We start from the raw sequence: 144179 nt of genomic DNA on the forward strand, positions 1-144179 counted from the left end.
CATTCTGTGAATACCAAAAGTGGTAAGTTCATTCTGTGAATACCAAAAGTAGTAAGTGCATTCTGTGAATACCAAAAGTAGTAAGTGCATTCTGTGAATACCAAAATAGTAGTAAGTTTAGGATTGAGTCTTAAGGTCATTCTGTGAATCGGGCCCTTGGTGTATAATATGGGTTCAGCCATGAAGGAAAAAAACAAAATCTGTAGTCTGTATTTACACAGACCAACAAACAGGTACTAACTTGTTGCAAATAGGTATTAGAATCAGTATAATATAAGTCGGGTTAAATATGCTGTATCTCAGAATGTGCAGACACCTGGAGAGATTCTTTCCTGTAATGACCTACAGCATGGAAATAAATAAAGATTGACCACTGTTCACTATAGAAAAAGAACAGAGGGAGGAGGAATGGCCAGTTCTTTTTGTTTAAACTGTAGCTGTCATTATGCTCTGCCATCTACCTTTTACCTTCTCGAATGGACCTGGCAGTTGGTATTAGGAAGCCACAACTCAAATGTAAGGCCTGATTACAGTTGAATACCTACTTCACTACCTTATTAACAGATGACCATAGGTGCTGGAAGTAAGGATGCAGGGGTTACTGCCTCTCCCAAAATAAGCATGCAGATGAGCAATAAAGATATCTTTACATTTTGTTTTCAGCTTGCATATCTGCTTTGTTCAAAGACAGAGGTCAAATGACAGGTTACGTCTTCTGTCAAAAAGCTGCTTTTTTTCACCTTGGAGGTTAGTGTTTAGTAACCCTGGGCGAAGAACTACGCTCCGTTCGCGGAGTTTGCGGAGTTTCGGCAACTCCGCGTTCCGTGGAGAACGCGTAGCTGTCGATTACTCTGCGATCCGGTGCGTAGCGTAGTTCTCACACGCTGAATAACATTATCGCGTGCGCGGCAATGGCTTACCTTGGTTCTGTGTTCGCTTTTTCCCGGTCGCGTGTGCCACCATGTTTGTAAACCCTCCCGCACAATTCCGTGCGACAAACCCTCCCGCACAATTCCGTGCGACTGTGCGAACGCGATAACGTCATTTGGATGCACGATAGCGTCATAAGGACCCGAACACGTTACTTGTGACCCGGAACAGGAAATAAGGGAACGCAAGAGGGCGGGACAAACCTCTTGGGTAACTTAGCGCGCTAGCCATCCCGAGCATGCAGGCAGCGCCCCGAACACGCGCACCGCGCTCCCGAAGACGAAAAACAGCACGCGAACGGGTCTAGCAAGCAACTACGCATGTCTGCGGAGCTACGCGTAGGTCGCAGAGTGCAAGTGCGTCTTCGTGTAGCTCCGCGGAGTGCGGCTCCGCAAACTATGCCCAGGGTTAGTGTTTACTTTTCTTTCTCTGACAGCACAGTGAGAGGATTTGGTAAAGTGAACTATATGACAATCTTACTGGGGTGCAGGGAATACAGGAAAGTGTGTAGAATATCAATTTCCACTCATTATCCTTTGAGCGCTCTATAATTTTATCATTAAAACTTCAAGTCTGTTCAAATTTAATGGCAATTTCAATGCAAAACATGTTGTATGGTTCCTTCTAATTTAGTAAGTCTGTGCATTTGGGCAAATTAAGGGTCACAACTATGGGGACTAATTCCACTCATACCAATATGTTGACCTAGTTCCTGGCTAGTTCACAGTGCATCATCTGGAAACCTAAACCTTACAGGGTACCTGATGGTGTCTGCAACCTCAGATCATGACACCCCTAATTCCACCAAGGAAACCGTAGCAGCAGATCTACCCTTCCATCGCTGGCTCAGGCATGCCCAGAGGGAGGCACAAGAAATACACAAATTGGCATTTAAAACATGTATTTAAGCAATTGGATTCTTCTGTAAAATATGTGCACTGTAATGATTAGTAGAAGGAACCAGAGCAGTATAACCAGCAATACAAGAATGGTGAAAAAGATGAAGAATCAACAATTATAATTCTTTGATCCATTATATGGATACATATAATTGTGCTCCTACCTAACACAACCTATCCTAGAGAATAAGGGTGAATGTGGTTCTGCCAGATACCTTGTAACGATCTAAGGGCCCGATTCACAGAATGAACTTAAGACTCAATCCTAAATTTACAACTATTTTAGTATTCACAGAATGCACTTACTACTTTTGACATTCACAGAATGAACTTATTACTTTTGGTATTCACAGAAGTTAGGATTCTGTCTTAAGTTTGTCTTAAGACATACTTAAGACAGACTTAAGACAGACTTAAGACAAACTTAAGATAGACTTAAGACAGACTTAAGACAGATTTAAGACAAAATCCTAACTTAAGTCTGTCTTAAGTTTGTCTTAAGACAAACTTAAGACAAAATCCTAACTTCTGTGAATACCAAAAGTAGTAAATTCATTCTGTGAATACCCAAAGTGGTAAGTGCATTCTGTGAATGCCAAAAGTAGTAAGTGCATTCTGTGAATACCACAATAGTAGTAAGTTTAGGATTGAGTCTTAAGTTCATTCTGTGAATCGGGCCGAGACTCCTCATTTGCCTGTGTGCATACGTCATTCAGAAGCCAGTCTGGTGTAGAACAGGCAGCCGTCCCTCTCAGGATAGTGATGAGATTCAGCTGGGCTGGAATTCAGGCACTGGGCGACCACGACAATCCATGGAAATGTTCCTCTGTCGAACAAAGGCTTAGGGCAGTTTATATAATAAAAACCTGACCCATTCACACTGTGCCTGAGTTCAGATGCAGCTGTTGTTGTTGATTCTACCAATTCAGAGCTGTCTCCGTACACACAACAATATTCAAGAGTAGTTTGCACAGTGTACTTAGTCCTTGGACAAAATGTACGATGGTATGATAATGTATCTTCGAAGAACTGTATTTGAAAGCAAAACACTTTCTGAGTACACTATCGCATGCAAGCACCCAAGCAAAATGTGATAAAAGTAATTGTCTAAAAAGATGTCAACTCTAAACATGAACATGTGAAAATGGTAGCATTTGTGCTCGGGCCCTATTAACCTCACAAAAAATGTGCTGACTGTGTAGGAATGTTAGCTACCACACCATGCACTATATATGTGACAGTATGCTCCAAAGTGCACCACAAGTTATAGGCCACAACCTTACCACTCTCCTGTTGAATGGGTGTGGAAAAAAAGGGCTTGGAAGCCCACTGTCACCCTGCCATGCCCTCCACTCCACAGTGGATCCATCTTCCCCAGCATTGTGCCTCAGCAGGAACAGGACATCACATACTGCCCCAGGTCCTGCTGTGTTCCTCGGTGCATGTTAAATTAAGAGGGCACCTTGTGCTTGGTTTTTTTTTGGCACTGCTACAGCTTTAAGGCTCATTACACCTGCATAAAATTACCTTCCGGAATGTGCTTGTATGTATGACTCATTTAATTAATACGCATAAATAGCTGGCTATTTTAGATTCACCAATGCGGAAAAAATGTCTCTCCTCAAACTCTTGCCCTTCTTGTCTCTTTTTGAGGGCCATATTATCAAGGGATTTATCTCTGCTTTTTTGGCTTTAAAAGCCAAGAAAGCGGAGATAAAAATATCTCCCTATCAGCACCAGGGTGCTAACACGTAAATTCGCATATTAGCACCCTTTTTCTCTACGCTTCCCCTTGCATCTCTAATGAGATGCAAAGGGGGCGTTCCAGAGAAAAATAACAGGAGAATGGAGCTTTGCGGGGGGTGGCCTACCGAAGGGTGGCTCGCCCCCCCGGGGAAGTTTGGGGCCACGGGAAGAAGGGGGGGGGGAATAGATAGCACAGGGACAGGAAGGCGAGTTTGGGCTGGTTGGGCTCCTTGGGCGGCATTGGGCTGGTTTGGGCTCCCTTTGGGCTGGGTTTAGTTAAATACGGCCATTTTGGGTCACTGTGCACCATTTTAGGGACAGTGACCCAGCAGCCGAGTTAGGCAGGGAAGTTGTTGTCCAGTTAGGGTGGTTGTTGAAGGGCATCTATGGTAGTTAGCAGTGTGGTTAGCTTAGGAAGTGGAGCGGTAGCAGAGACAGTAAATTAGGCGGCGGCGAGTGGCGGTGTAGCAGGGAGGCTTTGAACGCGGCAGGTCGGCGGGTGCTGTGCGTCGACGCGGACGGCCGGAGCGGTGTGTACCTGGTGCGGCATGGCGGCGGAAGCACTGGCGGATCCCCGAGTGCGAGAGGCTCTGCGCCTCTTGGGGGAAGCCGGCCGGATGGATCTCCTGCGGGGGGAAATGCGGGGAAGGCCACCACGGCGCACTGCTGACGGCTCCGTGGTGGCGGTTCTGGCCTGTGAACCACCGAGGTCGAGGGTGAGGAGGGAGGAGGGGGCGGGAAGCGGAGGCGAGCAACGCGCGGCGGTGGCCAGCGGGTGGCTGGGGTGCAGCAGAGAAAGAGAGGTTCGCCGAGGAGGCGTGGAGGGGTTAGGAAGACGCCGCTTCAGTTCGTGGGGGAGGCGGGGGGGCCGGGGGTGGAGGGACCGGGGGAGAAAGGCTCAGGGGGAGTGAAGGAGACAGGAAGTGGAGGGAGGGGGAAAGGGGGGCAAAGAAGCCGAGGACGAGTGCCAGGTTGGGGGGGGGTGGCTGGGGGGGACAGGGGAACAGGAACTAGTGGTGCAAGATGGGGGGGTGCCCAGTAGGGGAGGGGGTCCGGAGGGGCTGCCAAGAAATCAAGTGGTGGGGAGGGGGGAGGTGGGGGAAGGGGGGTGGGCCAGGGTGCCAAGGTGGGAGCCGGGGGGCAGGGGGGAGGGGGGTGTCTCCTTTGCTCATTGATGATTCGGAGGGGGAAGGGGAGGGGGAAAGGGGGACAGGGGGACAGGGGGACAGGGGGAGGGGGGAGAGAGCGACCTGGACTGGGGGTCATCGTCAGAAGAGGAGGGGGGCGCGGTGGGGCCCAGCAGGTCGGTGTCACCACGGGGTGGGGGGGCAGAGGCAGGACAGAGGGGGGGTGGGGCAAAAGGGGGCCGGGGGAGGGGCGAGGGGATGCCCAGGGGGAGGGGGCGGGTGGCGAGGGAGGGGGGATGGGGGTGCGGTGAGTTGAGCCAGGAAGGTGGAGGGGTAGCGGGGGGTAGTGGGGGTGGATCGCGGGGATGTGGGGCGTGTGGCGTTTTTGGGGTGGGCGCAGGGGGGGCGAGGGGGAGTGAGGTGGGGGGGAAGGGGGGTGGTGGGGATGACCGGCGTGACGGGGGGCATTCGGCGGCGTGGGGGAGAGGGGCGTCTGGAGGTTGGGGGGCGAAGGGGGTGAGTTTCCCTCGGCATGCTGGACTTCCCCGCTTTTTTCTTGGCAGGAGCAGTTGGCAGGGGGCTTGGGTGAGCAGCATGTGGCTCCAACCCGCCAAGAGGATGGGGCGGCTCAGCTTTGTACGGGCGGCCGCGCTCCACCGAGGGACTAGGCACGTGTGGACAGCGGATGGCACGACTATAGGGCTCCGCCGCCGCCCCTCCCGATGGGTCGAGACGGCTGCCGGGGGACGGGGATGGAGCGCAAATGTGACTGGATACACGGACTATCATGCTGAGAGTGGGAGGAGAGAGAGTGTGGACCTGGGGGCATTGATGAGGGCATGCAGGGACAAGGCTGGATTGAGCAGGAGCACGGGCAGTGGTCTACCGATTCAGTGGGGGGATGGAGAAGGAGACAGGGAGTCGGAGGAGGAGGGGGAGATCAGGGAGGGGGAGGGGGAGACGAGTAATGTTGTTGGCAGTATTTTGCAGGAACGCCCCCGGCAGACGGTGCCACGAGTGACGACCCCCCCAGTGGAACTGGTTAGGCGGTGGGATCCGGTGCGGACGCCAGCCTTGACGTCAGGTAAGGACGGTGCACGGTTGGGGAGTGGCTTGTGCGGGCCTCATGGAGGCCGGGTGTCTGGTGGAGGCCAGGTGTCGGTGGGCACGGATGCAGGGGGAGGGGAGGCTGTGCGATTGGTGAAGGGCAGGTATGTGATGGATGCGGGGGTAGGTACGGAGATGAAGGAGGCAGCGGGCGACACGGAGTCGGGAAGCGCTGCGAGCGGAGATGCAGTGAAGGCAGGGGGGTCGGCTGCAGCTGGCGTCGGGGCGAAAGAGAGTTGTGAGGTGCCAATCAGGAAGCTGCCCTATATGGGGGTGGTGAAGCCACTGGGGGCGCACTTGTCATTAGCGATGAAGGAAAAAATTTGGAAAGGGGAGTACGTGGAGATCTTGAAGGTACTTCACAGGGAATTGATGGCCAAGGAGGGTTCAAAAGAGGAGGAGCAGGAGTTGGCTAGGCGCCCCAAGGTTCCAGTGACCATTGAAAATTGGTCAGCGGCCTTCCTGATCTATGCTAGTGTATACTGCGAAAAGTATCCGGACCGGTCGCTTGCGTTGTTCAAATATATGGACGTGGTGCGGCGGGCTCAAGTGACGTGTGGGGGTTACGCTTGGTCGCATTACGATGAGGAGTTCCGGGCGCGCATGGCGTCGGATCCGGAGGCGCAGTGGGGCGAGTTGGATGCGGATTTGTATCAGCAGACGATGAGTGGGGCGAAATTTGGCCGCATCATCTATACAGCCAGTGGGCTTCCGCTGGCGTCCACCCCCTTTACATCACGCCCCACCCGTGGGGGGATGGGGTCGGGAGACGCCGGAAGTTCTAACAGCGTCGGGGCCTGCTGGGACTTCAATAGGGGGTCCTGTCTCAGGCAGACGTGCCGTTTTCGGCACGAATGTTCCAAGTGCGGGAGGAGACACCCAGTGGTGCGCTGCTGGGGGCTCGGAGGAGGACCCGCTCAGGGACAACAACCGGCAGCTCCCGGGGGGGGAGAGGAGGCGGCAGGGGAGGGGGTAGTGCCTTGGGGAAAAGGCTTGTACACCGGTTAGGTTGGACAGGCTCAAACCTCTCCTGGCGGCGTATCCGCGGGCTTCAGGGAGGGTTTCCGGTTGGGGTACGAGGGTCCGCGGATCGCCCGGTGGGCTGAGAACCTGAAGTCCGTGAACGCACACAGAGGCATCGTCCGGGAGAAGCTCTTTAAGGAGGTGAAGGAAGGGCGGATGGTGGGTCCTTTTGAGGAGCCGCCCCTGCCGGACTTGATCATTTTGCCGATTGGCGTGGTTCCAAAGAAGGAGCTGGGTCAGTTCCGTCTGATCCAGCATCTATCATGGCCGGAGGGCACGTCGGTGAATGATTACATCTCGGCGGAATTGGCGTAGGTGTCGTACTCGTCCGTGGACATGGCGAGGAGACTGGTGACGGCAGCAGGGCAGGGTGCGCTCATGGCAAAATGTGATGTGAAATCTGTGTTCAGGTTGTTGCCAGTGCATCCAGCGGATCATCAGTTGTTGGGGATCCAGTTTGACGGACTCATTTTCGTGGATAGAGCACTACCTATGGGGTGATCGGTGTCGTGTGCATTGTTTGAGAGGTTCAGCTCCTTATTGCAGTGGGCTTTTTCCTGGCGCACAGGCTCTGAGGGGGTGACGCACTACCTGGACGACTTCTTCCTGGTGGGTCGGCCCGGTTCGACGGACTGCCAGCGGCTGCTGGACGGTTTTACGGACTTGATGGGTTACCTAAGGGTTCCCTTGGCACCGGAGAAGACCCAGGGTACGAGCACGGTGCTGTCCTTCCTCGGGATAGAGCTCGACTCAGCGGCCATGGAAGCACGCCTACCGGAGGATAAGCGGGTGGTGATGATTAAGCATGGGCGGAAAATCCGTTCCGCTCGCGGATTTTGCGGATTTTCGGTAAATTCGGAATCCGCGAACGCTCGCGAATTTACCGAAAATCCGCAAATTCGCACGCAGCAGATTTTTTTTTCTTGGTGATACAATTTTGCGGCGCGCGGCGTTCACTTACCGTCATTCAGCGTTTGCCGAGTTGTTTTTCTCGATATTTTGCGAGTGGTGCGCCATTTTGGATCTTGCTGCGGGAACCCGCGGGAGTTTGGCGAGCGCGATTACGTCATCGGGGCTTGCCACCTTGCACAGCGAGAGTTTGTCAACGAGAGTACGCCGTGATCACGTATCGCGGGAGTTCGCAATTGCGAACTTGTAGATGCGGCGGGGAGCAACAATCTCGCACTCGCGAAAATACAAAATTTGCAATTCTGCACAAGAAATCCACCAGCAAGCAGCATAAACCTTCTGGAAATGATGATTTTTATCAGAATAACTTCTCAGGTTGACATTTGCCTGCACTTTTTTTTGCAAGGAGTCCATTTTGGGGGGGGGGGGGGAGGAAGTGCCCCACAGTCTCCAACTTCCTGTTCCTGTCCAGCAGGCTCCTCCCAGTGCTTTCTTCATGTGCTGGTCACTTTCATTCGGATTCTTCACCTGGAAGGATTACTTTTTGTGGATGCTGCTGGATATTTGGATTTGAGGCCTTTTTGACTTTCTTTGGATCACTTTTGGATTAGAAATTTCACAAGTAAGTTTGTTTGGGGCATTACAGTTGCTGCAACTACAATTTTTGAATTTTCGATTTTTGGGCTGTTTTGGGGCTTTTTGCCCAGGGGTACTCAGTGGTGGGTGGACTGAGTCTTTCTGTGGGGTGTCTTGAATTTAAAAATCATGGAGGGCCTGGATGGCTTGGGATTGTGCTGATTTTTCTGTGATTTTCGTTTTTTTGGGCTGTTGTTGTGGCCTATTCACCAGGGGTAGTGAGTGGTGCATGAGCCTAGTCTTTCTGTGGGGTGTCTTGAATTTATTCATCATGGAGGGCATGGATGGCATGGGATTGTGCTGATTTTTCTGTGTTTTTTCGATTTTTGGGGGTGTTCATGGGGACAGGCCATGTGGGTGGGGGCCATTTTGAGTGCTGCTGCAGGCAGGCCCTGGCCATGTGCTGGTAGGCAGGGGGCCATTTTGAATGCAGGCAGTGTTCTTAGGTCGGCAACCATTTTGCCTAGCTTTCAACCTTTATGCCCAGGGGTAGTGAGTGATGCATGGGCCTAGTCTTTCTGTGGGGTGTCTTGAATTTAAACATCATGCAGGGCCTGGATGGCTTGGGATTGTGCTGATTTTTATGTGATTTTCGTTTTTTTGGGCTGTTGTTGTGGCCTTTTCACCAGGGGTAGTGAGTGGTGCATGAGCCTAGTCTTTCTGTGGGGTGTCTTGAATTTAAACATCATGGAGGGCATGGATGGCATGGGATTGTGCTGATTTTTCTGTGTTTTTCGATTTTTTGGGGTGTTCATGGGGACAGGCCATGTGGGTGGGGGCCATTTTGAGTGCTGCTACAGGCAGGCCATGGCCATGTGCTGGGAGGCAGGGGGCCATTTTGAATGCAGGCAGTGTTCTTAGGTCTGCAACCATTTTGCCTAGCTTTCAACCTTTATGCCCAGGGGTATTGAGTGATGCATGGGCCCAGTCTTTCTGTGGGGTGTCTTGAATTTAAACACCATGGAGGGCCTAGATAGCTTGGGATTGTGCTGATTTTTCTGTGATTTTCGTTTTTTTGGGCTGTTGTTGTGGCCTTTATGCCCAGGGGTAGTGAGTGTTGCATGGGCCTAGTCTTTCTGTGGGGTGTCTTGAATTTAAACATCACGGAGGGCCTGGGATTGTGCTGATTTTTCTGTGATTTTCGATTTTTTGGGGTGTATAACTGAACTGATGCCCCTCTGTCTTCCATTGCTTTTAGGTGCACAAGACTCAAGAGAACCACCAGTGCCAGGAAGAAGTCCTGCAGCGGTGTGTGTGTGCAGCATAACATCACGCAACGTCACGTCTGGCCACAGACAACTCTGCAACTCGTGCAACTGCGGTCTGCTGTTCTGACCTGCTCTGAAGAAGATGGCCTCAAAAAAAGTTCCCCGTAGCTCCTCTAGTAAGAAAGTTGCCAGTAAGGAGCAGAAGAAGCAAGTTACCAAGGAGACTGGTGTGCCGCCCGCCACATTTTTTGGGAGTAAAAAAAAAAGTACGCCTGCAGCAGCAGCAGGATCTGCTTGGGACCAAGCTGGGAGCAGCACCCCGCTCCATTGGGCTCAGTGCCACCACCACCACCACGCCAACTTAAGTCCAAGCCCTTGAGTGCTGCAGAGGCACTTAGTCTAGTTGTTCAATCACCATCGACCAGTGATGTTGGCTCATCGCAAGAAAGTAGCAGCAATGTCCCTCAATCAACACAGGTTGTTGTAACTCATCTGACGAGTGTTGAACAACCACAGCCGCAACAACAACCACATGTGCAAGTACAAGCCCAAGTACTTGTGGAAGGAGAGGCAGCGCAAGGAGATGCGCAAGCAGAGGTGCATGAAGGGTCACAAGTGCCCACAATAGTTGTTCCTCCAGAAGTAGGGGCACATCAGGAAATCGACAATCAAGCCGAGGTATCATTTGAGGAAGCCACTCCTCCTGATCATTCATTGTCTTCCTCATCCCTAGCAAGGAAAAGATCAAGGGTGGCGTCTACATCTTCTTCAAGCCCCCTTCCTTCTGATGATATGGATCTAAATTGGGAACCACCACAGCCGTCTGAGAGTGAGGCACACCATGATCTGACAAAGGTAGTTAAGCGTAAAAGGAAGCTCGTCCAATGTCTCATAGTTATGGAGTGTGATGAGGCTCAACAAGAAGTGGCGGATACTGCTGCTGATGAAGACTGTCACAACGACGACCCAGTCATCATAAAGGTCACTGCAGCCCCAGCGGGCATGCAGCAAACAGACATTTTGACCCTAGCCCGAGAAGCTGCTGAGCGTGATGATGTTTTCGACGAGGAGGCAATGGAAGAAACACCACAATCATTGGAGTTAACTAGTACACCAACACGTACCGCTTCCATATTTCTTCCTCGCTAGAAGGGACCTCCATCCACCTTGACCTCAATTAGTGGTGGTGAAAGTGCAACACGTACTAAAGTTCGGCAATCCACATCCTCCACTTCATCTGGCATTAGCAGCAGGACCACCACCGCCAGTATCGCCGCCTCCTCCGGCCCCCAAAGACATTTCAAGTCTGCAGTTTGGGACTTCTTTAGTGTTTGCCCAAAAAAGGAAAAACTCGCCATTTGTAGCATTTGTAAGCATGCAGTTAGTCGTGGTAAGTTTGGTACCAACTATGGTACTGGAGGCCAGAGAGGTCATCTTGAGAGACAGCACGCTGTCCAAAGGTTTGCGCACCTAAAGGAGATCAAGGAAGCCGGAATTGCAAGTCAAGAAAACGTTGATGTTTCATCTGATGATGACGAGGAGGAAGAAGACGTGTCAAACACTTCACTTACACCCAGTACCCCAGTCAGCAGCACACCCCATGTGAGCCACACTAAGAGTGTGGGAGAGAGTGAGACACCAATGCGAAAAAGTTCATCAGTGAGCGTAACTGGGTCGAAGAAATCATCATCATCCCGTAAATGCTTGGTCCAGGGCAACATTAGAAACATGTTGTTTACAGAAGCGCCATATGAACGCAACCACCCACTGACGCGTCTGTATAACACTAAGCTGGCTAAAATGCTAGCTCTGGACCTTCTCCCTTTTTATTTTGTAGAAGGGGTTGGTTTTCTAGAATTAGTGGCAGCGCTCTGCCCTAAATGGAAGGTTCCTAGCCGGTTCTATTTTGCCAGAGTTGCGGTTCCAGCACTACATGAAGATGTGCAGGAGGTGATTGGGGCAGCTTTGCAGAAGAGTGCTGTTCACACTATACATCTGACAACAGACATGTGGACCAGTGGCGCAGGAGCTGATTACATGTGCATCACTGCACACTGGGTCTCTTTTTCAGGGGTTAAAGCAATGCTAAACGCAGGTGTTGACCCGGACCAAGTTTTTAAAGCTGCTCGGAAACATGCAACACTAGCCATGTTTGGCTTGGAGAAACGACACACAGCACAAAACATTTTGGATGAGTTTAACACAAAGGTCTTTCACTGGCTGCCCCCAAAAAAACACCAGATTGGTTATGATTCCACGGATAATGGCGCCAATGTAGTTAAGGCCATGGAGCTGGGTGACTATTTCAGAGTGCCGTGTTTGGCGCACTGTATAAACCTGGTTGTTAAAAAATTCTTGAGTGATGAAGACAGTCCAGCGTGCGAGGTAGTGGCCACCTGCCGAAAAATGTGCAACCATTTCAGCCATTCTTTTAAGGCCCGGAATCATATGAGGAGCCTGCTACATGAACGTCGAATGCCAGTGAAAGCACTCATCCAGGAGGTGACAACACGTTGGACCTCAACCTTCTACATGCTTGAGCGTCTGTACGAGCAGTATACGGTACTCGATCACTATTTCTTAAAACAGGGTACAGCTCAGAAGGACCTGAGGATGGATGCGGCGCAATGGGACCTAGTTAAAAGCCTGACAGACATGCTTTGTCCTTTTGAGGTCTTCACGCGTGCAGTCAGCAAGGAGGACTGTAATTTGGGAAAAGCTATCCCATTGTTGTTCATGCTGGAGCACCAACTGAAGGCGGTGTCTTCTGTGTTTCAAAAAGATGAAAAAAACCAAGACCCTTTTGTTTTGGTGGAGAAATTATTAGAGCGCCTACGTGGTGATGAACGTCTTAAATGATCCACTCAGAACAGCATTACATTTGTGCTACTGTTCTGGATCCACGCTACAAAAAGGCGCTGGCAGGCCAAGCATTCTTTCCTTTTGCTGATGAAGATGTTACAAAGTACAAACGTTGGCTAGCCTTGTCAGCCAAGAGGTTTGAAAGAGAACGGCAGCTCATTGAAGGAAAAGGCAGTACATCAGCATCAGCATCAGCAGGCCATCCCCAGTCAAAAGAATCCACTTCTGCACCTGTGGCTGTGGCACAAGTGGCCTCTCAGCCATTAAAGACACCGGCAACCGGATCATCTGCACCAGACACAACAGTAACATTGGATGCTGAAGAGGATTGGCTAACTTGGCTTGGGTTTGGTTCTCAAAAGGTCACAGCAAAAAGTAAGCAAAGTGGAGGAACCTTGGAGGACCTTGAGTCGATGGTGCAGGACTATCTGAATGACTCAACAGAGGTCTATGTTAATGCTGACCCATTGGCGTATTGGCATGGGAAAAAAGAATTGTGGCCACAGCTCTCCAACCTGGCTATAAACTACTTGTCTTGCCCACTCGCAAGCGTGTCTTCTGAACGTGTTTTCAGTGCTGCTGGTGGCATTGTAACTCCCAAACGGAGCCGCCTCTCGCCCAAAAATGTGGAGAGGTTAACAATGATCAAGATGAATCAGCACCTCATACCACCAGATTACAAAGTACGAGAAAGCACGCTGCATGAAGACGAGGAGGACAGCAACGTAGATGTGGGAATTTGTTCTCTGTTCGGTGACACTGACCTCACCCTGCCTGAATTCGCAGAGTATGATGACAAACTCTTATTCTTATTCCCGACACCGAGCCCTGAAAATGAGACAGTGAATCAATAACTTTCTTTTTCGTCCTTATTCACTTTTATTCCTGTGTGTCTGTCTTTCTTTGTTTTGCACAGTTAATTTAATTCAAACTTTAATCACCTAATCACAAAAACAAGCCCATCAGCAGAACTGTCTTCACTTGTTTGCTTATTGATTTGAAGGTGCCGCAGTCTGCATTCCTCAGGTTCACAAGTTCAGAAGAACATGCTCCTCTATCCTCCTCCTCCAGACTCCTATTTCCCTCAAAGCAGAGGGCTGGATTACGCCCAATGAAGAAAGACTCAGCACTTGTGGGGGTGTTCTACTTCTTTGCGGGTGAGTTGACGGCTCTGGGGCCATTGCTGGGAAGCTCTAATACCGGATAAAAGTGGTTTGGACCAAATCTGAGGCGATTTTCTTTTTTGCATTTTTGCTGACTTGCTTGCCTTTGAGGTGCTCTTTGGGGGGGTTCCGGGTGTTTGTGTGTGAGTTTTGGGGTCTGGGAGCACTGCTGGGACAGTCTAATCTTGATTGCATTTGCTTTTCAGGAAATCCGTGGTGGAAAACGGGAGTTATGACCTAGCTGCACAGCGCGTTTGGACCGAAGGCCGAGAAATATTGTAAGTATGAGATTTTCCTTTTTGGCTGTTTGGGGGTGTTGTGCTTTTTTGCGGGTGGGTTGGCGGGTCTTGGGGAATTCCTGGGAAGGTCTAATACCGGATAGAAGTGGTTTGGACAAAATCCATGCAGAATTTTTTTTTTGCTATTTCTGACATTTTGCTCAATGTAGCATTTTCGGGGGCCTGTTTGGGGGATTCCTGGTGTTTGTGGGTGGGTTTCGGGGTCTGGGAGCACTGCTGGCTATGGATACTTTAGTTTGCAAGAGGTTTGAAGCAAATCCATGGTGGCAGAGGGGAGTTAGGGCCTAGCTGCAGAGCGCGCGCAGAGTGATTTTGGAAATTGGCAAAAAAATTACTAAGTCCCCATTTTTGTACTTTTGCTTTTTGGCTGTTTGGGGGTATTCTACTAGTTTTCTCCTGGGTTGACGGCTCGGGGGCCATTGCTCGGAAGCTCTAATACCGGATAAAAGTGGTTTGGACCAAATCGGAGGCAGAATTTTTTTTGTGTTTTTGCTGACTTGCTTGCCTTTGAGGTGCTCTTTGGGGGGGGGTTCTGGGTGTTTGTGGGTGATTTTTGGGGTCTGGGAGCATTGCTGGGACAGTCTAATCTTGATTGCATTTGCTTTTCAGGAAATCCGTGGTGGAAAACGGGAGTTATGACCTAGCTGCACAGCACGTTTGGACCGAAGGCCGAGAAATATTGTAAGTATGAGAATTTCCTTTTTGGCTGTTTGGGGGTGTTGTGCTTTTTTGCGGGTGGGTTGGCGGGTCTTGGGGCATTCCTGGGAAGGTCTAATACCGGATAGAAGTGGTTTGGACAAAATCCATGCAGAATTTATTTTGCTATTTTTGACATTTTGCTCAATGTAGCGTTTTCGGGGGCCTGTTTGGGGGCTTCCTGGTGTTTGTGGGTGGGTTTCGGGGTCCGGGAGCACTGCTGGCTATGGATACTTTAGTTTGCAAGAGGTTTGAAGCAAATCCATGGTGGCAGAGGTGAGTTAGGGCCTAGCTGCAGAGCGCGCGCGGAGTGATTTGGGAAATTAGCAAGAAAATGACTAAGTCCCCATTTTTGTACTTTTGCTTTTTGGCTGTTTGGGGGTCTTCTACTAGTTTTCTACTGGGTTGATGGCTCTGGGGCCATTGCTGGGAAGCTCTAATACCGGATAAAAGTGATTTGACCAAATCGGAGGCGGAAATTGTTTTGTGTTTTTGCTGACTTGCTTGCCTTTGAGGTGTTCTTTGGGGGGGTTCCGGCTGTTTGTGGGTGAGTTTTGGGGTCTGGGAGCACTGCTGGGACAGTCTAATCTTGATTGCATTTGCTTTTCAGGAAATCCGTGGTGGAAAACGGGAGTTATGACCTAGCTGCACAGCGCGTTTGGACCGAAGGCCGAGAAATATTGTAAGTATGAGATTTTCCTTTTTGGCTGTTTGGGGGTGTTGTGTTGTGCTTTTTTGCGGGTGGGTTGGCGGGTCTTGGGGCATTCCTGGGAAGGTCTAATACCGGATAGAAGTGGTTTGGACAAAATCCATAAGGAAAAGCCTTTTGGCACTTTTTGTAACTTAGGGTTCGTTAGGGTTAGCCCTAGCAGCAGGATTGCATGTGTTTCGGGGTGTTCTAGATTTTTGAAACTGAGTTCTGGGGTCTTAGAGCACTCGTGAGAATGTGTAATTTTGGTTGCAAGTCATTTGAAGAAAATCCATGGTGGGAAAGGGGGGATTTGGCATAGTTAAAGAAAGCCTTTGCCACTATTCTTAACTTAGGGCTTGTTGGGGTTAGCAGTATTTCTATTGCATGTGTTTGGGTGGGGGGTTTTTGAGTCTTGGGGCGATGCTGGCTATGGATACTTTTGCTTGCTTGCAAGTGGTTTGAATACAATCCACGGTGGGTAAGGGGGTATTTGGGCCTACTTTTACTTTCAAAGTACGTTTTGTCACCAGTTTTCTGGTAGGCCTCGTTTTTTGAGATCTGATTGGGGGTCTTCTACATTTTTGCGACTGGCTTTAGTAAGGATCTGGGTGGGAGCACTGCTGGGAAGGTCTAATTTTGTTCTAAAACACAGTTTACAGTACACCTAGCTTGAGGGGAAAGATCCGCTAAATTAATTTGCCCATACTTATTTATCCTTCAAAAGGTGACTCAGACAGAGTACGCACTTTCAAAAATATTGTACTGTCTATTAGGAAAATCAAAGTGTTACTTTTTGCACTACACAGCGTACATACCTTATATTTATTTATCAGTGGTGTTGTAATATCACTTCCTGTTTTTCGTTCAATAATTACAGGCCGGGTTTCAGTCTGTGCAATGGGGAAAAAAGGATGGAGTCAGGCTTCACATTAGCGAGCCGCAATTCAGCATCCGCCAGGCAGGCAGTGGACAGGGTGTCTTCTGGTCACCAACATTGATGGACGAAGCGTCAGCTGGAATGGAGGAGTGCCGCTAATAAGAGGAATTGTTTGCTGCATGCAACTTACTTACCAAATTCAACAGGACAACTACAACAACATACAGATACAGTATCCATTGTTTTCTTCTATGAGTGTGACTGCATTTCTTGGATCTCTCTCTGCTTCTAAATTGATCCCTACAGCCATTCTATAGGTTTTACTTCGGCTATTTTTTAAACCTAATTTAATGTAAGAAGTGTTTCTCTGAGTGCAGAGATAGGCAAGTGAAAACGCTGCAGCCCTCTACTGTCGCATTCTAGTACTACTTACTTTTCAGTAACAATGCATGCAGTAGTGCATGCACTTCCTTTATGTCACTTAAAAGATTTATGGTTAGCTTTGTACCCAAATATTTCTTTATCTTCAATTATTGTTTGTCCATGCTGTGCTTTTTTTTTCTTCTCTCAAAAAAACCTACCCAAAAAGAAACCCCCATTCCCATCCATTTTCCAAACCCTAACCCTCTTCCCCCGGGCTGTGTGGTTTTGCTTGATGTGTGACTAAATGACATCAATAATTCCACACACTTGCTGGGGAGGATAAGGTCATAGCAACAGGCTGGTGAAGGAATCCGAAGATATATTCTAGACTTACTCAGCTTCAGTACTATTTCTTGTAGTAGTAGCCAATGTCAAAGAAATCCAACACAAGTACAAGTTATACTTTCAATACTTTACCATTTGTCAGGCTACATTGTGGCACTGTTCTAGTGTACTGTCACCTGCTATATTCTCTATCGTACCGTTGTAATGCTACAGTAAGGACAAACTAGGCATGCAACTGCCACTGTGTCACACAACTAGTACCACCGCAATGAGGAGGACATTTCATCCGCCCAGGATTGCCAACCTTAATCGCCATTTCCCGTGGAGCCAGCCCTGGGCCTAGCCCTACTTTCAAACACAAATTACAGGTAAGATAAGCGTTTGGTTGGAGGTAGTATAATGGAGTATTAGGAGAGACGAGAGATTGACGGTAGTACTACTAAAGTCCTAGGACTCTTCAGGAAAACAAACTTACTGTTAAACCCCACCCACCAGACTCAAAAGCAGTAAAAAACAGGTATGGTCAGATAAAGTTTCAAAAAGTATATTTTTGTAGCCCTAACAAAATAATCTCCCGCAAGACCCTCCATAACCCCAACGATTGTCCTTCAAAAGTCTCAAAAACAACCCAACTCCCAATTCCCACACCCCAAAAGTCTCTAAAAAAGGGGCAAGGGACACTACGGCAGGGTGCTGTTGACTTTAGTGGCCAGGGCATCATACTCCTTGCGGAGGGTGGCATGGTCGAAGCGGAGGCCCTCCACCAAGTTCTTATAGGTTAGGACCTCCTGCTCCAGGTAGGACACTCTGAGGCATAAGCGGCGCTGGCGTGCCTTGCAACTCCTGTGGGGGGCAGCTGCTGTCTTTGCTGCTCGGCGGTGGCGGTTGGCTTTGGTAGCCCGGCTCCGTACCGCTGGAGCACTGCGCTGGCTGGCAGCCCGTGGGGGCACGGAGGAGGATGCAGCTGTCCCAGTGGATGTTGTTGTTGTACCGGTAGACTGCGTGTCCTCCTCCTCAAGGGCCACCAGCCGTCGATATTCGGTGACAGTGGCATCCAGCCTCCGTTGCCGGGCCATTCGAGCCAGCTCCCTCCTTGATGGTCTGTTTGATTTGGAAGGAGCAACTATATGAAGAAAGAAAGACATAGTCTGTAACCAATGCTCCTTAAGATTAACACAAAATGATTGAGCAGAAAGTTGTGTCACAGTACAAGTAGCAAATTGAAAGCACAGTACATAACTATTGAGGACAGTATCTATCTAACCTCCGACTTCTTCATCCTTGCTCTAACATTAGTGGGAGTTTAAGGAACAAATTCTACGAGCACTATGGACTTCCATTACAGTTGACTATGACAGTACACCAGTCTTATTCTTCTTCTTCTCTCTTGTTTAGGAAAATTGGTACGTTATCTTATGCAAGCCGGCATAATGCCAGCGCAGTGAACTTGCACCCGAGAAAAACAGACGCACACCATGATGAGTGAGACAGACTTGCGTTACTGTACCGGTCCAGTACATGCAGGTGGTGAAGCTATTACTTTTCTATTACGGGTGGCACTGAGAATACTCTGTTAAAAGGGCTACTGCTTAATTAATTTAGCTTTCACCCTACAGTGCAAATGAGTACTAGAAAAGGAAAATGAAGAAGCTAAATAATCTGATTATCTATCACTTCACATGGGATGTATTTGATGACATATGGGATGACTTTAGGTGCTTTGCTTATTATTGAGTGAACAGTGATACACCCACACATGAATGACGTACTACTACTAAACGAAAGTTATTAAGAGAGGTAGGGAGTGTCCACCGTAATAACCGGATATATGCTGTGCTTGCAGTTGCAATACAAACTACTGCCACTATTCATGGTAGTATTTGGACAAAATTACAACTTCTTTTCCTTGCCTTTCCTACACTGTAACGGACGCGCGGGTGCGGTGTTACATGCTCTTCAAAGTAACACTTAGTTCATCCAGTGACCGTCTACTCTCTCTAGATACACATATGCTATCTAAGAGTCAGATAGTACCATGATCCAGGCACCCATCCATTCAAAGTATATGCACACATACAGTTTCTGTTTCACCCACCCAGGCTGTTCTCCTTCCACCCATCCTTGCTTCATCATTCACCCAGCCATGCACCATACCATATTCTTTCCTTCCCAGCTACCTCGGGGACCAAGCAAACACATATCATTCTTCTTTGCCAGTCATCCTTCCACACTTACTTACACCCTTCTTTCGCTTTTCGTTCATCCCATCCATCAAGTTCATCTCAGATCTGATTGGGATTCTTCTCGCCAAAAACTTCACAGCTAAGTCAAAGTACATTTAGAGGAGGCTACTATCTGGTTGATTTATAATACACCCGTGCAGAAAGCACACTCTGCAGTCTTCAATCTCAATAAGTAAAGAATATATAGCTTACCTCTGCCCGCCACCACCGTGTTAACCCTCACAGGCACGTCCGGCACTTGCACCGCCTCCTCCCCAGAGTTGTTCCCCTCGTCCAATACCACCACCTCCACGCTGGCCCCGCCAACAGATGTTCCACCTACAAAGTACATTTAAGAATGTTAGAATACACCACTCACTACTATATAATATTTGGTCTAGGAGGAATAAAGAAATGTGAAAAAAACAGAATGCAATGTAATAATTTGTGACTATCTACTCTAAAGTAAAAATGTCCCTTTTTCCAAGGAAGGCTGTTGTCTTGCTGCACTTTTTGGCACAACTGATGAATGCTTGCTTTTTATTTTTAACACGCACCACTTTTTCTCCTAACAGACAGAAGCTTGACTTCTAAGAACACGAGCAGGATCAAGTTCAAACCAGGTGAGAGCTCGGCTCGACCACAAGAAATGTGTCCAATTAATCGTCAGCACTAAGTACTTTTCCATTTTCAGTTAAACGTTTAGTTTTATGACAAACTTGATTTTAATAAATGTGTTTACTTTTAATAAAGCTTTTAAACTTAAATAGACTATCTAGTCAGTAAGGAGATTGGGGGTTCAACTACAAAGTCTGTTATCACTGAGGTATGTGGAAAGTCTAACAGCACCTATTATAATTGATAAGCTAAGCAATGCATTATTTAGTGTCCATAGTTCTGTTTGTGCAGATTTGTCCCTGCAACAGTAGTAGAATGGATTGTCCTACTATCCAAACCAAAAGTAAAGTAGTATCTTATTCTTTCTTGGTGGTCATTCACCTTTTTATTGTTGGCAATTGTCAAAGCATAAACATTTAGAAGACTTGAAAAGACATTATGGACAATCCCAGAGGACTGCACCCAGTGCATAGAGCTATTGCTGACTAGAATGGGAGTCCAATGGAATTGCCAAATGTGCAATCTTAGTTAGCTACACAGAAAGACTAATAAGAATAATCTAGTAATACCACAGAGAGTCATAGTCGAGGCAGGATAAGAATTTAGATCTAGTCTACAAGAAGATCAAAGACGATTTAGAAAAAATCGAATGAGGAACGCTAGGAAAAAATAGGTACTCTATATTAAAATTAAAACTTACTGGGGCCAGCAAAGGAGCCCTCGCCTGCCTGATCCTGGCCTGCATCCTGAACAGCACCCTCCTCCTCCTCCTGTGTCCTCTTGCCCCTGGTAGGAGCTGATGTACAACATGAAAGAAAGAAAGACCAGAAAACATGGATGATATTTGTCAACCAAATCAAACATTTCAAAAGAACAGACAACTATTCCACGGGATATATTGACCGATCTCATGTGGTCTACTACGTTATTAGTATTGTTGATTTGCGGACCGTCGAATTGGAAAGCTCTTATGTAACTCACTAAACAAAGTACTAAAAAGGTTTGCCTTGGATTGGCAGGCAGCAGTCCGCAGCACGCGAAGTGACAGACAAAGTCCATCGTGATTGCAGATCAGCGACAACACTAAAGTTTCCTACTACATTAACCAGTCATTAAAATACTCAAACTATCAATCCACCACCACTATTTCTTCTTATCGCCATGTGTACAAAGGAAGGACTGGACTTGAGTTTGTAGGGGCTGATTTAGAAGCCCCTTGCGGCTCTTTTGCTCCATAGTTGCGTGACTTTTGTGATGCAGCGGCAGAACAAAAGAGGCGCAATGGTGTGGCGTATATTAACAACGTGACGCATAAGGGAGATGCATCACGTTGTAAAGCCCTGCGCCATCAGGGGGCGTTCCGGCGCAAGGTAGGGCGTTCCTGCGCAGGAACGCATCCTAAAAGTGGCTGAGGGAAATCTACAAGATTTCAATCAGTCACTTTAAGGACAACGATGCGTGACTCAAACCCTGCGCCTGCTTGAAGCAGACGTACGGCTTGACGCAGCATTGGGGAGATAGGGCACCCCAGAGCATTGATGGAGCTGCGCCATCGTTGCGACGCAACTCCAGCAATGCGCCGCCTTTACGGCACAGATGCGTAACGCTTTGGTGACGTTTTGGGCCCATTGTAAATACGGCGCACCATGGGTGGTGGTGGCGTGGCGCACAATTACTGGCGCATCCCTGCTACTTTGCAAGGATGCGCCGGTAATTAAAAATTTGAACCTTAGTGTCTAGCATTACGCAGTTCTTTAAACTACACTCATACATAATTTCACAGGCCAATGAAATGAACACAAAATCGAAAACAAATAAGCATAGTAGCAACACTACTGAGAAGGAGAGCAGTGCAACTGAAATGCACAGAAGATTTTGAAATATAATTTACCTACTATGTAATCGGCAGCATTATTGCTCTTGGTAAAAAACAAAAATTTGCAATATAATAACACACAGAGCAGGAGAAAACAGAGTAGTAAAGAAATAGCTACTACTACTCACCAAGCCCGGGGATCTCAAGGCCAAGCAGGTCGAGCAGATCGCGTTCACGGTCCAGGACATCAGTCCAGCGGTGGGTGGCCTGGTAGTAGGTGCGCCGGACCCGAGAGTGGTGGTACATGGCCCGGCACACCTTCTCCCACCGCTTCCGGCGCTCCCGGATCCCGTACCCGCTACCGATCCTGCAGCCTGCCATGATGGTCCTGGGGAGGCGGCGCTGAACATAAAAAATTTGTGCGGCCACCTTCTCCGGGCTGAAGATCTCCCGGGGTGCAACCTGCTCCCCCCTCAAACGCCCGCACGGGAGCCGGGCACGGGGTGCGGGACCCTCCCCATTCTCGGGATGCTTCCCGGCTCCCTTCACCATGGTCTGGGGGGAAAGGAAGCTAAATAATAAAGAAAATAGAATAGGGAAGAGAAGAAAAGAAAAGAGTTTAAAAAAGAAGTTTAAAATTAACCAAAAGTAGCAGAAAACACAAAAATATAGAGCTAGAAAAATAGAGGGATAGATAATAAGTAAAATAGATTAAAAAAAACTTCAAACAAGCAAAGGATGGCAGAGATGGGTAAGTTTGCGCGAGATTTTGCTCGCGAACAAACGCGAAATTGTACTAGCGAGCCGCACACTTTGCGAGATTACACATCGCGCCCGGAAACGGAAATACGTCATGCAAACAAGATGGCCGCGCCCGTAAACGACCGCGAGGGTAACTTCGCGCCGGTGCGCTACAAGCGGCTCGCTAAAACGCACAAAACCTTGCGAACAAACACGCCGCAAAGAAACAAATCGCATATTCGCACGAATTCGCGGCTTCCGAATTCAATCTCGCGCAAGTTCGCGCCCCACGAAATTGCAGAAAAACGAGTTTTGCAAAAGTGAAAGCACTCAGCAGGTTTAAAAGTTCAAACTCATCATTCCCTGTAGTGCTTCCTGACTGGGGCCCCTCCAGAGTTCAGTTGCTAGTTGCAACAATTGTATGACCCTGCTCTGACCCTCACAGCAGGCTCAAAGAATAGCTACAAGTAGGCCACGAAGGTCCTGGAAAAAAAAAATGCACTGCAACAGAAAGCAAATTACTGATAAGGAAGCAGGTGCCAGACTGGAATTTTAAAACAGTGACACATTAATAAACCAACCCCAAATTAATTCATGTCAGTTGAAGCAGGGCAGGTGTGCTTGTTTTTCCCCCCCATAATATACAGTGATGATGAACCAGAGGGTGGCATTGATGTACCAGAGGGTGGCATGGGTGAAACAGATGGTGGCAGTGTTGAAACAGAGGGTGCTGTGAACCTGTGATGATGAACCAGACGTAGAAACAACATAGTCGCGACCGTTGCGTGCCGACAAGTAAGTTCGCAATTGCGAACTGGTACAAAACCCTCGCGAACTGGCAGAAACACTTGCAAACACAAAAAACCCCCAAAAAATCCGCAAATTCGCGAGAATTCGCGCATTTTGCGGATTGCGAGTTCGCAAATACGCAAATTCACGAACGCCAGATTCTCAAAATTCGCCCATGCTTAGTGATGATGGACTTGGTGAGGGGCATGTTGGCCAGGCCGAAGGTGAAAGTGCGGGAGGTGCAGGTGTTGCTCGGGCATTTGAACTTTGCGTGCCGCATTGTGCGGGCGGGGAGGACGTTTTGCCGTCGGTTGAGGCTGGCACTGTTCGGTCTGGCGTTGCCTCATCATCACGTGCGTTTGTCGGCGGGTTCGAGAGAGGATTTAAGCATGTGGCTGGCTTTTCTGGGGCGTTTTAACAGAGTGCCCATGGTGCCACCGGAGGACTGGCAGTGGGACGCCACGATGTCATCGGACGCGGCGGGGGTCGACGGCTTCGGTTTGTACTGGGCAGGGAGATGGTGTGCGGAGCAGTGGCCGGCTCAGTGGCAGGCGGGGGGGAGGAGCATTGCGTTCCTGGAGCTTTTCCCGTTGGTGGTGGTGGTGACGGTGTGGGCGCCAGAGCTGGCACACAAACGTGTCTTGTTCAGGGTGGACAATATGTCGGTGGTGCAGATAGTGAATCGGCAGTCCACAAGGGAGCCACAGGTGCTTAAGCTGATGCGCGTTTTTGTGTTGAAGTGCCTGGAACATGACATTCTGTTTCAAGCTCAGCATGTGCCAGGGGTGGACAATGACATTGCGGATGCTTTGTCTCGTTCACAGTGACGGAGGTTCCATGGGCTAGCCACGGAGGCGGCCGCAGCCAAGACGCCGGTGCCTGAGGAGCTTTGGTTGGTGGGAGAGCGCGGGTCGTTCAGTTGGTGAGGTCGTCGGTGGCGGCGTCTACGTGGAAGGCGTATGAACAAGCTTGGCTGGAGTTTCTTCATTTTGGAGCAGTAAGGCAGCATGGCAAGTGGCGTCGGGAGGAGCAGGTGGTGCGGTTCATGCTCAGTTTGATGGACAAAGGGCTGGCGAGGGTGACGATCGCGGGGAAGTTGGCAGGAGTGGCATTCATGGGGAAGCTTTGGTGGGGTTATGCGCCTTCGGCAGGGGAGTTGGGGGGCGCCTCTTGGAGGGTTGGTAGAGGGAAAAGTGGGCGCGGGCGCGGCGGCGACGTCCGATTACCGAAGTGATGCTGGAAGGCCTGGTGCGCCGGTTCCTGGAAGTGTGCAGGGATCAGGCAGAAACGGTTTTGTTTTCCACGCTTATGTCGTGGATGTTTTTTGGAGCGTTCCGGGTGTCGGAGTTGGTGGGGTTGCAAGGACGGCCGGGAGTGAAGTGGGGCGAAGTAGAGTTGCGAGGCCGGGAAGTGACAGTGCGTCTGCGACGGACAAAGACAGATCTACGTGGAGAGGGCACCTGGGTGGTGCTGGGTCCTGGGACAGAGGCGGTTTGTCCGGCGGAGTGGGGGAGGCGACTGGCGAGGGGGCAGGCGCAGGACGGGGAGGAGGTTTTTTGCCGGGGAGAGGCCGGTCGGGTGACGGCAGCTCAGCTACTGTGGGTCCTGCGGCACGCCCTGCGGTCTATGGGTGAGGACCCGAAGGAATTCGGAACGCATTCCTTCCGCATTGGTGCGGGGACGGAGGCGGCGCAAAGGGGTTGGGGCAAGGAGGAGATAAAAAGGCTTGGACGCTGGAAATCGGACTGTTATAGGACGTACGTCAGGATGCGGGGGGAAGGCGGGGAGTGAGGTTGACATGCTTGGCCCATTGCTTATATATGTATGTTTGCAGGTGCGGTGGCGGGGCCTACAGTGGCAACGTTGAGTATTTACTTGGTGGGCCATTCCTTTGTAAAGAGAGCGGAGAGGGCCGAATGGGAGAAACACAGGAGCCTCAATTTGGAGTTGGAGGACCAGTTGTTTAAGTGTCATTGGATGGGCAAAGGGGGCATGTGTTGGCACGAGTTGGTGCCGGTTCTGAATAATGTTGTGCGGGGGGGAGGGGTCTGTCCGGATATGGTTGTCATTCACCTAGGTCAGAATGATTTGGTGCAGTGTAAAGGACTGGCACTAGTGAAACTAATGAAGAGGGATTTGCTGGAACTTAGGAGACAGTGGGCGGGGTGTTACGTCATTTGGTCGGAATTCATACCCAGACGATGCTGGAGGGGGGCAGAGAGGCCTGCAGCGATTGACAGGACACGGAGGAAAATTAATAGGGAAATGCGGGCTTTCTGTGAGAAGGAGGGTTGGGGTAGGATGGAACACCCGGAGCTGAGCTATGGGGCAGTGTATTTCTTCAGGGATCAGGGAGGATGGTGTGCATTTATCGCGATACGGGATGGAGCTCTATATTGTGCAGCTGAAGGAGGCAGTGGATCGGGGGGTAGGGGTGCGCAGGTATCTGAAGGTGCAGGGGCCCTAGGGGGTGGTCGGAAGCCGTATGGGGCTTCAGAGTGACGCTTTTTCCTAGTTAAGGGGCGGTAGGATAGGAGGAATGAGGTTCCTGGACAGAGGTGGAAGGAGTGTACAGATGGCAAGAGTATAAGCAGTTGAGGCAGGTGTTTGGAGAGTTGGGAATTATGCTAATTTGTTGGCGGGGGCAATGTTTTAGGGGTTGGGGTGGGGGGTTTGGTCAGGTATGTGCATATTTAGTTAGGCCTAGTTTTGTACGGCAAAGGCCAAGGTTTGTGGTATCTTTAAAATGCACCTGTTTCCCAATAAAGCGGCCTTTATCCCACATTATATTGTCTCCGGTCGGTCTTTCCCCTCCCCGTCTCCCGAAGGGCCCCAATGGGGCTTTGCGGGGGTGGCCGACCGGAGGGAGGCTCTCCCCCCCGGGGAAGTTTGGGGCCACGGGAGGAAGGGGGGGGTGGGGGCGGGGGAAAGATAGCACGGGGACAGGAAGGCGAGTTTGGGCTGGTTGGGCTCCTTGGGCGGCATTGGGCTGGTTTGGGCTCCCTTTGGGCTGGGTTTAGTTAAATACGGCCATTTTGGGTCACTGTGCACCATTTTAGGGACAGTGACCCAGCAGCCGAGTTAGGCAGGGAAGTTGTTGTCCCGCCCACCCTCCCTATGAGGCTTGGTTGCATAGGTGCGGGCCTGGGGTTCCAGTTTTGGAGGGGGGGGGGATTTTTCTGGAGGAGTCTTGTTGGGAGCAGGTGCCTTTTTGTTTTGGTTAGGAGGATGAGATCTGATGTCGCTGGGGGCAGGTGCTGGTAAAAAAGTTGGTTGGGGTGGCGCTTTTTCCTAGTTAAGGGGGGGGGGGTAGGATAGGAGGAATGAGGTTCCTGGACAGAGGTGGAGGGAGTGTACAGATGGCAAGAGTTTAAACAGTTTAGGCAGGTGTTTGGAGAGTTGGGAATTATGCTAATTTGTTGGCGGGGGCAATGTTTTAGGGGTGGGGGGTTTGGTCAGGTATGTGCATATTTAGTTAGGCCTAGTTTTGTACGGCAAAGGCCAAGGTTTGTGGTATCTTTAAAATGCACCTGTTTCCCAATAAAGCAGCCTTTATCACACCTTATATTGTCTCCGGTCGGTCTTTTCCCTCCCCGTCTCCCGATGGGCCCCAAATGTTGTTAAGCGACGTTTCTATTATCGTTAGTGATAAAAAAAGGAGCGCCAACCGCGGTTAGCGCTGTTATTTTTACACCTGGTATTTTCCTGACTTAGCCATGATATCCTATGGAAGGTGGATTTCATGGCTAAGTTTGTGAGCCCCTATCATCAAGCTAACACCAAACTTCGAGAGATTATCGTTGATTTTCTAGCGATAATCTCTCATTTGGCAGTTAGCGCGAGGATTTTTATCACTTCTGAGATAAGCGTAACTAATAGCACGCTATCTCAGTGATTAAAATCCACGCTACCCAGCGATAATTATCCTAGCGCTAAGTGCGCTTAGCGATAATTATCGCTGGGGCTTGATAATATGGCCCTAAGTTTTTTTTCATTTCACCATTTTTCTCTCTTCCTTCTTTCTCGGCTTCTCCTTTCTTTACCTTTTATTACCTCTTCTTCTCCAACGATGCTGCCTTTGCAAGACTTCCACATTTAAAAGCATTGGCAAAGCTCTGCTCAGTAATTGTGTTTATAGACGTGAACGGAGCCTGCGCACATGTATAGTAAAAGCTGTCACCGTCCAGACCCTGATTGATGTCTCTTTTTCCTGAGTTTGCATCGGATTCTAAGAGTCTGACAGCTTCACTGGTCCTGCGATGTCTGATAGTGTCTGTTGCGCTCTGGGTGGGGCACTGCATCTTTTCTGTTCTGGTTATTTGATAGTGTACATTCGTCTACAGGCGCATCATAATGTCTGTTGCTCTCGAGGTATCTGGCTGTCACTTTTGTTCTCTGGTATCATGCAGTGTCTGGTGGGCTCAAAGTGGGTAATAGTATCTACTGCCCTTTGGGTGTCTGGCAGTGTGGATAAGTCTGTTGGTATCTTATAGTTTCTGTTGGGCATTACCTGCTTGGCAGAGCAGATGGTACTCTGGGTGCCTCACATTATATCTTGTGTTTTTAGTATATCACAGGTATTTTGGGATACATCTGCTTCTGTTGTTGCCGCGTGCCTAATGATGTCTGTTCCTATCTGGGTGTCTGTAAGTGTACTTTGGCCTCTGGGTCCCTGACAGGGTTGTAGCTTTCTGGATGTCTGATCGTCTCTCTTTCTAAGGGTGAGTGGTTGATAGTAGTGTGGCGGTGTCTGTTTGGCTCATGAAGTCTGATGGTGGTCTTTAATCACTGGGATTATCAGTGCTTTAAGCTCTGTGTCTGCTGGTGCTCTCTGTGGACAGTACAACCATGGGTAGCTTGCTACTTAAACTATCTCTCGCCTTAAGACACAAGGGGGCAGAATTACAAGCCCCTTGTGCCACCGGTGCATCACTTTTTGTTCGTACCGGTGGTGCATTTCAGTGCTCCCTATTTACAAGGAGAGGAAAAGCCACCCTACGTGACTTTTCCTGTCCTTGTAAATACGGCCCCATTAAACGCAATACTTTGCGTGAAAAGGGCGTTCCATGGGTGTTGCTGTGGGTGTTTCACAAAATGAGGGACCCCCCTGAACATTATCGAAGTTCCTAGGACAGGGAAAAAGGCATAAAATGCATAACATTCCTAGGCAACGAGGGACTTTATAGAAAATCAAGCCCTGTAAATGAAGCATTAATAACCACAAAAGCTCAGTGTACCAAACAAACAGACTGTTCAAATTGTATAATTTTATTTATATAAAAGTTAAAAAATGTATGACATAAACATACATAAAAATGATTGTGCATAGCATGAGGTCCAAATGATGTATTAATTACCTCATACAAACATAAAATAGTCAAATACATATTGACAAGACTAAAAAACACAGGTTCAATGAAAACAATTACAAGTGGCTAAGATGTATCATTCTTAGAGCCTTCTACTTGCGTTTCGGCGGGCAAGCGCCTTCTTCAGGAAGAGCCACGATACGTTCTGTGCAATACAAAACACATATACAATACATATATTAAAACACAAATTGGTACACTGAAACTTAAGCAGGGATAACGGTTGTGTGTTAAGATGTCAAGGAGGACTCCAGAGAGAACAAGCATTTGCAATGCAATAGGTCTCGCAGTTACACGAGTTAAAGCTATTGGCATTGTAAATGGCAATGCCTTTTATTTATGTTTTTAAAAGGAAAACAAATATAAAAGCATTGCAATTTGCAATGTCAATAGCTCAAACTCGCTTAAATGCGAGACCTATTTCATTGCAAATGCTTTTTAAAGGTGGAAGAGATTTTTTAAGTGCCACATGTGCTGATAAGTGAGAAATGGTACCAAAGAAATGCTAACGACTGGCCCTACAAAACCAGCATTTTAGACATTAGATGAAGTTTTCTTCTTTTTGCTCCTTTCTGGCTGAGTGGTAGTGAATAAAATAAATACACATACCTCTCCAACAGGTTAAGAACGCTATAAAACATGAGGTTAGTAGTGTAAAAACAAACGTTATCCCCAGGGCACAAGTCCTAAAAAAGAAGTGTGGGGACTCTCCAAGTAGGCGTGGTCACAGGAAGTGACATCACGACAGGAAGTGACATCACGACAGGAAGTGACATCACGACAGAAAGTGACATCACGGCAGGAAGTGACATCACGACATCCTGAGTGTCCTATAATAGCACGTGTTAAGTCTGGTTATTCCACGTCCCGAAGAAAGGGTGGTACGGGTAACTGGAAGGAAGAGCCTCTGGGTTCTGCAAGTGTGACCATTGTCCACTGGGGTACAGTTATAGGCAGAGGTCATTCCACTGAAATGACGCTCCAGTCAGTACCTCTGAAGGTCTGCCTACTTGGGGCGGATTTGCTGAGGCAGACCACTCTCAGTGTCTGCCATGCCTGGCAGGAAAATGAACACTGCCCACCACTTGTAGGGGAAAATCTCCCTGTGGGTAGGAGACATTTTTATTTTTCAATAACAAACCCTTGAATTGTGGGCTTGTTTCTGAAAAACAAAGAAGTTTGCGAAGTGGGCTGTAATAATATGACAGCCCACTCAGCATTCAGTCTTGCCAAAAGCACATCTACTTCACCAATGGATACACTTGTGTTAAAGAGTTCCCCATCGACACAGTAAAGAGTTATACGTTGGGTGGGTTGTCCTCCATAGGGAGCGGTAGTAAAGGTTACAGAATATTCTACGTTCTATTATATGACCTGCATTTTTGGGCAGCATGTTTATCCCTCAGTTACAGATATTGCCAAGATGCCATTTTGCTAATTATCCAAATACAGCCCACATTGCCATATTATCAGACTGAATAAACTATGCACTTAAAGTAGCTTAAACATGGATGTATTTAGGTGGTAAATGGTACTAATGAGATGAAACATTTGCCCAGTTGCGGTGATTCCCAGGATCAAGAAGGCCAGAAGTGGCGGTAGCCTCTTCTTACTCAATGCCTCCAGACTATGGAATGCCCTCCCACTGCATCTACGGAGCGAACCAAACCATTTGAACTTCCGAAAACAGTTGAAGACCTGGCTGTTCATATAAAAGCTCAGACCCCCTCCCCTTAGCCCCGCGCAGCGCTGGGATGCCTCCGGGTAGCCATGCGCTATACAAGTAACAATACAATACAATACAGTTAGTGTTAGCATGTGCAAAATTTCAAAATAATAAAGTAACTCTATCATAAAATATGCAGCATTATACTACATAACTTGCCTTTGCTTGCCTCATAATTCCACCCTGCTGCATAATTTGCTCTTCTCCTGACGCATAATTCCAGTGACCCGGACTATGGCAAAAGGCAAAGGTGGGCGAGACACCAAATTACCAGGGACAGCGGAGCCAAGGGTCTGCTCTGGCTCTTAAGAACCCATACACAAGCCAAGCCTTGAAAAAATGTGGTGTGTCAATCATGCAGCACAGATTATGTTAGACTATAGTAAACTATCGAAAGCACCTCATGTTAGTACTTCAGATTATGTGCAAAGTATTTATCAAACAAGACCTGAGAATCGTTCCAGCTCCCCCACCACCTCCCCCCAAAAGACATTGCTATTAGTGAACTAAAAGGCAAGTCAGGGGTTTTGTACAGTGCAAAGCCTGAAGTCATGTATTTGAAGGTGTATTCTTTGTGATGATAAATAAAAAGGAGGATTGGTTTAAAACTTTTTGCCTATACTTTAAGATGAATGTTTAATGTAGTTTTTACAGTTTTTTGATCAACATCGACTGGAAAGTATTGGAGCTCTTCATTTGAGTATCAACACTGGAACCTGTTTCCAGGTCAGGCTTTAGCACTGGTGGTGCCCAGTTAGCGCCCCCCAATGACCACTACCGGCACAGATTCCCGTACAACCACCCTTTAACAGGATTCAAAATGTAACACCATACTTGAGAGTTCTCTGTAATAATAACAATTGTTTTCTACCCAAACAAATCTTTTTTGCAACAATAAAAAAATGGAAGACTGGGGAAAAAAAGTATATCACTCTAATATACAACTTGCAGTTTGCATGCAGCGCTTTGATTACAGTTGATAGCTCGCTGTTCCATTTTAGGATTTTAACTTAGAAACTGCAAGTAACTAAAGAATACCTCTAACAAAAGCAGTAACCCACTGAGCTACCTTCATAAATACAGGTCTGTGATGTATGGTACACGTTCTTTGCATCAGGCATATTAACCCATATTAACAATGAGTCAAAACTTTCACTAGACAAAACTCCGATCTCACTCCAAGTAGAACATTAATCACCGAAGCTATGTAACATTTTTATTGTGGCTAGGAACGAGGCAGAAGGTGCTTTTTAAACTTTAATATCATAGCTGCCAAGGTTTCAGATTGCTATGTGTGACATTTTCATAATTTCAGTGTAATTATGAGTGACATTGGACGACTATGAGTGACACTCTACTGCCACAAGCAAAATCAAGCAATGAAGACTAGGGAAACATAAATGTCAGAAATTGCACCCATTTGAGCACCAAGAAACCATAAGATCATCTTAAAACACCTGTAAATCGCCAAAAATGGGAGGGCGCTAACCAACTTGACACACAGAGTGTGTCCGGGCTCTCTTCTTGGGATCTGACTGTCCCGAGACTGAGTCAGTCATGTTCAGGGCCTCTTCCACGTGGTGGAGTCGACCACCAGCCCAAACAACAGAATGTGAGAGAGGCCGGCCTGCAGGCTGAGAACCGAAAACGAACCTGGGCTGGTGGTCATCTGACACATCAGGGCCTCTCTCTCTAGTCACGTGGTGGGAGTCGACCCACCCTCACCACCTGAGCCGGCCCAAGCAAGATGTGTCTGTCTTGTGAGAGTAGAGGCAGGCTGGACCGAAAGCGAACCTGCTTGGTCATCTGTGATGTGCTGGTGGGACCTCCGAGTTCATCCTCCCTTGTAAATGATCATGCTGCCCGGGCCGGGCAAGTAATTGCTTAATTCTCTCACGTTTTCTTTCAGAGACCCTGTTGCCGGCAGACAAACAACTGTGAGAGTCGTTAAACTCCCCCTCCCCCCCACCACCACTCCCCACTCCCCACACAGGATGAGAGCAGACAGAGACAAACTGTGCGCCCTGCCTGGCAAAACACCCACCACCCGTCGTGGTAATGGTTTTGTCTGAAGACGGAAACCCTTTCAGTTTCGTTTGTACTGGTGCCCAAGGCCTCTGAAGGATGACTCACAGAGCAGCCCTGCTGCTCGACCTGCAGATTAAATTGATTAAATACATGCAGATTATATCATCTTGCCGATAAACCACACACTCCGTCAGACAGGATTAAGAGGCAGAGCAGCCCTGCCTGCAGATTTTGTCTGAAACGGAGATTTAGCAGCCTGCGTGACGGTGCACTCGGCTCGTACACTGTAGAGACAAACTACTAGTTACTTACGTGACTTCACTAGCAGGAGCGCCTCTTCCCAGGCAATGGCTGAAACTAAAGCAAAACTCAAACAACAGTAAAAACTTACTTGAACAACGATACTTGCCCTAGTGCCGGCCTCGCAATCCTCCCCCACTTCCAATTTCAGCAACACTGGGCGTAATGACACGTCCACACCCTCTCATTGCAGTGTGAAACACATTCACATAGGATTAGTTTCACACTGCCTGCTAAGGGCCTCTTGGAAAACTGTAAGCAGCCCCTTTGTAATTTAATTGCTGTACTGGGCTTCCTGGTGCGCCTCCCGCTTTGAAAAGGGACGTTTTGACGATACCCTTTTGTTATGTATTCTGCTTCTCGAGGGGAGAGCGCACTCCCACAGAGCGTCTGGGCGCTGTAGGAAGCAAGTCTGCATTCGGGCACACACGCGCAGCCTAGAGGCAAACATAAATCATCAGTAATGGTGGACGCGGTTTTGATTGAGCAGGGTGGACGGCGTCCACCCTGAAAAACCCTCGAAAATAAGTGGGGGGATGCCGTCCACCCGCGTGGTACCCCGACTCGTGCCCTGGTTATCCCTCGGAAGACAAAACAAGCAGCTGTAACTGTCGGGGCTGAGTAGGTGATGTAGTGACTGTGATGTGTGACCTCTGTTGTGTTCGGCAGCGGTACAGAGATCAGCCAGGATGCCAGTCAGAGTGGGTGAGCATGTTATACCTTTTAGAATAAAGAAATATCCTTTTATACATGTGCAAGGAATAATTCATATTTGCAAAGCGCAAAGATATCACCCTTTAAGGTTTCAAGGTGCTGGGGGCAGTTGGGGAAATTAAATGAGCGATTGCCCACAGTCACATGGTGCTGAGCTGAGCTGAGCTGCGGCCGGCACCGGGGATCGGACCGTGCTCCAGAGTCAGCCAGCCGCTCTGCCCGCTGCGCCACACCTCTCCCACAAGGAAGGCCACTTCCTCTACTCGTGCTTCGCATTGGCACTGCTCTCTTAAATCTGCAGGACAGGTTCGCCTGTCCAGCGACCTTGCATCCAATAACACAACCCCAGGATGTCAGCTTCGGGTCACTGAAAACAGAGCTGTCCTTTTGGGTCAGGTGTCATTTAGACTCAATTAACTGTGCACGGCAGGGACGTGGCCTGTTTCCTGGTGACAGTTACATTTGCTTAAATTAGAGCTTTTGCAATTGTAAATGGTGTTGTAAATGATAATGTATTATATCGCATAGAAACATTTTAAATAAAAAAAGACGATGGTGATTAACCCTTTGCTGTCAAGCTCTTACCAACCTACAACATTTAAAAGTTGGCCTATTTGGGAAACATCGTGTGTCTTAGGGGAACAACCACCACGATCGCCCAGTGGGTTTGGGTGCCTGCTACAGAGATGTGTTTGTAATTTGAAGAACAATTAAAAATAAATACTGAGTTACATTTTTGTAATATTATTAATTTTGTGGGTATGTTGGGTGTGTGTGATTCATGGTTGTTCTGTCTCTAGAGATTGCTGTGTGTGGTTGTGTTACACCAGGAAAAGAATAAATACATCTAGGCAGTTAACAACATTTGCAGAAAAAAAGGATACGACTTACTTGCATGACGAGATTCCCGGTCGGTGTGACTGACGGGTAGAATGAAGAGAGAGGAGGGGAGCGGATTGGGAGAAGCAGGTAAGAATAGGGAGAGAGGCGGGTGCAGAGGTGAGAGCGATAGGTGGACGAGGGACCGCGGGCCGATGGGTGAGTAAACGGACTGAGGGATGAAAAGCGGACGAGTGACTACTTGAGGAGAAATGAGCGGTTGGAAAGTGTTAAGGGGTGGGGGGGAGGAGTGGAACGGTCCAATGGTCGAATGATGTGTGGGTGAGTAGATGGAGCCAGGGTGGAATGGCAGAGCATGGCTGACAGTGGTGAAGGGGGAGACGTGCAAGAATATTGTGATGGACGGAGGGGGAGGCAGGGTAAAAGTGTGAGCGGCTTAGGCAGGACGAAGGGCTGAAGTGTGTGGGGAATGCTCTTGTACTGGTATTGGTGCCTGCTGCAGAAGGCCTCGCCCATCCATGGAATGAGACGTCTCCCCGAGCACCCATTAACCGGCCAGCACGGCCACCGCCCATCCTCGTAAAAGACGAGATTGCCTTGCTGCGCGCGCTGCCCTGCTGGCGAGCTTACCAAAGCCATTGAAATCAATGGCTGTGACCGCGCGCTTTAGGAGACGTGCGCTGTGAAAGTGAAAGTGTGGGAGAGTGCGAGAAGGGACGCGCGTGTTCACAGCGCGTGTCTCTTAAAGCGCGCGCGTTCACAGCGCCTGTCTCCTAAAGCGCGTGGTCACAGCCATTGACTGCAATGGGTTTATTAAGCTTGTGCGCCTCTCCTGCCCCACTTCAATACCTACACGGCGACAATAAGGCTTGCTGGCGACAGAGCTTCGCGCTGGGACGCCAGCGAGACCTAAAAAGAGCCGAGAAGGTGAACAATGAACTACAGAAGGAGAGAGGGAGCTAGATAGATGAAAAGACTGACCTCAAAGGAGAGAGGACCAATAGAAGACAGAGGGAAAGGGAAGAAAGGCAGCTAAGGAGGGGAGGGTTATGAGTTTACTAAGTACGTAGAATGGAGAACAGGTCCATCAGAAGATAGAACATCGAAAAGGAGTGTGAGCGAGCCAAGGGAGTTGGAGGAGGAAACAATAAGCTGATGGAAGGAAGAGTAAAATGGCAACTGGAAATGGAAAAGATGGAAAACAAACCAGGAGATTAAAGACACAGAAGAAGTGAATATAGGAACCAATGTGGAGAGACAAGAGCAGAGAAGCAGTAAAAAGGGAAAGAAAACAGAGAAAGAGCAGATGAGAGTTAAGAAGAAATGATGTTATTAGGCTATGCTATTATTGAATAAGCAGGCAGATGAAATAGACAAGAACGCCGACCAGTGATCAAAGGGCTAATGCAAAGACCAGTGTAAGTATTGCTATTGTCCACAAAAGGTCTTTGACAACACAAAGTTAAAGCTGTCTGCAGGCAAGACCTAAAAACAATGACAGCAGGGGGAAACAGAAAGGAACAGAAAGGAACAGAGGAATGAAAGGATAAAAGCCAAAGGGAATGAAGGAAGGTAAAAGATGACTGTGGGCAGGAGGTTACGAGAGTAAAGGATAAGGTGATTCATGGGGTGAGATGTATTCAAGGCTACAGAGAAAGGAGAGTGAGGAAGAACCCAGGGAGAGAGTGGGTGGAGTCAGGCTAGCATGCATCTGGTGGCACAGCGAGCAAGGTACCCATGTCTGGGAGTAAATAATCTTGGCCACTTAGGGTGAGCATGGCAAACACAACTATTGATGGAAGGAAGGCTGAATAAATCATACAATCATCCCCAGTCAAGAAATCTGGGGTTAATCCATCATTTTGTTGCCCACCATGCCACCCCAGTCTGGACCCAGCCATATGCAAATCAGTCTTGACCCTGGTCCTCATGGGAACGGTCCAGGCCTCCCTGGACCGGACCAAGCATCCTGGGACCGGTTTCTGGGTATCACTCCTCATCAGCCAGGCTAGCTTGAATCCAATGGCAACGTGAACAAGGAACCCACGTCTGGGCATACCCTGCCAACTTAGGCCGATTGAAGCAAACACAAGAGGATGGACAGAGTGCAGAAACTTTTCAAACACTCACCCCAGTCATCTGTTCTTTTGCACCTGTAACCCTAAGTGGGCAGGGTACACCCACACGTGGTTCCCTTTATCACTGCCAACTGGATTCGAGCTAGCCTGGCTGATGAGTGGTGATGCCCCGAAACTGGTCCAAGGATGCTTGTTTCCTGTCTAGGTAGGACCTGGCCATTTCCCAGGGAGAGCAGGATCAAGACTGATTTGTTCAGCATTCTGTCCATCATCTGTTCTTTTTACAAGCAACAATACCCCTCCCCCGCCACTTATTGGACATCAGTAATCCGCATTTGCTCTTGCTGGAGCCCCCCCCTTACAACCCCCCACGGTCCCAGCGTATGAGAAGGGTCCAAAACAGCCCTCCAAAGACCATCACCTTCCCAGCATGCCACATTGCCACCTGCCCGCTAATCACCACCTCCCACATTAGTCATTCCTGAACATGGCTCCCATTTTGGCATTCACAGAATGAACTTACTACTTTTGGTATTCACAGAAGTTAGGATTTTGTCTTAAGTTCGTCTTAAGACAGACTTAAGACAGACTTAAGACAGACTTAAGACAAAATCCTAAATTCTGTGAATACCAAAAGTAGTAAGTTCATTCTGTGAATGCCAAAAGTAGAAAGTGCATTCTGTGAATACCAAAATAGTAGTAAGTTTAGGATTGAGTCTTAAGTTTATTCTGTGAATCGGGCCCTTAGTTTTTAGAGTCAGCTGCTATGGTGATCATCCTCTAAATCTAATCATCCCACAGACTCCCCTTTGGCAGTCTCTCTCGCTCTCTCTCTCTGCAAAATGTCTCTTTCAAAAACCTTTTTCCTTTTATTTATTTTGAATAGGGTTGATATGTGAGAGTCTATTACAATCTGTGTAAGGAGGGTCCCCAGGGCAAGACTCTGCAGAACTGAGCTGGCTCTATCGGGCCCCCCTAAAAGGCTGGGGTCCTGGGCCAGAGCTGACTTTGCCCATGCCTTAAAACTGGGGGGCAACTAGAGCCAAATTTCGGGGGGAGGGGGAGAAGAAAATTTTTCGGTGGGGGCTGAACCTTTACTCAATAGGCAGAGTGGAGCTGCAGGGGTTCTAAGAACAGGTGAAACAACAGCAAGGCCTCATTAACATGCAAATGGTCTTTTAAACACCTGTGAAGTGCTCGGGTGAAGCTGTGTGTGTGCCCGGGACGCTGTCTCATCCCTGGCTGCCACACGCGACGGGGTGAGGGGGCTGAAGCCCTTTGAGTCCAATGGGTGTTGCGCACCTGCCTTAAAATGTCTTTGGAGGGGATAGGAGAAAAGCAATGCGGGAAACTATACAAAGGACACCAGTGCACGTTCACTTCCTGATGCTGATTTCATGACCCAAGACCAGTGGTAGCAAGGGCAGACCTAGGGATGCCAAGGTCAAGTAAGGGTAGTGAGTGAGTCAAGTAAGGATATTACATGCTGCCCTGACTGCAGCAAATTGACCGCCATGTCTGATCCAGGCATAGGGCCCGATTCACAGAACTAACTTAAGACAAAATCCTAAACTTACTACTTTTGGTATTCACAGAAGTTAGGATTTTGTCTTAAGACAAACTTAAGACAGACTTCAGACAAAATCCTAACTTAAGTCTGTCTTAAGTCTGTCTTATGACAAACTTAAGACAAAATCCTAACTTCTGTGACTACCAAAAGTAGTAAGTTTTGGATTTTGTCTTAAGTTAGTTCTGTGAATCGGGTCCATAGATCGATTCAACATGGCCTGGGGTTCTGTGGGGCATCTGAGCAGATCAGGCACAGCTTATACAGCCCTACTCAAACCCAGGTCAGCGAAGCCCACGTGTGCCGAGGTTCTGATCTGCAGAGGTAGCAGAAGAGAATCCAGACTCCTTCCTTTAGCCTCAAAGTCTGGTGACCAACAAAGAGAGACCTGTGTACTCCTCCAAGTCACCCTCACCCGCAGCCTTCCCGTTTCCCCTCCCTCTCCGAAGAAATACACCACCAGGCCTTAGATGAGCTCAAACATTGCCACCTACAAAGCAGTCCCGACCTTTATATGTGTTGTGGCACGAGGAAGAAGGGTAGGTATGGGCTGTGGAGCAGGAGGCTTGCATGTGATGAGGTCATCAGGTGATTCCCTTTATCACCTGAGGACCACTTGGACATGCTGGGAGGAACATGCTGGTTGTCCAGGTGCTAAAATGCTCCTTTCCCTGCACCATGCTTGGTGAGAACTTCTTCCCTCCACCTCTTCCGCATTCCAAGTGTGCCAACAACTGGAGATCGAGAAAATAATGAGGAAGCTGAACCAGGGCTGAAAATGGAAAAAATATATATTGACAACACTTAAGTTACAGTGGGAAGCGGCGGACTCATAATTGCCAGAGTTAAGGATGCTATAGTCATAATGAAGCCGCATGTCATGAGTGGCAGCAGGGTCAATGAAAGCCAGCCTGCTGTCTATCACTCCATGTGCACGATTTTTACAAACTCTGCTTCCAAAGACATTAATACCAAGGAAAATACTAGGAAAGTTTTTTTGCTCACTTTATTGGTTACAACACAGATTGAATCTTAAGCTTGCTTATGGACTTAAAGCATAGGCTGCAATTGTTTTAGACAAGAGACCTTCTGAGGTTGAGTGGGGATGACCTCTGGGTGAATACCCTAAACCAACCTCATACCCCACCGCTGCAACGAAGCAATGAAGTAGCTTGAGATTACCAAACTTCCTGAGACATTCAACAAACATTCTCAAACTTTATTTATTTTTCAAAAGTCACCTTAGCAAAATGTCTTGATATTGACACACTACACAATATTTACACCATTGAACATCCATATCAATAAAAGGCTTGATATAAAAATGTTATCTGAAATTTCCCAAAATCATAGTTAACCACAGGGATGTCTCTTCAAGCACCGTGTCTGTGAAAATTTGACCTGGGTCCCAGATTTCATCCAAGGGCCTCAACGTAGTACTTGATACGGTGTAATCAGTGTCTCATCCATACCAGAGGATCCCCCTTGGTCCAACCAGTAAGCTGGACCAAAAAACATGCCAGAGCAACCCACAATGGGATTCTCCTGGCACCCCTTGGAAGACAGACCTGGACATACGAGCCATATCTTGGTCTCCTGGCACAAGTACATTCTCTCAAATCACCCAGGAGCAGTGTAAAAGAATCACCTATGGAGAGTTCCTGGATATTTGCTGCATCAACCAAACCCCAACCATCCTGCACGCTGCTGTTCTCCCACACTCTTTGGGGAAATATTTAGAGCCAAATCTGGATTTTCCCCGACTTTATACAGTTAGATACTAAGGTGTCTTGTTGTCATGTGTGCAACCATGAATTTTCATCACAAATATGACAAAACAGTGCAGAAAACCCAAAGAACGCACAGTAGAAATTACATTTCTACAAAAAGACCTAGCAGAAAAGAGTTGGGTGGAAGGTAAAACAAAGAGGCGGTCGTTCAGCTGAGAACCCAAGCAGAAAGACAGCAGGTGAGCAACAGAGGTCAAGGAGGCCAGGAACTGTGTCTCTGATCGAGCCTTCCAAGTTAAATGCTGGTGTCCACAAGCTTTGGCCCTGGTCAACCCTGTGCCAATAGTCAATCAGATTGTAAACCTGGGGTTTGTGTGAAAATGTTATGCCTACCGAGATAGGCGTAACAAGGAGAAATATCCTAATTTCTTCCCATAGAAAGAGGAATACGCCTACAAGGACTGTTTTGGTGCAGAAAGATGTCCCTTCCTTTACAAAAGCAATCCTGCCTGTAACACAGGCACCCTTGCACCATGGCAAAAGGGTGACTGCATTGGCACCAGGCTGCTTGAAGTAGACCAGCGCAATGAGAAAGCAGAAGTGTGTCATATCTTAGTAGATATGGAATTACTGCTCTCTCCCATTCATGCAACACAATGCAGCAAGTTGCCTTGCTGCATTGCATTGAAACAAAGGGTAGTAAATTCAAATTGTAGTGTCGGCTCACTAGGAAATTACATTGGTTTAGAGCCTATCCATTGCTTATCATTCTTGGCTTTATTGCCACTCTGCTTTGCTTGATTCATGTTTGTTCGATTTCTTTGTTGCAGCTTGTCCATCTTCTGTTTGTCCCTCCTCTTGATCATAGCCTCTTTACCATCTCTCTAATTGGCTGTCTTCTATCCTTCCACTGCTCATTATTAGGGAACCGCTTTTTCCTTTTTGCTTAAGCACTCCATGAGAGTGCCTGTGTTTTCCACCCTTTCCCTCATGGCCTTCTCTCCTGCCAAATACCCACAAAACTGTGCTCCATATTGCTGTCACACTTGTGCTGCAAGCTCACTCTTGCGTGCTTCTCCCCCCACCAAACCCCAGGCCATCTGAGTTCTGTGTTACTTACTTTCCTGCTTATGAGACTTCTCTTGCCCCCATGTGCTGCTTTTCCCCCTCCATCACCCAGTTTCCATTGCTTTCCCCAACCACTTCTCTGTTACGCTCACATCCACCTTCTTTTAAAAAACATTTTTTGTACGACCAGGTAGAACATTTTTGCCAGCTCTTCAGCCTTTAAAAAAGCACTTTTGTGCTACATCTTATTTTTACATTTACCAACCCATCTCAAATTTATTTGCTATTTTATTTACTTTTGGCCATGCTCCAGAATCCCCTGCAAACCTCAAATTTAGCAAAAAAGTCATACTTGCCTCAAATTTCTCAGTGGAAAAGTTATGGGATTACCGCGCTGCACATATTTGGCACATAAGTGAGGTGTCATTTTTATCGGGAGACTGAAGGGAATGCTGGGTGGTGGGAAAATATTGCCGTCACAGTTGATCACATAACCTTGATACACAGAAATGTGAGGAAAATTTGACTTTTTAGTAAAATTTGAGGTTTGCTGAGGATTTTGGGTAAGAACATTTTAGAGGATCCACATAAGCCACACATCCCTGTACTCCCCTGGGTGTCTAGTTTTCAGAAATGTCTGGTTCCAGGCTCTGCAGCCATGTAGGGAAACCTAGCAAACCCAGACATTTCTGAACACTTGACACAAGAGGGAGTCAAGGGACGTGTGGCTTGCTTGGATCTCCCAAAGTTTTCTTACCCAGAAACACATGCAAACTTAAAAATTTGCTGAAAAGAACAAACCTCCTACAACCCAGTGTTCCCCAAGTCTCCTGATAAAAACACTTGTGTGGGTGGGCCAATTGCCCTCAAAAGGGAAGGCCTGAAATGCACTGTGGAGGCATTAAAAATAATAGATCACAAAACAACCTTGTTTTACAAGGAGTTACTCCTGCATTTTTGGCCCCGGGCTAGGCGGCCACACAGGGAAACCTACCAAACCCAGACTTCTCTGAAAACTAGATAGCGGGGAAGTCCAGGGACGGTTGGATTGGGTGGATCGCCATGGCCGCTAAGCCCAGGTCCAAAAATGTGGTGACCTCCTTGTAAAACCAGGTCTTTATGCCTCCACAATATGTTTTGGGCCCTTCCCTGTAGCGGGCAATTGGTCCACCCACACAAGTGAGGTAGCATTTTTACCGCGAGACCTGGGGGAACGCTGCGTAGTAGGAAATTTGTGTCGGCTCAATGATTCCACAACTTCCCACACAGAAACGTGAGAATATTTAAATTTTTTAGCAAAAATTGAGGCTTGCAAGGGATTCAGGGTAAGAAACCGTTGGGGTATCTATGCAAGTCAAACTTCCCTGGACTCCCACGGATGTCTAGTTTTCCGAAATGTCTGGTTTTGGTCAGTTTCTCTACATGGCCACCGAGCCTGGTATCAAAAATGCAATGGCTCCCTCTCAAAACCAGGGGGCATATTACCAACAACTAGCGATAATTATCGCTATGTTGGCTTAGCGGCAATATTTTTATCGCCGAGCTGCGGCGATTTTTATCGCTTAGGAACCTTGCTATTATCAAGGTTTATCTCCTAAGCGATAAAAATCGACCGAAATGCATGAATATCTCTGAAAACTCCGCGATATTCATGCATTACCGAGCTAATGCTCTTAGCCATGTTATCCACCTACCATTGGATAACATGGCTAAGAACTGCTCAGGGGCAGGTGTTAGCTTTTGGAGATAATCGCGCTTAGCGCGAATATCTCCAAAAGTTGGTAATAGGAGATAGCGATGCTAGCGACTGTTTCCAGTCGCTAACATCTTGCCACGCCCACTTTGCATGTCATTAGTGATAAATTTCACTGACATGCAAAGCGGGGCCCAAGATGGTCGCTATCTCCTACTAGCTGTCGCTAACTGCTGTTAGCGACAGCTAGGTAATAGGGAGATCATTTTATCTCCGCTTTCTTGGCTTTTAAAGCCAAAAAAGCGGAGATAAACCCCCTTTATAATATGCCCCCAGGTATTTTTGTAATCAACAATTTTCAAGTCTCCACAGTATGGGCCCAATTCACAGTATGAACTTAAGACTCAATCCTAAACTTACTACTATTTTGGTATTCACAGAATGCACTTACTACTTTTGGCATTCACAGAATACACTTACTACTTTTGGTATTCACAGAATGAATTTACTACTTTTGGTATCCACAGAAGTTAGGATTTTGTCTTAAGTTTGTCGTAAGACAAACTTAAGACAGACTTAAGACAAACTTAAGGCAGACTTAAGACAGACTTAAGTTAGGATTTTGTCTTAAGTCTGTCTTAAGTCTGTCTTAAGTTTGTGTTAAGTGTGTCTTAAGTTTGTCTTAAGACAAACTTAAGACAAAATCCTAACTTCTGTGAATACCAAAAGTAGTAAATTCATTCTGTAAATGCCAAAAATAAGTTTAGGATCGAGTCTTAAGTTCGTTCTGTAAATTGGGCCCTTTGTTTTGGGCCATTTACTGTTGCGGGCGCTAGGCCTACCCTATTCTATTGGGAGACTTAGGGGAATGCTGGGTAGGTGGAAGTTTGTGGCTCCCAGCAGATTCCAGAACTTTGCATCACAGAATTGTGAGGAAAATGTGTTTGGGCCCGATTCACAGATTGAATTTAAGACTCAATCCTAAACTTACTACTATTTTGGTATTCACAGAATTCACTTACTACTTTTGGCATTCACAGAATGCACTTACTACTTTTGGTATTCACAGAATGAATTTACTACTTTTGGGATTCACAGAAGTTAGGATTTTGTCTTAAGTCTGTCTTAAGTCTGTCTTAAGTTTGTCTTAAGACAAATTTAAGACAAAATCCTAATTTCTGTGAATACCAAAAGTAGTAAGTGCATTCTGTGAATGCCAAAAGTAGTAAGTGCATTCAGTGAATACCAAAATAGTAGTAAGTTTAGGATTAAGTCTTAAATTCATTCTGTGAATCGGGCCCTTTGTTTTTACAAAGTTTGCAAGGGATTCTGGGTAACAGAACCTGATTAGTGTCACACAAATTACCCCATCCTGGATTACCCTGTGTATCTAGTTTTCAAAAATGTACAGGTTTGCTAAGTTTCCCTAGGTGCCGGCTGAGCTACGGCCCAAAATCCACAGCTGGACAAATTACATAAAAGGGTCAGTTTTCTGTAGATTAAAATGTGATGTTTCAGCGTTTTGCTTTGGGGTGTTTCCAGTCGCGGGCACTAGGCCTACCCACACAAGTTAGCAACCATTTTTATTGGGATACTTAGGGGAATACAGAATGGTAGAGCAAATGTTATTACCAGTTGTCTTTTAATGCATTTCTGCCTTCCAAATGTAAGGCAGTGTGTAAAAAAGAAGACATTTTAAAAACTGCCCCTCTAATTCACATGCTAATATGGGTACTCACAAATACAGAGATGTGCAAATAACCACTGCTTCTAAACTCCATATCTTGTTCTCATTTCAGAAATACATAGGTTTCCTTGATACCTATTTTTCACTCTTTATATTTTACCAAATGAATTGCTGTATACCAGGTACACAATGAAAAACCATTGCAAGGTGCAGCTCAGTTATTGGGTCTGGGATTATCCGGTTCATGGTTAACTTATAAGCCCTATATATCCCTACAACCAGAAAGACTCTTCAGATGTAAAAGTATATTGCTTTAAAAACATATGCCATAGTTAGTAGAAGTTACAGATGAAAATGTAGGCACAAATAGCTATTTTTTTTTCCACTCAATTTCAGTATTTTATCATTTGAACTGTTACTTTCTATTGAAAAACCTTGAAGGATCTACACAAATGATCCCTTGCTGAATTTAGTTTAGAATGTTGTCTACTATTTAAAAATGTATAGCTCCAGGATCCATTATCGGTTTTACACCCATTTCTACCACTAACTGGAAGGAGGTTGAAGACACAAAAAAAGGAAAAATACACTGTCCAAGTAAAATGGCAAAACTGTGTGGCAAATTTTGGTTTTCTGACAAAATCTGCCTGTTCCTAAAAACTGGGAAGATGTTAACTTCAGCACTCTAAGCCAATTGCTGATACTATTTGCATGGAAAAATAGATGCTTTCTTCTGACGCATTTTTTCCTCATTTTTCCCCCCAAAAATAAATCTTTGCTGTATTTTGGCTAATTTCTTGGTCTCATCGAGGGGAATCCACAAACCCTGGTTGCCTTTAGAATCATCAGAATGTTGGAATAGAAGGACAAAAATTTGGTGTAGATACCTTATGTGGACAAACAGTTATCGAGGCTTAAGCGCAAACTACCCCAAATAACCAAAAAGGGGCATGGCACGGGTGGGAGGAGGCCTGGCAGGTGTTAAATCCTACAGCAGGATCCCAGGAACAAAGAACTAAGGAGCATATTTGCAACGGCTTTTCACTACCAGAATGTCACTGTTTATGGCGTCCTGGTGGCGATAAGCCCTCCGCCTTATTTTGGAGTTACACTGCGCTCTGCCAGTTTATTGTAAATATGCCCCTAAGAGAGAGAGAGGGTCTGCTTACAACTGCTGTTCGTGTAGCATGTTATGCTATTTTCTTAGCACAAAATGTATCCTTGGACACTGGGTGCATTTCACACTAAGAAAATAGTTGATGCTAAATGCTCGATTACACATCTCACGTAATTGCGCATAATTAAAAGTAACTTTGCATTAATTGCGAGTAATTATGCTATAGAAAGAATTATCCAGTTACACCCATCCCTAAAATTAACCCTTTTTGTTGCCTGCCTAAATGGTAGATTTTGTTTGTTTCCAAAAATCAAATTTTGCTTTGCCGACAGACTAAAAAGAGAACAACATTCTACAATGTTGCTTCTTGGAAAGCTTTTTCACCCAGCATTAATCAGGACACAAAGAGGCTAACAAGAGGGGATGTGAAGGAGACAGAAATATTAACCTAAAATGCATACAAGGCATGGGGAGAGCTTTGCATGAGGTGGCAGGCACACTTCTGGCCTAATTTACAAAATATTTGAACAGTTGCAAAATTTCAGATTCTGTCAATCTGAGAGTTATTGACCGCTAAAACCAGGGCCATTGCTAGGGGGGGGGGGCGAGCGGGCTTGGACAGCCTATATTTCTGTGTGTACCCCCTAAACAGAACAAGTTATGCCTTTGTTTTTCATTTTATGCACACTATTATTGTAATTTGGGCCTGTTCTTATAAGGCTTTGCATCGCGGAGTGCACTCCCAGGCTTGACTAGAGCAGTCGAAGCTGGGCGGGGACTCCTCCAAAAGGAGAGGGGAGAATCGGAGCGTCCCACGCGTGACATTTTGCCTTGAGCCCAAATCGAAAATAAACTGACAATAGAAGCAGTGGCGGGCCCAGGGCTATGGGGCGTGCCCTTCCTGCCCCTTGCTTGACTCTTCCAGCAGTACCCGGGTGTCTGTGCACGTGCGTTGCACATCTCAGGCCTCAGCGAACAGCTTTAGTTACTTCCACCCAGTGCTGATGCTTCTAGCAATGCACCTGCTGCCTGGCCAACATTTTCAGCATGCACCAGCCTGCCAGTGTCAGAGCTTCCTCTCCATATGGTATGTGCCATCACAGGATTGCCTTCTGGCGGGCACAGACAGAGCTTCGGAGCTACCCATTTCAAGGCCCGAGCTGGCATCGTAATATTGGCAAAGAAAATACTACAACTGGTTCTGCAGGGCGACCAATTTCTAGCATTCCATCATTTATGTACATTAATATTGGCAGCACGCTGACCAGGATAGCTATGGATTCTCCAGCCAGAAAACAAATCTGTGCAAATGAGTGAGCAAGGGTCATCTGCTGCACTGCAAGTAAGTTGTATACACATAAACGGAGAAAGGACCCATTTCTCATATGAGGTGGGTGAGCCAATACATTACTAGGGAGCGCCTGCCAGAGATAAGCAAGCGAGGGATGAATAACAAGAAAGAGATGAGAGCAGGGATAACTTTAAGACCATTAAAGAATAATGGGGAAACCCAGTATCTCATAGAACCTGGGGGACTAGAACAGTATGTACTAATGGTTGGTCCTGTTGAGTAGAGCAAAATTATTTTTAAACTTATTATTTTGTTGTGACCACTAGGAAAAAATAATCAATGGTGTACAGTCCACAAAGTTTATCAAACAGATACGAAAACAGTGAGACTGACACTATAGAATCAAAAAGTGAACGATATATTAACAGTCATATATTGTGTGACTCACTACATTCACAAATATCTTATAAAAGACAATTTAACATTGTACAGTTACATACATAAATAAATAAGTGCCACGAAGTTAACATAAACCAACATTTAACATTGACAAAACACATTGAAAACTAAAAGAAGGAATTTGTTAAAATAAGGGCAACCATAAAGACTTAGCAAATAAACTAACACATATAGCGTATTTATTTAGCCCTGATATGCGAAGTGCTAGTACGGAATGTCTGATCAATAAGTCAATGTTTCGACCCATATTCAGAGTGCAAATGAGAAACATCTCCATGGGTCTTCTTCAGGACTAAGGATATAGTTCAAGGCGGCCTGTGTGGTAAAGAAATGTGGGTGTCATTCTTAAGTATCAAAAAAATTTATTTAACAAAGTGAAACAAGGGGAGATATTCACTCATCTCTCACCTGTGTCAAGGCCTGCTTACTAAAGGTAGAGAAAGGCCCCTAAAGAATTCAGTAAATCATCTGATACCTGTGTGGCAATCCAAAATGAGACAACATTTCTGTAGTGTCCCGATTGAGGGTAACTGGAAAGAAAAATAAATATATATGTAGAAGCGGATGATATTGATCCTACATACCCCATGCTGTGCGGCTTAAAAAGTGAAAAATATATTGTGTGTGTGTGTGTGATCAGTGCAACACGACTGCAACCATATACTTTACTTAGTAGTGTTTCCTCAAAATATCTGTGAGGAACATGTAGGAGGTGGCATCCCGTGACTGTGCCGATTCAGGATGTGTCACCCAGGTGTTGCTTAACCGAAGAGAAACCTGCACACTGCATAGAAAACAATCCTACCTTCTGTCGTTAGCAATTCTGTAATCTCAGAAGGCTAGGAAAAAAGCACCAACAGTATTCATGGCGGCCTCGTAAAACTACAGAGGTCAAAAAATGATGGAAAAACTAACGGTTAAGCAAAGTTCATCCGGGTATCGGACAAGCGTACATATCAGCTTCGAAGGGTCACCATTACCTTCAGAAGACGGGGCATACGTTTTAAATGTAAATTGATACTTGTATAGCGCACTACTCACCCGCAAGGGTCTCAAGGCGCTTGTACGAATACCGCTGTGGAACCCATCCTGGCTTTCCCTGTGAGATGTCCACTCCTGGGCACCCCCAAGGTGGAGGCCAGGCATCCTCAGCGTTGTGGGGGCCGTTGTGGAGATTAAGCAAGCTATTGCCCCGAGTTGCAGAGTGGGACTCCATGATTGGAATAGGCACTGAGGCGAGAATTATCAGGTCCGTGGAGATTGAGCCCAAGACCCGCCGAGGCGGGAATTGAACCCTGGTCCCGGGCTAGACCTCTGCATCAGGGTCTGCGGCTCTAATCATTGAGCCACACTTCTCTTGAGTCTGCATCTGTCTGCTCCCACTGCATTAATCGAATGTGATGAGCGGACATGAGCCAGCCAAGAGCAAAGATAAGAAACAGGGGGTGCCTGGAGTAAGTGTTGTGCCCTTGATAAATCAGGTGTAGTAAACATGTCATAGCCCCCCATGTCGGAATAGGTCAAACTGCCATCAAACGGAAATGCAAAGGGATCATATCCGTACCAACTCTAATACATATTACAATAGGTACGGTATCCTCATTTGGAGTACATCAAAACACATTACTTAGATACAGAACCCAAAACTGTGGCATGTCATATCTATACCATTCTGCTCATACCCAAATAGCAAATATATATATTACTTACAGTGAATAGGGTACCATTATTTGTGTACATAAAATACAATGATTCAATACAAAGTTGTAGCATTCGGCTTACACGTTACGAAGCACAATTGCGATCAGTCACAGTTGTGTACAAGCTACAGTTGTCTCCAAAGATCATATTTCATATGTAAATCATCCAAGATGCGAGGTGGAACATGCTCGCATCATTTGTGTTGGTAGAATACATTGTAAAGGATGCAGAAGCGCTACAAAGTAGAATACATCTTGAAATTAATGATTATCTTACAGTTCTTTCCACCCCATACACATTAGGGCCATATGTCTGAATATTTCCTCAGATTCATTGAGACCCTTAACTACTGTGTCAAGCAACTGTATCCACTTACATTCACGCAAGTTAAGGGTGGCAGAAAGGTCGCCCCCTCTAGGGTTGCGTGTTATCTTTACCAGTGTCCACCATCTCAAGCTCTCTGAAGAGTGGTCAGAGCTAGTGAAGTGTTCCATTAGTGGTGCACCCTGAGTCTCACATCGGATCCTTGAGCAAGAGCAAGAGACTTACGGGCTCCTGCTTTGGGACGCTAAAATCTCTGAGCAGATTCTTCCCTTTGCTTCCCCAACCGGCCCAAAAAATGGTGGCTCAGGCACTTATCCTCACCCGCTTGGATTACGCGAATGCGCTCTTTCTGGGCATCCCGGGTTTCCTGGTGAATAAACTGCAATTGGTCCAGAACGCGGCAGCTTGACTCTTATTTAACATCTCTAAGAGATCTAGTATTAAATCACATTTGAGCGACCTACATTGGCTGTCCGTGGTCCAGCGGGTGCAATTCAAGGCCCTTACTTTAGCCCACCGAGCTTTGCACGATGTAGGCCCCTCCTAAATCAAGAAACGGGTGCGTTTCTACACCCCCCGCCGTGCTTTACGATCTGCTTCTCTTCAGTTGATGGCCACCCCCCGTTTCCGACGCTCTAGGATGGGGGGGGTCAGTCCCTTTCTGTCAAAGTAGCCATTCTGTGGAATAGTCTTCCTGTCTCGCTACACCACATACAGGACTTCCGATGTTTTAGGAAACTTCTTAAAACTCATCTTTTCAAACAGGCCTTCTAGCCCTCTACATCTGCATGTCTGTAGCCCATTTCGCGCCAGGATACTCTTGAGTAGTTGTGCGCGCTACAAATCCCCATATAACATAACATAACATGCTGGAAAATTCTAGTCTTAACTTTCTGTCTGGTTTGGCCTATATATAACAAATCACAGGGACATGTTGTAGCATAGTCAGCTCCGAGGCACTCTGTGAAGTAGCTGCACGCTTTACAAGTACCTAGTTACATTACATTACATAGAATAGATCGGTTGAATTGCAATTTGTGTGATGTTTCAATGTATATGTCCAATCTGAATAAGTAAAATCTTTCCTCTCCACAGTGAGGTCCCATGCCTTACATCTGGCACATCTGGAATGGCCCACCAGTGGTGGTAATGAGAGTTGGGACCTGAGGTCTGACACTAAATGAATCTTCAGATACGACCTGACTACATAGTTCGGTATGTTACGCCCCTTTTAAAGGAGAGAGGCTTCTCCTTTGTGTCAATCTCATCTGTGATCAGTGCCAAATGGTGATTAATGATCTTTTTTTATCTCATTGCTCCTGTTGTTGAAGGTGGATACACAGACCCTTCTCTATCATATACATCTGAGCCTTTTGCTTCTAAAAGGGTTTCCCTGTGGCAGTACCATATTCTGTTTCTGGCTCTTTTTAAAAAGGCCTTTTGGGTACCCCGATCTTTTAGTCCTATCCGGAGATCATCAGTTCCTTTGAAGAAATCCTCTCTGTGTGTTCTCCGGAGTCTCAGGAACTGCCCATATAGCAGGTTATCTCTGAGGTTCCATGGATGGTGACTAGAGTACCTGAATAATGGGTTGCGTTCCATTCATTTTCTGAATAGTGTGGTGTATGGCATGTCATTTATAGTTTTAATACTTAGATCTAAGAAATTGATCTCATCCTGATTGTATGCCATGGTGAATTGGATTTCAGTAGATCTCTCATTCAACCATGAAAAAAATTCTGGTAATGTCTGTTCATCCTCTGTCCAGATCATCAGAACATCATTGATGTATCTTTTCCAGAGGGTTCATAGTTAATAAAAAAAGCATTTACAATGCATCGGTCTCGCGTTTGCAAACGTTAGAGCTATTGGCATTGTAAATGACAAACTTTTTATTTATGTGTTGGTTTTGAAAACAGACAAATAAATGGCATTGTCATTTACAATGCCAATAGCTTAATCTCTCATAAATGCAAGACCTATTACATTTGCACCCACACACAGAGCCACACCCACACACAGAGACACCCACACACACCCACACACCCACACACACACACACACACAGACACACACAGAGCCACACACACACACACAGAGCCACACACACACACACACACACACACCCCCAGAGCCACACACACCCACACAGCCACACACACAGGCACAGAGCCACACACAGCCACAGAGCCACACACACACACACAGAGCCACACACACAGGCACAGAGCCACACACAGCCACACAGCCACACACACACAGAGAGCCACACACAGCCACGGAGCCACACACAGCCACAGAGCCACACACAGCCACAGAGCCACACACAGCCACAGAGCCACACACAGCCACAGAGCCACACACACACACAGAGCCACACACACACACAGAGCCACACACACACTCTTACCCAAAATAGTATACGAATGAGTTTACAATGGACATTTAGCAACACTACTAGTGCCTTAAATGTTTAAATCGACGGGATTCAAGCGAAAGTACAAGCAATGGCAGGAAAAATCGAAAAGAGGAAGAAAAATAACTGACCTAGAAACAGGCGGAGTAGAGAGGAAGAGGGGAGAATAAAATGTAAAGAAAACGGCTGAAAAATAAACAGGCCTTGTGCGTCTCAGATCAAAACTCGGAATGGGCTACCACAGGGAAGGTTAATGCGCCTTTTGCTTAGTGACGGACTATAAGGTGCAGTGAGATAGTTCCCATGGAGGGGGTGGGGTGGGTCGAGAGGACGGATGTACAGTCTTACATTTTGTGAGCCCCTAACCAACCCATAATTCCACACTACATACATCCACTCCACACCAAAACATATGGGTAAAAGCCATTGTCATTTACTACGCCAATAGCTCGAACTCTCACAAATGCGAGACTTACTGCATTGCAAATGCTTGATATCCCTAATGCTGTTCTCCTTCTTGTGCCCTGCATTCTACCTTATGACGTTATAACCACTTAGTGCTTTACTATTTTGTGTCTTGGATATTATGAATAACATCATGTACCCCTTGTAAATGTTTTTGCATATTCACACAATTTGTAATGCGCTCTGAGACTCGGGTCTTGCAATTGTATTTGCACATTCACACAACTTGTAAAGGGCTTTGATAATCTCGGGTCTGGCTAGCGCTTTATAAAACTCAAATAAATAAAATACAAAGCTACTGAAAAATGCAACGTGAAATTCCCATTCATTAGCGATCGTGGGAGTCCAAACATGCTATCAGTCTAAACCAGCACTACATTTCCTGTGATGCATGGCCTGGTACAGACAATGCTAAGACAAAAGTCCTGACATTTTTGTGACTCTGAATAAGACAAGACTCCGTATCCTAGACTACAAAAAATAAATAGGCAATGCAACAGACTGGCATGAAAAGTACATATCCTGACCACCTTCCCAGTCTCCAACATGAATACAGGGCGTCCCTACACAACATTCCCTCGCTAGTCAGAGTCAACTGCCTCAGACTACCGGCCTGATTCATCATAGTCCCGTTTTGCGAGTCCTTAATAGCGATTATTAAGGAATCGCTATTAAGGACTTGCAAAACGGGATTCATGTAGGAATCGCTAAATAAATTGCGATTCCTACACAATCCTTATTTGCGATTAGCAAATTGCTAATCGCAAATAAGGAATAACTCCCCATTCATTCCAATGAGCCTAATGCCCATAGGAATGAATAGGAAGTTATTCCTTATTTGCGATTATCAATTTGCTATTCGCAAATAAGGATGCGATTTCAAGCGTGCCAGGGGTGTCCAAAGGACACCCTGTAGCACCCCTGAAATGTAATCTACATTGGTGTTGCACACACACATGTCCAAAGGATAGATGTGTGTGTAACATGCAACTTAGAAAAATGCATTTAAATGCATTTTCTAAGTTTTCGCTATTTACCACGAGGTTTGACCTCGCTGTAAATAGCGGCCCAAAATTGCGAATTCGCAATTTTAAAAAGGTACATGAATTACATTTAAGGAATCTCAAATAGAGATTCCTTAAATGCAATTCCTCGCAAATGTGCGTATTCTTTATTAGCGAATTTTGCATTTGGGATGATGAATCCCAAATGCAAAAATTGCACTTGCAAAGGGCCAGATTCTCAGAATCTGGCCCTTTGCAAGCGCAATTAAGCTTGATGAATCCGGCAGTAAGTGATGTGACTTGGGGTATGCTAGGAACTGAAGTCTTGGTTAGACTTCTAGCTACTATATTGTCGTAATTGGCATGACCGCGTTAGCGATTAGCTGAAACTACACGTTTTCCTCCTTAACTTGGCTATATATGAAAACGCCATTTTGAATGTTGCGGCGGCCATCTTAGGCCATAAGCGGCCTCGTGGCCGGCGTGCCCTTTAGTCCGTTGTCCGTACCACTGACCACTTCAGTCTGCCCAGCAACATGCTATTTTTAGTACTGGTCAAGCTTGCACATGCGCAGTATCAACTGACCAGTTACCCCTCAGGAATGTGCACCAAACTGACCAGCGGAGTTGTGCCCCCTCCAATGAGCTGGCTGTGTTCCAAAACATGACCATATATGTACATGAATGTGTTCTAACTTGTGCCGCCTATCTTTTATTGCCCCAAAACTGTATATAAATCGGGGTCACACCGATGTTCGGGGTGATACCTCTTGCATTACCGAAGGGTGCTGTATGAGTGTACCACCACCCCATGGGGTCTTAATAAACTTGTTCTTTGCCTTCTACAGTTTCCGTGCCAACAGTTCTTGAGTGTAAGTGGGTTATCTTCGGAGCATGTAGGCCTTGGGAACCCTGATTACTACAAATTGGCGACCACGACCAGGGACTCATCGGCGACTCGGATGCCCGAAGGAGAGGTCGTGACGAAGGCTTGGAAACTCGCCATGGACGCGCGCTGCCACTGAGTGACCCGAGTCTTGGCTCCCACGGTGTTTCTTCCTTTCCTTCCGATCTGACCTTCCAGGTGGCGCCGGTCTCCGACTGAGTTTTCGAGTGTCTGCGTTGCTGGGAAAGTGCCGTTTGGCTGATTTGATCACAAGACCTTGGCAGTTGGAATCTGGACATTTGAGAATTTGGGTAAGATTTGTGTTCGGTAAGGTAGTCTTCGGACGTTTACTGAAGTTCTATGATTTGTGATCGGTAAGGTAGTCCTCGGACGCTTGCCGAAGCCCTACGATCTATGATTTGATTTGAGTTAGCTAACGTTTGTGAATTTGTGATCTTTGAACTTATATGTGTAGTGCACTCCACATAGGCAGGCATGTAGAGATGTTTCTCTAACTTTGTTTTTTTCCTCTGAGCGGCACATTTGTGTGAAGTACTGTAAGTGCCATTTTTTACGGTGTCACGCTTTCGTGATACTTTTTGAACATGCCTGTTTTCAGCACACTCCGAGGGATGTGCTGTCTTGGAAATGGTACCACAATTAGGTTAGCAGAAGCACAGCCGGCTCCCCCAGAAGGAACACCAAACCGTGAGATGTACATTAAATTTGGCCTTCCCCCTATTATGTACAGCAAATTATGGAATAAATATACGAAATCCGATCCTGAATTGCAATGGCCTCTACATGGGTCGTTCGATTTACGTAAAATACAGTTTGTGGAACAATGTTTGTTTCAACGCAGGTCTAGACAAAGCATGTTTGATTGTGTGCGAATGTGGGAGAAAGCGGTGCGCGAGCGAATGAAACGTGAAGTTGCCTTGGCGGACAAAGAGCAGCGCAAGGCTGCTCGGGATAAGGCTTTACAGCTTGAGGAAAAAGAGGCTCAGGAGAAAAGAGAGAGGGAGGAACGGGAACGTAAATTGCAAACGACTGGTCAATTTCCTATTCGCCGACCGCTTTATCCTGTCCTTAATAATGAAATTGATGATTTTTCATTGCTAGATCGGTCACCGCCTCCGTACGTTTCGCCAACGGCTCCAGCTGAAGATTCGGGAGATGATGGGCAGGATAAGTCGGAAAAGAAGGGTATATCCGCTCCCAGGTTTACTACGGAGAGGTCCGCACATTTACGTAGTTGGGCTCGTAAAGTGAATAGGAAATGTGTTTCTCAGGATGAGGTGATTGCGGAGAGGAGTAGGTGGTCGGATCTTGAATTAATGTATTTTTTGTCTAGTTTGGCGGATGAAGTTGTTGCCGCGTATCGTGACCTTTCAGACACGTTAGAACCTAAATCTGTGTCAGTACATCGTGAGAATTTGGATAAAGGTTTATTTGATCTTGCAGATGTTGACGGCCTTTTCAAGCAACTGATCCAGCTGCGGGATGACACGACCAGATTGCGGGAGGAGCGGAAAAGGAGGCAAAAGGAGGCCGAGCCGGAGCCTGACGAGCAGATTAAACAGTGTTCTCTCCGGGGTTCAGATAAGAGTTCTGCACTGCATGTTATGCCTATGCGTGAAGCCGCACCTTTGTATGTCCCTCCTAAAGGGCAAGGTACAGATGAGGATAAATTGTCGAAGGATGCGAAGGGGTATTTTATATACAATTGGGTGTATACGCCTTGGAATAGAGCAGATGTTATGGCATTGAAAAATTCTCTACCTGACCTTCGGAAAAATCCAGCGGCTTTTTATGAAGGGGTGGAAGGGGCTATCTCGTCTTGCGTGATGACTCTTGTTGACATAGATTTGTTTTTTGGGCTAATTCTTCCACCTGATATGTGGAGGCAAATTCGTAAAAATAATGATGAAACAATACTGGGGGGGACATGGAAAGAAATAAATGCTGCCGATTTAGATAGGGAACCGGCATGTAAGCCTTGTCAGTTGATTTTAGACCTTCCGGCGGCTATCTTGATTAAATTAAAAACGCTTGTTCCTTCTAAAAAGATTGATTGGACTATGTTAACTGCGTGCAAACAAAAGCCCGATGAAACAGTTTCAGATTTCTTTACACGCTTCGAGGAGGCATTCCATGATTACAGTGGTCAATCTTTAACAGACGATACGGGCCGGCATTTGTTCGTAGATAAGTATGTGGCTAATCTCCTACCGGAGATTGCAAAACGATTGAAATCGAGTGAAAGTTCCTGGGCCACGGCGACCCCTGCGTCTTTGTTAACTATGGCTCAGTATTATGAGCGGCAGGAATTGGAGGCTAAAGAAAGTGTTGATAAAAAGGCGAAAGAATTGAAAACGAAGGTGATGTTGGCGCAGGTTCAGGGAACACAGGGTAGAGGGAATGATAGAGGTAGACGAGGTGGAGGGAATACGTCGTATGGTCGTACGGATATAGCGGAGGATCAATGTGCCTACTGTAAGGAGTTTGGGCATTGGGCTGATGATTGTCCGGTACTTCGTGAGCAGCGTAGCCAACGTGGTCGAGGAGGTGGTAGGTCGAGAGGAGGTTATACGGGAGCGAGAGGTGGCGGAAGTGATCGTGGAAGGGTTGAGGAAAGGGGCCGTGGCCAGGATGAACGAAACACGTTTGATAGACGAAATCAATATCAGATATCGGAGGGTGAGAATGTGGAGCACCAGGATTATGTGCATGCATAGGACTGCGTAGGATGGGGTAAGGAATCAATTGAAGTGCCGGTAGATCAGCAGGGTCCATATGTAACAGCGGGTATTCTGGGTTCTACTGATCAATTTCTAGTCGACACAGGAGCTACTCGTAGCGCGTTGTCGAAAAACTTGGTTCCGAGGGCTCCCCTGTCTGGCGAAATGATCACATGTGTAGGGTTCGATGGCACACCCTCCCCTAGCCCATTGTCAAAGCCTCTTGCACTATGTCTTGACAAATTTTTCAGTTTTGGTCAATGTTTGTTATCGCCCCCATACACCAGATAATATCCTGGGCATTGATTTGCTTAAATATTTTAGAGCAACGATACGGTGCGCTCCTGAGGGAGTGCGGGTTATCCTGAATGACAATTATCCTGACCCAGATAGGTTTTACACTATCTTAGACATTCCAGCTTTGGCCTCTCTACCGCACACGTTATGGGCGACCTCAGATACGGATGTGGGAGAGATGCGTATTCCACCAATACACATTACTGTTAAGGAGGGGGCCCCTCTACCACGAGTGCCGCAGTATAAGATTTCGAGAGAAGGTGAAATTGCATTGACACATATTGTTCAGGATTTGATCTCTGCAGGAGTAGTGGAGGAGGTCCCTTATAATGTTTGCAACAGCCCTATTCTTCCGATCCTTAAGAGAGATACTGACGACAAAGTCTATCGCTTTATTATTGACTTTACGAGAGATCAACAAAATTGTCATCCCCCAATACCCGGTGGTGTCCGATATTACGACCTTGCTTACATTGGTGCCACCAACGGCCACAACATTTAGTGTTATTGATTTGAAAAACGCGTTCTTTTCCATCCCTGTCCATCCTGATAGTAGATATTTGTTTGGCTTCACGTTAAATAATAAATCGTATAGATTTTGTCGTGTTCCCCAAGGTTATACTGAAAGCCCTAGCATCTACAGCCAGGCTTTGAAAAGACAGCTAGATTCCTTTGAGTTGCAGACTGGCGTTGTTCTCATCCAGTACGTGGATGACCTTCTGCTTGCTGCAGACTCTTATGCACAATGTGAAGAAAGTACAATTGCGTTGCTTTCCTTTTTGGCACAGAACAATCATAAGGTTTCGAAGAAGAAGCTCCAATACTGTAGACCCCAGGTGACCTATCTCGGTCATCTGTTGTCTAAGGAGGGGCGTGCATTAACATCTGATCGAATTCAAGCAATTTTAGACACACCTGTCCCCCGCACGCAGAGAGATGTACGTGCATTCATAGGATTGACGTCCTTTTGTAGACAGTGGATCATGGGGTTTTCACACATCATAAAGCCTTTGCTAGCGTTACTGTCCAAAGCTACACCAATGCCCCTTGAGTGGACAGATGAATGTCAGAAGGCTTTTGAACGGTTGAGACAGGCCCTTTGTTCTGCACCCGTGTTAGGCACACCAGACTACACGAAACTTTTCACATTGTACGTGCACGAGAATGATGGGTGCGCGTTGTCAGTGTTAGTACAAGTACATGGGGACAAGCAGAGACCATGTGCATACTTCTCTGCCATTCTTGATCCTGTAGCACGAGGGCTGCCTGGGTGTTTTCGAGCGGTAGCAGCAACAGCAGTAGCCATACGGCAGAGTGAGGGAATAGTGTTATCACATAAACTGTTGGTGTTAGTTCCTCATGCAGTAGATGCTCTGCTAAACCAAACAAAGACCCAATATCTTACGAGTGCGCGGCTAACGGGATATGAGCTGACACTTTTGGCACCACATATTACACTGAAAAGATGCGCTACCCTGAACCCCGCCACTTTATTGCCCTATCCGATCGAGGAGGGTCAGGAAGAAAAACATCACGATTGTGTTTTCCTCACCGAGGAACAGACAAAGGGTCATGTCGACTTACAGGATGTGCCACTTCCAGATGTGGATGGGGAACTGTGGGTTGATGGATCGCGTTTAAGGCTGCCAGATGGTACGACTTCCGCAGCCTATGCGATCACGACACTTAAGACAGTGGTAGAAACAGCTAGGATACCGCAGAAATCGGCCCAGGCAGCAGAGCTGATAGCCTTAACAAGAGCCTGCGAATTGAGTGCTGGCCTATGTGTGAACATATACACAGACAGCCGGTACGCCTTCGGAGTAGCACATGACTTCGGGCTACTCTGGAGAGAGCGTGGGTTTCTGACATCTCACGGAGAACACATTATGCACGGAGAGCTAGTGCGTGATCTCCTAAACGCGTTGCTTGGTCCAAAGAAAGTAGCGATAGTAAAATGCAGTGCCCACAAAAAGATCACGGATAAAGTGGGCCAAGGAAATGCCTTCGCAGACAGCATAGCGAGACAAACGGCTATGTCCCGGACTAGCTCCCCTATGTATGTGACACAATCGCAGGCTGAGCGATGGAGTGATGCTAGAGCAGAAATATTGGATATTTAAAAATCGGCTACTGAATCAGAACTTGCGGCATGGGCAGCAGATGGGGTACTAGATGATGAGGGTTGTTGGAGAAGCAAAGACATGGAGAAATGGAAATTGCCTGCGGCTTACTTGCAGGCGATGGTCCAGATGACCCATGGACTGGCGCATGTCGGAGCTCTTGCAATCACTCGACTGTTAACACGAGTCTGGGAGCATCCCGAGATTGCGAATACAGCTAAGAGAGTAGTACAGACCTGCCTGATTTGTTTACAACACAATCCTGGAAAGGGGACCCATAATCCGAAAGGAGGGTTCGTTCCACCTTCTGCACCATTTGAGGTACTCCAAATGGATTATATCCAACTCGAGCGCTGCAACAACCTGAAGTACGTCCTAGTGGTGGTATGTGCCTTTAGCAAATGGGTTGAGGCCTTCCCCACGAAAGACAATACAGCTCTGACAACGGCTAAGGTGTTGCTTAAGGAATTCTTTCCTCGCTTTGGAGTTTGCAAATTTCTGTGGAGCGATAATGGGCCTCATTTTGTTGGGAAGATTGTGGAGTATGTACTGAAGGGGTTAGGGATTCAGCAGAAGTTCCACGCTGTGTTCCACCCTCAGTCGGCAGGTCTGGTTGAGCGGTAAAATGCTACGTTGAAACTTAAACTGGCCAAAATTGTGGCATCCACGTCGTTGAAGTGGCCAGATGCTTTGCCGCTAGCACTGCTCTCTCTTAGGTCAGTACCCCATTCACGAACTGGCCTTACACCATATGAGGTGGTGTTTGGGCGCCCCATGAATATCTGGGGGGTGCCCAAGCCGCGATTAATACATGATGTGCCTTGTGTTATGATGAATGACTATTTGGCACGATTAACAAATGATTTGCTTTCTATTCATCAACAGGTTCGAGAAGCGCTCCCTGACAACTCTACTGGAGAGGGCCATGATCTTCGCCCTGGCGATCATGTGATGATCCGATCGTTTGAGAGAGCGAGCAGTTTGGAGCCAAGGTGGAAGGGCCCTGAACAGGTCCTCCTTGCGACCCGGACTGCTGTACGAGTGACCAACAGAAAGCGGTGGGTGCACTCGACACACTGCCGCCGTGTCTCTCCGGATCTGGTGACTCCCGCTGTGTTGACCGACTACAAAGAGATTCTGGAGAAAGAAAAGAGCCCAGCTGTGACGTCGGCTGAAGTTGAGGGAGCCTTCCCGGACCACGCTGTTGCCGGACGAGAGCACTACAACTTGCGTCCCCGATAAGAAGATTTTTTGTTTTTTTGTATATGACTGGTTGGTTACCGCTCCAGGTTTGTGAAACGGAAACCGGGAATTCCAAGGGGGGGGGATCAGTTCTGCCAGTGTAGCGACACCCGTCTTGGCCCGGAGAAGAAAACAACGGCTACCTCGGAGTTCAGCACCGTATTTTTCTTTTTTTTAGGTATACACACATGTGTATTTGAACTTTGTGAACAATTTGAACTATTTGAGACTTTGCAAGAACTCTTCTGAACTATGGCATCAACAGCATTACGAGATAAACGAATATTAGGTGCCATTCTCTTTGTCTTGACTATTGTGGTGATAGCTGTAATAGCCTGGGTAGTTGAACTTGTGGTACCTGCACGTGAACATTTGCTGCCGACTACCCCGGCTCCATCTGAACATTTTCATTTTACCTTACCCTACCATGAAGAACGACATCGGCAAACTTATCTGAACAACAGTTTTATTCAGATTCTTCATCACACGCATAATATGACCAATACTTCTAATTGCTGGGTGTGTGGGATGTTACCGGGGCACCAGAAGAGAGGGGGCACCCCACTCATTCCACTCCCGTTCTCTCATAATGGATCCTGCAATGCCTGGTACACCCTCCTCTTTACTTTGAGATGGCCAACAAAAGGGGGGGGTGCTTTTCCGTTTGAATAAAGTATGCTCCCATGACAAGGATGGGTTTCCGCGGGCTGAGGGTACTCGATTCGAATGGGAAGAGTACAGGCCCGACAACGTATCTGCCCCGCGTGTGTACAGCAATCAAAGAAATATCAATGTATCTAGCTCACATGTCATTAATGTCATTGCTACTAAAGCCGATTTGTGTATTAGAAATAAAGGTTCGATTGCGGTAGGGAAGAGTGAATGCAACACCACACTTACTTTTGATAGCCCGAATGGCATCTCATTTGTAGCATCTCGAAACACGTATTTTATCTGTGGAACGAAGGGTTATCATCAGCTTCCATTGGGATGGTTGGGCACGTGTTATGTATCGTTTGTGCTACCTCCTGTATTTATTGCCCCACCAATGTATCACAATGACTATATCCTGTACCACGATTTTGTCCTGAATAGGGTCAAACGGACTGTTGTTTTGGATGACATAGACCAGACTGATACTGCCTTGCAACAGTATGTGGACTTTAATTTGGGATTATTTTCCTTCGTGGGGGCCGCTTTGAACAGCCGGAAAATAAGACGATTGACACGTGTTGTCGAGGCTGTAGCGAATGACACTGTCATTGCTCTAGGAAACATCACTGAGGAACTACAGATTTCTAGAATAGTTACGCTCCAAAATAGGAAGGTGCTGGATGTAGTTTTGGCTGACCGTGGGGGGGCATGCAGAATTATCGGAAGTAGCTGCTGTGTGTACATACCGGACAATTCTCCATCAGTTTATGATGCCATATCAAAGCTCCATAAAATCGCAGCTGAGATACATCCGGACAATGGAACTTGGACACTTTCAGGATGGTTCTGGTCAATGCTTACTACTTGGGGCTGGAAACTGTTAACGATTCTATGTATAATTGTGGGGGCACTGTTTTTTGTTTGCCTATGTATCCAATGTGGCCCTGCCTTATGTTCCATGTGCCTATCAGCTTGCATACCATCAAGACGAGCACTTGCCCATGACAAAATGATGCTTCATAAAGAAGTAACACAAATAATGTTAATAGACATCGAGGACGAACATCCTGATTATGTTCACTATGAGGTAGATTCAGACAAACGCTAAAAGGGTTGTCTGTCGTAATTGGCATGACCGCGTTAGCGATTAGCTGAAACTACACGTTTTCCTCCTTAACTTGGCTATATATGAAAACGCCATTTTGAATGTTGCGGCGGCCATCTTAGGCCATAAGCGGCCTCGTGGCCGGCGTGCCCTTTAGTCCGTTGTCCGTACCACTGACCACTTCAGTCTGCCCAGCAACAGGCTATTTTTAGTACTGGTCAAGCTTGCACATGCGCAGTATCAACTGACCAGTTACCCCTCAGGAATGTGCACCAAACTGACCAGCGGAGTTGTGCCCCCTCCAATGAGCTGGCTGTGTTCCAAAACATGACCATATATGTACATGAATGTGTTCTAACTTGTGCCGCCTATCTTTTATTGCCCCAAAACTGTATATAAATCGGGGTCACACCGATGTTCGGGGTGATACCTCTTGCATTACCGAAGGGTGCTGTATGAGTGTACCACCACCCCATGGGGTCTTAATAAACTTGTTCTTTGCCTTCTACAGTTTCCGTGCCAACAGTTCTTGAGTGTAAGTGGGTTATCTTCAGAGCATGTAGGCCTTGGGAACCCTGATTACTACAATATGACATAGTTATACACTACGAATCTCGGCAGCCATTGCAACTGTCATGCTTCAGATCGCTCCAAGTGAAATGACGCATCCAACGATTGAGTTGATGGGAAGTGTAGTCGTGCGTCACACTCGTTCAGTTGCAGATAGCCAGCTGCGCACTCAATGTTCCGACATTCAATTTGCCGGACGATGCACCCTGGGTACGAAGAGGAGTGGAAAGAAGGGAAGGAGGGGAGGGGGCTGCTGGACCTTACCGGTGTGTCGAAGGAGAACGCACACTCGTCCTTGTGCACGCGGTCTCCAGCTTTGGGCACCCGAATGGTGGGCAGCACGGCCACCAGCGCCTCGCTCACCTCCGCCATGGCCTCGCCTGCTTTACACCTCTTCCAACTGTCACAAGAGCCGGGGGGACGCACCCGGGCAGCGCGAGACAGTCAGAGCTGGGAGGGGGAAGGTGCCTGCCCACGCATGCTCTGCTTCTCGAAAAAGGCACGGTGTCTGCGTTAAAATTACCGCCTGGCGTGAGGCGAGGATTTGGGGGCCATACCGGAATTGGTTATCCAGGGGCAGATTTTGTGGATTGACAGAGTATGTGCCTTTAACTGAAAGACAAACTCTTGGCACAATAACAGAACACCAAAGATGGATAGGGGAACAGTAAACCCAACACTCAAGCCCAACAAGCGCTCGCCATGTCTGTAAGCCCCGTCCTTTTGCGATTGGGGGGCGTGTTTTTCTTTCTCCCCTCTTCTCCATTGGCTGGAATGTAAACAACGGCCGTGTTTTTGACTGTTGTTTTTACATTCCAGCCAATGGAGAAGAGGGTAGAAAGAAACTAAAAAGCACGGCCCTCAATCCGAAAAAGACGGGGATTAGAGCGAGAGAATTATGTCACTGAGACCTCTTCTCCAATGGCTGGCCGCCGTTTAGGAGGCCAGCCAATGGAGAAGAGGGGCGGGGCTTAACCTTGCTACTCAGAGTCATTAAATCTCACCAGCGAGACTGCGCATGTGCGCAGCCTACACTAGCCGAGACCTAAAAAGGATTGTCATTGGTGTAGATAAGCATTTCTTCATAAGTATCCATGAAGAGATTAGCTAGGTCAGGAGCTGCTTCCATCACTACTTCCTTTGTTTGACAAAAGTACTCATTTTTAAATAGAATGACATTTTTGGTCATAGCAATGCTAAGTAGTTCCACAATTAACTCAGATGGGACCCAAGCAGGTCTTGGTCGTTTGTTAAGTACCTTATGTACCACATCTAGTGCTGGTGTATAGGGAGGCTACATCAAAAGTTACTAGTCGTTATTTATTGATATTGAAAGGTAGGTCCTCAACTTCCATTGTGTCTCGAATGTAGGATTGTGTCTCAGTGACCCAAGGATGTAAAAAGAGATGAATATATTTACAGAGTGGTTCTAAGATAGAGCCACAGCCTGAAACTATTGGTCTCCCTGGTGGCTACTCCCTATCGTTATGTATTTTGGGCAAGGTGTATAAAGTGGGAATACGGGAATCCTTCTTAATCAAGAACCCAACTCCAATTCACTGAGATATCCTTCTTTCAGTCCTTTTGAAGTGAGTTGGTGTATCAATTCAGCTATCTCTTTTGTCTGGTTATTCAGGATCTTTTTGTAATTATCAACCACCTGCAGCTGCCTCTCAATCTCAGCACTATAGTCTTCAGTGTCCTGGATAACAATTGCACCGCCCTTGTCAGCTGGTTTGATAACTATATCATTGTTTCTTTTAAGAAACAAAACCGGCCCCCACCGTTTCAGCGCACCGGGGGATTGCCCAGTGCCTGCTATGGCCAGTCCGGCCCTGCATGTGTCACCATCTGTATGTTTGTCTCTTGGTCTGGATTTCTCAGTGTGTCTCCTGTGGGTAAAAGCTCACGGGTTTTCTCCCATGTCCCCTTCCTCTGTTCTACCCTCGATTCTGGCCTCTGTTCTGGCCCCTGATGTTGTCCCATTCTTGTTCTTGACCCTCCTCCTGTATGTGTTTGCCAACTTCCGTCCCCCCAAAAAGGACCTGAAGATAAATCCTGATACTGCTGATCTTGGATGTACTGGGAACTGGTGCCTGTGTGTTTGTGATCGCTATCGGGGCCACTGGAGTATCATGATTCTGAAAAGGTTTTGTAGCGTTGCACGTTAGGCCTACCCCTGTTAATGTAATGTCCCTGTTCTTCTTGCTTATAGTATACCTCTGTGATGTATGGGTACGTAACTTTTTTTATCGCTACTTTTATACATTCTACATGTAACCTCTCATTTATTTTGGGTAGTTAGTTTGAGAAATCTGTTTGATTAAAAATTCATCTAACAACAGGCACTGATTGAAGTGTGAATAAAACAATGGGGAATGGAAAGGGCCTGTTGATTTTTTCAATTATACAGCTGAAGCCATTAACCACATGATTATAGATTTACCATGTTTGACATATAATCTGCTATACAATTTTGCATGATTTTCAGATTCAACAAAAATGTATTTTAGCTCAAATGGATGGAAATAATGCTGCAAAATTGTGCAACATAATTCATATTTTTTAGCTACACAATTCAGATAGCATTGCCTTGCAATTCTAGTGGCTCAGACAGTGGCAACGCTCTGGAGAGTTGTTTGGGGTCTGTCATTATGACTATAAAACCTGTATTTCACAAGGAACTGTGAGATGTTTCTCATATATCATGGTTCCCTATGTGAAATATCATTTTCTGTTTGTGCAATATAATCACCCAAACATGTAATATCTATTGCCCACATGCATCAAAGTCAATTGCATTCGCAAACGGTGCGAATCGCAATTTTGGGCCGTTTGCGAATGCAATTGACTAATTTGGAATGCATCATGCATTTCGCAATTTTAGGAATCGCAACCATGTTGCGATTTCTAAAATTGCGATTGCATTTAAGAAATCGCAATTTCAGATTTCTTAAATGCAATGCATGATTATTTGTAGATTGCGAATTTGCACTTTGGAAGGGGTAAATTAGCATGAAGTTGAACTTCATGCTAATTTACCGAAAACTTTCAAACATGCACTAGTTGCATATTTGAAAGTTTTAATTTACACACACACATGTCCTTGGTTCATGTGTGTGTGTAAATTGCACTTGAAGTTAAATTTCAGGGGTGCAAGGAGGGGTTCTTTGGACCCCCCCTGCACCCTTGAAATTGCATTCACATTTTGCGAATCGCAATTTGAAATTCGCAAAATGTGAATGCCTTCCTATTCATTCCTATGCGCCTTTTGGCCCATAGGAATCAATGGGAAGGGTTTTCCTTAATTGCGATTCGCAAATTGTGAATCGCAATTAAGGAAAAATACAGAATCGCAAAAAATATAGCGATTTTTTAATGCATAGCATTTTGCGATTTCTTAATTGCGATTCCTTAATTTTCGCAATTAAGAAATCGCAAAATTTTACAATGATGCATGTGGGCCAAGGTGTGTATGCTTGCTTGTATTATGTATGTATGAATGTATGCATGTATGTATCTAGGTATACATAGATAGATGACTAGATGAAGACAGGTTGATATACAGAGATATTTTTCTCTCCGTCTCTCACTTTCTCTCGCTGCCTCTATCACATTCTTTTCCTACCTCTTTCACATTCGGTCTTTCTGTGGCACTCTCATCTGCCTCTTCTTTTCTTTCTCTGCATTGCCTTTCTTTTCTCTTACATTGTCTCCCTCCGTTTTTCACTTCTGTCTTTCTTTCTCTTGCCTTCTCTGGCTAAATATGCCTCTGTCTTTCTATGTCTCTCCCTATCTTTCTGACCTTTAGGTCTCCTGTATTTCTTTATCGCCTTCCTCTTTTTGCTCTTTCTCTACCATTCTCCGTCTTTCATCTCTATTATTTTTGTCTCTCTGCTGTTCCAGGTCTCTCCTGATTTATCTCTTTACCTCACTTATTTCTGCCTTTCCATGCATTCTCTCTGTCCCTTGTCTTTCCTTACTTCCTCTTCCTTCTGCCTCTCCCTGTTTTTATATCCTTCCTTTCTTTCTCCCCCTTTCTCTATTTTCTCATCTGTCCTTGTCTTTGTCTGACTTCTATATTCCCTATTAACTTTCTTCTCTTGTTTTATTGTCCCAGCCTATCTCTCTCTCTCGCTCTTCCTTCTTCTCTATCCCCATTTTTATCTTGTTTTTCTCTGTCCAATTCATGTCATTGGATGGGTGTTTTTGCAGTCTCTTCTCTGTCTCCTTGTCCTTGGCCATGCTAATTGTCATTGGATGGGATGGGTGTCTTTTGCATTCTCCTATCTAACTGGACCCCATGGGAGGGCCTGTCTATTCGGTCTGCAAGAGGGCCCTATTAAATGTAATTCCTGGCTCCCTGGCAGGCTTACCAAAGCGTTGATATGCACAACAGAAAAGTAACATTTGTTTTAGGTACAGCATTATCAATGTTTTTTTTAGCTTGTCTTTGGAATTGGTGCATCATTATCTATTATTAAAGAAAGAAAGTAAAATTAAAAAGGAACACTAGTTACATGATTGCACTCTATCCTGTAAATGCTTCATGGGTTCAGAAAATTCAAACCTTCCTAGGTATTCATAGTCTTTTGTTTGCCTTATATTTTCAGGCACTGCTTTGTATTCCACAGCTTTTTAGACATTTCATTTTGTTGTTTCATTCAGTTTCCAGGTCATCTGTATGTGCTTGCTTCGAATCAGTTTATATATTCGATTATAGTCTTTTTTAGTCCTTTTATCAATTAAAACAAGACTTTAATCGCTGGATGAACTTTCAGGCCTCCACTCAGTATTATTTATGTTGAAAGTTGTGAACCATGGATTTAGAGCCTCAGCAATGTGAGAAGCGGTGTAAGAGTGTTGTGCTAAAGCTTGGACACTAATGGGTACATTGACATAATATATTCATCTAGGCGGGCACACATCTTTGTTACCCTGATTTCCCTAATTTAGGAGTGAAATCCAAGGATTCATCTGTGCTTTGCTGTACAGGTCCAATGTCATCACCAAAACATACATAACAGACAGTCCTGGACTTATTGATCATTCATACTATACGGTACCAGAACATCCCCCTAATGCTGCCAGTCTCATGTCTTTATTTTCCTTTCCATAAACATGTATTTATTGAGACCCTTGAGACTGCTACAACTTATAGGTGATTGGTTTGAGTCCCTGACAAAGACAACTCAGTCTTTAATCCTTCTGAGGAAGATGATTCAAGTATGATTGAACTGGGTAATGGCAATTCCAGATATTTACAACACTTTGGGATTTGAAACTGCAAAATGGGTGCAAACCTGCAAATATGAAACAGAACAATAGACTGGCTGCTTTCTGTTTTTAAATCATTAAGACAGGAGATGTTTCCTCAAATATTTTACGCAATAACATCCAGTCGGAACCTCCTCTGGGGTTTGTCATTACAGGGGCCTTACCCTCTGAACCAAATATTCCTGGGTACGGGCCTGGCTAAAACACTTTTGCTAAATTCATAAATCTTAATTATGATTCGGAAAAGGTTTTCCAAATTGTTAAATGGATTATGCCAGGGGTCTCCAACCTTTTCTATAATGTAAGCTATTTGTGTTCAATTAATATTCTGCTGAGCTACTAGTATAATTAGGGATGTAGCAGTCACCACATCAGATAAGATTGCATAAGTGGCCACCACATACAATATTAGCAACACAGATCAATTTGCTCACTAGCCATGGTTGCCAGCAGTAATGTAGAAAATGCTTTGTCAATTTGGAATGCCTCCACATGGGTAATACATAAAAGTCATAGCTGCAATGCCCTAGCACCAAAGTAATACATTAAAGATAATTAGTAATAACGTCCCTAATATTGTTTGATTTATATCTCTCAAACTTCATCTTTAATTATGTTTTGGAAATTCAGCAGTTTTTCTCTAAACATCAGCTTATGAACTCTGAAAATACTCCCATTTTCATTTCAAATTTAAAAAAAATGTGGCCTATATATATTCATTGAAATAAGCAAACGTTCCTAATTTAGTTGACTGGGTTGCACACAGGATAGCTACTAATAGCTATTCGTTGCATAAGCCTGGGTGAAGTGAACATTAAGGAATCAACATTTGCAAAGAAGCCTTTTGAAGGTGTCCCTTCCAAATACCAATTCCTTAAGAAATGCATTAATGTTTGATGATCGAAATCCAATTTCAATACATTAATTCTGTGCCTCCAAATTGATGATAAGCCATTCGCAAACAGGATGTATTTAAAATTGAATCCCTTCCCCCTTGAAAATATTTGCAAAAATGTTTTTTATGAGTAGGCAGTGGTCCATGGCCTACACGTAAAAAAGGTTGTTTAACTTTTTTACCTTAAATGCCAGGAGGAAAATGGGTTGCATTTAAAAAAAAAATGGAATGCTTATTTAAAAGTAATCATATACATGGCAGTTTTCTAACCCCAGCCACCATGCCTGTGACTCTAGCCAATAGTAATGTATCACAATTTGCGACTTGACTCATGCATTTTAATAAAGTAGGTCGAATGGCGATCCAGTACAATTTGGAATTTTGAGAACTGATCTACTAGTACATAGTATGGTTGCCAAAAATCCTTTTTCATTCCCAGAAAGTCAGTGCTTAATTTGCGACTACTCTTTTATAATGGAAATCTCGTAAATCAGGCCAGATGTTACGTATATCAACTAGTTTGTTTCTAAACTTCCAGTATTAATGACATTAGGTGTCGATGACGAAAAGTGCCCCACGTTTAGAGGGAGGGACGCCCACTCTAATATTGATCATATTCTGGTGACCAATGGCTCTGTTTACTCCAACGTCTGGGTAATAGAGCAGCCCGTGAGTGACCATAATAGTATCTCAGTGGAATTAATGGGCTGGGGCCCAAAAACAACAGTATAGGGTAGGCCCGTCCAAGGGATCACTGCCGAGAGACCAAACGGCATGAGGATCAAATGGACCAAGATAGACCCCAATAAACTGACGAAAGATATCATTTGTAAATGTAATACAGAGATTGATTATTGTTTAGCACCAATTGTGACTGCGCCCACCTTACTCTCTTTTCAGGAGATGGGAGATGGGTTAATGAACAAAAAAGTGTCCTTTTTAAAATGGTTAGGAATACAAGTTGTATTTTTAGATTTGCTGCAAAATTAGGGGGTCGTAGAATTCAAGAAATGTTATCTATATTTAATGCACGATGTATATCTTCAGCCATATACGGAGCCGGAGTATGGGGATATGAAGCCCAGAGTGCAAAACTGATTCAACGTGAGGAAAATGTGTTTTTAAAACGTTTAATTAGTGCACCGGCCACGGCCTCAACTGAATTAACACACAGGGAACTTAATATGAATCATGTCAATGATTTAATTGTTTTACGTCCTCTGTCCCTTTGGCGCTCAATTTGGGCAAAGGAGGAGACAAAGTTCACCCAGGATGTAATTAATGACTGTATTAAACTTGATGGCCGATCAACTATCCCCTGGTTAAGTCATATACAACATTGGTACAAGTCACTTTATGGCCTAAACATCTTCAAAGACCCTGTAACTAATTTTGTACCATCGAAGCGGGAGCTTAAAATCTTATTCCTTACACATACAGCTGGGATTAGAGTGGAAAAATATGCAAAACAAAGTATGTTCAATCTCTATCTAGAATATAATATTAGTGAAGGCTTCCAAACTTATCTTAGTATTGTTAGTACTAACTCACACCGTTTTGTATTGACCCGTCTCAGTTTGGGAATTGTGCACCACCTTGTGGCCTTTCCCATGGTTTAGAAACCCGCCACCTGTCTGTGTCCTTGTGACGGCAAATCCAAACAGAACACTTGTCACTTTATGCTATTCTGTAACTTTTATACCTTTTTTAGAAAATTTTATTTGAAACCCATCTTTTTAAAATATAATACGCATGGTATACAAAAAGCGATACAACTGATGTTCAATCTAGAGACCCCAGATGTATGTTTCCATGTGGCCACTTATATTTTAAAATGTATTTCCATAAGAAAGTCAATTATTATATGAATTTATTCAATAATGCTTTATCATTTTTAAGTACTTGAAATCTGTGCTGCTAAACGCATTGTGCATTTTTGGTAGGATGTTATTGACACCTTGCACTTTATCATGCTAATTTGCACATATATGAATGCTATCGTTTCTTTTGAGCACTGAAAGAAGGCCATAGCACTTGCTCTTTATTATGACGTAGCTTAGACCTTTTAAGCATTTGGTTCTGTGCTGCTAAATGCACATTGCCCTTTAGGAACGACAGAATTAACACTTGCACTTTATCAGGCTACTTTGCACATATATTAATATCAAATGAATGCCGCTATATTGTAGTGTACATAGAAATAACTCTATAATTATTTGTGCTTAATTTTTGATAACATTTTGTACATATTTTAGCGGAAACATGCTCCTAAAAACCTGATATATATGTATGTTGTTTTGTTACTATGTCTGTTGCTATATGGTTGTATTTTTACATACCGAATAAAGCATTTCTTGACTTGACTTGACTTGACATTAGGTGTCTTATTGCGATGCTGGGTGGACATACGTTGTGGAATGGGGACTGCCAACTGCAGTATTACAATGCAATCGCATACTCCTATTTCACAATAGGAGCTTGTGCTGCAGCCGTAAATCGGCAGTAGCACAAGCTCCCATACAGAAATGGGAGTTTCTGTTAATCTCTGCACCGTGTGGCATGCACCGGAGGCCTCAGGGAGAAGGGGGCCCTACTATGGCCCCCCAAAGTCACTTCACGCAGGCTTTCCATGTCGGAAAGCCTGACATTGAAAGCCTCGCAGACACATCGTAATCCTGACCGTGAAAATGCAGTCCATAGGGATTACGTTCAGACCTCCGACTGGCCGAAGGGCTCCTTGACCCTATCGGATTCCAGCCGGAATGACCGTCCAGTTTCACTTTCGACCGCCTGTATTGTAATGTGGCGGTCGGAAGTTTTGGAGGCTTTGAAAGTCACATCGTAATGAGGCCCTTAGTAAATAGCTGCAGGTGCAGTGTGGTGCCATCTGTTTCATTATTTTTTACATTAAAGCGAGACAATTAAATAATAATGCTCACCTTCATTTCAACAGATGTCTAGGGTTTTCATTGCATATTTACACTATTTTTCCATGCGGAAATGTGAATATAAATCTATAGACACTCATATAGGATTCCAGATACTTCTGGCGAACAGTAGCACGTGTTTCACCTCGCTGGGCCTGTCTGTGCTCTCTTTAGTCTCAGGTCTCTGGTCATTGACACTGAACATTGTAGCTCGGGTGTGTCTGTTTCTTGCGGTCACTCACACTGTAAGGTCATTAGTCAGTTGCCTTTCCGATTCTTGAATTTATGGACACCCCGTTATCACTGCACGTTTAGCAGCTATGTTGGAGACTGAACTACCTACGTCACCGCCCCTCTATTCTTCCTGCTTACTACGTCACCACGTCCTCTTCTGCCAGCTCCCTACGTCACCACGCCCTCTTCTGCCCTCTTCTGCCCTTTCCCTGGTACAGAAAGCACAGTTGGAGTATGACATTACTCTAAGCTTTTACTAGAAGCTACTAAAACCAAAAGTGATGGTTCACGATGACGACAAGACCCCTCAAGATAAGTTCCTGTCTTCGTGCTGCGATGAAGGGCTGTGAAGCGTGAATGATCCCTGAGAGGGGCTCATTGCACCGCAAACGTTCGTTGAGTTTTTCAGTTTGTTTTGCTCCCGTCACACTGATAAGCGTGGTATCACTGCGGACATGTATTCTGCCAGGGCGTGTCACCTGCCTGCCTGCAGCTCTTCGCTTTCCTGCTGGTCTTTATCGGAGTTTCCCACTTGCTCATACACCTTTTCTTAGCTGCTTTTGAGAGCAGGCTCAGGGGGCGGGTCTCATCGGATTCAGTCTGGGCAGAGTGATCCGCAGAGTCTGCCTGTAACCTTAGTCTCTGGCATGCACTGGTCTGTGGCCTCAGTCTCTGGCATGAGCTGGTCTGTGGCCTCAGTCTCTGGCATGCACTGGACTGTGGCCTCAGTCTCTGGCATACACTGGTCTGTGGCCTCAGTCTCTGGCATGCACTGGTCTGTGGCCTCAGTCTCTGGCATGCACTGGTCTGTGTCCTCAGTCTCTGGCATACACTGGTATGTAGCCTCGGTCTCTGGTATGTAGCCTCAGTCTCTGGTATGTAGCCTCAGTCTCTGGTATGTGGCCTCAGTCTCTGGTCTGTGGCCTCAGTCTCTGGTCTGTGGCCTCAGTCTCTGGTCTGTGGCCTCAGTCTCTGGCATACACTGGTCTGTGGCCTCAGTCTCTGGCATGCACTGGTCTGTGGCCTCAGTCTCTGGCATGCACTGGTCTGTGGCACCAGTCTCTGGTATGTGCTGGTCTGTGGCCTCAGTCTCTGGCATGCGCTGGTCTGTGGCATCAGTCTCTGGTATGTGCTGCTCCGTGGCCTCAGTCTCTGGTCTCAGTTTATAATATGTGGCCTCAGTCTCTGGTATGTAACCTCAGTTTCTGGTATGTGCCCTTAGTCTCTGGTATGTGCTGGTCTGTGGCACCAGTCTCTGGTATGTAGCCTTAGACTCTGGTCGGTGGCCTCAGTCTCTGATCTGTTGCTTCAGTCTCTTGTATGTTCTGGTCTGTGGCCTCAGTCTCTGGTATGTGGCCACAGTCCCTGGTATGTAGCCTCAGTCTCTGGTATGTGGCCTCAGTCTCTGGTATGTAGCCTCAGTCTCTGGTCTGTGGCCTCAGTCTCTGGAATACACTGGTCTGTGGCCTTAGTCTCTGGCATGCACTGGTCTGTGGCATCAGTCTCTGGTATGTGCTGGCCTGTGGCCTCAGTCTCTGGCATGCGCTGGTCTGTGGCCTCAGTCTCTGGCATGCACTGGTCTGTGTCCTCAGTCTCTGGCATACACTGGTCTGTGGCCTCAGTCTCTGGCATGCACTGGTCTGTGGCATCAGTCTCTGGTATGTGCTGGTCTGTGGCCTCAGTCTCTGGCATGCGCTGGTCTGTGGCCTCAGTCTCTGGCATGCACTGGTCTGTGGCATCAGTCTCTGGTATGTGCTGGTCTGTGGCCTCAGTCTCTGGTCTCAGTTTATAATATGTGGCCTCAGTCTCTGGTATGAGCTGGTCTGTAGCCTCAGTCTCTGGTATGTAACCTCAGTTTCTGGTATGTGCCCTTAGTCTCTGGTATGTGCTGGTCTGTGGCACCAGTCTCTGGTATGTAGCCTTAGACTCTGGTCGGTGGCCTCAGTCTCTGATCTGTTGCTTCAGTCTCTTGTATGTTCTGGTCTGTGGCCTCAGTCTCTGGTATGTGGCCACAGTCCCTGGTATGTAGCCTCAGTCTCTGGTATGTGGCCTCAGTCTCTGGTATGTAGCCTCAGTCTCTGGTATGTGGCCTCAGTCTCTGGTCTGTGGCCTCAGTCTCTGGTCTGTGGCCTCAGTCTCTGGAATACACTGGTCTGTGGCCTCAGTCTCTGGCATGCACTGGTCTGTGGCCTCAGTCTCTGGCATGCACTGGTCTGTGGCATCAGTCTCTGGTATGTGCTGGTCTGTGGCCTCAGTCTCTGGTCTAAGTTTATAATATGTGGCCTCAGTCTCTGGTATGAGCTGGTCTGTGGCCTCAGTATCTGGTCTGTAACCTCAGTTTCTGGTATGTGCCCGTAGTCTCTGGTATGTGTTGGTCTGTGGCATCAGTCTCTGGTATGCGCTGGTCAGTGGCCTCAGTCTCTGGCATGTACTGGTCTGTGGCATCAGTCTCTGGTATGTGCTAGTCTGTGGCCTCAGTCTCTGGTCTCAGTTTATAATATGTGGCCTCAGTCTCTGGTATGAGCTAGTCTGTAGCCTCAGTCTCTGGTATGTAACCTCAGTTTCTGGTATGTGCCCTTAGTCTCTGGTATGTGTTGGTCTGTGGCACCAGTCTCTGGTTTGTAGCCTTAGACTCTGGTCGGTGGCCTCAGTCTCTGGTATGTGGCCTCAGTCCCTGGTATGTAGCCTCAGTCTCTGGTATGTGGCCTCAGTCTCTGGTATGTAGCCTCGGTCTCTGGTATGTAGCCTCAGTCTCTGGTATGTAGCCTCAGTCTCTGGTATGTGGCCTCAGTCTCTGGTCTGTGGCCTCAGTCTCTGGTCTGTGGCCTCAGTCTCTGGTCTGTGGCCTCAGTCTCTGGCATACACTGGTCTGTGGCCTCAGTCTCTGGCATGCACTGGTCTGTGGCCTCAGTCACTGGCATGCACTGGTCTGTGGCATAAGTCTCTGGTATGTGCTGGTCTGTGGCCTCAGTCTCTGGTCTCAGTTTATAATATGTGGCCTCAGTCTCTGGTATGAGCTAGTCTGTGGTCTCAGTCTCTGGTCTGTAACCTCAGTTTCTGGTATGTGCCCGTAGTCTCTGGTATGTGTTGGTCTGTGGCACCAGTCTCTGGTATGTAGCCTTAGTCTCTGATCGGTGGCCTCAGTCTCTGATCTGTTGCTTCAGTCTCTTGTATGTGCTGGTCTGTGGCCTCAGTCTGTGGTATGTGGCCTCAGTCCCTGGTATGTAGCCTCAGTCTCTGGTATGTGGCCTCAGTCTCTGATATGTGGAATCTAGTTCTGGACTGTAGCTTCAGTCTCTAGTATGCGTTGCTGTCTGGCCTCATTCTCAGGTTTGTGGTAATATGTGGTCTCAGTCTTTCATATGTGCTGCTTTTCAGTCCCTGGTATGTGCAAATCAGTCTGAACCTGTGCCTCATGGGAACAGTCCAGCCCGAACTGCCAAGCCATGTCTTCCCTGGACCGGTCCCAGGATGCTTGTTTCCGGTCCAGGGAAGACATGGCTTGGCAGTTCGGGCTGGACTGTTCCCATGAGGCACAGGGTCAGACTGATTTGCATATGGCCATGTCTGAACTGGGGTGGCTGAGTGAGCCAAAGAATGGTGATGGATTAAACCCAGATCAGTTGACTGGGGGTGAGTGTTTGATTTGCTCAAACGCTCCGTCCATCCTCCCCTTTTGTATTGCTTTGTTCGTCTCTTCCCTGGTGACAGAAACGGGTTTCAAGTTATATTAAATCTTCCGGTAATGTTGGGGATTAATGGCTGCCTGGCAGACATAATTGGGAACAATTGGTTCAACTGTAGTCAATAACAGCATATGTGTAAGCGCTATACATTGGTCCAAATATAGCTCTAAAGGTTAATTTACAGAGAGTTATGCATTTTTAATGACTTTAGGCTGATAAGATAAACAAGCACTGACGTTGCCAATAGGTCTCGCAGTAGGAAAGTTGGAGCTATTGGTTTTGTAAATGACATACTGGCCTGGTGTGTTTTTGTTGTATTGTCCTATTTCGTGGTGCTACAGCTATGTTATTCTCGTGGATTTCGTTCAAACAAGACAATCGCATTTCATAATATCAAACGACATATTTGCTATATTTTGTCTATTCCTGGATTAAGCAAAACATAACATTAAACAGGTTTGTATCAAGAGTTCAGATTTGGCGACATGATGCTTAATTTTGAAGGCTTTTATTGATGATCTATGCCACTCTAGATCTATCATGTCTGTCTGTCTTGTCTATCTATCTATCTAATGTTATATGGTGTATAAGAAGAGGTGCAGGGGACCCTTTTAAGCTTTCTATGTTTTTCATAATTACATCAATGCATATTTTTTTAAAGAATAAGAAATGGTCTCCATTGCCCCTTTCTCTAGTCCCGTTTCCAGGCCACAGCCGTAGTTTACATTTTCAGCGCTTATGGGGAATTCATGTTTCTAGATCTATGTTTCTCTTTTATCTCGGGCGATATTGTGCAGCGCGTGCTTACACGCACACGGTAAATATGCAATAGATAAGGGAGGCAAATAGAAGCCATGATGGCGCTAAAGAGACAAAGGGACCCCGAAAGAATTGCCATTTAAACCTCTCCACTGATAGCTTTATTGATCAAGTGATTGCGATGGTTATTGATGAAATGGTTGTACTGCCTCGGAGTACAGGAAGACGCATGTACGGCTTCTGTTCTGAAACATCGTTACTTTGTTCTTTTCGATTAATAATTTGCAAGATGGAATAAGTAAATAAAATCACGTGTAATCCCGCGCATTGCCCCTAGTTCTTTTCCGACAATCAGCGGAACCGATTCTCACCTTTTCAAACCTTTCTGCCTGAAATATTCATGAAAATTGTATGCGCAGCAGACCCCTCACCTAGCCTTTGTGTTTAGGTTTTGTAACACAGGACTCCAGTTTAAGAGATTTTAATTGGGCCCGGACGCGCAGAATTGGGCGATAAATCACAGGAAAGGCTGACAAGCAACTGGAAACAATTATAGCTCAAATTTTATTTTTAAGGTGAAATAAACAAATGGACATATTTGAAATATGAGGTATTATGCTCAGGAAATGAAAGGTAGGGGCTTGCACGCAATAGATAAGTACATTAACCTGCTACTTCCAGGGGGAAAAAGGGAACTCTTGCGCTGCTTCTTGTGAACTCTAAAAAGAAGAAGCCCTGTTTATTGAAAAGATCTGTGCCCCTTTTTCAATATTTTCCTTTTACGCACTTGTCGCTTTATTGCCCTATCTGGATGATATATAGCAAAACTAAGAGAACATACCGTGAGTACACGCAATTAACTTTAAAACTGCGAGTATTGACGAAAACACACATAATGAACCCTAACGTTGAATATACAAAAAAACTAGAAAAAAACACAAAGCAACCTTTAAGAGGGTGATACACAGAAAACATTCACAATGCACTTTAAGACGGTGAGCATTGCCCACTAACACGCTAAATACACAGAAAACACAAACAATGCAAGCAACTTACTTGTGTCGAATACACAGAAAACACAAGCATGGTTTGTGTGCCGAATACACAAAAAAGCAGAACACCTGAGTGTGTCGAGAATGCATACACAAAATACAAGCGATGTAACTTAATGTGTCGAATATACAGCAAACGCGCAGTGACCCTTAATACCGGGAACCTACGCAACCACGGTGAATGCACAGGAAACACATACAATTAATATAAAAAAGTTGAAGGAATATACTCGGAACACACAGAATTATATTTTGTATGGTAAATATATCGATAAGGCACACAATGCACCTTAGGTCGGTAACTACACCAAAAAACACACAAGACGGCGAATACCAAAAAACATACACAAAGAACCCTACCAGTGCTCCATAAACAGAAAACACAAGCAACGAACCATAGCGTGTCGAATGTGCCAATGTCGCCCACAATTAATTGTAGAATAGTGAATGGGTACCGAAAGCCCAAGCAAGGAATTTTAGTTAGTGAGGTGAATATACTGGTAATGCTCACAATGAACCTTAAAACGTCGAATTCGACGAAAATACAGGCCATGGACTTTAAGACGGCGAATACACAGAAAACATACACAATGAACCCTAACACGGCCAACACGCACATAGAACACAAGAGTGGCGAATATAGGGACAACGCACACAATGAACATTAGAACGGTAAATTTACAGAGAGCGCACTTGAATCTTAGCAAAAAATATACCGAAAAGGCGCAAAATCACCCTTAGAATAGTGAACATAAAGACATGTCTCACAATAACCTAATCACAAGGAATATACCGAAAAGCTGCACAATGAGCCTCAGTGTGGGGCTGAATGGAGACGCGCTCATTGTGGCCTGCAATGGGAGAAATTATTAAAGAAAATAGTGTTTAGAGCGTAAATAAGCTGTACCGTGTAACAACTGAAGTAACAAGAACTGCCTACAACGTCATAATGTGTGTTTGTTTTTACTTTGAAGCAAATGTGAACAAATGCGTGCGCCTCGCGCTGAAGCTTTAAACAAACAAGAGCGGCCGGGAAACTGAAAGTACGGCCGGCTACCGGCCAGCCATGAATAATTAGGGGAGGAGAAGCCGCAGAGCGCACGCTGGGAGAAGCCCGTTGATGTGGTGGCGGCAGTGAAAAAAATGCAATTAGGAGGGAGGGAGGGAGGCTGATGCTCGTGCTTGTTTGGTCACGTGATTCACGTGAACTCAAAGAAAACCGCACGAACAAAACCCTTGGATTCACGATTATTTTGAGCACTTGAATGCTCGCTCCGCTCAATGCGCATGCGCATTTATAGGTCGCGAGACCTAAAAATATCACTGAACATAGGGGTCGGGGTGCTCCTAAAGCATTTTATTAAAATATGTCACAGATGTGAGCAAACTTCATTAAGTCTCTCAAATGGGTTGCTGTAATGGTTCCCTGTAGAGTCTATTACACAGTAGTTGAAACAAAATCATACATACATTCAGTAATTTTCGTGGCCTAGTATAAAGCCGGTTTCTGTTGTTTAGTTTCACTTTGATTTATTTGCATGGATTTTGTTTCATTGTCTGAAGGAATCATCTGTTTCTTGCTTGGGATATATAATCCAATGTTTCTTTGGTGCACATTTTCAAATTCCCACCAGCCTGCTCATTTAGAGAAACGCCACTGTTTTATTGTACAGGTTAAAGTAGTGTATCTTTCAATGCAACTTTCAGTATCAAACCAGCCTTGGATTGAATTAAGAATGTATAGCTTGTCATCCCTTTTCTTTAGCTTTCTTTTCATTTTTAAAGAACACACATCTCTAGGGATAGTCTACTAGGTCTAACATATGTTTAATGCAAAGTAGACAGCGAGCAAGTAGAAATTAAGCAAGGCAATTGCAGTTTCAATAGACTAGAAGGATGGTCTTAGTCAGGGGGAGCATAGTTTGCCATATTTATACAATTGTTCTCAATAAAAGTGAAAGGAAGCAGGAACACATGGAAAAGATAATGAATCTAACTGAGAGCTACTAATCTGAGCCTACTTTATATTCATTGGAGATGCAGTGGTTGCTTGCTATACTTTGATTGTTTTCTTTTTCCCCTGGTGTGCCTCTCCATATTCGTTTTTTCAGGGCACCTCTTTTGTTCCTAAATACTAATCATCTGCTACCAGGATCTTCTCTTTGGAACAAATGTGTGAAACCTTGACTAATTCATACCAGAAGTACCAAGAAGAGCTGACGCCACTATACTATAAAATCCTCACTTCATTGTGCCAACCTCAGAACGATGCTTCCCTTTGATAGCACAGTACAGGAAATGTGCAGTTTTATCGTAAAAAATTAAATGGCTGCAGTGCATTAAGAAAGAGTATAACTGACTGAATGTTAAGTATGTAGTGGCCTTTAATCATGTTTGAAATGACATAGCAATTCAAAAATAAAATGTAATGTTACTTGTTAAGGCTCACATGAGCAATGGCGTTTTCGCAGTACATATATGTATTAATGCACAGGTATAGGTAAAGTTGCTTTCTCATTGTTATATATGCTGTTCCTAAAGCCATTGCAGCTTCTTTCCAGTTCCAGGCAGGAATAAACCATGTAAAAAAAACAAAGGGGCATATTATCAAGGGGGTTTATCTCCGCTTTTTTGGCTTTAAAAGCCAAGAAAGCGGAGATAAAATTATCTCCCTATTACCTAGCTGTCGCTAACACCAGTTAGCAACAGCTAGTAGGAGATAGCGACCGTCTTGGGCCCCGCTTTGCATGTCAGTGATATTTATCACTAATGACATGCAAAGTGGGCGTGCCAAGATGTTAGCGACTGGAAACAGTCGCTAACATCGCTATCTCCTATTACCAACTTTTGGAGATATTCGCGCTAAGCGCGAATATCTCCAAAAGCTAACACCTGCCCTGATCAGTTCTTAGCCATGTTATCCAATGGGAGGTGGATAACATGGCTAAGAGCATTAGCTTGGTAATGCATGAATATCGCTGACTTTTCAGCGATATTCATGCATTTCGGACGATTTTTATCGCTTAGGAGATAAACCTTGATAATAGCAAGGTTCCTAAGCGATAAAAATCGCCGCAGCTCGGCGATAAAAATATCCCCGCTAAACCAACATAGCGATAATTATCGCTAGTTGTTGGCAATGTAATTTAGGTTTTGTAGAGCGCGTAGTCACCCTCGAGTATCCCAGCGCTGAACCTCGTATTCCTACAGGGGGGGGGCAAGGGAAACTTCAAGTAGATCAAGGAAAAAGGAGGGTTTTGAGGGACTTCCTAAATTTTAGGAGGTTAGGTTCTGCTCTAAGGTTCGGGGGAAGAGCGTTCCATTTTCTGGCCGTGTTTACCGAGAATCTGCGACCGCCAAAGCGGGCTTTCTTCACCCTAGGGACAACGATAAGGTTGCCCTGTTCAGACCGGAGCGCTCTCGGTGGTCTGTAGGGGGTGATCCACGCGCTCAAAATGGGGGGGCCAGCGTTGTGCAGGGTCTTATGGGCTAGGCAGAGGGCACTGTGCCCCATAGACCAGCAAAGAATATGAGTGCTATTAAAGAACAAGGCCAGCCTACAAACAGCAAGTTGAAAAACACTTTTTGTGTAAGACATTCAAATATATCCTGTTAAATATATCCTGTTACATATAATTAAAAGGGTATCATGAAGGTGAAAGAATGAAAACACTGACATTTGTGTACATCTCACGCCCACCTCCCCCCACTGCACCTGTAACACAGCTGTACATCTGAAAGCCTCTGCTGCAACCTTGGCAATCTGTAAACATACCAAGAGACTGAAGATATTTCAATAAACTGGCACGTGTCAGCACCAAGATCCTGGCAGGTGACCTGTGTTCTAAAATAATCTGGCTATCTGATTCCAAAAGATTATTCTGTATTTACACAACTGAGTCTGCCTCTGTTGAGAGGGATCAGATTATAATATACTAGCAGCCCGTCCCGACGTTGTCCGGGTATGAATTGCTGCCGGCCAGTAGTATATTGTTTTGTAGGATTTCGTTTTGATAGCATTTCTTATCTGTGACAGGCCTGTGAAACGCTCCGATTCACAGTGCACTGCTGATGCACTTAAGAGTGCGCGTTCAGTAGTGTGTGAACTCGAGTTGCCCTACTTTATTTTTCCTTGCAACATTATATAGCGCGAAGTCGACAACATGGCATGAGCACAATTTACATTACTGAAGAACACATTCATTTGTGGTAGGCACGGGGAGACAAAGCGATTTGCCTGGAATCACAGGATGTTGAGCTGATGCAGAGATTCGAACGTAGCTCCCCAGCTCTAAAGTTCGCAACTCTAGAACTTGTGGTGGGAGGTGTGTCTAAAAGTGTATGTCGGTGCTGGCCATCAATGAGAGAGACCTGTGCATTTTTCAAATGGGTGGTGAAAAAATATGAGTATGTTGCTGGAGATGTGGGCCGCCGTGCCACCAATGTACTTACCGGGGGAGGGTAAACACCCATTATTCCGCAACTTTCTTTCCGCATACCATCACTCCGCATACTTTCATTACGAAAGTACCATGACTCCGCAATGCCATTATAACACATGGCATTACATTTTATATGCTTTTACCACGCATACATTTACAACGAAATTCGTTGTAAATGCATGAATGGTAAAAGCATGTCTTTTTTTTTAATGTTTGGATAAGGTAAGTATGGGTATAGGCTTATATGTTTTAGGGTCCTGAGGTATATGTTTTGGGGTGTTTGGGTATTTTAAGGGTTCAGATATAGTTTCGGGTTATGGGGTACAAGGGTAGTTTTAGGGTTTAGGGATAGGGATGGGTTTTGGGGTACAGGGGTATTTTTAGGGTTCAGGGCTAGGTTTGGGTTTTGGGGTATAGGGGTATTTTTAGGGTTCAGGGGTAGGTTTGGTTTTGGGGTACAGGGGTATTTTAAGCGTTCAGGGCTAGGTTTGGGTTTTGGGGTACAGGGGTATTTTTAGGGTTTAGGGCTAGGTTTGGGTTTTGGGGTACAGGGGTATTTTTTAGAGTTCAGGGGTAGGTTTGGGGTTTGAGGTACAGGGGTTTTTATAGGGTTCAGGGCTAGGTTTGGGTTTTGGGGTACAGGGGTATATTTAGGGTTTAGGGATAGGTTTGGGTTTTGGGGTACAGGGTATATTTATTGGGTTAAGATGGGTTAGTGTTTAAGGGTGTTGGGGTATTTTAAGGAGTAAGGATGGGTTATGATTATGGGGTGGAAGGGTATTTAAAGGGAGCAGGGTGGGATTAGCACACGATATGAGACATGGCATGAAGGGCGGAACGTACCACATGCCCCCAGCGTTTGTCACGCCCCCAGCACACGCCCACAGCACAATGCAGACACACCCACAAGGGACTACTTTACTGGCACGGTTCTTTTACCTTTTAAATGTATATGGTGGGCCTCTGCATAGCCTATGTCCTTATGCTGCAACTGCCCTTTCCAACGCTGTATTGGGTGTTGTGATTGGTGATGTGGTTCCTGAGATTACCCGCCTCAAAGGTTTGGGCTCTCTGTTTATTATATTAGTGTGGACAGGGTAAGTTAACTTACCAGAAACAGTGAAGGACTTTCAGTGTTTGAAGCAAAACAACGTTTCTCCACTGGAGTGCTCCCCATCCGCTAAAACAACAACATTTTTGGATTGTGTTTCTTGGCATAGAACAACAGGAGATGAAGGGAACAGTGAGAACACTCCTGTTCCCCTCGAGCAAAGACCGAACAACAACAAAGGAGTGTATCAAAAATACAAGAAGAGGAAGCATGTATCCACATTCACTGTAACGTTAACTTGTGAATGAAACCACTTTTGTTTTTTCTGAAAGCCCTCACTTACCAACCTAGTTGGTGACATGCTTCATCATCGGGCCCCACCAGGAGTGGCCAAATGCCACCCTAGTGTGCTACAACGCCAGTTTACTGCCGAGCTGGTTCAGTGATTCGTGAAGAGTGATATAAGTGAATTTAAACATGTCCAATTAAGTCATAAAAAGTGCTTTATCTGTTTTGCCAATTGAACATGAGTGGGGCCCGATGATGAAGCATGTCACCAGCTAGGTTGGTGAGTGAGGGCTTTCAGAAAAAACAAAAGTGGTTTTATTCACGAGTTAACGTTACAGTGAATGTGGATACATGCTTGCTCTTCTTGTATTTTTGATACACTCCTTTGTTGTTCGGTCTTGGAATTTGGTGCCACACAGTGGACGCTAAAGTGCAGTATCCTTATTTGGATTAATGGATGCGCCGGACATGAAGGGGACATTTTTTTCTTTTTTACGTTTTACAGATAATGTTTATTAAGTAAGAAAAAAGGAAATAAATAGCAGTTTCACAATATAATATAATAGTGTTGTAATGTACTTGTTACTCAATGCATCCTCCCTATTGAGGTTCTCTGCCTTGCTGCTGAGCCTATGGTGAGGTCATTTAGAACGTTCACTGGGTTTGTATTGAAAGGAGAATCAGTTGGTGTAGAAGGGCTGAGCATCGAGGAAGCTGCTCCTGGTGGGGTAATTTTATGGATCAGACTAACATCCTGTAACATGTAACCGATGAAGTAATCTCAAGAAAAAATCTCCTACCTTTTCTACAAGACTTGCCTGCGCATCATTCTTCATTTTAACACTGGCGACGATCTGAAAGAACCTACATGAGCTACCTTGAATGGACTGTTACCTAAGAACCTGAAGAAGCGCAAGTAAAAGAAATTAGCTGGCAGTCCTGAGCACCACCAGTGACCAGAAGATCGGTCGGCCCCATCGTAGACGTGCCAGTTAATAATGGATTTGGGTGAGTGTTGTTCCCCTAACATGTAACTAGCCTAACAGCTAACAGCCTTGAGGAATACGGTGTTTCTTTTCCACAAAGTGACTTTCCTACAATCTCATCACTTGTGAACGGTCATCTCTTACCTGGGCCAGCCAGTTCCTTGGAAGAGGTGTCTGTGTCCTGTTTTTCTGCATGAAGCAGGTGCCCCTGTACAGGAAGTTGTCAAGAGATGTATTGAGTTCCAACCTGCTTATGTTTGTACTACAAGTGCCCCTGCTACCATCTTAATGGAGAAGAGCTGCTATGTTACTGTGGAGACTGGCTACTGATTTGATTTGGCAGTAGCGACTGGTGCTTGAGAATTGGCAGCAGCTAACAGTTCTTGGAGAGCCGACACCCTTGGTGAGCTGTTACGCTGTTTTGAAGATGCAGAGGCTGGTGTTCTTCTGAACCCTCGGCCTGCGTGAAGGTGGAAGTGTCCCAAGATTGATGTGTTGGGTGACTTGGAGCAGACTTACTAACATTGCACAGTATCACAAGGGACAGAGTGAGGTGAGGCATGTTTTTGACTTTGATTTTTGGACTACGCTGAGACCTGATGTCTGCAGTGATTTTCAACCACCGCTATCAAATTTAAAAAATAGACGTGGCACGAGCCATGCAACGCACACGCTTACCTCTGTCCTCGTTGATCATCGCGTGCAGTTCCTTCACAGTCCCCACGTCCATCTCGGAATCTTTGGTTTGCTGAACACTCATGTTTCAGCTCTGGTAATGCCTCGTGACGTATTGGCGCACGGTAATGTTGGGAGCCATCCGGCGTGGCGTCACCGGTGCGTGCCGCCATCTTGCAGTTGGAGCAATTGATGTTTATTCCTCCAGCTTAAAGCATTCATTGTCCCTGTTTTGCCAACCACGTTTTTTTTTAGGTTGTCAAGAACAATAAAGTATTGGAAACATCGTCGTTAAACGGCAACAAGGTTTTATTTCATTGTCTAGTCTGCACCGGACTCCTGCAACGTTGAGAGTGACGCCATGTTTTGCTCTTTGAGAAGAATTCCTTTGACTTTTGTAGCGGTCACAACACTGCAAGTATTCTTCAACTTTTAATGCAATCTGGCCATGTTATTGCTGCATCGGATGAGTAACTGATTTGGGCATTTCCTGAGAGCTGTTCTTGGGGAGGTTTTTGATTCTGTGTGCCAGTAGATTGTGCTCTGGTGAGCCACCTTCATCATAGGTGCATATTTCCTGGAAAGGATATTTGCGTGACTTATGCTGATTTCTCATAGTTATGAAAAAACGAGTTTCTCTTCAAGTGCAACAAAATATTCTCCTGTTTGGGATTTGTGGGGAACTTAACTTCTTTGCTGATTTATGTAGGGTGGACTTTCTTTGTTTTCTCAGACGTTCCAATCTAATGTGAGGGGATGTGCTTTTGCCAAGTCAATGTGATGTCTACAAGGTGGGTTGGGTGGGTTAGTGATACCCTTACTGTTTCCCTTATGTTATGACTGTGCGCATCTGTGCTAGATTTTTATGAATTCCATGTTTTGGTCAGTATGTCCCGGGTTTAAGGATACCCTGGACTTGCTTTGGGTTTAAAGATACCCACAGTGCGTTTCGAGAGTGTTTTGGGTTTAAGGATACCCTGGATTTGCTTTGGGTTTAAAATATACCCTGTATTTGTTTTGGGTTTAAGGAAACCCTGGATTTGCTTTGGATTTAAGTATTCCCTGAATTAGTTTTGTGTTTAAAGATACTCATACTATGTTTCGAGAGTGTTTTGGGTTTAAAGTTACCCTGTTTTTGTATGGGTAGAGTCTAATTCCTTTTCTTTGAGCTTAGACCTGTCTTGCCATTAGTATGTGCAGTAGAGGTTTGTGTAGTGTAGTTCCTATATCCCTGATTGACTCTGTGCATTGGAATAATATACACTATAGATTTGGCACAGGACTACGGTCAGTATGCCTCTATCAAGTACATTCAACTTAATTACTTGTGTGTGCCAGCTAACTCAGAGGTTACTAGAAACTTCTCGAATAAACAAGAAGGGATTAGTTTCTGACAATCGCATAAACATGACAACTTTGTTTCACTTAGAATTGGAACAGTCTCAAATTTGTGGAAACAATAGATAACAGTTTCACTCAGTCAATCGTGCATGCTTAGTTTCTACAGAGTTTACACAAAAAATATGCAGACAGGCATTTCAATAAAAAGGGTTTATTGAACAGTCATATTTCTTGTGCAAAAAGTATGAACTGCTACAATCGTAAGACAAAATGCGAAACATAATACATACAGCGTTAGAAGTAAGATAAAATAATATTGCAATTGCATGGTTTGTAGCTGTGACATATATTCATAAAAATACATACATAAATAACACAGGCTAAAATGTGAATACTCATCTGGTGCTTCTAGCTAGTTCTACCCCAGTGTACCTAACCTAAGTGTAGTACGAGGTAAGAAGTAGGTGCTCTTTTTCCTATAGTCTAGTTGGGCTATAGTTTAGATTGGTGTTGCTAAGATTTGCCAAAAGTCCCTCCAGGTTCTAGTCTGCTCCATACCTTAGAATGAGAGAGGTTGGAATCTCTTTCTGGGTCTCGATCTCTAACACCCCGCAAAGGGAGTCAGAAACACTGGAGCTGGATTCTCTGCAAGGAGGATGTCAGCGTCTGGTCAGTGGGTCATGCGGGGACTCAACTTCCTTCGAACTTGCTGTGGTGACCCGTGCCATGCAAGTATGCAGCCGAACCATGGTTTGCCGTGGCAAGTGAAGGTATATTTATACCTTGAAGGTGTTTAGGAATGCCAGTATTGACGTAAAAGTCGGGCAGAGAAACGTAATTAAAGAACCCCTAAGGAATAGATGTTCATGCATAATTAATGAGTTCTTGGAGAAATCAATATCCAAACTAGGGGAAGTCCTAAAGGCTTAAGAGTCTGGTTTTCTAAGAACTCATTGTGACATGGATGGACGGAGGTAGGTGGCCATGCCTGTATTTGGTTAGCATGGATAATGCCTAAATAAGGGTACGATTTCTATGCCTATGTAAGGGCAATGCGAATTGTGCCTATATGAGGGCATAAATCGGGAAACCTATATACGGTATCTAAATTGACACACAACACCCACTCCAGTTTCATATGAACGACATTACTACATTTTAAACATGCTAAACATATCTTAAATATAGCTTTGCATGAATTGCTAAAAACATGTCTAAAATACATTGTTAAAAATGCATTAAAATGGTTGCTATGCATAAAAATGCAATGGTGCTGTACATATTAAAACAATGTTTCATTCCAAGCATAAGTTGGCATTGAATGCTAAATGAATGAACATACATATATGTACACATGATGAAATGGCTCGTAAATACAGAAGAACAAAGCTGATACCATTTTATGTCAAGTTAAATAAAACAATTGTTATTGACAATGTGCCATATTGTCTCTGAAAGTGTTTAAAATAATTCTCTTCTCTATGAATAGTTCTACTGTGAGCAGATTACTTTGCCAAAAGAAGAAAAATACAAATTTGGAGAAAAAAAATTAATCATAGGAAAGAGTTCCAAGTTTAGTCTTTGTTTTGAAAAATGAAGGCCAAATTCAGAGTGTACCCGGTACACTGTGTGCTGAATCAAAAGTCAGTGTATGGGGATGGAGAACATGAAATCTTCTAATCCTGGAGACTAAAAGTTGTCTACCGTTGTAGGTAAAAGTTGGATTACCTCGTTTAGATGACTAACTGCACATAGATGAGAAGCATCGCCTTCAGCATTGATCGCATCAGCAATGTTTTTTTCGGATGTTACCTGCGTGCCTGTTGTTTCCTCTCGTACCTCAGCAGTAGCAACTTGTGTCTGTGAGATCTCAATGAATGCCGTCATCAGGATTGGTAGCCGCTGGGGACAACACAGAGCATGGGCCGTTACCGGATCCAGCAGAGTATGGATATCCATAGGCATGACTGATGAGAGTGCTAGACAGATGTCTAACACGCATTCTACACCGTAAAGCTGGCAGCGTAGAACAGGTAAGATGCAATCTTGCCAGATTGGTATGAATGACAGAAACCATGTGGTATTTAACTCTCATAGATGAGGTAAACCCAAAATGTGGACGATGCGCTCACACCACTTCATCTCCAATAGAGCTCTCTCTATGGTGCTTGAAGTGACGCTGGTGATTTGGATTGTAGGAGAATAAATAGGATCCCTTCAACAAGTGCTAAAAGTAGTGGCAGTCCTCCAAACACAGGGCCCAATTCACAGAACTAACTTAAGACAAAATCCTAAATTTACTACTTTTGGTATTCACAGAAGTTAGGATGTTGTCTTAAGACAGACTTAAGTTAGGATTCTGTCTTAAGAAAAAATCCCAACTTCTGTGAATACCAAAAGTAGTAAGTTTAGGATTTTGTCTTAAGTTAGTTCTGTGAATCATCCCCACAGAGTGCACAAAGTTGGGAAGTATTCATGCTCTAAACAATGCTTCTACCCCCTGCACTTGCCAATCTTTTGTACCCCAGACAGATTTTGTCTCAATATTGTCTTTCTAAAAGACGAAACCTTGTCTAGACAGTTGGGCAATAAAGGCTGCAGAATAAATCTGTTTTGTATTGGTCAACATATCTTTCGTTCCTGTCTTGTTCACATTTTTAAAGGAAAAACTTTTCTGGATTTGACAAGTTGAACCCTGAAAAAGAATGAAATTTGTTTGCAAAGGTTTTTGAGCTACCCTTTAGAGGTGTAGGACAATGTTCCCATTGGTTATACATGAATTCATTTCAAAGTGATGCAGTTCTATGCACAAAATGATGACCATAGTGGTTATAACAATACATTTGTTCATAGTCTGATGAACCCTCTAAATATTCATGATTTTTGAATACTGCGGACATTTCAAGATCAGACATCATGTTATTAACAGTCTCGAAGTCCCAATCATCAAAAAAGGTACTAGAGGTAATAAAGTCACTTAATGACATTTTAAACAAGTGTGGAATGTTCAAGAGTTCCGACTGGCCAAAAATGTCATAATCAGTTTTGTTCCAAACTATACCATCTGGTATAGGAACGGCTGTGATGTTCTCTGCTGACAAGTTCCTTGCTTCACGATGGGATGATTGTGTGGCTGGAGAAGTAAGTTCACTCTTTTGCTTGCTGTGTCCTTTTGAATAAATCTTCCATTTATCAGCATACCCAGAGTTATTACCAGAGCTAACCAAAGTAAAAAGAAAAGATTCCCAAAAACAATCCATAGTTCAATCCATGATGAAACCAGATAAGTATTTTTCAGGAGATGAAAATAGTCAGTTGCTTGTTCTTTGAAAGTTCTTTGTTCTGGGCTCGTTTCAGGTTTCCTGGGATCCTCAGAAAATGTATCAAAGTTAATGAAATAGCCAGAGGCAGTTCTATCATTAGTTGAAATTGCTTCAGGATTCATTGAAATCGCTGGAACCAGTTGATCACTTGTTACTTCGTTGTAGACGGGTGTATCAGGACGTACTGTTATGTGGGTTTCAAGAGGATCAAGTTCCATGGCTGTGTTGCTTAGTCCTTCATTTCTCACTGTAGAATCTTCAAAGGTGATGATGTAGTGTAGTTCCTATTTTCCCAATAGGCTCTGCGCATTGGAATAACGTAAACAGCAGTGTAGACGTATGACTGAGGTCATCTAGGTCTCTACTGACTATGTTAAACTTAATTTAGGTTTGTGCCAGCTAGCTCAGAGGTCACTGGAAACTTTCTTGAATGAATAGGGAGGGATAAGCTCCCCTGGCTCAGACAAGAAGGGATTCAGTTTCCGACAACCGCATAAACATGACAACTTTGCTCCCTCAGAATAAGAGTATATCTCTAGAGTGGTGTGAAAACAATAGACAGCTATTTCACTCAGTCAGCAGTGCATACTTAGTTTCACCAGAATGCAGAGAAATAGAGAGACAGGCGTTTTCAATAAAAGGTGTTATTTATTGAGCAGTCTTCTTTCTCATGCAAGAGAAATGAATTGCCACAATTGCAATACTTAAAGTAAAGTAAAGTGCGTACAGTAAAAGTAGTATTAGGAAATACTACTGTAAAAGCATTGATATGGTTTCTTAGCCATATGATACCTTAAAATGGATAAAATATACACATACATAAATACATTGACTAACATACTCAACTGGTGCTTCTAACTAAGCCTACCTCAGTGTACCTGACCTAAGCCTAATACTTGGGAAGGGATGAGTAAGTAGCAGTTTAAGTTAAGTTGGTTAAGAGTATTTTGCCAAGGATCTGCATCAAGAATTCTCTTAAGGGTTTAGTCAGCTCCGTACCTTGGTAATAGAATGTGGGAGGTCTGGTATCTCTTTCCTCAGGACTCGATATCCCAGCAACCCGCAAGGGTAGGCTGGAAACACCAGAGCTGGATTTTCTCGGCTGGAGAAAAAGACAGCGTCTCTCTCAGTGCGTCAAACGGGAGGGGCGGCTTCCATGGGCTCTCACATCAGCTAGGCTCTCGGGCAAGTAGATGGCCGCTCTGCTCCAAACCACCGTGTGTTTGCTTAAGGCAACTGTTGGTATTTTATACCTGGAAGGTGGCGGGTTTGACGTAAGGTTGGACATAAGACGTCACTAAGAACTAACAGTTCTTTCTGGACTTCAGGAGTTCTTGTTCAAATCAAAACAAAAGCAGGGGGGATTTCCCAGGCTGTTGGAGACTTGGTTTGATTAAAGAATGTGTTGTGCTTTCTAGGAGTCGATGGGAGTAGCCGTGCTGTGCTTTGGACTGCATGGGCTATTACTGAATATGGATCTGATTCTTATGCCTTTATCAGGATATTATTGATTATAACCTCACAAGAGCATAAATCGGGAATATCGAATTAGGGTCCTAGATATAAACCCGACAATGAGTCTCTCAGTTTGAACCTCTAGGACTGTAGCTAGAGGAGTGCGTCTGCTACATTGTCGAGTCCACTTGGCCTACTGCTTAGTATCAGCCACATAGTGTGGTTTGATCAGGTCGATGGACACAAATCTTTTCTCCTTTTTACAATCAAGGGGCGGCAAAAGTACTGTTCTTGATCCGTGGATTGCTAGGACAGGTACTGGTTGTCTGTAAGAAGGCCCAAATTCCTTCTTGTCAGCGATCTTTTCTCTGACTAGATTACCAAGCTTTAGGATCCAGACAGGCCTTGCTGGGATGGTTGGTTTTTCCCCAGTAGTGGTTGGCTTCAGGAACACGTTGCTTTGTTTCGATCTTAGTTCATTTAAGTCACATAAAACAGCCAAATGATCTTTGATATCAAATTCTTTATTTTTCACCACTGTGGTGCCACATTCTAGTCCCAGATAGGACCTCATATGGAGTGACACCCCCTAGAGAACTTCTTGCAAATTGTTTAATGAGCGTTGGACCTCATAAAGATGTTTGACCCACACATCACCTGAACCTAATACCCTAGCTGTTATAGACTGCTTTATTTCCCGTTTTTTCTTTTCACAATAGAATTTCCCTCAGGATGGAATGGAGAAGAATACCGCAATGCTACGCCCGAACTGGCCATGGCTTCTTTGTAATCGCGAGAGCTAAACGCAGGGCCCTGGTCAGAGTGTAGTGTGCCAATTGCGTATATGTCGATAAAGACTCACAAATCTTTTATAACAGTTCGAGTGTCAGCTGAGCGCTTAGGCCACATCCATAGGAACCTTGATTTAGTGTTTGTGTGATTTTATTTGTCCAAGAGGGCGCCTGCACGTAGATAGTCTAATGCTGTCTATTAATGGTGTCTGAACTGGGCTGGCTATGTTGTAGTCAGGTGTCTGGTGGCGTTTTGTACTGTTTTCTCTAGTGCACTCTATGCAGTTATTGATGAAGATATGAATCAGTGTATTCATTCCTGGCCACCAGTACATCTCTTTTAGTTTTAAAATTGTTTTAGAGATCCCCTGATGTGTCAGACCCTCTCCCAGATGTGCTTCATAAATCAAAATTGCTCTTCGTTCCATGTTTGGAATTATCCTATCCCCCACTCCAGGGATTTGAGCAAACGGAACGTTGTTCTCATCAATTATATATGAGTGGAAACATTTTAGGTAACGCTGCACCGCTGCCTTTGCTTGAAGCATTGTCAGCCAGTATTATTTCACTGTCTATTTTTGTTTTTGAAAAGTGATTGCAGCTACGGAAGCCGTTTGCACAGCCTTCTTCGCGGCTTCATCAGCCAATGAACTCCCTTCAACGTGAACGCCATCACGTTGATGACTCAGCTTGTGTATCACGTGAGTGTTTTGTAGTCCGTTTCACAACTGAACCACTTGTTCCCAAAGCATTTTGTGCTTTATTGTGCCACCTTTTGCATCTTTGAAACCATTTTGAAGCCAAGTATGTAAATATTCATTATAAGATTAAACACAGTAAAAAGATTCGCACACTATGAGTGTGGTGAATTCGCGATCCGAATTTTCAAGTGCCATTTTGAATGCTTGTAGTTAAGCTCGCTGAGCTGTACAATCTCCTAGAGATTGTGTTTTTGTGACCATTGCTCTGAATTTGCCATCGCGCATACAACCTTTAACGATCGTGCATGCTGCACTATAAGCTTGCTTACCCCTCGTAGCGGGTTGTGCACAGCGACGTAGCGAAACTTGAAGGGGCCCCCCCTGCAAAGCACATGGAGGGGCCCCCCTACCCCTGGTGGCCTGGTCCACCACCTACTACTTTGCCCTACCACCCAGAAATCTGGAATATTTTGATTTGAAGCCCCTGCACCATTTAATATAAAGAGCAGAGCCTCAGAGGCTTTATATAGCGCGAACTTGACCCAAGAGGGTATCAGAGCACTTTACATTTAGGATTTTTGCGTTAAAAGTTACATCAGTTACAAGACTTAGGAAGGTACACAAAAAAAAGTTGCAAGAATTCGTAGTAGGGAGGGGAGGAAGGAGTCATAGCAGGGAGACTGTGCCCAATGTCTGGCTGGGTAGGTGACTGTCAAGTGTCCAAAAGAGGGTCTATGATATCCAGGTGAACACTAAATAATCTAGCCATGAGATCATGAAATGCAAAAACTTTATGGAAGGGAAGCAACTCATTTGAAACAATTTTAAATAGAAGCCAATTTCAGCTGTATTATTGATTCAAGTGGCATCAAAAACTTGGGTATCTACTTAAACTACTATATGCTCTACTAAAAGTAAAACGCTTGAACATGGATCAAGCCCCTCTGTATGACAAGACACGTTGTTCCCCACGCTGTTCCCATAGACATAATCACCAGCTTTGTTCCAGTGAGCTTGAGCTTCTTTGCTGCCTTCCTTAGGGCAATTCCTTTATTCCAGTTGGGGACACTTTGTCTTCACTTCAGTGACTGTAGCTTCATCTTAAAAACTATTTACATCCTTTTAGTGTAAATGTACAACAATGTGCAAGAGCTAATCAATTCAAGCAAGGAAAGCAGATAAAGAGAACAAAATAATTGTACCGATTCCTCTAGGGCCCAGAATGGAAAGGCAACACAGCGGGAAGAGAATAGAGGTATTCACGTCAGACTGAGTCCATTTTACAAACACTGCTGAGTTTCAGGACACATGCTGCAGAGTAACAGATGTAAAAATCCCCCCATGTCAGGGTAAAAGACATTGGGTGTCATATTCAAGGAACACACCTGTTTGCCTATAGAATACAGGTTTACAGAGACCATTGCTAAGGCAGTGGAGTGTCTGTCATATTTAACAATGTGTCACTGCAAAGGACACTTCACGTTTGAAACTTTGCCAGGACAATCTATACTGGGTATCGAGTTTAAGAAAGCTTCTATGTCAGAGAAAAGGATACTTACTGGCTGTCACATATCTACGTGGCTACTGTTTAATGTCGTGCTTGACGACCAGAGTTGTGAACTCAGTGTTTGTTGCTGCACCTAGGAGAGAAACTGCAATAGAGGTGTGAGGGTAGGGATATGTATTTGAATAGGACTATTGATGGGGACAGTTAGTGAGAAAGAGAGCATATGCGCGCAGGCTGTGGCTTGTGTGGTGTTTTTGCCACATGTGTGCATGGCAAAGAAAGCTCAACCTGTGTGGCCACTAGCGTGGAGCTGCACATGCATAATGTTTGAGGAACGTGTGACAATAGACACAGTCATGCAACCCTAGTCAGGACGTATGATACTCACACAATTAACCCTCTGCCAGTACAGAAATTTCAGATGTCATGTTTAGACGGCTAGTAGTGTTCAAAGCAATGGGTGTTAAACATAGTTTTTATATAGCGTGAACTTGACCCGGTATAGGGTATCATAGCTCTTTACATTGCACCAGTTGCGTTTCATGAGGACACATTCATTTTTGTTATGCACAAGGAAATTAAGTGATTTACCCAGAATCACAGGATGTTCAGCGTCATTGCCAAGACTCTTATCCGGTTCCCCAGATTCAACAACGTTAATGATAGTGCCAGCAAACAGGGAAATGACAAAGTGCATGGTGACTGGATCACAGCAGTCTGAGAGCATTTGAAGAGGTTTTAATAAGGGTCCACACACAATCTAGGAACACTTTCCGCCCAGCATCCACCAAAGCAGTGCAAATGGGAAAGGCATGCAAATGTCGCAACTGGAGCTGTTGCCAATCCACAGCGCCGAGATACTTGAAGCTCACTGTAGTTGTGTATGTCACGTTCCAAGTCCAGTGGCGTTAAACAAAATGATGGGGACCCCTGCCGAATGTGATAAGGGACGCCTGAGTCATCCATATCTCACAGATATGCATTTGTCTTAGCTCAAGTGGTGCGCCAAAATATGATTCCGAATGAAGGGCCATAAGATAATGGATTAAATAAATATGTATATCAGAAGAAATTTTAATTTCTCATCAGTAGCAACAGTGAACGAGTCCAAGAGGCCCTGTCCTCAATGAAAGTGGGCTGTGTGTGCCTCCAAGCCCATCAACAGGCAAAGCTGAACACTGGAACTGTTTGTTGAACCGGGGCAGAGGTAGGGTGCCCTATAAGGTCTTTGAAATAGAAATCCAATGTAAAGTCACAATGGAGGCCTGGTGAACACACCCCGCCTTGCGGGTACTGTGCTCGTGGCCCGGGGCAGCAAGAAAGAGTGAGTTAAAACCAGTGTGGTGACAGTGACATGTTTAACACACACTGCTTTACATGGCACACCTTCTACCCTGCCCGTGCCTGCAACAAGCCCACACAATACCTAATTAGGGATTACTATGTTAATTAACATCCATATTTTTACCAGAGTGTTAACGAAAATATTTCAAAAGAGCGTCATCGCCTCTTCACCCACCAGCCTTCTGCATACTGTATTGAACCCTCTAGGGGAATCACATTGGCACACAGCCATTGTCTTCCAAAGTGGGTGTTACATTTAATACGGTCTTGAAGGCACAGGAAACTGTCAAACTGAACCCCCCTCTTAGGTCCGAGATCATTTATTAGTCTTATCATACAAAAGGGCGCCGGGTTTTGCCTTTAACAGCCCTGTAGGGAAAGAAGACACCAGGGACCACATGTAACCGTCCTGCCAGGGAAGGAGACGCTTGTGTCCACATTTATTAACGTCTGGATAGAAGACAAAAATATTTTTCCCTTTCCCGACTTGTCAGGTCACAGGATGACAGGCTAAAGTATTATAAAGTGTTGTAAGGAGGTGAAACAAAGAGTGTTCCGAGGAAGCGGGTCGCAGACCTCACTTTTATTGGCACTTTGCAGTCACCACGACTGTCACTGCTCCCTTTCATTCTCGCTCCTTACCTGCCAACTGCCTCCGCAGCAGCAGTGCTGATTGAGGCTCGGTCATGCTTCACTTGGGAAAGGGGAAGCGAGCAGGCTTCGGTTGCGGGAACTCTGGGCAGCAAGTGCCCCAGATAACACCTCTAAGAGAGTGATATGAAGAAGAGGCTCAGAGGCCCGGCCAGGGCCCGCACATGCGCAGTTGCACCATTCAAATAATGAAGAGCGGGCTTCAGAAGCACTGGGTGGGCCAGCCGGGCGATGGACCCTGCACACCATTTCATTAAAGACCAGCCTCTGAGGCGCGTCCGGGGCCCAGGCATGCGTACACCATTTAATTTATTAAGAGGCCGGGCGCACCATTAAAATTCATGATGAAGGCAAGTGAGGGTGCCCCTGGAGCGCAGGGCCCCCCTGCAACGCGTGGGCTGCGGGGGACTGTGTTACGCCCTTGGTTGTGCAGATCCGTCAGTATAAATTATAAATTCATACTGGTCAAAAGGTAGAATGTCAGAGGACATTCGTGTTCGTATTGTAGAAATGCTTGTGTTTTCAAATACATATTCAACATCAGTTGCAGCAAGTGAATTAACCCATTGTATCCATCCTGGATGTAAAGCTTTTGCATTCAGAATGCTAGCTTGTGTAACTGCCCCTAAGGCTGGTACAGGGGTTACGACCATAATGCGTTTCCCCTGCGCTAGGGCTCTTTCTTTTGCTATAGCTATAGCGGTTTGAACTGCTGTCAGAATTTTTTCTGTTGATGTAAATTTCATTTCTGCTTGTGTATACAAATGTGATTTATATGCAATTGGTACCTTTTCTCCTTCGTTAAAAGCGAAGTAGGTGAATCCGGATTGACCCGCAATGATTCGGATCACTAAGTTGCATACGTTTACGCGTGTTTGTAAGTATTTTGTTGCTAACATGTCCGCTTGAAGTGAACGCAGAATATCTGTGTGTTCCGGTGTCCAATGTGTGATTTTATTATCTGGTTTGATTCGAGAGGTTTAACCTTTTCTGCATAGATTAGAATGTATGTTCTTCCAAAATTTAGAAAACCTAGAATCGACAGTAAGTTTGTCCACGTTTTTGGAAGTTGGAGCAGTGCACACTTTTTTAAAAAATTGGCTGCCAGGCTTTTGCCTTCACTTGATAGTTTATATCCTAGAAAAAGGACATTTAGATGGGCAATTCTTAATTTTTTTCAATTGAATTTATAACCCTCATAGGCAAAGCCTAGTATAATGGTGTTCACCCTGTTCAAGTGCCTGTCCAGGTTATCATCTGTCAGATAGACATCATTGACATATGACAATGCCTTGTCATCAGAAATTTGTGGTAACTCTGTTACGCTTGCTGAGAATAACCTCGGGCTGCTCTTGAACCCTTGTGGGAGTCAACAGAAGTGACGTTATGTCCCCATTAATAAGAAAGCTGTCAAATACCTGATTTCAGGTGCTATGTTTTGACAAAAGAAACTGTTAGAAATATGTAATGTGGTTTTATATTTTTTACACACAATGTTATTCATTAATGCTGTACTGTGTGCATTTTGTTCTGCAAATGTCTTACAAAAATAGTTTAGGTGTCTGTAATCCAATACTAGACGATATGTATTGTCTGGTTTGGATCAATCACCCCTTGGTATTCAAGTTGATCTAAGATCTCCCTGACCTGTTTGTTAGCCTCTTGCTTAATTGGATACTGCCTTTGTGCAGTTGGTTGAATTTTTAACTGGATCTTATGATGAGTTGAGTCCTCGTCCCATCCTACATGATTTTTGTATAATGCTGTGGCATGGGCCACATTCCATTTCCTGGCATAAGTATATTTTAAATGTACTGGAACATGGTTCAAGAAGGCTGGCATAATGATGTCTTCGCCATGTGGGCACTCCCTGACAAATTCTGGTGGCCAGTCCTGTTCTGCTAGAAGTATATCATAACCCTTTGAAAGTCGCTCCCAAAAGAGTGCTTTCACTTTTCTTGGTATGTCTCCCTCCATCTGGAGTGTTATTTCATATAACTTTTGTGGAAAACTAACCCTAGTGTCTACAGTCTCTACTTGTATGTACTCATTGAAGTCCACTGTTTCCAGAAGTTCCTTCAGGTTCTGGCGAGCTATTGTTACTTCTGCTGCATTGTCCAGCATTGTCTGAGCCCATTCTCCGTTCTTTAGTTGTGTTCTCAGAATTCTCGACATGTCTGATCTTCAGATCTGCTACCTTCTTTTTGGAGAATTGAGGTTTTGGTTTGTTTTTCTGAACGTGTTGATCGTCTTTGGACCTCACGCATTCTTCTTTTGGATCTGACCGTCCTATTTTTTCGGATGTCTGTGACGATATCTGAAAGGTACAAGAGAAACGTGTATCAGTATCTTGATACCTATCAGGTTTTCTCAAATTATCCCTATTCCTGAGGTATACCTCCTTTCAGAGGGCTCCTTTTGAAGAGACCTACCTCGGGATTGAGAACGTTTCTCTTTTGAATGTTGTTTATTATTTTCCCACTTCTTTTTAAAAGAGGTAGCAGTATGTTTATTATAGTCTTTCTCAGGACCTTCAGACAGTTGTGTTTTAACTGGTTTCCCGGCCAAACTGTCTCTGCCTAATTCTTCATAGGATTTTTCAATTATTCTGGCTAATTCTTGTGGTTGCTCAGTTACATCAAATTCCCTTAACTTCTGGTGGATTGCCACTGATGCTGCTTCTCCTTTAATATTAGATAATATTATTGTTGAGACCTGGTCACAAATTTTCAATAACTTCATACCTAAATTTAGAGCAGGCTCTGCCCCGTATTCGTTTTGAATTTGTTTCAGTACATCAGGTATTACCGCCATAGACTGAACACCATGTTTTTTAGTATGGATGGCAGCGAAGACTGTACCATAAGAGGTGCAATCTTCCAGATGTGGTGATATTATTCCCATTGGTAAACACATTGTTAGTATCCTGCGTTTCTCATAAGGGCCAGTATCAGGAAATACCGCTTCGATTTGAGTAATTCTTTGAGCTATCCAAAATGGAATTTGTTCATGTTTTGTAGGCATTTTACCCATGACTGCGTGTAACGTTTGTCGAGTAATTTTCAGTGTATTTCCCTTGTGAGGGGCTTTATTTGGAATGGTTAATTGTGGTTGGACTGTGAAAGTCCGCATGACATATTGAACTAATTGTCTGTAGATTTTAGTAAACTCTTTGAGTTGAGTGAGTAATTCCTCGTGTAACATTACTTCGATGTCAGGATTAGGTGTGTAGCCGGCTGATGCTCCTGATATGTGAGAGGAATTTCAATATCCTCGAAAGGAATATATTCCTCAGGTGGTTCATCTTCTTTGTAGAAGTGAAACATTTTAGTTACTGGTTGTGATTCAGGGAATACTATCCATGAGTAGAATACCTATGTCTGGTGAGATTCATGTGCCTCTACAACCTCTTGGTGTTAGGTCATCTTTTATAAGTTTTAGAGTGATGGCGTTCCTTAAATTTGGAGCAATGATTATCGCATTTTCATCGGTTTCATTAAAACCTGTATCATCAAAAGCTGCTGAGACATGGTTGGGTACAGCTCCACAGGTTCCAGTATTATTATCCCTGTTTTGGGACATTGTTTAATGAAAATTGCAGAGCAAGTTTCAAGGGAGCAAAGATAAGGTGCACAATATTTTGGAACACTGTATCCTTCAACATTGAACAAACCAAACAGCTAATACATAAGATTTTCGTCCTACTCAGCTATGGCGGATATTATCCCTACCCACTCCAGACGTCTTATGGAGTATTATGAGTAGGGGTCTCTGAGAAAAGCACAACTGAGTTACCTCAGTATGTAGCATTAAATTAGTGCCTTACCAAATCGTTGGGCGCCATGTAGTGTAGTTCCTATATCCCTGATAGGCTCTGCGCATTGGAATAATAAACACTATAGTTTTGGCATAGGACTGAGGTCAGTATGCCTCTATCGAGTACATTAAACTTAATTACTTGTGTGTGCCAGCTAACACAGAGGTCACTAGAAACTTCTCGAATAAACAAGAAGGGATTTCGTTTCTGACAACTACATAAACATGACAACTTTGTTTCCCTTAGAATCAGAACAGTCTCAGAATGGTGGAAACAATAGATAACAGTTTCACTCAGTCAATCGTGCATGCTTAGTTTTTACAGAGTTTACACAGAAATATGTAGACAGGCGTTTCAATAAAAAGGGTTTATTGAACAGTCTTATTTCTCATGCAAGAGATATGAACTGCTACAATCGTAAGACAGAAAGCAAAGTATAAAACGTACAGCGTTAGCAGGATGTTAAAATAATGCTGCAATAGCATGGTTTGTAGCTATGACATATATTCATAAAAATACATAAATAAATAACACTTGCTAAAATGTGAATACTCATCTGGTGCTTCCAGCTAGTTCTATCCCAGTGTACCTAACCTAGGTGTAGTGCGAAGTAAGAAGTAGGTGCTGTGTTTCCTATAGTCTAGTTGGGCTATAGTTTAGATTGGTGTAGCCAAGATTTGCCAAAAGTACCTCCAGGTTCTAGTCTGCTCCATATCTTAGAATGAGAGAGGTTGGAATCTCGTTCCGGGTCTTGATTTCTAACACCCCGCAAGGGGAGTAAAAAACACTGGAGCTGGATTCTCTGCGAGGAGGATGGCAGCGTCTGGTCAGTGCGTCAGGCAGGGACTCGACTTCCTACCGAACTTGCCATGGCGAGCCGTGCCGTGCAAGTATGCAGTTGAACTGTGTTTTGCCATGGCACGTGAAGGTACATTTATACCTTGAAGGTGTTTAGGAATGCCAGTATTGATGAAAAAGTCGGGCAGAGGAACGTCATAAATGAACCCCTAAGGAATAGATGTTCATGCATAATAAATGATTTCTTGCAGAAATCAATAATCCAAGCCAGGGGAAGTCCTAAATGCTTAAGAGTCTGGTTTTCGAATTCGGTGTGACGTAGATGGACGAATGTAGGTGGCCATGCCTGGATTTTTTTTAGCATGGATAATGCCTAAATAAGGGTAGGATTTCTATGCCAATATATGGGCAATGCGAATTGTGTCTGTAATAAGGGCATAAATTGGGAAACCTATATATGGTATCTAAATCGACACACAACAGTTTAGATCCCTGCTTCTGCCGCAGTGTCGTGCTTTAGTATGAGGCACAATGGTGTACTCTGTGTGGTGCGGTTGTGTGGTACCCGTAGTTTGTAGTGTGAGTTGTGGTGGATGGCATCCATAGTTTTTTACAATGATTCTCTTTATCTTGTATTCTTTGATTGTTTATGATCATTATAAGGGGGGATGTGTTATAATATTTTTGTGCATCCTCCTTTGCTGTCAGGTGTGTGTTTTACTATCTCCAAACATTTTATTGTTTATGATCAGGGGGGTGATGTATAATGATGTTGTTGTTTATGCATCCTTCTTTGCTGACATATGCGTGTTTTATCATCTTCATACATTTTGATTGTTTTCGATCATTATAAGGGGGCAGATGTGTTGTAATGTACTTGTTACTCAATTCATCCTCCCTATTGAAGTTCTCGGCCTTGCTGCTCAGCCTATGGTGAGGGTCGTTAGAATGTTCAGTGGGTTTGAATTGAAAGGAGAATCAGTTGGTGTGGAAGAGTAGAACAGCGTGGAGGCTGCTCCTGGTGGGGCACTTTTATAGATCGGACTAACATCCTGTAACCTACGAAGTAATCTTAAGAATAAATCTACTACCTTTTCTACAAGACTTGCCTGCGCATCATTCTTTGTTTTAATAAATAACAATGTACTGAAAACATTTGAATAATGATAAGATAGAACAGGAAAACATTTACAATTGTGTATGGGAGCCAGAATAAGGGAGGAAGCGAAAAAGAAAATAGAAAGTGCAAGTACAAAAGCACTTATTATGTAATGAAATTAGCATAATTTTAAATAGAAGTGGAATTACAAAAATTATAGAGTACATATTATCACGGAAACGAAAAATCAAAACATATTACTATTAGAATGGAAACTCTGAAAAGAAAAAATATGTGTTCAAGGGGTTAGATACTTCATCAGTTAAGGGTAGATGTATCAAAGGGCCCGATTCACAGAACTAACTTAAGACAAAATCCTAAACGTACTACTTTTGGTATTCACAGAAGTTAGGATTTTGTCTTAAGTTTGTCTTTTGTCTTAAGTCTTAAGTTAGGATTTTGTCTTAAGTCTGTCTTAAGTTTGTCTTAAGACAAACTTAAGACAAAATCCTAACTTCTGTGAATACCAAAAGTAGTAAGTTTAGGATTTTGTCTTAAGTTAGTTCTGTGAATCGGCCCCATAGTCTTTAAAACTGAGGAATGTAGAAAAAAAGGTTACTAACAGAATTTTTTAAAATAATTATTGGGACACTATACTCTCTATCTAGTCTATGATGAACGTGGCATTTTAAACCACCAGCATTACACATAATAATAATAACAATAATGAACCATTTTAGGGAACATGACAGCTACCACAAACAGAGGTGTCCTGGCACTAACACAGTCAAGCAGGGCTGATAAAATGTGAGGAGACTAGCCTTGGATGAATTGCCATGTCTTTAGTGCGTTCCTGAACTCCAGTTTGGATTGAATTAATCAAAGTCTGTCTGGAAGGGAATTCCATAATCTGGTCGTTACCACCGTAAACATTATTCATCCCATACAGGACTTCATGAATTGGGGAACCCACAACAGATTCTGGGAGTTTGATCTTCAAGAGCGATTTTGTTGATAGAGGTGAATACATTTCCTAATGTAGCTGGGACAGATATCTCTCAGGGCCCTGAAAGCTATCGTCAAGGCCTTGAATGCTATCCGTTTAGCAACGAGCAACCAATGTAGCTGTTTGATATGTAGAGAGATGTTTTGCCTATAAAGCACTCTTCTGATTAATCTTGCAGCTGCATTCTGCACCATCTGCAGTCTCTCAATCAGATATGCAGGCAATCCCAAGTAAAGACTATTTGCGTAGTCCAGCCTTGATGTCACTGTAGCATGGACCACTGACCTTCTATAACTCTCAGGAAGTGAGTGTTAAAATGTTCTCAAACCCCTCAAAATGCCAAAGCAGGAGGATGCAATAGAGCGTATTTGGGTTGAGAAGGTCAGGTTAGATTCCCATTTTACGCCTAGATTTTTTGCCGTGGTTGAGGGGCAGGGGGGGAGACCCATTTCCCCCGGCCACCACAGTCCCTCGTTGGTGGCGGATTTTTGCCAAAGAACAGGACCTAGGTTTTCTCTGCGTTCAGCTTTAGCTTATTATTATTCATCCAGCTGGATATATCCCTCAGGCATCCCCTGAACCTTGCAAAGGAATTTGCCGATTGGTCCTTGAAGGAAAACATCAGCTTGGCATCATCCGCATAGGAGATAGTTTGCATTCCCCATTTCGAAATGAGCAAAAATAGTGGAGTCAGACATATATTAAAAAGTAAAGGGCTCAAGGCCCACCCCTGTGGTACCCCACACCATAGGGGGTTGGCTTCTGATTTAAAAGGGTGAAGAGTGACCCTTTGCATGTGGTTGCTGAGATAAGATTTTATCCAGGCGAGCACAGTCCCCTCCACTCCCGCCCACTTAAGCCTAGCTAGTAGGATTGGGTGGTCCACCGTGTCGAAGGCGGCGGACACATCCAACAACACTAACATGGCTGAGGCTCCACAGTCCACCTCCATTCTTACAGACTCTGCCACCTCAAGCAGAGCTGTCTCAGTGCTGAAGCCTGATCGAAAGCTGGACTGCGTTTCATGCAAAATGTCGCGGCTGGCAATAAAATTGGTAAGTTGATGTTAGACTACTTTTTCCTTTCCAGTAATTTTGGCAGGTGCAGGGAGAAGAGAAATCTGGCAATAGTTTTTAAGATTGCCTGGATCAGCATTGGGCTTCTTCAAAAGGGTTCGGAGCATAGCTTGTTTCCATTGTTCTGGAAAGTTGGTGGTAGCCTCTTGTATTATTGTGTTTTATCCAGCTAGTAGCAACCCATTAGGGTCTTTTATTCTGCTTTTATTAAGTGTTACATTTGATTTTCATGTTCAAAAGAGGTGACATTATTTAGCATTGCCACTTTGTCCATTAACAGGAAATAATAACACAGTGCTCAGAATAACACCTGCAAATGAAGGGGGAGTGAAAATGCAATGTACAGCCTGATCTGGCTCTCTTAGGGCCCGATTCACAGAACTAACTTAAGACAAAATCCTGAACTTACTACTAATGGTATTCACAGAAGTTCGGATTTTGTCTTAAGTTTGTCTTAAGACAAACTTAAGACAGACTAAAGGCAAACTTAAGACAGACTTGTCTTAAGTCTGTCTTAAGTTTGTTTTAAGACAAACTTAAGACAAAATCCGAACTTCTGTGAACACCATAAGTAGTAAGTTTAGGATTTGTCTTAAGTTAGTTCTGTGAATCGGGCCCTTAGTCCCCCAAACACTGGTTTACCTGCTTCAAACGAACATCTATTTGGGTCCATTATACAATGTCAGCTAATAAAAAGATGCCATCAGCATGGCAAAGCAAATCCCACAAACAACCCAAAGTGATATATTGGTGGATGTCTAGGAAATCCTGCAAGCATGCAGCATTCCAGAACTTTTCATTTCACTTTTAACATTGTAAGCTTGACCAGGGTTGGACTGGCCTGTGGGGAAATCAGGCAGTGCCTGATGGCCTGGTCTCACATGCCAGTGTGTGGGCTGTTTTAGGGCTGTTTGCAGGCCCCTTTTATGGTCTCCCGGGCTGGTTATTACTGTTGATATTCCTGAGATTACCACAAACAGTGCCTGCAGCAAGCACAAATGCATGCAGTCTCCCATACCTTGTAAAAACACAGCTATACAGATAGGGCCCGATTCACAGAATGATTTTAAGACTCAATCCTAAACTTACTACTATTTTGGTATTCATTGAATGCACTTACTACTTTTGGCATTCTCAGAATGAACTTACTACTTTTGGTATTCACAGAAGTTAGGATTTTGTCTTAAGACAAACTTAAGACAGACTTAAGACAAAATCCTAACTTAAGTCTGTCTTAAGTCTGTCTCAAGTTTGTTTTAAGTCTGTCTTAAGACAAAATCCTAACTTCTGTGATAACCAAAAGTAGTAAGTTCATTCTGTATATACAATTAGTAAGTTCATTCTGTGAATACCAAAAGTAGTAAGTTCATTCTGTGAATACCAAAATAGTAGTAAGTAAGTTTAGGATTGAGTCTTAAGTTCATTCTGTGAATCGGGCCCATTGTCTTTACAAGTTCAAATCTAACCTCATTTGCAATTGTGGGCCACTTTTTTAGCTATCTGATTCGCTAAGGCAGCCAACTAATATTTTGGTGCCCTTGCCTATTTTCTGTCCCAGTCCAACTCCGAGTATGACATTCGAATCGTAGCATTGAAAATGCCTTTTAGTCAAAGGTAAGGTCGGGGCTGGCTGAAGATGTCAGGTGGAATGTTGCGCACTTGGCAAAGTATGGTTGTGCCCCATAAAAGTTATTTTGTGTGTGCTTTTTTTTTAACTGACCAACTATCCCAGTGGTGGCAGGGGGTGGGGGATAGGTGGGTGCATGCATGCACATAAAATAAACATTACATTAAAACAAAAATACTTATCAGATCCAGACGACTTGACATCCTCCTAGCTCCAGACCTTTTCTTAAGACAGCTGGGTTGAGAGGTTTAAAGAGTGCATGTCTGGCTAGCCATCGCAACATGGTCGACTTAAAGAGGCATGCACACTTTAAACAGTGCACAGGCAACCTTCTACCCACCACTCCTCCCTGCTGCCACTTAGCATGATGCACCCTTTCCTGACACTCAGCTCAGGATGAAAAAAATTTAAATAAAATAGTAATAAATTGCCATTTTATTGTTCATCTCTGAGGCTTTGGGTGGCATTTAAGTGGGGTGACGCTCCTCTACTACAATTGAGGAGCCGCCCCTGCTGAGTCCTTATCAAAGCTGGTCAATTCCTTCTCACACAAGTAAAGTTCTCATATACATATTGTCCTTTGAGCATACTTATACGCCAGTTCTGCTGGCCTTCATATAGACTCAGAGATCTCATCTTCAACTGTCCAAAAATGTCCTGGTATTCAGTGACTGGGGTGCAGGTTGCTTCCCCCATCACTCCTTCTATATGCCCCCCTTACTGGGCAGCTGCTTTTGCTGATATGATAACTGCTGTAGCAGCAGCAATGAGCTATACAGTTGTGACAGCTGTGGTTGAGGCAGCAGTGGTAGATGTGGTTTCCGATGCTTTTCCATACTGTGGACTGAGCGAATATCACATTGAGAATTTCTGTCGCAGAAGAGCCAGACTGCTGTCGTAAAGAAGGACAACTTTTGTTAAGCCGCTCGTCAATGCAAAAACACACTGCTAAATGATTAGTTGCTCACATCAAGGCATAAGAAGATGGTAAGAGGGGAGGACAGATGTGGTCCAGTGGGGCATGTTCTTTTGGTTATGACTGAAGGGTTAGCACCAAAGGGCAAGAGGTCTGTGCGTGGAATAAGAACAGAAGTAGCTGTAAAGGTAGAGGAACCCTGTTAAAGACCAGTTCCTTTCACTTAATTCTCTGTTATCCACCTCTGTAGCATCCCTCATTCTTTCTACCTATTTCTCATCTCCAGCCTCTCCCGCTATCTCAACCCCACAAGCCTTCTCTTTGTATTCCTTTTCATCTTCTCTCATCTGTAAACACTGTTCTTACTCAGAGCACTTGATGAACCCCTGTCCCCCAGAGGGTCTGTTCTACAAGAAGAGTCCTATCCCTTCCATTCTGTCATTGCTGTGAAGAAGATGCAAGTGGTGTACTACGCCTTGATAACACACCCACCCTATGTTGTAGGAAAATCGATTCCCAAAAGGATGTGTGTCCACAGCGTGGTCCCTCAGCTCCAAGAGGGCAACTTACCACCCTTCAAAAAAGACAACTACTTACCCCTCCTGAGCCCTCACTCATCTACTCTGTCATCCTTTTATCTACAGCGCCTGCAGAGCATCCTTGACAAGTGCATTATCTCTCTGGAATCCTGTGAAGGGCTGTTAGGGCCTGGAATGGACCAACCTCTGGGCCTCTGTCCCAAGCACCCCATATAAACCAATCACCTCGAGGCCAAAACCTCATACACATCACATAATCAACATTCTTCCATGTACATTGATATGTGCGATGTTTTATTTACATTATTATTTCCATTGATTTCATTTATATGGAGGTTATTCATCATTAGATGTTATTTGCAGGGTAGGTTGCACTATCATATGGCTTATACTTTCTCAAGTAAAACTGTGCATTTGTTGGACAACATAACCATCAAAACTGTGTGAGACTGATTCCCTGATATGTTGGCTGAAGTCCTGCTAGCTCACAGTGCACAATCTGGACCCCTAACCTGACAGGGTAACACATGGATTGGGCAACCTCAGAACCTGACAACCTTGACTCCCCTAGGAAATTGTGGTAACAGATCTAGAACCCTTTAGCTTAGTTACTTAGGCAAACCCACAGAGATACATAAGAAATATACAACATGTGATTTCAATATTTATTGACACATTGTCTTTGTGAGTGAAATGCTTGTGCTGCATTGATCAACGGAAGGAAACAGAATAATGTGATCAGCATTACGAAAATGGTGAAAAGGATGAACAGTTCAACCATTTTGCTTATTACAGAGAATATATGTGTTGTAACTTCTCCCTCCCTGCCCCTTACCCACCCCTCTCCTTATCTCCCTCTTGGTACTGCCCACTCTGCTTCCTGGAGTGTGTGTTAGAATGTTGAGAGAGTCCTGACTGCCGCCAAGCTGGGAGCACCTGTTACTTACGACATAATAAAGTCATACTTGGAAACCCATAAATGTAGTGACTCTTTACTACATTTCCTGGCGACGAGGAAGAGGAGCTGAGCCAGGGTCAGCGCGGTGTCTATCCCCCCTGGACATACTTTGAAGCTTGAGCGGAGTGGTTAATTGAAATGAAGGACTCATCGATTAAATCTGAAGTTCACAGGAGAGCAGACCGGTAAATCAGACTGTACCCACAAATGTGTTCCCGTTCGGGGGACGTAAGATTCTCGATTCCGTAAAGTAACTGGAAGTCGGGTGTGAAGTTTGGGTAGACGAACTGGTGCCGTGTTGTGAAGAAATAACTGTTTCTTCCTGATTTGATGTCTGCTGGTATTTCTGGTTTGCACAACCAGTTTCGGGAGAAAATGAGATGAAGTAATGAGTGAACAAGCTGCGTCGGGCGTTCAAAGGAGACTCTGAAGAGGAAGAGGAGTAAGACCCGAGTGGATGAACTCTGAACGGAGAGAAAGTTCATCAGGTGAGCAGCTGAAGCTTTTATGGAAAGCTGAGCGGAGCGGGAGACGGAATTGCTGATAGCGTTCTCACCGCGTATTGAAGTGAAAATATTAGCCTTGGATATGAGGTAATATGCAAGTACGTCACGTTGAGAAACTGAGGCGAATGAAGTGACGATCTATGTCGGGCGTTCCAATGAGAGTGAGGCGGTGAAGAGGAGTAAGACCCGAACTGAGGAGCTTTGAAATTGGCGGAATATCGAGAGGAGCGCAGTTGGAACGAAGGATCAAGGCTGAGCAGAGCACAGGACAAGGTGAAAGTCCGTGTGTAAGGGGAAGGAGTGAGACCCAAGTACGCGGTGGTAGCCTGTGTGGTGAGCCGTCTAAACGCATGTGAAGATCTTGGCTCAGCGGGGGACGGCATTGGTCATAGAGAAAAAAAAAAACAGTACTTGAGCTCAGGAAAACGCCAAAGTCTTTACCTGAGGATAGTAACCCCTGCCCGAGAACATCGCCGCCATTCTTCAGAGCATCGCGTCACTTCCCTGCAGCCCGAATCAGGACGAAGACAGAGAAAGAGGACAAGTGTAAACGTCCCTGAGTGTGCAGCCGCGGACTTTAGGCTGCGGAAGGGGGCGGAATATCCGGGGTGTGAACCGAACCTCTCAAAGGTGGCACGCCGCAGTGGGATAAGGCACTAGTAAGAGGTGAGAGGTGACATGCGGACAGGCATGTAGGTCAAGCCGTGGCATTTCCCAGCCAAGTGGACACCGAGGGCCAGCTGAGATTCTGGATGAAGAAAAAACGGGGGTATTCAACAGAGGAATGAAAAAAGGGTGAAACACGGCCTCTGCTGTGAGCTGTGCTGAGGAGACGGTGTGCTCGGCACCTCTCCGAGAAGCGTTCTCAGACAGAATCTGTTCCAAGGAGGGAGCCTGTCGGTTGAGGTAAGACTTTGTGGAAAAAAAAATTTGAGGCTAGAAAAGAAAGGTGTTATGAAGTTGAAATCTGGGTGAGCTAGTCCCCTCTTCATGGAAATTAGGATTACAAAAGTACTCTAGTAATTATCTGTGTAATGAGGAGAGTATACGTGTGAGGAACCTCGGAGAAAAGGGATCGGCTCTGGCCCTTAGCATAACTTCACAGCTGCATTAAGCCTCGGAAACGTTGGGAGGAGCAAGGAACGCATCACTTTTTGTAGTAGTCATATGAAGCGGGTCTGCAGCAGAGCATTGAGCTGTGTGAGGGTGGTGTGAGGAACCTCTGTGGCGGAATCAATACTGAATAGAGGCGGCACGTCCTTTTAGGGACACCCTAACCCCTGGCATCTGTGACAGTGAATCCTCAAGAGCCATAGATCTACTGACGGCGCATTCAACACTTATTCCGTGATTTCAGAGAGGGGGAACAAGAAGGGCAATAGAAGATGGAGTAGGTAATTTGACCTTCACATGGGAGAACCCCAGCGCACACAGCCAATGCATTACTAGTAATCGGATCAGGGCGACAGAGGACTCTTCAAGGTGCACCTCTACCGCCACCTGTCTGCTCGAGGGGGACATCTTATCTCCACGTGAATTCCCAGACATAGTTCAGAAAATAACATGGAGAGAGCCCTAAGGTATAAGTTGTCGCCATCTGTGCCGTGTATGGAGGGAAATAAAAGGAACATGGCAGGATGGGGTGAGTGGAAAGAGTATGTTGAGATGCACATATCAGTTGTTGAGAAAGAAGATGTAGATCTCATACCAGAGGAAAGGGCTGAAACAGCATTTCACAGTCTAGGAACCGAAGGACGGAAGAAGCACTGCGGAACGAGGAAAATGCTCACGAAGGGGTCACACAGAAATGTGTATAAAGACATCTCGTGCGCATGGGATGGTTATGGAAAACAAGTCTCGTGGGTAAAGGCACAAAGGGTTGAATTGATCAAAGATAAAATGGATAGCCAAGAGGAAGATAACTCTAGGAAAATAAACCCGGAGAGTACCACCTCCCTGGGCGAAGTGAAGACAGAAATGGTCTCAGTTCCAGGAAAGCAATATAAGTTGGTGAACAAGAAGGAATGGAATATGGAATTAGCAAAAGAAAAGGGGGATGAATTTTTAGAGACCAACATGTCCCTTAAAACATACTCTGAGAAGAACTTTGACGATATAGGTTACACAGTAAAGGAGTTAATGCACAAGGGAAAAGATACTGGGAGTACCCTACATATAACGGAAAGAGGATCCACCATGCCAGGGTGGAAGGATCAAAAGAAATTGAAAATAAAAGATAATGGAAGAAGAAAAGAACATGAGATTGAACGGGCGCTGACCCAAAGAGTGCAGGGAACAAAAAGGGAAGCACAAAAGACTTATGCGCCGACATCTAAGGGTTCGTGTGATATGGAAGAAGCTGCATATAATAAAGAGTATGGAAAAGAAGTTGAGAGACGTGAGAGAAATGACAGAGAAGGAATAGGTGGGGAAAAAGGAGATTTCAAAAGAAAAGGAGAAAGTGTTATCACTAAAACTAATGAATGGCAAAGTATAGAGTGTAAGGGTAACCTACTCAAGCACAAAGGGACGTGGCTAAGTCACATCGTCAGAGTCCAGGAATAAAATGATGGAGGAATATGGACACAAATGTGAACTAGAAAGAGTTATTGACCTCCACAGACAGGGGCAAGAGAAACCAGTTAAAGGGAGAGTGGCCGACATGGTTACAACCAATGGTGAAACATGGATCGCTCACACGGCAGGCAATAAAGGTTGTAGAAAAGTAGTAGTAAAGGATGTACTAAAAAGAAAAATAGAGACGGACCAAAGCTGGGTGGACGAAAGAGAAATACGAAAGAAAGGCGAGAGGAAAGGCGGAGGAAGAGAATTTGCGAAAAATGGAGAATTCGAGAGAAAGGGAGAGTCCACAGAAAATGAAACCTTCGATCGAGGGAAAATAAAATGTAGGAGCAACCACTTTATTTGCAGTGAGAAGAGGCAAAGTTCCACAGGGTATGAGTTCATTATTGAAACAAGGGATGAAATTGTGGTCTATGGTGGACAGAAAAGAGCAATGGAAAAGTATGAGGATAAAGCTAAATATTTACCATGGCATCACGGCGGTGAGATGGAGAGTGAGAGTGAAAAAAAAAAAAACAGGAAATGCTAAAAGGTATCTCACTTGCATGTCAGGGGAGAAGGGTCCACTCGATAGTTATCTCAGCAAGCGGGAATGCCGTGGCCCAGGGAAAACAACAGAGTTCTTAAAGGGGAGTCAAGGAAATGAGCGCGATGACAGACTGAGGTCAGCTGAGGCTGATGACAATGATCTGGAATCGTTAGAAACGGAGTAAGAAAAGGTCTGGACTCTGCCCATGGCAAAGGTAAGGAGGGTAGGAGAGGGACCAGACCAGTTAACGTGGATGACATTGAGAGAGAGAGAGAGCCGTTTCAGGTTCAGGGTTCAGGTTGGGTGTGTCGGGGCCCCTGTTACTGCCAAGGACTAATATAGTGGTACCGCCCAGACACCCTTCCTGATGTATACCTGAAGACTTGTGGAGGAGCACAAATTACAAGTCGGTTAATCCGCACATTATGTTCACACTCAGAGGAGCTTAAGGGAAACATTTGAGGTCCCACTCTTCTCTGCCTCCCACCCCTGCTTCCAGACGTATCTTGCTGTCTACAGGGGCGCCTAGGCGGGGTGCCAGAAGTGGACTTCAAGGGACTGGCTCTACTGGCTACACCTACCGTAGTATAAAAGGTGTTCATCCTAAGGGGAGGAGGGCAAGGTCAGGACCCGTTATGGATTCAAGTGGACCAAAGAGACCATATGCTCTAGCCTATTTCCTGTCAGTTCCACACTTAAGTTTAAGTGTCTGTGTCACAGTTAGTTGTCTTCTGGTTGCTATTATTAGCTCCTGTTTTCCTTGTCCACACCCCCTCCTACCCGCCTCCTCTCCACTCTTCCTCCCCTTCTCCTACTTTCACCCCTCCTCCCCTCATTCCCCGCTGTCTTTCCTTCTCCCCTGTCTGGAGCTTCTCTTCTCCCTCCTCTCTGTTTCCTTTAGGGGGGAAGGTGTGTTGTAACTTCTCCCTCCCTGCCCCTTACCCACCCCTCTCCTTATCTCCCTCTTGGTACTGCCCACTCTGCTTCCTGGAGTGTGTGTTAGAATGTTGAGAGAGTCCTGACTGCCGCCAAGCTGGGAGCACCTGTTACTTACGACATAATAAAGTCATACTTGGAAACCCATAAATGTAGTGACTCTTTACTACAATATGCTTGCATACAAGTACTGTAATATAATGGACTCCTACATAGCGCATCCTAACCTATCATGTCTAGGGTGAGGGAATCTAGCAAATTCCTGTAGGGTGATTTCACTCACCATTACCTATGAGTTAGTGTCATCAAGCTGCCTGTCTTGGTGTAGAGTCGGACAGCATCCCTCGCTTCAGATAAACAGGAATCAGCGGAATTGGGATTCTGGCATGAATCGACCTCAGTGCCAGCTAAATGCTCCTCTGTCCAAACAAAGAGTTGATTTCATTAATATAATAACATCCCTTATGTTACCATGCCGAAGCCCCAGTCAGGCCGCTATTGTTTATTCTATTGTGATTGCTCTGTCGCCGAGCAGTCAAAAACAAATACCATCTGCATGCTAAACTTAGTCCTTGTACAGAATGTTCAAGATGTTCTGCAAGAGTGCCGACAAAGAGGTATTGTAAGCAAAAGTGAATTTGAAGAATGTCAACCCATGTGTGCATGCAAATGAATTTGTGTCAGATGTCATCGTGTTTAGGGGAGAAGACAACTCAAGAACATGAGCATGTAAAATGATTTTATCTAGAGGGCTAAACTGGCCGTAGCGGGCTTCGGGTGTTTGCCCAGGAGGCTGTAAAGAAGGGGGACAGTTTTGGAGAAGTGGGTGCTGGTTTTCAATGCTGATGGACAGTTTTGTTATGCAACAGGGGTTGATACTTGTGCCCTCACTCCAGAGGGTGGGGGCTGGTCTGACAAAATTGCCAGGGCTGTTTTGGGTTCCCAGTCCGGCCATGATTACCTTAACACCTTGGCTGCTAGGGGTTTTCCCGTTCTGCGCTGACTTTGGATGATTCCCATTGTTCATGACAAGGTCAACTCGTCATTAGCGCAGGGCAGGTAAAGCCCATGACGAGTTGACCTTGTCATCAGCGCTGAAGGGGTTAACAAGCCTAATACCTTCACGTGACAGCACCTACGAATGCTCAGAGTGAGACTGCATGTTTTGCCATCATCTCAGGATACCTGATACTATCACTTACAAAGATGAGCCAACAAGCAGTTGGTTTCCCTGACTTTTCACTTTTAACTCTGTCAAGCAGTCAAAGCTTAATCAGAAGAGTCGCTGAAAATCTTGTTTTCAGCCACAATAAAACACATAGGTTATCATATTTAAAGAAGTTTAATGCCCAATTGCTGATAGCTCTTAACCCCTTCCATGCTCGTGACGGAACCATTCCGAGTCATGGTCGGGCTGTGCTGATGACGGAATGGTTCCGTCACGACCACGCCCGCGATTGGAATGTCCAGCACAGGGCTGGAATTCCTGCCGCACGGAAGCAGTTAAAAAACAGAAATAGGTCTTCAATACGCTAATATTCAGTACGAAATAAACAACACTTACTATATCAAAGCATGATCAAGAGACCTGGCATCTGCCGTTCCAGAGGGATGACCCAAAGAAGTTTCACATAGTATCGCCATAAAACAAAATGGCTGCTACAACCTGTGCTTTGAATGGGCCTGTGTTACTCTAAGAGGAGGAGGCTGGAGCTGTGTAATCAATCATAAGCAGTCAGGCCACACTCTAAGTGAAGCCTTTGGCTTCTGGTCTCCAGAAACCACAGCCAATTGGCCATATCAATCCAGCAGTAACACATGAATCCAGCACGCCAGTGTGTTGTTGTGTGGCAGGCAGCTCAGTGGGTTTTGCTGCTGCTGTGGGGAACGGGGACATGTCAACGAGGTTGGCTCTTTAGTGGAAAGTCAGTTTAGGAGACTCGGGAATCCTTCTAAAGGAATTTCAACCATGTGTTGCTGTTTGCTCACCACATACCCAAAAGTGAAAGAAAAGGTCATGCTACTATGACCACTGTGTGGATGCAGTGGTGGCCGGTGCACGTAAACAATGGTAGGGCGGGTGAAGGGGGCACTGGGAGCGAGGAGGGATGAGGGTGCAGGGGGAGAGCGCGGGTTTAAAAATAAAAAATTTAAAACGTAACCCAAACAGCTTCTGCTGCCTCATGCCTTAGTTCTCCAATGCTTTCTGGGTCCCACCAGCCCCTGGGTCAGCATCAGTGATTGCCCGTGCAATCCCCACACTGTTCTGAAGCATGAGAGCAGTGATTGGCCTGAGTGGGCTGCTTTGACGCTCCGCTCAGGACAGGGAGTCTGTGCTGTTCAATACAGGCGAGTTGGAGAAATCTAGGTGCCTGAGTCGGCTGGCCAAAAACACATGTGCACTTACAATACAGGAACCAGTCCTCCTCCAACTCCCATGGCCCCGGCCCCATCCTTTCCTATTCACTCTGGCTCAGCAGGCGAAAAATAAAACAATAGTAAAACATTGCGCTGCTCCCCAATTGCGGAGGAGCTGTTGCTGCGTGGATGTTAATGTCCATGGCATCAGACTCCACCCCCACAGGTACGGTAAAAAGGCAGTACCCCTGACAATGTAAACTGTCAACCACCAGACAGTCAGACAGTCACCCCACCTCAAAGCTAGGCAGCTGGGATGAAAGGAGGAGTAGTTTTGTTTCTCCTCAACTAAATACCACCTAGCGTTGATCTCCAGAGGTAGCGCCTTGGGGGCCTTTGGGATCTGAGAGTATGAAAAGCGTGAGATCTAAAGAGCGTGCCCTTAGGGCCCGGCTACCTGGACCCCCGCCCCCATAGTCCAGCCAGGTAGCCTGATTGGCTACCTGCCCAACAAAACACTTCCTAGTCACCAGTGTCGCATTTCCGACGGGAATTGGCGCTGGGAGGGGTGGAGCCAGGGGGCTATTTATGCTTGGTGGTCACCAGGATCATCCTCTTTTTCCCGCACCAGGCCCCAGCATTCGTGGTTTACCGATCTCGTAGTAGACCAAATCTTGGATTGCCCCATCTCAGCGGTTTTTCCGGCAGGGTGGGTGAGTGGACAGACAAGACACCAATTGGCGGGCGGCAGAATATCGATAGCTAGCGCTGTATCGGGTGGGCGTCGTGGATCCAGAGGTAAGGTGTAGGAAGGTGGAATCTGACTATATGGTTACCCCAACTTTTTTCCTGGTGTTTTGCTGGTTTTCAACTTAGTTGGCCTGGGACCCTGCTATTCAGGGCCTTAGACTGTCTGCTTTCTCTATAAAACGGACTCCATGTACTTTAGGTACATACCAGATTGGTTACTGAGTCACTCTTGTGAGCCCCTGTATAGTGTACCATAGGTACCCAGGACATAGGTGCACCCAAGGCCTACCAGGGGCTGCAGCATGTATTATGCCACCCCTGGCTGGCCCTCCAAACTGACACCACAGGTCTGTTCACACAGCCTGGGTAAGGTGGTGTAATCACCCCTTACTTAGATATAGTATACCTATATCTACCTTATATATAGACACATATGCACCTATAAGTCACTCTTATGGTAGGCCACGACTATCCTGGAGGCAGAGTGCTTGGTTTTATGTGAGAGGGTGCTCTGGCAAGAGCTGAGCCCCTCTGCAGCTTTCGGAACCATCTCCTTAAAGCTGTTCTATGATATAGCCATACCATATACTATTAAATGCATTATAATCCTTGCGGTTAATGCTAACTTTGGTTTGGCTTAATCAAAACATGTTGTGTAAGGTGTCAAACACTTTGGAATACTACCCCCCCCCCGCCAATTCTGGTGTTGGGGGTAGCATTCCACCCTTCTAGAGGGAAAAGACATGTAAGTTACTGCTTTACCAGTTAAAGTTAAACAGAGCCTCAGCATCACAAAATGGATGCTGCTGCCACAGACCCGAGTCTGTCCTCCTGTTGCTGGGGGAAACTCCAGCAAGGGCGGCCTGAACAATAGGCTTCCTGTCCAGGGAGGTGCCAGCACCTCCCCAGACAGGGGTTTTGTGTATTGGGGCATCTCCCTTGTGGTCAAGGAGTGACCACCCTGTTCAAACAGGCACCATCAGCAACTTTGCCGGTCTGCAGTTTCAAGGCTCCTGCCGGAACCCAAACACTCTGCGACTCAAGAACTGGACTTCCAGACTTCTCTGACCCTGACCCACATCCACAGCAAAGCTGAGACCCGTAGCAGACACAAGAGGTGTGGGACCGGACATCTTGGACATCCTGCATTTTGCTACCTGCACTCCTTTTCTGAAGCCTCAGTAAGTTGTGCATTGGGGTACGAGAAGCCCCAGCCCGAGCATCATTTGAACTGAAGCTCCGGTCCCCACACTCCGTGAGTGTCCCGTGGGCCCCGCCTTTACATTTGGGCTTGATGCATCTTCCCAGTTCCTTGCCCGTTGACTAGTGAGACCCCTGAAGATGCCATCTTGACTCTAACTTGCGATCCTGGTTGCTCCAGCTTTCCTAAAAAGGAGAAGCGCCCCAGACCTTGCTGGTCTGCAACAGAGCCAATCTCGACATCCTGTGTGGGTTGCGGTTGCCAAGGCTTGTTGGGTCCAATCCGGATACCGACACCGCAGTGAACTAGATTCTTTGTGGGACAGCTCGAATCCAGCGCCTGGTTATTGTTGATGCCTCCTGGATCACGTGGCTGAAGAGACAAAATCACCTTCTTCACTTTCAAGCACGCGACATCGCCTGGTTTCTTCCTGGTTCCTTCCTGGTCACTGGCTAGTGACCCAGACTCTGTCCCCTCTGCTTTCAGGTTCTTCACATCACTGATCCACCCTTGGATCCACCCCAACACTTTTCCTCTGGTCACCTGCAGCACTTCTTTGCTGATCTCCATAGAAAACGACGCCGAAACTCGACATGAAAAGACACCTATGCATCCGGCTTCCCTGTATGAGGTAACACGAGTACTCCGGTGCTCCCGTGGGTCTTGATTCTCGAAGTGTCCTACTTTAAAAAGGTTCCATCATAGTCCATCTGGAAGTGTCCTTAAACAATAACTTTGTAACTTATTTGTTTCCCATTATAAGTCAATGGTAACTCGCGACTGTGTTTAGACACTGCACGCGTCTTCCGTGGGCCTCCTACTTCCTAACTTTGGTTGTGTAGTGTAGCCCCAGCGATTCTACAGGCCCTAGGCCTGCTTTCTAACTCTCATGTGGTTCTTATACCACTTTCTTAGTATATGGCTCGTGAGGCCCGTAGGGCATAACTGTACATGTGCAACTTATCGTATGCTAATGGAATAACTTGTGATGTACTTTTACCTCTGACCTCATAAAGAGTGCAGAGAGTTGTGTTTAGAATAAATACATATATATTTGATATATACCTTGTGTGGTGTCCTTTCATTTGGTATTCAAGGGATTATCATTGGAAAAACAACTGGCTTCACATGCTCTCTGAAGTCTTAGCCTATTGACTGCTGGTCCATGCTACCACTAGGATAGCTTTCTATAAGGTTGACTTTCCAACCACCATCAATAAGGGTTGATTAGACTGATGCAAGGTGCCCAGTAGAACTAGTGGACATCGTATGCCAGGCTAACTTCTCACATAAGGTGCCGGGGTCTTGGGGGGTTTAGGGCAGCTGTGGGTGGCCGGTGTGCTGTAAATAGGGTTACTCTGCCTATATTGAGTGCGTGGCGCCATCGGACACCTGCGGCTGCCCGTGAGTTCCCCACGGCAATTTAGCGCGCTCAAGCGAAGCCCTGGCAGTAGGCGACACCTTCCTCTGGTGATCCGGGGTAGGGTGCAGGGAATACGGCAGGGGGTTTGTAAAAGGCGAAATTTTTAAGCATTCTTAAGCACGAGTGGCAAGGCAGAGCCTTTGCCGATGGAAACAATTAACTTCAGGCGGGTTGCAGCACAGCAGCGACCGGCTGAGCAAGACGGGGGCGCGTGTATTTATGCGAAGATTAAGGGCCCTGGGAGAGTCCCTGAATCCGTCAATTTCATTTAGCTGTAATCACTTCTCTGTCAATGTGTTATTGCGAGCTTTTTAAAGCGCGAGATTAAGGTGGGGATGAGAGCGAACGCGATCACAGCAGAAGTACGGGCTGCACCTGTGTTATTGTCAGCATTTTAAAGCGTGAGTTTAAGGTTGTGGACTCATTTTGTTAAAGCCATAGAATGCCAGCAAGGGGGCGCAACCAGAAAAGGAAGGATAGCAACCCAGCTCAACTTTTAAAACTAGTGTTGACCAAACTGAGCAGGGACGAGGAGAGCGATGAGGATCAAGGGGGTGAGGCTCCAGTGCCAGACAGTGATGAGGTCGCTGAGCCGTTGGATATGGACCGCCACCGCAGAATCATGGTACCTCCTAAATCGGCATTTCCCCCCTAGTGAAGAGACCCAAGGTGAATAAGAGGGTCCAAGGGAACAAGGAACAGGAAGATCAGCCTCCCACGCCAGCTCACCCCATAATACCCCCACAGCCAGAACCAGGGCTAATAGTACCCAGAGCCCAATGTCCCTCCACAACCAACGCCTAATGTACTGCCAGAGCCAGTACTACCAGTAACTGTTGAGGGACGTGATGATGTGGGGACAATATTGGCCCAGATCAGGGGAACTTGGAAGGCCTTGACACCCGCGTCCAATCACCCAATCCCCATAGTGCCAGAAGTAGCGCCACCAATAGCACCAGCCCTGCAGAGCGGGCAAGGAGGGGGATTACCGGCACAGGCAGGGGCACTAGGTAGCGTAGTCCCCCCACCTCAGTCCAAACGGAGGTAGCAGCAGGGGGGGACAGGCGCCAACAGCTAGCATACTGGCGTCAGTGGCAACCCTTTTGGCGCAGTTAGTGGCGCCGGCAGTAGGGAATCAGACTGGGGAGGTGGCAGTAGCGCCATGGTCACCACTAATGGGCACAGGGAATGCGCTCACCGAAATTAGTAAGCAGGTGGCCCTCTTGGGCTAGGCGCAGGACAAAGGTGCGAACACGGCCACTCAGGCGGCGGGTCAAGCGGCCCCCGTCCAACCAGAAACAACAGGGACCGCTACAGGTAAGATGGTTTAGAGCGCAAAGGGGTAGACAGGGGGTCTAAGGAATTTGGGGTCACGAGGCCTTATTATCTAAGCGTGGTTAATTGTCAGCGCATGTTCCTTTGGACACAAAAGAGAAGATTTGGAAAGGAAAATTCATCGATATATTCTCCTTAATCAGGCCAAAGAGGAGGGAAGTGGAGTCTAAAGAGAAAGCCGGGAGGAAGGTTCTTTCAGAGATAGAAAACCAAGAGTGGAAGAATCTATTACTAACTGTTTGTTTGGTTTCAACGTTTTTGCAAAAGTAATGTTGGAAAAGAAGCTTGATTTGGCAATACCTTTGATATGCTATGCGAATAAGATTCTGAAGGTGCAGACAATGTACAGGGGTATAGCCTGGCTTGATATGATAGGGAATTCAGAGGGGTCAAAGTTGAAGACCCTGACATGTGTTGGGACCACACTGAGGTGAATGTATGGTTAGAAAGTGTCAATAACAAGGTACCCATGAAGCAGTCCTTTCGGACCACACAGGGGGGAGCGGGTGACAAAAAAGAACATGCTGGGATTTTAACCGAAAGGCGTGTATGTGGCCAATCGGGAAATGTAAGTTTAAACACGCCTGTGCGTTCTGCGGTCATGCTTCCCACCCGAGTGTAAGTGTATTAAAAAATCAAAAGAGAAAGGGAGGGAGCCCAAGCCATCCCAGCACTAAGTTGCCCACACAAGTGGACACAGGGAGTCTGATTTTTTTTAGCTAAATCAGTACCCTGACAGGACGGCAGCCGGGACATTGTATCAGGGGTTTTCCACAGGCTTCGGCATTCCAGCACAAGGGGTGCATCCTGTTGAGTATTGCAATATTCTATTGTCAGTGCGCATGCACCCCATAGTAGTGTCTCAGAAGGTCGGTAAAGAAAGGGCCCTGGGGCGGGTGGCTGGCCCATTCTCCGCTCCCCCGTTGCCAGGATATGTGTGTTCACCGCTGGGAGTGGTGCCTAAGAAGGAGCCTGGCCAGTACAGGATGATACATAACTTATCGGCGCCAAAGGGAGCATCGGTGAATGATGCCAAAGACCCGTCCTTGTGCTCAGTGACATATTCTTCCTTTGACAAGGCATTGAAGAAGATACGTGATTTAGGGCCCAACGCCTTCATGGTGAAAACAGACATTGGGTCAGCTTTCCGGCTCATGCCTGTACAACCCGAAGATTATCATCTGTTTCCGGCTGAATCACCAATTCTACTATGACAGATGTATGCCAATGGGTTGTGTGGTATCATGCAAGTACTTTGAGATGTTTAGTTCTATGCTACAGTGGCTGTTTGTCTTTAGAACAGGGCACGAAGACATTGTACACTACTTGGACAACTTTATGGTCATGGGCCCCCCTGCATCAGGAGAGTGTGGCCAGGCTTTGGGCGAACTAGTTGCCATGTTTGAAGAAATTGGAGTGCCACTGACTCCTGGTAAGACAGTGGGGCCTGCAACATGTATGTCCTTCCAAGGAATTGAGATAGACACAGTGTTGGGGGAATGTAGGTTGCCTATTGACAAAGTAAAGGCTATCTAATAAGCAATAAATTCAGCATTGGCAGGAGCTAAGGTCACGCTGCATCAACTCCAGGTGCTAGTGGGTCAGTTGAACTTTGCCTTAAGGATCATTCCGATGAGACGCCCCTTCTCAAGGTCAATTGCATGGGCGATAGTGGGGTTGACAAAAAAGCACTATCATGTGCTACTGCAGTCAGATGTGAGTGAGGACCTGAGGGTGTGGCGCAGTTTCTTGAGCGATTTCAATGGGAAGGTAATATGGCAAGCACCGACAATAACCAGCATGGACTTGGACTTACTCACAGACTCAGCAGGTACTGTAGCTTTTGGAGCAGTGTTGGGCGCGCGCTGGTGTAGGGGAGATTGGCCGACAGCGTGGCAGGAGAACAGGTTGACCAGGAACATAACCTTTTTGGAGTTCTTTCCAATTGCGGTACCAGTAACAATTTAGGCTGAATTCTTTCTGGTCTGACAACATGGCATTGGTGGAGGCTATCAATAGGCAGGGAGCTACATGTAAGCATGTTTTGAGGCTTTAAAAAAAAAAGTTCTGGCCTGCCTAAAGCTGAATCTGCTGTTCAAGGCGGCACATATTCCAGGTGTTGAGAATCAGGCTGCTGATGCTTTGTCTCGCTCCAAGTTGCAGGATTTACAGAGGTATCACCCACAGGCAGAGGATCAGATGACAGTGTTCCCGACATCTTTGTGGAAGATTAGTGCCCCACCTTAGCGGGGCTGATGGGTGCTTCATTGAGCAAACGCACCAGGAGAATTTACCAGCAACAGTTTAAATCATACAGGATATTTGCTAAGCGCACAGGCCAAGAGGCCCTTTTTCTATAGGGGCTCTGCGGTTTTCTGCAAGTTTTAAAAGATCAAGGCCGTCCAGTTTCTTATGCTAGGGCGCATGTGTCAGCAGTGGGATTCTTTGCAAAATCAGCATGCGATCGCGACCCAGGGGCGGCATTTGTTGTCAGGAAAGCACTGTCAGGGTGGGCCAGATTGGAAGGAGTCAAGAGGGATGGTAGAAGGCCACTAAATGTGAAGACTCTGTGGGACATTATTGGGTCATTACAGGCGGTATGCTCCTCATACTATGAGAGCATCTTATTTGGGATAGCATTTTTCCTTGCCTTTTATGGGGATTAGGGGAATTGGTTGGGGCCTCAAAGGTGGACCATGCAGGAGGGCTTCAGTGGCAAGACACAAAAGTAGTCCAGGTTGGGCTGGTGGTGGCCTTGAGAAAATCTAAGACAGATCCATTGCGGAGGGTGACCACGATTCTGCAGAGCCCTGCACCTGGGGCTTCTAAATGCCCAGTAGCCAGGATGGAAGCATACTTGGCGATCCGTCCTTTAGGGAGTGGGCCGGCCCTATTCATACATGAGCAGGGAGATTGCCTGTCACAATACCAATTCAGGGCTGTATTTGGGCGGGCATTGGCGAGTCTGGGTTTGGATTCATCTGGTTATTCTTCACACTCGTTCAGTATTGGGGCGGTGACTCTGGCAGCAGGTGCCGGCCTCCCGGCTGAGACAGTGAAGAGGGTTGGGCGTTGGTCATCAGCTTGTTTCAAATGCTATGTAAGGCCCGAATTACTGTAGGATAATTGACAGCTAGGTTGGCTTGATCATTCTGACTTATCCATTTCTTTTCCCACCATTAGTATGTCCTCAAAAATGGTATGGGTGTTGGGACACTCATTTGTGCGGTGTGCCATGGTCCGGTTGCAACAGAAGTGAGTGTCAAAACCACCGGGTTTGAAGGGGTTGTTGTTCCTATGGCGAGGCGTTGGGGGCCTGCGAATCCAGCAGCTACGACGGCTGGAGGAGGAGACAAGAGCACACGAGGGACAGCAGTCCACAGATTTGATTATCTTGCATTTGGGCGGCAACGACATGGTGGACTGAGGATGTCTGGCGGTCAGAGAAGCATTACCGAGTTCTCCTGGATGGGGAATACCTTTCCGTGTGCACGGATTGCCTGGTCTTGTATGATACCACGCCGAACATGGGGCACCAGGGTACGATCTCGAGCCTTGAATGTGTCAGTGAGGCGACTCAATGGGGAATTGGCCAAGCTGTGCCCAGGGCACGGCCGCTTGTGTCACATACCACACAGACTCATCACAGGGGACCGGATGTTTCACCATGACGGAGTACATTTGTCGGACATCAGGATGGACGTTTGGATAAAAGGAATCTGGTCTTTTGTGCAGAACTTGTTCGGTGGTTGGGAGGGTGAAGGACCCATGAGCCCTAGTCACCCTAGTGGCAGAAAAGATGCCAGAGAACATTGACTTGCAGGGGTATCGGCAGTCCTCCTTACATACTCCCTAGGCCAGCACTGAGGGGAGAGACGGTAAGCTCTCTGCAGGGAGAATGGGGACACAGGCTTGGCATGCAAGAGCGACAGGTCACGAACTAGGGCATGTGGCAGCGGCCCCTGGTAATTCCCTACGAGCCTCCTTGGCAGCCTGACGGTAGAGGGGTGGGCCCCAAAATGGCAGACAAGGACAAGAGGGATGGGGGCTCACCGCTCAAGGACACAGGTGGGTTGCGCCTTGCGTGGTTCTCAGATTAGGAGGTGCGAGCCAGAGGGCCCCTTGGTGCTGGAGCAAGTGATAAATGATTATGATTGTAGATATTAAAAGTGTAAATATTGAATTTGTAAATTTTAGATTTATAACTGCACTTTGTCATGTTTATAGGTGTTGATTGTAATTAAACATGGCCGTTTATACCCACACCCTTGAAGTTGCAAGTATTGATTGTGGGAATGCATGAGGGTGGGGCGGGGGACATCCTAGGGGGTCTGGGCTCTATGGGCTGAAACCTCCGGGGAATACTGCAGGAGACAGGGATGAAAGTAAAGGTGAAAAAAATAGTGAGATTCCCTGGTGAGGGTGAGTGTGAGACACTATTGTGACTACAGTCAAAGGATGGCCATGTCCCTGATTCTAGTCTAACTTGGCACTACGCCAGGAGAATAAAAAGAGGCTTACATATAACACAAGTGTTTATTTTTTAGACTGAAATGAGGGAAACCTTTGTTATGATTGAGAATGTTTATTTGTTTCAAACTCAAACCCTGTTTTAAAGAAATTTTAAATGACTCTAAAATGGCTTGTTCTACACCGCTTGCTATCCGATGTATGTGTTTTCGTAGCGCTGTACCAGTCAGTGCTATTACACAATTCTTTCATTATGATTTTATCAACCTTGGAAGAATAAACAAATAGCGCGCGCTGCATCAATTCTGTGGCCCATAGCGTCGGCAGTGCTTCCCACTGCCCAGTTGCAACGAGTTTCTACTGATTCAAGGTGTGAGTGAGTGGATTGTATACATATTCATAAGTGCTACAGAGAATAACCCAGCTGTGCACTTATGTCTTGATACGTACGGTTTTGTTTTATGGCATTGTTTGTTGTCTTCAGTTTGTATTTTTTCCACTCCTATCACTGCACGTGTTTGTTTCTGCTGGACAGTGTCTGAAACCCCATATGTCGCACCTTTAACTAATAAAAAGTAATTACATCAGGCCAGAGGGAATTTTCCGCTAGGGGGTTCCTGGCATTTTTCATTGACAGGTGACTTAACCTCCTCAGCTGTCCAGCCGCACCTTGGGAGTTATCTGTTCTATCTGTAGCAGGTGCAAGATTTCCCCCAGGGCGTGGACTAAACGGTCTTGTGACACTTCCTGGGTGCTGGTGGAACTTGACCTTTGGCTTTTCTCCTGAGCAAACTCCCAGAGGGCGCAGTAAAACCTTCACACCTGCGCCCTCTCGAGGGCCCTGATCCAGGGTGGCCCTGGGGCTGCCTGTCTCAGGCTCAGACGGAACGGGCGCCGCCACTCACGTTAGAGCGCTGCGGATCTCAAGGGTTGTGGATCACCTGAGTGTGAAGAGGGGGTGTTGGGTCCTCACAGACTGTGAACATAGGAAGAATTGTGCTTCTGTATATCATGCACAGAGCGCTGCGCATCTTCATAGGTTTTGAAACATCTGAGGCGGACGCGGAGCCTGTCGTTAGCCTCCTTGGCTTAACGCAAGTCTGCACCATATTTACAAGAAGGCAGTGCAGCCTTGCGTTTCCCCCTGCGATGGTGCTAAGTTTAGCAATTTAGCACCAACGCATTCACCCTTGCACCATGGTGCAAGGGTGTCTGTATGCAGTGGAGAACTGTTTATGTGTAGGAAGGTGTCCCTTCCTGCACATAAACAATCCTAAAATGCCATTCTGTCACTTTCATGTGTGCTGCTTCATGCATCGCACATGAAAGTGACAAAATTGCATTTTTTTAAAAAGGTTTGTTTATGTACAGGAAGGGGCACCATCCTGTACATAAACAAACCATGGCATTTTGCTTTTTCCATGTGTCCTGCACAAGGCAGCACACGTGGAAAAAGCAAAAACGAGGAGAAATAATGCATTTCTCCTCGTTGCACCAACTTAAAACCAGGGTTTTCCTGGTATTCATTTTGACACTGCCTCGTATGTACGCCACCCTTGTACATAGGGGGCAGCGTCAAATACAATGGGTTTTGCGGTGGAACGCCTGCCACAACACCCGCTGCACATCCTGTCCACGCAAACCATAGCGTGAAAGGGGGCCTTATGTACAAGGCATTGTTAAACCACGTTAATTCTCTTAACACTGCCTTTTACATAAGGCGCAGCCCCTATCGCCACTACAACATCGGTAAAAGTAACGTTGTGGTGGCGATCGTGGTGGCGATCGGGGCTTGTACATATGCCCCTGAGTGTTAAGACGGGGTGTTGTGTCATTACAGACTGTAAACATAGGGTGAAGTGCACTTCCGTATATGCAGACAGCACTGCGCATCTTCACAGGTTAAGAATCGCCTGAGTGTGTAGACAGGGTGTTGTGTCATCACACAGCTTGTGAACATAGGGTGAACCGTGCCTCCGTATATCATGCACAGAGCGCTGTGCATCTTCATAGGTTGTGAATCACCTGAGTGTTTAGACCGGGTGTTGTGTCATCACACAGACTGCGTACATAGGAAGAGCTGCAATTCTGTATATCATGCACAGATCGACGCACATTTTTACAGGTTGTGAATCACCTGAGAGTGCGGACAGGTGGTATTGTGTCATCACACAACCTGTGAGAATAAAGGATGAACTGCACTTCCATATATCAATCACGGAGCGCTCTGCATCTTCACAGGTTGAGAATCACCTGAGGGTTTAGACGGGATGTTGTGTCATCACAGACTGCGAACATAGGATGAACAGCGCTTCTGTATATCATGCACAGAGCGGTGCATATTCACAGATTGTGAATCACCTGACAGTGCGGACAGGTGGTGGTGTGTCATCACAGACTGTGACATAGGGTGCACTGCTCTTCTATATATCATTCACAGAGTGCTGTAGACCTTCACAGGTTGAGAATCACCTGAGGGTTTGGACGGGGTTTTGGGCCCGATTTACAGAATGAATTTAAGACTCAATCCTAAACTTACTACTACTTTGGTATTCACAGAATGCACTTACTACTTTTGGCATTCACAGAATAAACTTACTACTTTTGGTATTCACAGAAGTTAGGATTTTGTCTTAAGACAAACTTAAGGCAGACTTAAGACAGACTTAAGACAAACTTAAGACAGACTTAAGACAAAATTCTAACTTAAGTTTGTCTTAAGTTTGTCTTAAGTCTTTCTTAAGTTTGTCTTAAGACAAACTTAAGACAATATCCTAACTTCTGTGAATACCAAAAGTAGTAAATGCAAGCTGTGAATACCAAAATTGTAGTAAGTTTAGGATTAAGTCTTAAATTCATTCTATGAATCGGGCCCTGAATGTTATCACAGACTGCGAACACAGGATGATCTGCGCTTTTATACATCATGCACAGTGTCCTGTGCATCTTCTCATTTCTCTTTGGCTGAGTGTACAGCCCTACATTATGGAGGTATATAGGGCACAGTGTTGTTACAAGCAACACAAAATTTACTAGATGTATCAGACTGAATCCAGCATAGGCTTGTAGCTCCTTTTTAAGCGCTTTTAAACCACACAAGGGGACACTGACAGACAGAATCCTGATACCTGGATCTTTCCAAAGGTACAGCATTACCTGGCTCGTCCAGTCTGTCATTTCTCTACTTACTTTCACACTTGGATATCCTAATTTGTCTCTGTCTTCATACCCTAACCGTGGTTCCTTTCATCTGTCCAGGCAGAATCCTCTTCACAATCAACACAAAAACAGAGGATCTCTGTCTGTGTGCGGCTGGAATTTCAGTAGAACCTGGCGCAACCAGACATTTGCCCAAGGGAGCTGGTAAATACAGGGAGGCCATCTCCTTACATCCAAGGAAACCAACTTGTCAGGACAGTGAAGGTAATGTTCTCCATTGCTCGATGGGTGGAGTACAAACCATAAATCAAGCCCCTAATATTTTGTGATGGGGCATACAGGGTTTTACTCTCATAATGGGCCCGATTCACAGAATGAACTTAAGACTCAATCCTAAACTTACCACTATTTTGGCATTCACAGAATGCACTTACTACTTTTGGTATTCACAGAATGAACTTACTACTTTTGGTATTCACAGAAGTTAGGATTTTGTCTTAAGTTTGTCTTAAGACAAACTTAAGACAGACTTAAGACAGACTTAAGACAAACTTAAGACAGACTTAAGACAGACTTAAGACAAAATCCTAACTTAAGTCTAGTAAGTTTAGGATTGAGTCTTAAGTTCATTCTGTGAATCGGGCCCTTAGGGCCTGTTTTAGAGTTTAGTGGAAGGTTTACACTGGCACAAATGTTCACCTTGATACAAGTGCATTAAGTCTGAATGGCATTTGCAATAAGGCGGCCGGGGTATCTGTTACGTTTATGATGGGGTAACCTGTCCCCAAACTCTAAGTCAGAACCATTTCCATTTCAATCAATTCCAACATTGCCTTCCCAACTAGTTTAGAAACTAAGGGCCTGATTTAGAGTTTGGCAGATAAGGTACCCCATCACAAGCACAGCACCCTCTTCTCCAAACCCTTGGTCTTGTTTGAGTTGAGCAGACCGTCAATTTTCTGATAGTTAAGACCCCTCAGGATCTACAGTGGGAAACTTACTTCGAAGGCCAAATGGATTAGGAGCCGTCAGAGTATCAGTTGTCTGTTGACTTATTAAAAGACCACCACACAGCAGCCAACATCTCCAGCGCCTTGAAACCCTCACGGGTGATGTCCCGCGATTTATAAATAGTTGATTTTTTGATTGATTGAATTTCTTTCTGTCCTTCACCACCAAGTAAATCCTGGCGATCAGAAACAGAATATACAATATTGAACCCCACGCCCTGGAAGAAATCTTCTAGGGTCAGAAACAAAATATCACTTTGGAGTTTGTTTATGAAAAGAAAAAAAGGTTTGGTGCACAGCCATTAGACACATGGCGGATGTGCACCAAACTTTTTGTGTCTTCACCGGAGCTGCCGTAGCTGTGCCTCCTGTGGAGGTACAGTGGTCTTAGTAGAGCTGGCGGTAAACTCTAAATATAGCGAGCGGGAGCCTGGCCAAGGTGGCAGAGATAATGATGAGAACAGAAATCCAGATGGAACATGATTGCCTCCCCTTGTTGGCCGGTGCCATCATCAAAACCAGTTGCATTATTTACAAAACCGTCAAAACCAGCACCTCCTCATATCTTGCAGACAAGCTCACCATCTCTCCTGGTTAGCAGTACACCCGCAGCTAGAACAGCATCAGACTTTAAACTAAAAAGAGTTAAAAAAAAAAGAAAAAACTGTACGACAGGCATGTTCCATCTATGTACTCAGGATATGGAACAACATCCCAGTATGCATCCAGTCAGCCCCAACTCTGCTCCAATTTAGGAGAGATTTAAAGAAGCACTTAGATAAAGCACACTTCATCACAATACATTGACTGGATACAAACCAGCTACCTCTCTTCACTCATTAACTATATGCTGTCTCTGACTCTGTACAGCTCTCCGCTGGCTTTTAGCTAGGTTTACACTATAGAAATACCACCTACATATACATCATTATCTCCACCACCCTGATGGAGGAAGGCCTGCCTTTAAATCAGGTGTTAATTCACATGTGGATCCGGCATAACATTTATAGCGTGCTATGGGGCACAACTGGTTGGACTATATCTACTATAACTGTTTTAGACACTCTTTTCTCACTTTGAATAAGTATTTGACAGTGCATTTGTTATCTATTTATTTTCAATGTACACACATCAATTCATTAATCTCTGGGTGCTCCTGGGTCACGCCAACTTTTTTGATCAATTATCTGTTGATGGACTAATTTCCAGGCAGAGTACCTGTTGAAATCTTGAAAGACAGTTATTAGCACAACCAGAGCTATTAGACTACATTAATGATCACATTTGTATATTTAATATAGTTAATTTATTTTTTTCCATAAATATCTCCTCCGGGATTTTCTCAAGGTTATTTTAGTGGAAGAGGGGCTAAGATATCGTTAAAAAGATGGGAGGGGCATATTAGCAAGAACCTCGTTAAAATGATCGCCATTTTATTGGCAGGAAACTGCCGCTAAAACGGGGATAATGGGCTTGCTAATATGGGTTATAGAATTTCAATAGAAGCCCAGGTTAGATGTGCAGGACATCTAACCTGGGCTTCTATTCGAATTCTATAACGCATATTAGCAAGCCCATTATCGCCCTTTTAGTGGCAGTTACCTGCCGCTAAAACAGCGATAATTTTAACGAGGTTCTTGCTAATATGCCCCAGTAGAGATTGTAGAGGGAGTAAAAGTCAGTGAGCAGGACCATTCTTAATGCAGGGGGTTTTGTGAGATGTCTGCGACTGCTTTTCAAAATCATAGGAATCAAGTTAAGCAAGAGAGGGACCACGGCCTTACAGTGAGAGTGAACCCCTCAGAGTCTCTCGTGGAACGTCAATGGTCTCCTAGACAAATTGAACGGACAGCGTTTTTAAAGTAAGCACGGAGGGTCACCCTGGATGTCCTTATACTACAAGAGACACACCTGATGGGTGATCGTTGTCCCTTTTCAGCAAGTCAGGGATTGACAGTATTTGGCACTCAGGATTCTCTAAAGAGGCTCGGGAACGGTGATCCTTCTGCAACGCTCCTTCCCCGTCACACCCGTCCAAACAACCAGCGATCTTCAGGACCGGTTTGTCACCCTTACAGGTACCCTAGGGGAAGCTACTGTTAATCTGATGTCGCTATATACCCCTCTGGTGAACCTGGAATCAACTCTGAGCTACTGTAGATGTAATATCCTCCCTCCCCCAGAGTCTGACAGTGATTGGGTGGGACTTTAATGCTGTCCTAGAACCCGCCATGGATGCCACTTAGACACCATCTTCTCATAGATAGCTAGGTGATAAACGACTTATCGATTGGGCATCTACACTGGGCATTTGCGATGTCTGGCGTACCTGCAACACTAGAACACTCCAGTATACATATACATCTGCTGTACACCTTACCCATTCCCGAATTGACCTCATCTTCATGCCTGCCCCTGACTGTAGGACAGTCACTTTTGTACAAATCCTGGCACGAGGCGTATCGGACCACTCCCCACTCGTTCTCCCGTTAGTTGGCCCCACGGGCACTCCACGTCCTATATGGAGGCTGAATGCCTGGTGCCTTCAAGACCAGAAGAAGGATAATTGACGGAGACCTTAAATATTACTTCCACACCAATGAGGGCACAGTGCATCTTCAAAGTACACTGTGGGAGGTGGGTAAAGCCACAATCAGAGGGTACGCTAAAGGGTACCTTCAGCATAAACCACAAGTGCAAGATCGCCAACTTTCCTAGCTAGAAGCCCAGGCCCTCCGCCTGGAAGAGCCCACGGCTACGGCAGACAGGATCAATCAATCAATCAATAAAATAAATTTGTAGAGCGCGCTACTCACCCGCCAGGGTCTCAAGGCGCTGGGAGGGAGGGGAGTCGCTACTGCTTAAACAGCCAGGTCTTGAGTTGTTTCCTGAAGGAGAGATGGTCCTGGGTCAGCCATAGGGGGGGTGGGGAGGGAGTTACATGTCTTGGCCGCCAGGTAGGAGAAGGATCTTCCTCCGGCGGTGGCTTTGTGGATTCGTGGGACGCTGGCGAGAGCGAGGCTGGCGGATCGGAGCTGGCGGGATGGTGTGTAGAATGTGAGGCGGCTGTTGAGATATTTGGGGCCCATGTCATGGAGAGCCTTGTGTGCGTGGGTGAGGAGTCTGAACGTGATCCTTTTGCTGAAGGGGAGCCAGTGCAGGTCTTTCAGATGGGCAGAGATGTGGCTGTGACGAGGGATGTCCAGGATGAGTCGTGCAGAAGCGATCTGTATGCGCTTGAGTCTTTTCTGGAGTACTAATCACCCCGAATCTCAAGGTCTAACCAAAAAACATTAATAACACAGACTGAGGTGCAGGAATAAATTGTTACTAATAGTTCATCAAAATGATTACTTCAGTTAATTCTTGGCTGAAATCTAAATTTCATGCATTATTTCTTTAATACATCCAATAGTATTCTCCAATGCTTTCGTACTAGGCATGCAACACTGTATGGTGTTGTTTAGAAAACATTAAAATCTAACATTTATACAGAATCAATACTAAACATTACAACAAAGAGCCATACAAAATTTGACATAAAAACTCTCCTTCCAAGACATCCAGAAAAAAGGCTGTGCTTGCAATTTTATGCACAATCGCAGTGACCGATAGTCTCTTTTCTCTGTACACTTATGCAAAGTACCAATTCCTTTCTTCTGTATTTAATAATGCGTACAGGGAACTTAATACATAGATGTTGTACTTTAAGAGACTTCTTTAACAGAGTGTCAACAAGTTTCGGCCTTCAACTTTGGTTAGGCCTCTTCAGGACAAATGAAAGAAGAAACACATTGGAGAGAACAAGAAAACCATGCGGACTGACCAGCCAATGGCCACTAGTCCAAAGCCTCGGAGGATCGATATAAGTATCCCTTACTTCTAGTGAGATTCCTAGTCACGAAGGGAGCTGGACATGCACATCGTGGGACACAGCCTGGCGGGTTCCAACTGAAAGGAGTGGTACCTGAATCCCTTCTGGCGCCTTGAGCGGAGAAACGGCTTAGAAATTCATCACTCGTGTGAGGCATGGTCCAACTAAATGCCTCGCCAGTAGGTAGAATGGCTTAATCCTGTTTTGGCAATGCAAGCAAGGCAACGGCTAAAAGGTCTGTTGCCCGTGGTAGGCGTTTCTACTTCTCCTCATACGGCAGATGGGGTGGCAGAACGCTGACAGTTCCAGTTACTATGAGCAGAGATTAAGCACATATCCCTCGAATCTGCTACAATGTTATGTAGGACCTCGGCGGCCCGGTTCTATGGCTGGGGAGGCAAGAATGGCAAATTGCTTCACTGGCTTGCTTTCCACCCCCTGGCCAACCAGATAGTTCTGGAAATTCGACACGTCTTACGGCCATAAATACGTCAACCAATGCAGGAAACCCATGCGAAATGAGGCCAGCTGGCTCTCAGTCACAAATGTTAACAACAGAATTAAAGAGCCAGACGCGATTCAGGAAATAAAACTCCTTTCTTCAGCAGCGTGGGTTTGCGGAGGCAAAGAAGCACCATGTCTTGCGCACTTATATGAACAGGTCCCGCCCCTGTGGGCGTATCCACCACCCTGGATCATCTTCTCCTCATCCTGGTTAAGCCCTTCTGGGCTCTTAGTTTGGAGGTTGATTATCTGCCAGGATTCTTTCTTGCGCAAGTGTAGGACACTATTGCCCCCTCTCTGTGAATATTCGATCTGTTCAATGGCAAAGAACGTCAAAAGGGAGCTGTTTGAGAGCTGGTGGAGAGGTGGAATTCCACAAAGTGCCTGGCTACCGGGTAGTGGGGATCTTTATTGGTTATAGCCCTCATGTGCTCTAACACCCGAGTAGTGCTGCCTCCATACCTCCTCTTGCAAGGGCATTCAAGAATATAGATGGTAAAGATCGTGCCGCATGTGAGAATTGTTTTATGTTTTTTTCTCCAGTTGGGGTGCTATAGCTCTTTATCATGGAACTGTTCTTACAGGCTTTACAGTGGCCACAGTGGGAGAACCCTTGGAGGTTGATCTGTGAGTTAAGGCTCTAGTTAGTGATACCCCATTGACTAGAAAGTCTTTAAGGTTTCTCCCCTTCCTGTAGGTGATCCGAGGTCTCTCCTGGACGTCATGGCCTATCACTGGATCAGTGGTGAGAATGTTCCAATTATGTGTGAGTATTTTAGATATGGCCTTAGATTCTTTGTTGTGAGTTAGATTCACTCTGGTGATGTTATCCTCCTCACTTTCAACTTTTTCCAATTTTGTCCCTGGCTCTCTGTAGGACCCAGTTCGGATACCCTCTTTCTCTGAATCCTTTTATCATGGTTGCTTGTTCTACAAGAAAGCTTTCTTGGGTGCTGCAGTTTCTTTTCGCTCTCAGTAGTTCTCCAAATGGAATGCTCCATTTCAGTTTTCCCGATGGCTACTGAGAGCGTGAAGCAAGCTAATCCCTGCCGTGGATTTCCTATGGAGTTTGGTGTTTATTCTATTATCAGAAATCTCCACTACCACTTCTAGGAATTCAATTTGGCTGGTGCTGATGTTGTATGTGAGGATGAGATTAAAGCTGTTGTTATTCAGTTCCCTGATCATTTCTTTAGCACTCTCCTCGCTGCTGTTCCATACAACGAAGAGGTCATCGATGTACCTATACCATTTGACGACTTTGTTGCCATTGGGGTCTTGATCTAGTTTTTTGAGAACCTCCCCCTCTCATACCCCCCAGAAAAAGGTTGAAAAAACTGGGGGAAAAGCACGTGCCCATGACAGTGCCAAGTACTTGTTTAAACATGGTACTATTGGGAACCAATTTTAAACTGTTTTCCCGGGTCATAGCCCTCCCCTTTGTGATTGACTTTGAATTTCATTGGATTCTTTATTCGATGATTAAAAATCACCATAAAAGTACAAACATTCAATATACATTCAGTTCATTTTTTAAAAAAGACCATTAAATTAACATGAATCCTAATATAAGTACAACAAAGTCCCAGTAAGTTAAAATAAAACATTATAAACCTTTAAAAACAATCACAGAAGTCTCACAATTCCCCCCCCCCCTCTAGTTGCTCTTATTCAAACCGCTACTTTAATAAAATTAATGATGCAGCACAATGTAAGGGGATCCGTCGCCTGTTGTAAAAAAATCAAAGCCTCTTGAGCACATTTTATGTTAGATTTTTTCAGGATGTCTACCAAGAATCTACGCCTAGGTTCAGAATAAAATGAACATAACAGTACAAAATGAAGGGAATCCTGCAGAGACCTATTGTCGCAGCCGCAGGTTCCCTTCTGCTCAATAATAAGTAAATACCCTAGTAGTGATCCCAATAAATATGGTAAAAGATTGAGCCTAAAACGGTTCATTAAAAACCTTTCCTGTGCATTATGTATCAAACATAGGTAAGGTTCCATTCCTTCTATGGTCTTTACAAGGTTATATGCGCACACCGTGGTTTTAGCCTTTTCTTGCTCTGTTCTCTGTGCGGCTTTGTGTGCAAGGAACGCTTTTTTAACAATTGTCTTATGCTGGGGGATAATCGCTGTCGGATCGGCAAAGGGATTCCCGAGGCCCAGGGTTACCAATACAGACTTGACATAACTGAGCCACGGGATTCGCGACCATTTTTCTCTGCCCAAGCAGTCCTTCATTATTTCCCTGCTTAGGCTCGCCTCTGGGTTTATCCAGATTTTAAGCCACGCTAAGATTGGCCTAACCTTTATCGAATCTTCAAGGTAGGGTATCCCTAACTTCCTGTGTGCAATTGCAGCTGCTAAACTATGTGGGGCTTTCAGGACGGAGCGTAGATGTTCATTCTCCTCCCGCTGCAGTTGGCAAGTATTTACAAAGCCCCCCACCTCTGCCCCATAAGTAACTTTAGATTAACACATTGAGTTGTACAGGTTCATCACCTGTTCAGGGCACCACCTCCCCAGCCTTCGACCATAACCTGCTATTGCCCCATTGGTGGCATTCATTTTACGGCAACGATCCTCTATCAGGGCATTAAATTTTAATAACCCGTCAAATAGTAAGCCCAGATATGAGAATGATTTAACCTTCTCTATCTTGTGACTCCCTATCGTGAAGGTACATTTGTTGGAGGGTTTTTTGCCAGCATATAAAACATAGGATTTACCCAAATTAACTGAAAGGTCGAATGAGCCCATAAAAGAAACAAAACCATCAATTAAAATCTGTAAACTCTTTGGTGTGCGCCCGAGGAGGACCGCGTCATCTGCGTAAAGTAACACAGGAACATGACGCGTCCCTACTCGGGGACAGTCAGATCCCAACTGTAGGAGATACTGCTCAAGATTATTAATATAAAGGGAGAATAAAAAAGGCGCCAGGATGCAGCCTTGGCGTACCCCACTTCTGCATTGGAAGGAGTCAGTACGTCCACCCTCCATGTTATACCTGACTTGCGCTGAGGTATTACTATGCAGTTCCCTTAAGATGTTAATGAGGCCAACCTCTATCCCCATACTGGTCATCATATTCCAAAACTTGCCCCTATTAACATGATCAAAAGCAGCTGCCAGATCCATTAACCCCATATAAAGGGATTCATCACTGGCCATAGTGTATTTGGCTGCTAGCATATAGAGGTTCAAGCATTGGTCACTCGTGGAACGACCCATCCTAAAACCATACTGTGCGTCTGAGATGATATTTTTTGCTTCTGTCCTCTCAGACAACCGGTTTAATATCCCCCTTCCCAGAATTTTAGCGGATACATCAATCAGGGAGATGGGGCGATAACATTGTGGGTCGTCCCTGTTACCCTTTTTGAAAATAGGAACAATGATAGCAGTTGACCAGGAGGGCGGTAAGCCATAGCGGATTGCAGTATTAATAACTCTTGCCAATATAGGGGCCCATAATTCCACCGAGCTTAGGAACAAATCAGGCGGGATTCCATCTGGGCCAGGAGCTTTGTTTTGAGACAGCCCCTCAATCCCTACCTTGATTTCCTTTAGGGAAAAAACTACGGGCTGACCTTGGTCTACAATCCCTTTTTCGTACTGTGTGCCCGTTTCGTGATTATATAGACCCCTATAATGAGTAATCCACATGTCAGGCGTGATGTTTGTTCCTAATTTAGGGGCCATGTCATCCTGGAAAGTGGGTCTGTTGATAATTCTCCAAAATTCTGTCATGTTCCTCTTTTCCCCCGCTTCTCTAAGGTCCGCCCAACCATCTGCTTGTAATGCCTTTTTCCTCCTGCTCAACTCGCTCTTGTATTTTTTTCTGCAGGACGCAACACGTGTGACGTCCCTGGGCCTTATTTTAATACTATCTTTGAGCTCGCTCAGGGCTTTAGAGCAGTCGCGGTCAAACCACCGCGGCTGACTACCAGTCTCTTTTGGCGGGGCGCTAGTCTTTAACAACCCATCTACCAAATGCGCAATGTGTTCAAATGCTACGAGTAGCTGCCGCCCTTCAATTGTCTCGTCTAAACACGCCTCAAACGCTGTTTTCCCCTTCTCTATCAGTGATTTATAAAACCTTTCTCCGTCAATCTTAGACCACCTTAGGGTTCTGCCCTGGTCAGTAACCCTCTCAGATACCGCTACAAGCTTTCCCCGGGTTGGAGCGGCCTGGTATGATATATCTAACCTCTAATAAAAGAGAGAGGGACCCCAAGACCAAAGGGATAGGGTTCCACGGCTGACTCAAGTCAAAATAAGATTCCCTTTGGGCACCTTAACGTAAAAACATAAATTCTTACAAACACTTAGTTGTAAACCTATCAACAACGACGACAAAATATGAAAGCAATACAAAATTATATATAATAACAGTGAAAACACTATAGTAAAAATAGATATGCACAATTTATTGGTACACAAAGAAACTACATTTAAATTGGGAAACAAACATTGTTAAAAAAGGAACATTACATAAATTTAATTAAAAAATTCCTATTCTAAAAAAGGAGATACAAAACAGGAGTAAAATTCAGCAAAAAGTCAGAATTTTTCCTTGTTTTTTTTAAAAACAATTGTATTTCTCCTTTTGCATCGACGCGTTTCGGCGGTCTTTAACATTTAACCACCTTCATCAGGAATACAATATATGTCTCCCAAAGATGATATATCTAACACCAAAGGGTTATGATCACTAAACGGGTTCCATTCAATCCCAACCCTGGAGATTCTGTTTATAAACGCCCTTGAAGCGGTAATGTAGTCAATATACAATGAGCATCTTCTACCCTTAAAGGTAGGTGGCAGGATCTCATCCTTTGGTATATGCACCATATCCATGGTGTGAACCAGATCCTGATTCTGCAAGAATTTTGTTAAAGCATCACCTTCTAATGTGTGCTCAAAGTGGGCTCCATTATCCTCTGGGCATCGCGACCATGTCACATCTATTGGAAAAAGGGCTGGGCAGAGGTGACAGGTAAAGTCCCCCATGACTAAACTATTTTGGGCATGAGTATTGGCTTCACAAGTAGAGTCTTGGCACAATCTATACTCCAGTTCTCTTATCAGTACATTGCATCCCCCACCCGCCAAATTATGGTAAACATTCAATATTGTCAAATTAAGTCCTTTACCCTTAAGAACCAATTTTTAAACTGTTTTCCCGGGTCATAGCCCTCCCCTTTGTGATTGACTTTGAATTTAATTGTCAGTTATTCATTTATTATGACCAGTACTTGAGAAGGAGGGAGTATGATGTAATACACCACCTTATTTCACTATAGGCTACACATTACAAAATGGATGCCATTTGGCTATGTTATAGTGTACCTCATATTGGTCCTACATTTGTTTCTAATATGCCTATGTAATGCTTTCACTTTCCCTGGGTTTCATTGTGGGACCAAGTTCGCTTGGCGAGCGAAACGCGTAACCTGGAATAAATACCATCACTGGTGTATGACTTATCTCTGAGTGATCGCAATATTACATTGTGGTAAACTGGATATATATACCTAATTATCCAAGGAATTGGACCATCTCCTGCCCGCCTACGCTGCCGATCACGCCAGGGACCCTGCTAGCAGCAGCTCGCGACTTCACGAGGAGCCGTTTTGCACACCGGCATTGCGACTCATGGCCCGGCTATACCATTGGTGACGCAGGTTGGGAGCTAGGGGACCCAGGGAGGCTGAACATCTTCACTGCTGTCTGGCACAGGTGATCTCCACATAACGCGCCTTTTCCCTACTAACTCTGTCCACTGCACCCACAGCCCTCAATATACTGCATTCTGGGAACTGGAGTCCAACTTGGGAGCAGTGGCAGTGCGAACATGTGACTAGGGGGCTGAACTTTGAACCTCCAATCGCTGTAAGCATAGGATACTTTAAGGCGTGGGTGGAGACACTACCAGACACACAGCGGCATCTGACGAAGGCTACAACGCCGAAATGCATCGTGCCCATGCTGTAATCAATTGAAGCTTTCCCTGCTGACCCCTGCTGTGGCCTCTCACCTTCTGTAACCGGAGCGGTGGTTTTTTTCATATATATATATATATATATATATATATATATACATATATATATATGTCTGAGGGCAACCTTTCTTGTGTGATATATGTATATATATATATATATATATATATATAAATATATATATATATATATATATATATATATGTATATATATGTATATATATATATATATATATATATATATATATATATATATATATATATATATATATATATATATATATATATATATATATATATATATATATATATATATATATATATATATCACACAAGAAAGGTTGCCCTCAGACAAAGGTGCACTCCCAAACAGATTCAAATTATTTATTCTGGAATGCAGCAAAGCCAGCAACATACCGAGAATTCTTCTTTCCTTTTTCAGAGTCCTAACACCTTTGGGAATTTCCCAGTCCTTGCTCATAGGCCAAATGACAGTTCAGCAGATTGATTGCAGGCACCTGTTCACCAAGTTCTATCCTGAAGTGGGCCTCTCAAAGTGAGTATCACAACAAGTGCATGTTGGTATAAGTAGTCCTGCACATTTCATTTGATCCCAAGTGGAGACAATTATATATATATATATCTCTTAGTAAACTCTGCATCCAGCGTACTTCGTACCACAGAATAACGTACCACCACGCAGCAGGTAAATATTTTTAGGAAGATTTATTCTCTCATATCACAGCTCTTCTCTGGCATGACGCGTTTCGGTTAACAAGTAACCTTGATCACTATAGCTTATCTCACGGCCCGTTTTGACACATGATCGTGGTTGGGGACGTTGGGGACCGGAGGGAAGCCCTAACACAGTGAAATTCATGGTGTGCACCTGCCACTACATGCACCTGCCACTACATGCCACCCCCTCTGTTCGCTCTAAGTAGGCAGGGTATGCTCAGATGTGAGTCCCTTGCTCACTTTGCCACTGGATTCAAGCAAGCCCGGCTGAAGATGGCTGTATTGCCAGAAACCGGTCCTGGGTAGCTTGATTCCGGTCCAGGGAAGACATGGCTTGGCAGTTCGGGCTGGACTGTTCCCATGAGGCACAGGATCAGACTGATTTGCATATGGCCATGTCTGAAATGGGGTGGCGGAGTGAGCTAAAGAACGGTGATGGATTAAACCCAGATCAGTTGACTGGGGGTGAGTGTTTGTATTGTCAACGCTCCGTCCATCATCCCCTTTGGTTTTTCTTTGTTTGCCCTAAGTTGGCAGGGTATGCTCTGTGAGAAGTTGGCCCGATATGCAACGTTCGCTATTCTAGCGACCGCTATGTATCGTTCCAACGACCCTTATGGTGTTTGGTTGTAAGTCAACCTATAGACCAGCTATCCTAGTAGCGTGGATACGAGCAGTCTAAGGCTAAAGACTCGAGAGGGCGTGTTAAGCCAGCTGTTATACCACATATACCCCTTGAACACCAAGTGAAAGGACACCACACAAGTGTTATGAAAATAAACAGTTATTTATTAAGAATCACAACAGCCCTGTACTCTTTATGAGGACAGGGTACTAAGCACAAACCAAAGCTCTTTAGCAAATACTTCAAGTGCACAATTAGAAACAAGTGTCCGAGGACACGGAAAGGTTAAGGTCTCGGGCGGACCCGATAAGGCAAGTCGGAAGCGAGGGACTCGGGACCCTAGAGTAAGGAGGCTATGCAGGCACCGAAATGCCGAGTTACCTAGCCACGAGGGCTGCGGCTGCACAAGTCTTACAGGCGTCGGGGTCTTCGCTGACGAGCCAGGAGCCGGAAGAAAGGAGTTGCTGGCCGGCGACCAGTGCTGAATAGTTCGTAGAGATCCAAGCCTGGATCGGAGATTGAAGAAACCTGAAAGAAGAGGGGAGCAAGTTCGTACTACTAGCCAGTAGTCAGAGGGTACCAGGAAGGCACCGGTTGGCCGTCACCTCGACCAGGTGAGTGGGCGACGCTAGGCTCTGCAGTCTCACGGACCAGGAGGCGTTGTCGGCGACCACGGCGGAGGTGCGAGCTGTCCCACGAAGGATGATGCTGTCGGCGTCGCTGGGCCCAGGATGGGGCAACAAGCCTTGGCAGTTCTCAGGGCCACGTGGTGGGCCTAAGAGGGCGTCTTGAGTGGACCAGGAGGGTCCGGGGTGCTTCTCGCAAAGATGGAAGCAAGGGCCAGTCTGGAGCAACCAGACCAGCAGTGATGATTCTCGGATGTCGTCTCAGAAGGACACGAGCCAGCGGCTAGTGACCAGACAACGTGCTGAGCAGCGAGCAGAAGGGCCCCACGCAGATCGTGGAGATGCTGGGAGACTGCACTTCGGTGCTGGAGCGGCTCAGGGTCGGGGCTTCTCGGACCCCAGAGCACTCACCAGAGAGTTACCTCGATGGTCGTGCTGGTTTGTAAGAGCGTGCAGGTTCTGATGATGGCCGGTCCCTCGAGGTCTCGTCGCACCCACAGATCACAGCTGAGCTGATGTTGTGGGTAGAGGTCAGAGGTGCCAGGGAAGCCGGTTCTCGTCGAGCTGGGCCGTCGGATTCCTTGAGGAAGGACTTACAGCAAACCGCAGAGTTCTTAGTTGGTGCCCGCTGATGCAGGGTGACTACTCCTTAGTCACAAGGGAGAAATCTTGAGAAGAGTCTTGAATGTCCTTTCGTAGAAAGTAGTTCTTGAATCAAAGATGATCTAATTTGGAAGGGTCCCCGCTCCGGTCTTTATTCTAAAGAAAGGGGTGGGTACATGACTAGGTCCTGCCCTAAGGGTGGGACCAGGAAGGGGGCAGTTACGCCCCTCTCCCCTGCCGGACTTTCCCCAGGCCAGGGCTGTCGCCCCTGGAACTGGTTCTAACCGGCAGATGCGTAATGAGCACCGGGGTGCCACTCCGCAGTCACCTTCACGCCAAAGCCCTACCTACCCAGAATACACAAACCCTGTCTGGGACGGTGCGAACACCGCCCTCGACGGGAAACCCTTTGTCCAAGCGCTCCTCGCTGGAAGGACTCCCAGCAGCAGGAGGTCAGACTCGTGTCTGTGGTGGCAGCATCCATTTTGTGGAGCTGAGGCTTCAGTTAACTTTAACCGGGGTTCACGGTTACGTGCATGTCGTGTCCCTCTAGAGGGGTGGGATGCTAACCTCATCGCCAGAATTGGTGAGAGGGCAGCACCCCGATTCGTATGACACCTTACTCGACATGCCTGGATAACGCGACACCGGAGTTACCGTTATGGTACGCGTTATCATGGAACAGCCATTGGGTCTTGATTCCGCAAACTGCAACCGGCTCGGCTCGGGCCTGAGCCTAGTTCACACGAGCCCACGCACTCTGCCTTCAGGATTGTTAAGGCCTGCCATAGGAGTGACTGATAGGAACTCGGGTGTCCATTGTTTGGTTAGATATAGAGCTACTATACCTAAAGCGAAGGGTGGTTACACGGCTTCGCCCCAGCTGTCGTGCAGCCAGTTGTGTCAAATTTAGGAGGCCAGCCAGGGGTGGCATAATACATGCTTCAGCCCCTGGCGGCCCTGGGTACACCTATGCCCTGCGTTACGGGGTCTGATAAGGTGGCCCAGTACCAATTGGTAAATGCACCTAGGGTACATATCGTAATTTAGAAAGAGAACAGCCAGGCTGTGGGTCTGATTAGCAGGCCCACAGCCAGAGAAAGTCGTAAACCAGTGAAACAAAAGCAAAAAATCTGGGTGATCATGGGATTGCAGACCCTACTCTCCTACATGACCCCCCCCCAAACGTCGGAACAATAAGCTAACCTTGACCAGGTGAGTCTTCTTGTTCTAAGTGGAAATACCTGGAGAGCCCATCGGCATTGCCATGATCAGTACCAGGTCTATGTTCCACTGTAAAGTCCATCCCCTGTAGGGAAATGGACCACCTAAGCAGTTTGGGGTTTTCACCCTTCATCTGATTTAGCCACAAGAGGGGCTTATGGTCGGTCTGAATCTTGAAGTGAGTACCAAACAAGTATGGCCTCAGCTTCTTCAGGGCCCAAACCACAGCAAAGGCCTCCCTCTCAATAGCTGACCAATTCTTCTCTCTAGGGGTCAGCCTTCTGCTTATAAAAGCAATGGGCTGGTCTTGACCATCAAAATTCAGTTGAGAAAGAACAGCTCCCACACCCAACTCAGAAGCATCTGTTTGGACAATGAATGGTTTGGAGTAGTCCGGACTCTTGAGGATAGGCGCCGTGCACATGGCCTGCTTTAGGTCATCGAATGCTTTTTGACAGCTCGCTGTCCACTGAACCTTTTTTGGCATTTTCTTACTTGTCAGTTCGTTTAATGGTGTCACAATTGAACCATAGTTCCTGACAAACTTCCTATAGTAACCAGTCAGGCCCAAGAAAGCTCGAACCTGAGTCTGGGTGGTTGGAGGAGCCCAGTCCCTGATCGACTGTATCTTGCTCTCCAGTGGCTGAACCTGACCTCCACCTACAAGGTGGCCCAGGTATACAACCTGTGTCTGCCCTATCTGGCACTTGGTGGCCTTGATAGTGAGACCTGCTGCTTGCAGTGCCTCTAACGTCTTCCGCAGGTGGACCAGGTGATCCTCCCAGGTGGAGCTAAAGACAGCAATATCGTCAAGATACGCCGCACAGAAGTCATCCAGCCCAGTAAGGACTTGATTCACCAACCGTTGGAAGGTGGCAGGTGCATTTTTCAGACCAAAGGGCATCACCACGAACTGGTAATGCCCACCAGGGGTTGAAAATGCGGTTTTAGGCTTGGCGTCTTCAGCTAACCTGATTTGCCAATACCCAGCTGTTAGGTCAAACGTACTTAGGTAGTTGGCCGAAGCCAATCTATCGATAAGCTCGTCTGCCCTTGGTATTGGGTGGGCGTCAGTCTTAGTGACTGCATTGAGACCCCTGTAGTCTACGCAAAACCTCATCTCTCTCTTACCACCCTGGGTGTGAGGTTTCGGCACTAGAACTACGGGACTAGCCCAAGGGCTATCCGAGGGTTCAATGACTCCCAACTCCAACATTTTCTGCACTTCACTTTTGATGCAGTCTCTAACGTGATCAGGCTGCCTGTAGATTTTACTCTTGACTGGCAAGCTGTCACCAGTGTCAACCTCATGGGTGCACCAATCGGTCTGACTGGGTGTTAGAGAAAACATATGCCTGAACGACTGAAGAACCTGTTTACAGTCGCTCTGTTGATGTTCGGAGAGGCTGCCACAAAAGACAACACCATCTACCGAGCCATCGTCAGGATTCTGAGTGAGCAGGTCGGGGAGAGGATCACTCTCCTCTTCCTGTCCCTCATCTAGGGCCATGAGCAAACTCATGTCCTTCCTGTCGACATATGCTTTTAGCCTGTTGACATGAAGCACCCTGTGGGGGCTCCGGGGAGTTCCCAGGTCGACCAGGTAGGTGACCTCTCCCTTTTTCTCCAGGATGGTGTAGGGCCCGGACCATTTGTCCTTGAGTGCTGCTGGGGCCACTGGCTCCAACACCCACACCTTCTGTCCGGGCTGGTAAACAGTCAAGACAGCCTTTTGGTCATGCCAAGCTTTTTGGAGTTCTTGGCTGGCCTTAAGGTTTTCAGATGCCTTTTCCATGTACTCAGCCATCCGCGAGCGGAGGCCAAGCACATAGTCCACTATGTTGGCGGCAGGCTTTTTGAGAGGTCTCTCCCATCCTTCCTTCACCAAACACAGGGGTCCCCTTACAGGATGCCCGTACAGAAGTTCAAAAGGGCTGTAGCCAACCCCCTTCTGTGGGACTTCTCTGTAGGCGAACAAGAGGCAGGGGATCAGGACGTCCCATCTACGCCGAAGCTTTTCCGGTAGTCCATGAATCATCCCTTTTAGGGTCCTGTTGAATCTCTCAACAAGCCCATTGCATTGTGGATGATAGGGTGTAGTGAACTTGTAGTTAACACCACATTCCTTCCACATAGCAGTTAAGTAGCTCGACATGAAGTTTGCACCTCTGTCGGAGACGACCTCCTTAGGGAAGCCCACTCTGGAGAACACTCCAACTAGGGCTCTTGCC

The sequence above is a fragment of the Lissotriton vulgaris genome, chromosome 1_1 (assembly GCF_964263255.1).
Source record: "Lissotriton vulgaris chromosome 1_1, aLisVul1.2, whole genome shotgun sequence".
NCBI lineage: Eukaryota > Metazoa > Chordata > Amphibia > Caudata > Salamandridae > Lissotriton > Lissotriton vulgaris.